The following is a 122,077-nucleotide window of genomic DNA, read 5'->3' as shown; positions in this document are numbered from 1 at the left end:
TCTAATTTGTTTTAGTTTCTGGTCAATGTGGTTCATATGTTGAGATTGTTCCAAAACAAATTAAAACTTGACTAAATGTTGTTGTCTTACATGTTAAATAAAAGTAGAAAATAGTTTCTGCGAGCACTTATTAATAGTTTTCTTGCTAGAATGGATTTTTGTATGACTTTCTTCTTTTGTAAATATTTGTGTTTGTGAATACCTGCATGCACACTTGCCCTGTCTCAGGCCAAGAAGGCCAGAATAGGGAGGGTGGAGGATCTCCTGGGAGAAAAATTGCATACAGTTGAGAGCCCACCTGTGGGTACTTGTAACTGAACTCAGTTTCTGCAAGAGCAGCAAGTGCTCTTCACCACTGATCTCTGTCTCCAGTTCCATAGAGCAAGAACATTTTAAAACTATTTGTGGGGTCACTGTCATAGCCCAAAATACACAGAGTCCATTAGAAAATAAAAGGTTTGATGTAGGAAGGTCATCTGTCTATGTGTTACTTTCATTGATTAATAAAGAGACTGCCTTGGCCTTTGATAGGACAGCAACTTAGATAGGCAGAATAGACAGAACAGAATGCTGGGAAGAAGGGAAGTGAGGCAGACGCCATACAGCCAGCCGCCAGGTCAGACATGCTGAATCTTTCCTGGTAAGCCACCACCTCGTGGTGAGACACAGATTATTAGAAATGGGTTGAATCAATATGAGAGAGTTAGCCAATAAGATGCTACAGATAATGGACCAGGCAGTGTTTAAATGAATACAGTTTCCATGTAATTATTTTGAGTGTAAGCAAGCTGGGATCCGGGCGGGAACACAGCCCGCCATTCTTACTACAAAGGTTCCCTTATTTCACTATATATTTCACATGACAGTGGATTCAAACCACATGAGAATTCACTCTCAGGGGTACCTCTAGTTCTAGAGACACTACATACACCTGGCGCACTTATGTGCCAGCACAACATGTGATCACATAGTATAAAGCCATGTATCTACTCAATAAATGCTATGAAGCAGCCCACTACTGAAGTATATCATAGCTTTCATCTTTAAATTGGGTTTGTGTGTGTCTGTCAACAGTCATATAGCTCAGTTGATTTTTTTTAAACTCCCACCCTCTTAGTCCCTGTGATGGATCACAGGAGACCTGCCTTTGTGGGACATTCCTTTATTATAAGGACCACTTCCTGTGGCCAAGTCTTCCCTTCTACTTATTATTGTAACATAGGGTCTCACTAACATACTCGGACAGGTTTGGATTGCAGTCCAGCTGCCTCAGACCAGAGTCGCTGGCATTCCAGATCTGTAACCCAAGCCCTGTTTTGTCAACTTTTGTGTGATATCCACATTGTTTCTATAGTGACAGTATCATTTTTCAGTTCCATCAGCAATAAATGAGTGTTGTTCTTTGCCCATATCTTCACCAGTATAACTTGTCCTTGTTTTGTTGATCTTGATCACTCTGACTTGGTAAGACATTATATATATATATATATATATATATATATATATATATATATATATACACATATATATAATATACACACGCACACACACATATATATATAGTGTGTGTGTGCATAATATGTATATTGAGATAGAATTTCTATGTGTATCCTTGTCTAGCTTGTAAACCAGGCCAACCCAGGCTGGACTTGAAATCCTGCTGAGTGCTGAGATTATTGTGGTTAAAGTTGTATGCCACAACTGCCCAGCCTATTGTTTGTTTGTTGTTTGAGATAATGTCTCTGTACAAACATACTTGGCTGTCCTAGAGATTTTTGTGTAGATCAGACTGGGTTAACCTTCACAAATATTCTCCTGTCTCTACCTCCTGAGCATTAGGATTAAAGTAGTAAACCACCACACCCAGCTTGTTTAACAGGGTCCAAAATAGTTGCATAGGCATTAGTGTTCTATTTTTTGAGAATTTCTCTTTAGTTTTATACTCTTTTAAATTTTGAAAAGAAAATCTATTTATGTTCTTTCTTTTAATATAGGTTTCTTTTTGTATTTCTGGCTTTCCTGGAACTCTTTAGGTAGACCAGACTACCTCCATGAAGTCATTTATATGTAATGTATCCTCTCAGCCTTGGGAACCCACTCTTTATCAGGCCTGAGGATGGGTTGGGGTGTGACCCGGGTGTGTTGCTGAGGAGGGCTGGCCATACCCAAAGTTATATGAGCTGCATCTGACACAGACTCAGTCTACATGGAAGCTTCTGTCTCAGTGAAAACCACAGATGCAGCCCATGACCCCATCATAGCTCCAGCTGCAGCTTCAGGCACGTTCTGGGCTCAAAGAGACTCTAAGTCTCTAATATATCTGCAGACACTGCCTTATATCCTGACTCCACAGAGCTCTTGGACCCCTGTACCACTTCCAGGACCTATTGATCTTGGAAAGGCTTAAAAGAAACAAAGAAGAAATGGCTTTGCAGACCGTGAATGATGAACCTGGGACACTTCTGAATGTAGGAAGTGGGTCTGCGCCTGCTATATCCTGATATCCTGAAGGTACCCGGACTATGTATGTCCTTGGGTTAAGATCCCCCCCCTTTTTTCAGTGCACCAGATCCCACCATTCCGGATGTGGGCACTGAAATAGCATCTGACCTTTGGTGACCAGGGAAGCAGGTGTCTGAGACCAGCAGTGGAGTGACTGGGCATGGAGAATTTCCTGAGGGGATGTTGCTCAGAGTTCTACCTGGTGTTAACCTGGGGTTCCTCAGGTGTGTGGTGTGCCCCCTCAAGAACTTGGGGTGTTCTTATTTGTCCTATTAGCTCTACGTTTGTTATTTTATATCTATTATTATCTAGGTCATATATATGTCAGAAGAGGTCACTGGATCCCCTGGAATTGGTGCGACAGTTGTTTATGAGCTGTCATGTGGATGCTGGTAATCAAACCTGGGTTCTCTGCAAGAACAAGTGGTCTTAAATGTTAGCTGTTTTTTCGATCCTAATTGTTGACTTTTCCCCTTCTTTTGCCTAATTTTTGTTTTCTGTTTGTTTGCTTTTTGAGACAGGGTCTCCTGTAACAGAAGCACTCTTTCCAGGAGCTACAGAGTTAAGGCTGACCTCCAACTCCTGATCCCCTTTGACCTCACAAGCAGTGGGATTACAGGCATATTGTCCCTGATACGTAGAGCTATGGAATGACCAAACTTCAACAATGTTTCAAACAGATCAGTCAGTAGAGAAATTCAATAAATTGGGGTTACTTGGGGAACAGGCATTCTGTCTAGAACATAAAGTATGTGCATTTTAATTTTGTGATTCCCATGAGTCTGTAAATCAAGAATAAAAATATGAGCAAGGTGTAGTGGAATATGCCTTTAATTCTATCACTAGGGAATTAGAGGCAGACTGATCTCCATGAGTCCAGCATAGCCATGGATAAATAGTGAGATCCTGCCTCAAAAAATAAAACAAGAAAACAAACATCCCTAAAACAAAAGAAAATCAAAACAAAACACAGCCCTACAGAACCAGTAAACAGAATGTAAAACAATTGCAAAAAGCCATGTCTCATGGCTCAGACAAGACTTCTGCAAATTCCAGGCCACTCTGGGCTTAGTGTGACACTCTATCTCAGAAAAGCAACAAACCCAAAAGGGGGTAGTCATGCAGTTCCTGTGGCAGGGTGCTTGTTTAGCAAGCAACAATTCTTGGGTGCTGAGAAGGCAGAGCCAAGGCCTTCTCAGTATCCCAGTTCCCAGCACAAAGCAGCACTCAGAAGCCACTCAAGCAGAAAAGATGCATTGATGGGTGTGGCTGCTCTCAATTTACAAACCAGTACTTGGGAGGGATGTAGAGTCAGGCAAGTTTCTGGGAATCTGTTGGACTCAACTGGTTGCATAGTGAGTTCTAGGGAAACTGGAGGTTGTGAAACCCTGTCTCAAAACCAGGAAGGAAAAACTGCAGCCGCCAAGGCCAAGCCTTCAAAAGGTGTGGCTGAAGAGTAGGCAGGGGTTTAGAGAGTGGAACTGAGGATACCAAGATTTGCAGGATTTCAGGGCATGTAAGGTGCAGAGTGACTGGGAAGGAATGACGCAGTAATTAGACATAAGTCCCACGTCTTGTAAAAGAATCCTAAACACCAGAACAGAGTGTGCGAAGATTGAGGAGCTTACTGATTTCCAAGGTGAGTTGGGGTCTGGGGAAGGTGAATGGATAGTGTGGGTGGTTTGGGGTGTCCCTTGTTTGGGTAGGAAGGGAGCTGGGAGATGAAGAGTGGCTTGTGGTAGCAGTCTGACAGTTCCAGGGTGTCCTTCTCCAGCCCCAGCCTCTTAGGGCTGAGGGGCTTTTATTAATAGGAGAAGTATTTTGGGAGTTCATTTCAAACATGTCAACACTGAGGACCAGATGAAAGCTGGGACTGGGCCAGGAAGGTAGAAATCAGGGTGTGAGTCAGGGTGTTGGTTCTCAGGCTAAGCTTCTGTGCTCTGCTTTCTTGCCAATATACAGCCCTAACCACTGAGCTGCCTAGGAACCCAGGGATAGTGATTGGAAGGCTAAATGGGCCGCTGCTGGGGACTGGGAGGCATCTCTGATCAACTTTATATTTTCTTCCAGATATTTCAATGGAGGAAAAATCCCCCAGTGTTTCCCAATACACATTCGTTCTCAAGTCCTTCAGTGCCCCCCAGGTCTCCAAATTCCTCTAGCCAACCTAGTGCCTCGTTGTCTCCAAATGACCAAAGCCCTCCAATGCCAGCAGGTCTACAAATACCCCCATGACCCCCAGTGAGCCCAGGTGTTCAGGTTTACCACATCTCATGGAACTACCTTGTCTCCAAGTTCTGTATTCCACAGTCTGTCCCGGGTCTCAAGCTCACCCCAAGGCTCTAAACAAGGAGCAGGGTGAATGCATCAAGAACAGCAAGGAACAAAGGCATAGGCTGGAGGCATATTTCAGATGTTGCAAGCTTCCCACATATGAGCAATATGTGAAGCCTGCACACAGGATTGACTGCCCCACCAAGGAAGGACTCCCAGATCCAGGTCTGGCTCCTCTCTTGTCCACCTTTCCCCCATTCAGAATAGCCACTTCTTCATCAGCCAGCTGCATCATGTTGAGGCCTCCAGCACTTCAGGTGCCCTTTGGTTGCTAGGGATGTTTGTGTTATTCATACACAGAATTGGCTAAGTTTTTAATTAGTGTAGACCCAGGGCTGGATAACACATTCATCTTCAATCTCTGTGCAGAAAACTCGGGACATCCTAGATCAACACTGGTGTCCAACAGTTTTTCCAAGGGTCTAGAGATCAGTGTTCCCTTTGATTCCTCTCATCTTGTCCTGTTTTGCTTTCCTCCTCCCTATTGGGCCTCTGAGGTTCTTTGGTGTAGTTAAAAAAAAAAGTTGGTATGGAGAGGGAGACAGAAGCTTGGTTTATCTCCTCAGCAGCTTCATATTTGGAGCTGAGACTAGTTTGTGAGGCCACTCTTCCTGACCTCTCCATTTCTTCTTTGTCTTTCCACATGTGGTTTATGAATCAGAGGGCTAGATACTCTTGGGCACATCCGCAAGCATACCTAGAAATTCCAGGGAATTGAGGAGGAGGATTCAGCTGTCAGAGCAGCAGAACAAGGGCTCCTGTCCCCAGCAGTGTCCCCGCCTCTGGTCACACTGTGTGCTCAGGCACCTCAGCTGTTAGCTATTTTCCTGAAACCCGCCTGACTAATATCCTCCCTGACCTTCTCCTCTCTTGATTAGGTCTGGGGAATTCTGGGTGTGGTGCTGGCTGGACCAACTGTAGCAATCAGTTGCCCATTTCCATCAAGAAAAGCTATAGATCCACTTCAATCAGTAGCATCTCAAGACACAACAGACTCATCTCCAGTGATAAAATGCAGTCCAGCCAAAGCTCTAATACCCCTTCCCCTTTGTAGATCCAGCTGAAGCTCAAGCTCTCACCAAAGGTGCAGCCTGAAGCCACAGTCCCAGCCCTACATGGAAATGCTGCTTTCAGCACACCTGCATTCCCAGACTATTTCAGGGTTCATATCTAGATAACAGGACTGCATTGTTTTCCAAGTATGTAGTTTCCAGACTTTGTGCAGCCCTAATCATTCCCAGATGATTTTTTTTTCTAGGAGCAATTTCTTCCTTGGCAGAAATTAGTGTACAAAGAAGAGGTGGTATTACAAAAAGGTGTGTCGATGTCTAGAGCGTCGGGGGGTCCCTGGGTAAGGGTCGCAAACAAACCAGGACACAGGGGATGCAGAGAAGAAGCAGCACTTGCAGCTGCACGCTGCGCATTTATTAATTTATCCTTTTAAACACTTTGGAAACTATTGCTTCAGTCAACAGTTTTATCAAAAAGAGGAACTATAGATCATGAGTTAACCAAGGACTTATTCAGATTATGCACACAAAGCAGCTTAACGTAGCAAGGGTGGTCTGGGGGCTTGCAAGACTTCCTAGCCTATTTTAAACAAGGGTCTACGGAGACGTTATCTCACTGTCCCAATCTATTCTAAGACTTCCTTCAGTGAGCAGAACAGCTGCTTCAAGCTGAGACTGTGCCTCAGGGCAGTCACTTCCGCAAACCACGTGGTATGTGAAACTTGCAACTTTGAAGCAAGGTCAGAGGACTTGTCACTCTGAAATGTTCCTTAGCATTCCATGAAACTTCTTGTAGATTCCAAGGCAGTACTCAACACCTCCCGTGGCACGATCCCTGCATTTTATAGCATAGTCTCCAAATCTCCACAACTTCCTTCTTTTTTCTTTAGATTTTTTAAAAAGTACAGCCTTCCACAGGGTGACCAGCGAGCTATGTGTGGGCCGAATGCAAGTGAAGTATAAAATAATAAGCAAGAGTAGGAGCATGAGTAACACAATCCCCATGCCTCCCGCAGTATGGGACAGACTTTGTTTTTTTGTTTTTTTTTTATTAAATTATAAAAGTTTCCATTTCAGCCACTCCTCCCACCACCCTCCCATTCCCCCCACTCCCTCTCCCCCTCCCTCTCCATCCCCCAGAGCAGTCAGGGTTTCCTGCCCTGTGGGAAGCCCGAGTTCCTCCCCCATCCCTCCAGGTCCAGGGAAGGTGAGAGTCCAAACAGACTGGCGCCCCAAAATCCAGTACATGCAGAGGAAGCAAGTCCCAGTGTCATTGTCAACGGCTTTTCAAAAAGGCTCCGGGCCAGCCACATTCAGAGAATCTGGCTGGATCATGTCCTCGTTCAGTCCCAGTCCAACAGGCCTTGGTGAACTCCCATTATATCAGTCCCCTTGTATCAGTGGGTGCTCGCATCCCTCGCAGTCCTGATTACTTTTTTTATTTTCTTCATCATTCTGTTCCTCATTTGGACTGTGGAGTGCTCAGTTCGGTGTTCCAATATGGGTCTCCATCTGTATCGCCATCCAACGTCGGATGAAGGTTTCCTGTGCCCTTGCCTTCATTGCTCACGATCTCTTTCCTTCTGCCTCTCATTTGGACCTAGGGAGCTAGGTCCAGTGTTCCAACGTGGTTCTCCGCCTCCATCTCCATCCATTGCCAGATGAGGGTTCTATGGTGACATGCAAAATATTCATCAGTATGGTTGTGAGCCAAGGCCGGTTCAGGCACCCTCTCCTCTGTCCAGAGAACAATCTGGGGATCTCTCCTTGGACCTGGGATCCCATATATAATCAAGTTTCCTATAAACCCTAAAATGACTCCCTTAGTTGAAATATATTCTTCCCTGATCCCTTATTCATCCTTCCTCCATTCCCCCCATCCCGGTCAACCGAGCTTTCTCCATTCCTCCCCTACTCCCTTCTCTCTAACCCTCTCCCCTTCCAACAACCCTCCCACCCCCCCCCCCATGCACCCAAGGTTACCTGGGACTCTTGACTATTTCCTACCTCCTGGCGGATAGCTAAATAATCTTCATCAGGATCGTCTTCTTATTTAGCTTCTCTAGGATCACGAAAAATAGGCTCAAATACCTTTAAATTATGGTTAGAATCCACTTATGAGTGAATACATACCGTGTTCCTCTTTTTGGGTCTGGCTTACCTCACTCAGTAAAGCGTTTTCTATGTCCATCCATTTGCATGCAAAATTCAAGATGTCATTATTTTTTACCGCTGAGTAAAACTCTAACGTGTATATGTTCCACACCTTTTTTAACCATTCTTCTATTGAGGGGCACCTCGGCTGTTTCCAGGTTCTGGCTATTACAAATAGTGCTGCTATGAACATAGTTGAACAAATGCTTTTGTTGTATGCTAGGGAATCTCTAGGGTAAATTCCCAAGAGTGGAATTGCTGGGTCCTGAGGGAGGTTGACTATGGGACAGACTTTGTAAAAGACCTCAAGGGTCTAATCCTTCCAGCTGCTTCAGGAAAACATCGGCCAAGGTCGGAACATCATCATGTTCAAACTGTCGACCAAATACCTCTTGTATGTTTAACTGTAAGCTATTGATAAACTTAGAGGCAGATCTATTTCCTTCTATGTATTGCTGAATTAATTGCCAATCGTGTTCAGAGTCATTATAACACAAGCTGGTCACACAAAAAGTAGTTTAATTCCAATCACATCTAAGCCAGATTTGTCTTTCTATAACCAAAACCTTCTTTCCAAGCCAGTTAACTGTTTGCTTGAGAATGTTAATTTGAGTCTGCAGTCGTGTGTCAATCTGTGTTTGGGCTAACCACAGCTCATTGGAGTCTTTATGCCACTGTTCAACAAAATGCTTAGTCTGAAGGGAAGTATGCAGAGCCATTCCTGACACGGTGGCTACCATGGCTACAGCTATAAGACTTAAAACAACTGCCAGAACCACTCCAATCATACGCTTAGTGCGCTTAAGAAGTTTGGTAAAAAAAAAAGAAAAGAAAAGAAAAAAGAAGAAAAAAAACTCTATCACAATAGTATCAACAGGATTCTGGGGCCACTCCCGGCCCAGTTTAATGGGTAGCCAAATGTAGGTTGGTTGCTGCAGAAGTACAATGCTGTCCCCAGGTTGTAAAGGAACAGAGGTATTAAGACAGGAATACAAACGACAAGAGGGGCAGGACATTCCTAGCCCAAAAGTAACATTTTCAACAAGAAAAACATAAGGAAGAGGCACGCAGGCAGTAACATTATATTTTTGAAAGAGGGTAAATGAATAATTAGAGGCGGATTGAGCAGTCCCACTAAACGATCCATTAAACAGCATGACAGGTTTCAACGTGGCAGCAATCTTCCAAAGGTGTGTCTGCACAGCCGCAGGAGCAGAGAGCTAAGCCATCCGCAAATCTGTGATGCCACCATCTCCCCAGGCCATCAGGTGGGAACCAGTCACGATACCCTGTTTAGGGTCAGGCATCCTAGTGGTTTGAGATAAATCACACTGTGTCAAATTCCATTCAGAACAAGTGTTAATAAATTGTCCATACGGTCCCCACGCAACATAGGGGCACATGCGCTTCCCAAACATTCCTTGACACTCTTGTCAGGAAAAGTGCTGATGTCTCAAATTAACATGTGTAAAGTCAGGACAATGTGGAATAGTCAATTCACCAGCAAATGTAACGTTATTCCAGGTCACATTAATTGACCAAGCGAATAACCGCTACAGCCGAGTGCGTGATGTTTTAGTATGGTTCCCAGGAAGCAACCAATGCTGCCACCCAAACGGCAAGCAGGGAGGCTTGCCAAGGCAGACGGGCAAACCCAAGCCTGTATGAGAAAAATTATAAGCACTTCCATCAACTTTGTTAAGGTATGTCAAATTGCCCCAAGGAGGGGACAGGATGGCTTGGTAAGTAAAGATAGATGCATCCACGTCTCCCCAAAAGACCGGCTCAAATAAAGGTGGATTAATGATATAGGTCCAGTAACTTACTCCCGCTTCTGCAGAAGAGGTTACAGACAACAAGGCACACATAACCAGAAACAGGTTCTCCACGTTAAGCGGTTTGCCTGTATGAGCCAAAATCTTTTGTCCTTCAAAAGTCAATTTTTTAATTTGCCCCCAAGTAGGTAAACGTGTGGCCCGATTATGTCAAGGTCGGTGTCTGCGCGGTGGAAGAGTCAGCTGCACAGGAATATCCGGTGGTGTAGGCGATGGGGGGCTCTGATTGCAAGCCCTCTGGTGCAGATATGGAGACGTTCTTATCGGGCCGTGCCTGGATCCATCTTGCGGGTATCCATTGTTGTTGTCCATTGCCTGTGGAGACAAGACCATATCCCCTGCCTCTATGTATTAACACTCCTTGCTGCCATTCGGTGTCCTTAGCCAATTTTATCCACACTAATTGATTGAGCTGTGGGTATCCTTCTTTCTCTGTAAAATGCTTCTCTGCTCTAGTCAATATCTCCCCCTGTGGTAAATTTAGGAAATTCAAAATAAACAGTTCTTGATGTAGTACAGTTCTTGCATTATTCTGTAAGGGATAATATAAATCCATGCCAAAATCCTTCTTTTTCCTCCTTTTTAATTTTTTAATTTGCATTTTTAAAGTACCATGAACATGCTCAATAAGAGCCTGACCCTGAGGATTATATTCAATGCCTGTTTTATGAGTTATATTATGCAAGGCACAAAAGCGTGCAAAATGCTGGTTGGTATAAGCAGGTCCATTGTCAGTTTTTTAGGTGGCTGGCACACCCATAATTGTAAAGGTCTCAACAAATGTTGAATAACATGTTGCATGCGTTCTCCGGGGAGAGCAGTGATCCACAAAAATTTAGAATAAGTGTCTATGGTCACATGTACATAGGATAAGCGACCAAATGCAGCTACATGGGTAACATCCATTTGACACAATTCATTGGGGGATAAACCTCTAGGGTTAATTCCAGAAGGCACAATGCAAAGATGCATGGGATGACAGACAGGGCAATCTTTAACTATTTGTTTTGCCTGCCGATATGGAATGTTATACTGTATATGTAAATGGCCAGCATTGGAATGGTATAGGTCATGGTCTTCTTCAGGAGTAACAAAGGCCACTAATTTATCTTCCTGAGCATTTCCATAAGTAATAGGCCCAGGCAAGGAAGTGTGAGATCGAACATGGGTGATGGTTAGTTTGTTATTGCAGCACTGCAACAAGTGTTGTAAGGACTTAAAATGAGATAATAAGAATTGTTGTGGGGAATAAGTAACTGCCTTATAGATGTTTTGTACCATGCCCACTACATAGGCCGAATCTGCTACAATATTAATTTCACAAGGGAATTCCTGCAATACCTTAATGACTGCAAATAATTCATTTTGTTGAACTGACCTCAAGTCTGTATTTTGTACCCAATATTTATCAATGGTCCAATAGGCACTTTTTTGACGGGAGCCATCTGTAAACATGGTGGGTGCTGCTAGGGGATACCTAGCAACTATGTCATTTATAACAAATTGCTGTCTGTGAAAGCAATCCCATAATTTACTAGATGGAAAATGATATTCAATGTTACCAGTAAAGGAGGCTAAAGCTAATTGCAATTCTTGAGATATCTGTAATAAATATTCAAATCTATCCTTAGCTAATGGAACAATTATAAACGCAACATTCATACCTGTTAGAGTTACAGCCCTCTGTCTACCCTGCTCAATTAATAAGGCAATCTGCTGCTCATAGGGCATAATATTTTTTGCAAAGCGATGTTGGGTATAAAACCATTCAGCTGGGCGCAGCACCTGACCAAGTAATGCTGTGGGATATTTCCACGCACGTATCAAGAATATAAAGAGTTAAAGGCTGCAAAGGATCAATGCCTTTTTAAAAAGCTTCTTTTAATCATTGCTCAACATACTGTAACTCTGCTTCAGCCTCTTTGGTGAGACTCCTGGGGCTAGTAAGGGAAGAATCTCCTTGTAACAAGGAGAATAAATTATGTAACTGATAGGTAGGAATTCCAAATGTTGGGCAGAGCCAATTAATATCCCCTAATAATTTCTGAAAATCATTTAAAGTTTGCAACTATCTCTTCGCAAGGATACCTTTTGAGAGTGAACAGTAGTGCGAGATATTACATACCCTAAATTAATTTACCACCAAATCTCTTTGAATTTTCTCTGGTGTGATTACCAGGCCAAAAGGTTCAAAATAAGTGGGCAAAACTTTCAATAGAGATTCCAGTTCCTCAATATCCAGTCCGGCAAACAAAATATCATCCATATAATGGGAAATATACAAATGAGGCCAGGAATGGCACACAGGATTCAAAGCTGTATCAACGTTAAGATGACACAATGTGGGTGAATTCCAAGGGGAAGTGGAGGACTCTATATGGCCCTTCTGTAATTGTTCTTGTACTAAAGAATGAGTGGCTTCCAATTTCTCTTTTTTAAGAGGCTATTGCTCAATCCACAGAGATTCTTCCGATCTCCACAAAAGCTTTATGAGTTCCATCTGTGGAAAGAGCAACAGCAAAATTCCCTAATACTAAAATTGAATGTGAGCTCCCCATTGCTCCAGCAGATCTTGTCCCAATATAGTAATGGGTACTTCCATAACATAGGGTTTCAACACCACAACCTGGCCATCCTCAGACACTATGAAAACAAAGGTCGTAGCTTGACCAATGGAATTGACAGGAGTGCTACTCACTCCTCTAGTCTGTCAGGGGATAATCTGATATGAGATGGATGAAGGCCATTCCTTCAAATTTATAATAGTAGTGTCGGAACCAGTATCCATCAGCCCAAAGATACTGCGTCCTGCCAATTGAATTTTTAGCTTAGGTTGTACTTTTGTTATCTGAGTTGTCCACAAAACATTTCTCTCATCAGTACTACCAAAACCCCCTTTTTGCTGCTTAATAGCCAGTAGGTAAATAGGGCAAAAGTAATAATTGAGCATTATGATCTCCTTTAGCAAACTGGATGTCAGCCGCAGCTGACATCAAAATCTGTATTTCTCCCTCATAGTCTGCATCTATAATGCCCAAATGGACATGCACCCCTTTTGCATTGAGACTGGATCTTCCTGTTAAGAGCACAAACGTCCCAACAGGCAGGGGACCATAAATGACAGTTGGAATACACTTGGGAGAGTCCCCTCCTTTCAGGCAAAAGGCACTTACTGCTGGAACATCCATGGCTGCACTATGCTTTGTGGCGGGTTGGAGGGAAAAGATGGTTGGGAAGCCACGATCATTGACCTGGGGCCCCGCAGTTGACCCGCTGGTAGTTTCCTGGCAGAGGAAGGGTTTGTGGGTCAGTGTTATTTTAGGGTTTAGTCTGACATTGTCGAGCCCAGTGCTTTCCATTTTTGCAACGTGGACAACTCCCGGGAGATTTTTGATCTCCTGATTTCCCTGCTCTGCAGTCCCGCTTAAGACGGCCTGCTTTCCCACATCCAAAGCATTTAACATTTAACACTTTCAGAGACACATGCAAAGAATGCCAAGGAGTGGCCATCGTTTCAGCAAACATTTACATCCTTCTACATTCTGACCCGATATCATTGAAAGCTTTCATACAAGCATTCATATCTCCAGTATCCTTGATGGACAAAATACCCCAGGGGCAGTCTTTATTAGCGTTCTCATAAGCCAAAAGCCGCATCTTCTATTGGATTCCAAAGGTCGACTTCTCTGTTCTTATGCCAATACCAAGCTGTTTTCAATGCTGTCGCGCTGTAATACAATTTGAAGTCAGGGATGGTAATGAATCCAGAAGTTCCTTTATTGTGTAAGATTGTTTTGGCTATCCTGGGTTTTTTGTTTTGCCATATAAACTTGATTATTGTTCTCTCAAGGTCTGTGAAGAAGTTTGATGGAATTTTGATGGGGATTGCATTGAATCTATAGATTGCTTTTGGTAGAATTGCCATTTTTACTATGTTGATTCTCCCAATCCAAGAACAGGGGAGGTCTTTCCATTTTCTGGTATCCTCCTCAATTTCTTTCTTCAAGGACTTAAAGTTCTTGTCAAATAGGTCTTTCACTTCCTTGGTTAGAGTTACCCCAAGATATTTTATGCTATTTGTGGCTATCATGAAAGGTGATGTTTCTCTGATTTCCCTCTCTGCTTCTTTATCCTTTGTGTATAGGAGGGCAACCGATTTTTTGGAGTTGATCTTGTATCCTGCCACATTACTAAAGGTGTTTATCAGCTGTAGGAGTTCTTTGATAGAGTTTTTGGGGTCGCTTATGTACACTATCATATCGTCAGCAAATAACAAAAGTTTAACATCATCCTTTCCAATTCGAATCCCCTTGATCCCCTTATGTTGTCTTATTGCTATTGCTAGAATTTCAAGCACTATATTGAAGAGGTATGGAGAGAGTGAACAGCCTTGTCGTGTTCCTGATTTTAGTGGAATGGCTTTGAGTTTCTCTCCATTCACTTTGGTGTTAGCTGTCAGCATGCTGTATATTGCTTTTATTATATTTAAGTATGATCCTCGTATCCCCAATCTATTCAACACCTTTATCATAAAGGGGTGTTAAATTTTGTCAAATGCTTTTTCAGCATCCAATGAAATGATCATATGGTTTTTTTCTTTCAGTTTATTTATATGATGCATTACATTGATAGATTTGCATATGTTGAACCAACCCTGCATCTCTGGGATGAAGCCTACTTGATCATAATGGATAATTTTTCTAATGTGTTCTTGGATTCAGTTTGCCAGTATTTTATTGAGAATTTTTGCGTCAATGTTCATGAGTGAGATTGGCCTGTAATTCTCTTTCATGGTTGTGTATCTCTGTGGTTTTGGTATCAAGGTAACTGTAGCTTCATAAAAAGAGGTTGGCAATGACTCTTCTGTTTCTATATTGTGAAATACATTAAGGAGTGTAGGTATTAGCTCTTCCTGGAAGTTCTGGTAGAATTCTGCATTGTAACCATCTGGTCCTGGGCTTTCTTTGGTAGGGAGATTTTGAAAACAGCTTCTAATTCTTCATGACAGGCTGGTCTATTTAGGTTGTTCACCTGGTCTTGGTTCAACTTTGGTATATGGTACTTATCTAAAAAAATGTCCATTTCTTTAACATTTTCCAACTTTGTGGCATATAAACTCTCGTAGTAAGATCTAATGATTCTCTGAATTTCCTCTGTGTCTGTGGTTATGTCCCCCTTTTCGTTTCTGATCTTATTAATTTGCATGTTCTCTCTCTGCCATTTGATTAGTCTGGAGAGGGGTTTGTCAATCTTGTTGACTTTCTCCAAGAACCAGCTTTTTGTTTCATTGATTCTTTGGATTGTTTTCTGTGTGTCTATTTTGTTGATTTCAGCCCTCAGTTTCATTATTTCCAGTCTTCTACTCCTCCTAGGTGAATCACCTTCTTTTTTTTCTAGAGCTTTCAAGTGTGCTGTTAAGTAAGTCTCCAATGTGTGCTTTTTCTGTTTTCTTTAATTGGGCACTTAGTGCTATGAACATTCTTCTTAGCACTGCTTTCATACTGTCCCATAGGTTTGAGTATTTTGTGTCTTTATTTTCATTAAATTCAAGGAAGACTTTAATTTCTTTCTTTATTTCTTCCTTGACCCATGGGTGATTCAGTAGTTGACTGTTCAACTTCCAAGAGTTTGTTGGCTTCCTGGGAGTTGCATTGTTGTTGAATTCTAATTTTAATCCATGGTGATCTGACAAGACACAGGTGGTTACTAATATTTTTTTGTATCTGTGTAAGTTTGCTTTGTTACCGAGTATGTGGTCAATTTTGGAGAAGGTTCCATGAGCTGCAGAGAAGAAGGTATATTCTTTCCTCTTTGGGTGGACTGTTCTATAGATGTCTGTTAAGTCCATTTGATTGAATACCTCCAATAACTCTCTTATTTCTCTGTTAGGTTTCTGTCTGATTGACCTGTCCATTAGTGAGAGAGGTGTGTTGAAGTCTCCTACTATTAGTGTGTGTGGTTTGATGACTGCCTTGAGTTCTAGAAGAGTTTCTTTTACATATGTTGGTGCCTTTATATTAGGGGCTTAGATATTCAGGATTGAGACTTCTTCCTGATGAATTGTTCCAGTTATGAGTATGAAATGTCCATCTCCATTTCTTCTGATTGATTTTAGTTTGAAGTCGATTTTGTAAGATATTAGAATGGCCACGCTCGCTTGTTTCTTAGGTCCATTTGCTTGGAAAACTTTTTCCCAACCCTTTTCTGAGTAGGTGTCTGTCTTTGTGGTTGAGGTGTGTTTCTTGTAAACAGCAGAATGTTGGATCCTGTTTTCGTATCCAATCTCTAAGTCTGGGCCTCTTTATGGGTGAATTGAGTCCATTGATATTAAGTGATATTAATGACCAGTTTTTGTTGACTCCGGTCATTTTTTTGGGGTAGTAGAGTGTATGTGTTTTCTTTCTTTGAGTTGTGCTTGTGAAGGGTCACTAGATGTCTGAGTTATTGTAGGCAGTGTTGGGAATGTTGGATTCCTTCGGTTGTGATTTTCCTTCTAATATTCTCTGTAAGGCTGGATTAGTAGCTACATATTGTTTAAATTTCTTTTTATCCTGAAATATTTTGTTTTCTTCGTTGATAGTGAACAATAGCTTGGCTGGATATAGTAGTCTGGGCTTGCATTCATGGTCTCTTAGTTTCTGCAGTACCTCTATACAGGACCTTCTGGCTCATGGTTTCCATAAAGAAGTCTGGTCTAAGTCTGATAGGTTTACCTTTATAAGTTACTTGACCTTTTTCCTTTGCAGTTCTTAATATTCTTTCTTTAATCTGAATGATTTGTGTTTTGATTATTATATAGCTAGGGAATTTTGTTTTTCTGATCCAGTCTATTTGGTGTTTTGTATGCTTCTTTTTTTTGTAATTTTATTAAATTATAAAAGTTTCCATTTCCGCCCCTCCTCCCACCACCCTCCCACTCCCCCACTCCCTCTCCTCCTCCTTCTCCATCCCTAAAAGCAGTCAGGGTTTCCTGTCCAGTGGGAAGTTCAAGTTCCTTCCCCCTCCCTCCAGATCCAGGAAGGTGAGTGTCCAGACGGATTGGATCCGCAAAATCCAGTATATGCAGAGAAAACAAGTATCAGTGCCACTGTCAATGGCTTTTCAGAAAGACTCCGGGCCAGCCACATTCTGAGAATCCGGCCACATTCAGAGAATCTGGTTGGATTGCGTCCTCGTTCAGTCCCAGTCCAACAGGCCTTGGTAAACTCTCATTAGATCCGTCCCCTTGTATCAGTGGGTGATCACATCCCTCGCAGTCCTTATTTCCTTTTTCATTTTCTTCGTCCTTCAGCTCCTCATTTGGACCTTTGGGGGCTCAATCCAGTGCTAGAATGTGGGTCTCCATCTGTATCACCATCCATCGTGGGATGAAGGTTCTCTCTGATCTTGCCATCTTTGCTCACGTTCTCTTTCCTTCTGCTTCTCGTTTGGACCTAGGGAGTTAAGTTCAGTGTTATGATGTGGGTCTCTGTCTCTATCTCCATCCATCGCCAGATGAAGGTTCTATGGTGATGAGCAAAATATTCATCAGTATGGTTATGGGCCTAGGCCGTTTCAGGCACCCTCTCTTCTGTCCAGAGAACAATCTGGGGATCTCTTTGGACCTGTGATCCCATTTATAATCAAGTCTCTTGTAAACCCTAAGATGACTCCCTTAGTTGAAATATATTCTTCCCTGATCTCATATCCATCCTTCCTCCCTCCCCCCATCCCAGTCCACCTAGCTTTCCCCATTCCTCCCCTACTCCCTTCTCTCTAACCCTCTCCCCTTCCAACAACCATTCCACCCCCCCATGCACCCGAGTTTACCTGGGACTCTTGTCTATTTCCAATCTCCAGGCAGAGAGCTACATGATTTTCATCAGGTTCACCTTCTTATTTAGCTTCTCTAGGATCACGAATAATAGGCTCAAAGACCTTTAATTATGGTTAGAATCCACTTATGAGTGAATACATACCATATTTCTCTTTTTGGGTCTGGCTTACCTCACTCAGTAAAGCGTTTTCTATTTCCATCCATTTGCATGCAAAATTCAAGATGTCATTGTTTTTTACCGCTGAGTAGAACTCTAATGTGTATATGTTCCACACCTTTATTAACCATTCTTCTATTGAGGGGCACCTAGGTTGTTTCCAGGATCTGGCTATTACAAATAGTGCTGCTATGAACATAGTTGAACAAATGCTTTTGTGGTATGATAGGGCATCTCTTGGGTATATTCCCAAGAGTGGAATTGCGGGGTCCTGAGGGAGGTTGACTCCCAGTTTCCTGAGAAACCGCCACACTGATTTCCACAGTGGCTGCACAAGTTTGCATTCCCACCAACAATGGATGAGTTTTCCCCTCATTCCACATCCTCTCCAGCATAAGCTATCATTGGTGCTTTAGAGTTTGGATATTCTGACAGGTGTAAGATGATATCTCAAAGTTGTTTTGATTTGCATTTCCCTGATCGCTAAGGAGGTTGAGCATAACCTTAAGTGCCTTTTGGCCATTCCGAGTTCATCTGTTGTGAATTCTCTGTTCAGTTCAGTGCCCCATTTTTTAATTGGGTTAATTAGAGTTTAATGTCTAGTTTCTTGAGTTCTTTGTATATTTTGGAGATCAGACCTTTGTCTGTTGAGGGATTGGTGAAGATCTTCTCCCAGTCGGAAGGTAGCCTTTTTGTCTTACTGACAGTGTCCTTTGCTTTACAGAAGCTTCTCAGTTTCAGGAGGTCCCATTTATTCATTGCTTCTCTTATTGTCTGAGCTCGTGGTGTTCTGCTTAGGAACTGGTCTCCTGTGCCTATATCTTGTAGACTACTTCCCACTTTCTCTTCTATCAGGTTCAAAGTGGTCGGATTAATGTTGAGGTCTTTAATCCATTTGGACCTGAGTTTTGTGCATGGTGATAGATATGGATCTATTTTCATTCTTCTACAGGTTGACATCCACTTATGCCAGCACCATTTGTTAAAGATGCTTTCCTTCTTCCATTGTATGCCTTTAGCTCCCTTGTCAAATATCAGGTGTTCATACGTTTGTGGGTTAATACCCGGGTCTTCTATTCGATTCCATAGGTCGACTTCTCTGTTGTTATGCCAATACCAAGCTGTTTTCAATACTGTTGCTCTGTAATAGAGTTTGAAGTCAGGAATGGTAATGCCTCCAGAAGTTCCTTTATTGTATAAGATTGTTTTGGCGATCCTGGGTTTTTTGTTTTTCCATATAAACTTGGTTATTGTTCTCTCAAGGTCTGTGAAGAAGTTTGATGGAATTTTGATGGGGATTGCATTGAATCTATAGATTGCTTTTGGTAGAATTGCCATTTTTACTATGTTGATTCTCCCAATCCTAGAACAGGGGAGGTCTTTCCATTTTCTGGTATCCTCCTCAATTTCTTTCTTCAAGGACTTAAAGTTCTTGTCAAATAGGTCTTTCACTTCCTTGGTTAGAGTTACTCCAAGATATTTTATGCTATTTGTGACTATCATGAAAGGTGATGTTACTCTGATTTCCCTCTCTGCTTCTTTATCCTTTGTGTATAGGAGGGCAACTGATTTTTTGGAGTTGATCTTGTATCCTGCCACATTACTAAAGGTTTTTATCAATTGTAGAAGTTCTTTGGTAGAGTTTTTGGGGTCGCTTATGTACACTATCATATCGTTTGCAAATAACGAAAGTTTAACTTCATCTTTTCCAATTCGAATCCCCTTGATCCCCTTATGTTGTCTTATTGCTATTGCTAGGACTTCAAGCACTATATTGAAGAGGTATGGAGAGAGTGGACAGCCTTGTCGTGTACCTGATTTTAGTGGAATGACTTTGGGTTTCTATCCGTTCAATTTGATGTTAGCTGTCGACTTACTATATATTGCTTTTATTATATTTAGGTATGATCCTCGTATCCCCAATCTCTCCAACATCTTTATCATAAAGGGGTGTTGAATTTTGTCAAATGCTTTTTCAGCATCCAATGAAATGATCATATGGTTTTTTTCCTTCAGTTTATTTATATGATGGATTACATTGATAGATTTGCGTATGTTGAACCAGCTCTGCATCTCTGGGATGAAGCCCACTTGATCATAATGAATAATTTTTGTAATGTATTCTTGGATTCGGTTTGCCAGTATTTTACTGAGTATTTTAGCGTCAATGTTCATGAGTGAGATTGGTCTGTAATTCTCTTTCTTGGTTGTGTCTTTGTGTGGTTTTGGTATCAGGGTAACTGTAGCTTCATAAAAGGAGTTTGGCAATGATTCTTCTGTTTCTATATTGTGACATACATTAAGGAGTATAGGTATTAGCTCTTCCTGGAAGTTATGGTAGAATTCTGCATTGAAACCATCTGGTCCTGGGCTTTTTTTGGTGGGAGGTTTTTGATAACAGCTTCTAATTCTTCGCGACTAACAGGTCTATTTAGATTGTTCAATTGCTCTTGATTTAACTTTGATAAATGGTATTTATCTAAAAACCAATCCATTTCTTTTACATTTTCCAACTTTGTGGCATATAAACTCTCATAGTAAGATCTAATGATTCTCTGACTTTCCACTGTCTGTTGTTATGTCCCCCTTTTCATTTCTGATCTTATTAATTTGAGTGTTCTCTCTCTGCTGTTTGATTAGTTTGGCTTGGGGTTTTTCAATCTTGTTGATTTTCTCCAAGAACCAACTTTTTGTTTCATTGATTTTTTGGATTGTTTTCTTTGAATCTATGTTGTTGATTTCAGCCCTCAGTTTGATTATTTCCAATCTTCTATGTAGAAAGGAGTTGCGGGCAGGCCTGCTTTTCATCCTGCCCGGCTCCCGCACAGCTAGCTTAGCCCCAGAAATAATAACACACAAGTTATATTCATTTAAACACTGCCTGGCCCATTATCTCTAGAGAGTTAGTTACTGACTAACTCTTACATCTTGATGAACCCATTTCTAATAATCTGTGTAGCACCACGAAGTTGTGGCTTACCGGAAAGGATTCAGCATGTCTGACCTGGTGGCTGGCTCCATGGCTTCTGCCTCATTGCCCTCTTCCCAGCATTCTGTTCTGTTTACTCCGCCTACCTAATTTTCTGTCCTATCAAGGGGCCAAGGCAGTCTCTTTATTGACCAATGAAAATAACACAATAGACAGATAACCCTCCTCCATCACTTCTACTCCTCCTGGGAGAGTCTGCTTCTTTTTTTTCCAGAGCTTTTAGGTGTGCTGTTAAGTCTCCAATATATGCTTTCTCCGTTTTCTTTAATTGGGCACTTAGTGCTATGAACTTTCCTCTTAGAACTGCTTTCATTGTGTCCCATATGTTTGAGTATGTTGTGTCTTTATTTTCATTAAATTCAAGGAAGACTTTAATTTCTTTCTTTATTTCTTCCTTGACCAAGGATGATTCAGTAGTTGACTGTTCAACTGCCACGCATTTGTAGGCTTTCTGGAATTCGAATTGTTATTGAATTCTAACTTTATTCCGTGGTGATCTGACAAGACACAGGTGATTACTAATATTTTTTTGTATCTGTGTAAGTTTGCTTTGTTACCGAGTATGTGGTCAATTTTCGAGAAGGTTCCATGAGCTGCAGAGAAGAAGGTATATTCTTTCCTTTTTGGGTAGAATATTCTATAGATATCTGTGAAGTCCATTTGATTCATTACCTCTAGCAATTCTCTTATTTCTCTGTTGAGTTTCTGTTTGATTGATCTGTCCTTGGTAAGAGAGGTGTGTTGAAGTCTCCTACTATTAGTGTGTGTGGTTTGATGACTGCCTTGAGTTCTAAAAGTTTTTCTTTTATATAAGTGGGTGCTTTTATATTAGGTGCATAGATATTCAGGATTGAGACTTTCTCCTGATTAACTGTTCCTGTTATGAGTATGAAATGTCCATCTCCATCTCTTCTGATTGATTTTAGTTTGAAGTCAATTTTGTTAGATATTAGAATGGCCACACCAGCTTGTTTCTTAGGTCCGTTTGTTTGGAAAACCTTTTCCCAACTCTTTACTCTGAGTAGATGTCTATCTCTATGGTTGAGGTGTGTTTCTTGTAAAAAAGGATTCTTGTAATGGATCCTTTTTTCTTATCCAGTCTCTAAGTCTGTGCCTTTTTATTGGTGAGTTGAATCCATTAATATTAAGTGATATTAATGACCAGTGGTTGTTGATACCGTTTATTATTTGTGTGTGTGTGTAGTAGAGTTTGTGTGTTTCTCTTCTTTCAGTTGTGGTTGTGAAGGGTCACTAGATGTCTGGGTTATTGTAGGCAGTGATGGCAATGTTGGATTCCTTGGGTTGCGATTTTCCTTCTATTACTTTCTGTAGGGCTGGATTTGTGGCTACGAATTGTTTAAATTTATTTTTATCCTGGAATATTTAGTTTTCTCCGTTGATAGTGAACAATAGCTTGGCTGGGTATAGTAGTCTGGGTTTGCATCCCTGGTCTCTTAGTTTCTGCAGTACCTCTATCCAAGATCTTCTGGCTTTCATGGTTTCCATAGAGAAATCTGGTGTAAGCCTGATAGGTTTACCTTTATAAGTCACTTGACCTTTTTCCTTTGCAGCTCTTAATATTCTTTCTTTAATCTGAATGTTTTGTGTTTTGATTATTATATGGCGAGGGGACTTTTTTTTTTGATCCAGTCTATTCGGCATTCTGTATGCTTCTTGAACCTTCATAGGAATATCGTTCTTTAGATTGGGAAAGTTTTCTTCTATAATTTTGTTAAATATATTTTCTGGGCCTTTGATCTGCAGTTCTTCCTGAATGTTTTGTGATGAGAATTTGTTGGATTTGCTTTTTTTTTTTAGTTAACGTTTATTTTCTCTATGGTGTCTTCATAATCTGAGATTCGTTCTTCTATCTCTTGTATTCTATTGGATTTGCTTGTTCCTGAAGTCTCTGTTTGTTTACCTTGATTTTCCATATCCAGCCGACCCTCGGTTTGTGTTTTCTTCATTGCCTCCATTTCAGTTTTCAATTCTTGAACTGATTCCATTACCTGTTTGATTGTTTTTTCTTGGTTTCTCAGGGTGTCATTTACAAATTTACTCATTTCTTCAAGATTTTTGTTATATTTGTCTTCCATTTCTTTACTCATTTCTTCCATCTTTTTGTTATATTTCTCTTCTATTTCTTTAAGTGAGTTATTCATACCCTGTTTAAGAGACTCTATTGCTTTCATAATGACACTGTTTTCCACTTCTTCCAGAATAGGGTGTTCAAGTCTTCTTTCATAAGATCGCTGGGATCTGGTGTTTTCATGTTGTTTTTCAGATTGTTGGAGGAATTCTTGCCTTGGCGCCTACCCATCTATTCCTTCAGATGCTCTCCAATGGCTCTTCCCTCAGCTGGGTCTTCTGCTACCGGATTAGTGCCCCTTGCTATCCAGGAATCACTTTTCCTGCAGTCCTACCTATCTACAGGCAGGCTATTAAAACAAAGGAACTCCCTCCATTTGCACTCACCGCCCATCCCGGCTGCGGCACCCACCCAGGCTGAGTTGGAGGATTTTAAGCCCCGAAAAAGGGAGAGAGGAAGGGTAAGGGTTCCAGGCAGAAAGCCGGGATGGGGTAGGAGGAGAGAGGGTTTAGCTGGGGGAAGCCGCCCCTTTGGAGTAGCCAGGAGGATAAGTATGGCGGGAAGATTGTGTGATCCCTTACCAGACTTGTGTGGCGGTCAGGAACACACTTACCCCTCCATTGTATCTTCTGCTCCCTTATTTCTTTTAATCTATAACTATCTGTATTCTGTCTCTTTAAAGACTTTACCCTTTTTTTTAAGGCATTAACTTTATTCTCTATATTCTTTTTCTTTTCTCTCCCAAGCCTACGTATAGTCATCCAACACTGTGACCCATTTAGAGGTCTTTTATGTCTGAATCTGTCCTATTGTGAATCTGTAACTCTTTGCTGTCCAGGAACATTTTTTAAAATGCTAAGCACTTCTTAAAAACTTTAGCTTGTGCCACATAGGGGTAATACGGTACTGCCTGTTTCCTGCCCAGTCTAAACCTCAATGGTACTGTTATTATGTTAATTACGATAGTTCCTGCCTGAGATCAGCACAGTTCAGCATGGCAGAGCAGAGCTGGAGCTGCTCCTGCCTCAGCCATTTGGTGCCCCTGAGCCGCGCATAGTTCCAGGCACACAGCAGTCCACATTGCCATCAAGCAAGCAAGCATTTTACTCCAAATGCTCCATTCAAAAGCTCTGTCTCCCACAGGAGTCAAACAGAGATCCTGATGGCTGCACAGCCCAGAAACTGGTATTATAAAACCGCCACTTTCTAGTAGACCTAATCGCTACTCAGGCAGGAAGAGCTGAGTCACAGGCATGGTCTCAGCTACTTTATTCCTGACCCCGAGTGGGCACACAGATGTCCAGGCCCAGAAATGCTCCATAGCTGGAGACTGCACAAGTGGCAGGGCCCAGGAAGCCGCATTTTAAAATGGTGCAGCTTTTTTTCTGCCGCTATTGCTGAAACAGGAAATCTCTCTACAGCACATCCTAGCAAACAGCAAAAAGCTGTGTTAAACTCTGTTTTTGTTTTTTTGGGTTTTTTTTTGTATTTAAAATTAAGCTCTCTCAGGTTTTTAAGTGGATTTAGTCCATCACATTGGGCACCACTCTGTTGTATGGAGTGGTGTGGCAGACTGTGTTTCCGCCACCCGGCTAGGTTTACCCGAAACAATTACATGGAAACTGTATTCTTTCAAACACTGTTTAACCCATTAGTTTCAGCCTTTTATTTGCTAACTCTCACATCTTGATTAACCTATTTCTATTAATGTGTGTAGCACTATGAGGTGGTGGCTTACCAGGAAGGATATTACCTGCGTCCATTTTGGAGAGACAAGAGCTATGGTGTCTGCTTGCCTCTGCTTTCTTTCTCCCACAATTCTGTTCTGTCTACTCCACCCACCTATGTTCTGACCTATCAGGCCAAGAAGTTTCTTTATTGATTAACCAATGAAAGCAACAGAGAGATCAGATAGATAGAAGACTCTCCTACATCAGACCTAGAAAGTAGGGCCATCCAGTTGTGAACCCAGACACTCGTCTTTCCAGATGTATGCAGGGTCAAGGCTCTGTAAATCACAGATGTGGTAGGGGATGGTTCAGGTCATGGGGAGACTGAAGGTCTCTGGGGTTTTTGTAGGTGAGAGTTGGGTGCAGAATGTGCTTCTGCATGCTAGGGCAAAGAGAGGAGAGCCCTATAGCCAGGAACTCAGAAACTCACTTTTCAATGTGCAGTCAAGGCCAAGGCTCTGGTGGTTGCAGATACCAATGGGGGGAGGTGTTGTGGGGAGGCTGCTAGCAGGTCTCTGGGGCTTCAGTGTGTGGAAAAGAGGTATGGGATGTGCTTTGGGGGCTAGAGCTTAATGAGCAGGACCCTCCAGCCAGGAACCCAGTCACTAATCTCTCCAGGTGAACTCAGGGCCCAGAATTTCAGTACAAACTATAAGCGGTATTATGCTAATATATCTAAAACCTTTACATCTTTTTGGAAACTTAAAAAGATACATGGAAGCTTCAAGGAGTCATGACTTGGATACACCAGTCACAGGTCAAACAAATTCCAGATATGTAATCCTGTCAATCACCAGCTTAAGTTTCCCCAAACCTACTGTCTATTCTGAAAAGTGGACTCACTCGCCGTCTGTCTTCATCTTTCTCTGTACCCCTTGTCTTCAGACATGACATGGAAGTTTCAAGGGTACAGCACAGAAAATATTTTCCACTTAATGATGTAGGTGGTCTTTCTGTCTATGTTATTTTCATTGGTTAATAAAGAGACTGCCTTGGCCCTTTGATAGGACAGAAAATTAGGTAGGCAGAGTAAACAGAACAGAATGCTGGGAAGAGGGTATGAGGCAGACACCATGGAGCCAGCTACCAGGTCAGACATGCTGAATATTTTCCAGTAAGCCACCACCTCGTGGTGCTACACAGATTATTAGAAATGGGTTCATCAAGATGTAAGAGTTAGTCAGTAACTAACTCTCTAGAGATAATGGGCCAGGCAGTGTTTAAATGAATACAACTTGTGTGTTATTATTTCTGGGGCTAAGCTAGCCTTGTGGGAGCCGAGAAGGATGAAAAGCAGGCCTGCCCACAACTCCTCATGTTACGAATGGCACCCACGTGGATATCTGAATTCACAGAAAGCTTGAGAAAGCTTGGGAAAGAATAGAGTAAAGCATGTTTTGTTGGTAGCAGCAATTTCTCAGGTCTGCTCTGCTTGGTAGAGGCAAGCAAATGCTCTCATCTAAGAGAGGCTTTCTGATTCAGCTTTAGCTGCAAAACTTTGCAGATCCTTTAAGAGGTCCTGCCACGAAACTTAAATGGTGTTGATGAAAAGCTGAATGCATGCTTTTCGGGTTGTCAGCCATAGCAGGAAAAAAGCTGTGCCATTTTAAAATGCTGGTTTTCTGGGCTGTCCTGCCAGGGCAATCTCTGATTCTTTCAGGCAGGCAGTCAGACTGAGTGTGGTCTGTGAGCAGAATGCTACAGCTTGCTTTCTGGCAGGAACCTTGAAACACTGTAGAGTTGTGATGATAAAAATGGCTCTGGTGGTACTTCTGCCATGAGGATGGAAAGCTAAAGAATGGGCTGGATCTAGCCTTCAAAGCCACGGCTCTCCATATTGCTTAGTAAATTAAAGGCTCATGTGGTCAGAAAAAGAGAGATATATGGTAAAGTGAGATTCAAAGATGAAGAAAACCTCTAAATGTTTTACAGTGTGTTAAAAATATATGCAGGCTAAAAGTTAAAGTTTTTAAAGTAAAAAAAAGGAAGAGAGAGAGTAGTTGGGTGTGGCGGTTCACACCATTAATCCCAATGCCTGGGAGGCAGAGGTAAATTGACCTCTGTGACTTCAAAGAGTAGAGGTAGACTGACCTCTGTGACTTCAAGGTGTGGTAGCACACCTTTAATCCCAATGCCTGGGAGGCAGAGACAGAAGCATCTCTGAGTTCAAGGTGTGGTAGCACACGCCTTTAATCCCAGTACTGGGGAGGCAGAGACAGACAGATCTCTGTGAGTTCAAGGACAGCCTAATCTACAAAGTTATTCCAGGACAAAGATATACAGAGAACCTGTGCTAAAAGTAAAAGTAAAAATAAAAGAAATAGAGGTTAAAAATAAAGCTGCATAAAGATGGAAAATACACAGAGAATCTTGATACTGTATGCTATTATGCTTTCTTTGAATTGTTTGAATGCTGAGGAAGGAGCAACAGCTGCTAAAAGATATTTGTTTATAAATGCTGCTGAACTAATCCAAGATAGATATGCTGAAAATACCTTGACTTCTGAATTTGGATCTAAGGATATGATACTTTGGAAAGGAGATTCTTCTTTTGTTTTCACAGAGGATGAGACCCTGTGGATTGCTTCTATCCCAATATGGTATGATAGACCACGCCCTCCTGAAAGGTTTCTGTGAACACCCTCAAAAAATTACTTCACTCAACTGCCTACTGAGATGAACCTGGCAGACAGGTTATACCATGAAAGACCTGATTAACAGCGCCCCTATACAGCAGGAAGAAGTTTGGAGAGAAATAACTACGTCCATATTCCCAAATATTGTTTATAAATGTTCTTTTACATTTAAAGGGGGATAGGACATAGATATGAATAATTTGCATTGGCATGGATTTTAAGGTCAATTTTATTATATGCATTTCTGATCTTGATTAAGGTATTATGATTGTGTAATTCACTTAAAAATGTAATGTATAATTAGGAAATATAGGTTGTTAATGGATAATCATTTATAATAGTCAAGATTGTAGTAATGTTAGTTTGATTTTCTAGATGTGTATAGATATATTTCAGATAGGCATTCTTCATATCTTTGAAATACTACAGAACATGGCATTTAATGTTTTAATAGCTTAGGACTTTTCATGACAATGAGACACGTCTGCTCCTGGCAGCACCAATCTACTTCAAGAGGAAGATGGGCATCAAAGAGGCTCCTTATGGAGTTGGTTAGCCATTTTGGGCAAGAAACTGCTCTTGCCTGGACTGTTGCATAGACTGGACACAGAGAACCCGCAGAGAGAGGACTGCTGAACTTGTCTAAAGGTGAGATGATCTTTCAGGGTTCCTGATTCATGAAAGAGTCTGCAAGACATTCTGCAGGACACAGCAGATAGTGACTGAACTGCCTTTGAAATTTCCTGCTTCATGGAAATGTCTCTGGATACTATGGGCCTGTAGGGTGAAGATGGCTGCCCCAATGGTACAGAGGAACTTTGGGTGACTCTCCAGGCAGCAAGATGTCTCTGTCATTTCTAGAGTTTTGGAAGTTGCTTACTTCTTGTTTACTTAAGTAATATTATATCCTTCTGGAGTCTTTGTTGGAGTTGAAGAACGGTTAGTTATAGTTTTCCATTATTATGATAAAGATAAAATAAATATAAATATTGTAACTGCATTTCTTGCTTGATAACTGTTTTTTTATATGTAATTTTACTATGTTAAAGTGAAAGCCTTTCTTATTTGTTTAATAAGAAAAAGGGGAAATGATGTAGTTGGGCTTTCTGTCTAAGTGTTATTTTCATTGGTTAATAAAGAGACTGCCTTGGCCCTTTGATAGGACAGAAAATTAGGTAGGCAGAGTAAACAGAACAGAATGCTGGGAAGAGGGTATGAGGCAGACGCCATGGAGCCAGCCACCAGGTCAGACATGCTGAATCCTTTCCGGTAAGCCACAACTTCGTGGTGCTACACAGATTATTAGAAATGGGTTCATCAAGATGTAAGAGTTAGTCAGTAACTAACTCTCTAGAGATAATGGGCCAGGCAGTGTTTAAATGAATACAACTTGTGTGTTATTATTTCTGGGGCTAAGCTAGCCATGTGGGAGCTGGGCAGGATGAAAAGCAGGCCTTCCCACAGCTCCTCACTACAACTTAACTCCTTAACTTTATTGCTTTAATTTCTGTCTGTTCCATCAGATTTTTAATCACTTAATGACTTCAAACTGCTCCAAATAGAAAGCAGACAGCCCTAGACTTGCTGAAAACCAAAGTAAACTAGATGCTTCTGAAGGAATTTCAAACTGTCCTGAGACTGTGGCTTGAGCCAGACTCAGTAAATTACAATGTTGTGCATGTATATATCAGAGTTTCATAATGAAGCCAATAATTTTATAAGCCCACTAAACATTTTTGCCAAAAAGAATTAAAAGTGAAATTCAACTATAATATTCTGAGTAGAAATGCAAGCTTATAGAAGTCTTACACTATAGGCTATTTGAATGAGGTTTGAAAGTCTCTATAAATACAATTTATTTATTCCCTTTGCCCAAATGTCACAGAGTAAAAAATACAGTTTATTGTAGTTTTTTACATTTCCAGTCTAAAACCGGCTGTTGGAATAACACCTGATCTAATAATTCCTTTAAACAAAACCTTAGATGGTGATAAAGATTTGAATAGTCCTAGAGAATTAACAACAGAAGCAGAAGAGGAACTGACAATGGTTGAGGAAAAATTACAGCAAGCACATGTGAAAATGGTGAATCCAAATCTTAGTTGTATTCTAGTCATATTGCCTTCCAGAATTTCTCCTACAGGTATTTTAATGCAGAGGGAAGATATTATTTTAGAATGGATGTATTTACTGCACAAGCCAAGTAAAAAATTAAAAACTTATGTAGAAAAGGTCTCTGAATTAATTATAAAAAGTAAACTGAGACTTCATCAACTAGCAGATATAGACCCAGCAGAAATTATAGTGCCTTTCACTACTGATGAAATAAAAAAGTCATGTCAAGACAATGAACCATGGCAAAGGACTTGTGTTAACTTTTGGGGAGAAACTAATAGCAACTATCCCAAAAGCAGTAGACTTAACATTATAAAGATAACTTATTGGATTGTTCCTCAAACTGTACATGATGTTGCAATAACTGGAGCCTGTACATTTTGTACTGATGCTAATAAATCAGGCAAGGCGGGTTACAAATCAGAATAATTGACTAATGTGGAACAAAGCCCTTATAATTCTCTCTAGAAGGCAGAATTATATGCCATTCTCATGGTGCTAAGGGATTTAAAAGAACTTCTTAATATAGTTATGGATTCACAATATGCAGAAAGAGTTATCTTGCATATAAAAACCACTGAATCTATACCAGATGATGCAGAGTTGACTTCATTGTATATCCAGGTACAAGACATAATCAGGAATAGGCTTTGTTCTATGTACATAACACACATCCGATCCCATATAGGTCTGTCAGGTCCTCTAGCACAAGGTAATGCAGAAATAGATCAATTATTGATTGGAAGTGTGTTGCAGGCCTCAGAATTTCATTAAAAAAAATCACGTCAATAGCAAAGGTTTAAAGAAAGAGTTTTCTATTACATGGCAACAAGCTAAGGAGATTATAAAGGGATGCCCTACTTGCTCTTTATATAACCAAGCATGCTACCTGCAGGGACTAACCCCAAGGGTGCACAAAGGAATGAAATCTGACAGATAGATGTATTCACTTTGCAGAATTTGGAATATTAAAATATGTAAATCACACCATCGACACTTATTCAGGCTTTCAATGGGCAAATGCTTTAACTCAGAAAAAGCTGATTTATTAGAAATTATGGTCATCATGCGTATACCTGCACAATTAAAAACAGATAATGGTCCAGTTTATGTTTGTAGTAAAATGAAAGGTTTTTTGCTTATTATAATATTAAGCATGTTAGAGGTATACCATACAATACTACAGGTCAAGCAGTCATAGAAAGATCAAATCAAACTATAAAGGATATGTTAAATAAACAGAAAGGGGTGGAAAATGCCCCCAGAAATAGATTAGATAATGCCTTATTAACCTTGATTTTTTTTTCTTTTCTTTCCTTTATTTATTTATTTATTTATTTATTTATTTATTAAAAATTTCCACCTCCTCCCCTTCTTCCCCCTCCTCACCTCCCCCTCCCTCTCTAGTACTAAGACCAGTCAGGTTTCCATGACCCGTGGGAAGTCCAAGGTCTTCCCCCCTCCATCCATGTCTATAAAGGTAAGCATCTAAACAAACCAGGCTTCCACAAAGTCAGTCCATGCAGTAGAATCGAAACCCAGTGCCATTGTCCTGGGCTTCTCAGTCAGCCTTCATTGCCAGCCACATTCAGAGTGTCCAGTTTGATCACATGCTCCATCACTCCCAGTCCAGCTGGCCTAGGTGAGCTCACATTAGATCCATCCCAGTGTCTCAGTGGATGGACGCACCCCTCGTGGTCCTGACTTCCTTGCTCATGTTTTCCCTCCATCTGCTGTCATTTGGACCTTGGGAGCTAAGTCCAGTGCTCCAATGTGGGTCTCTGTCTCTAGCTCCATCCATCGCCAGATGAAGGTTCTATGGTGATATGCAAGATATTCGTCAGTGTAGCTATGGGAGAAGGCCAGATCAGACACCCTCTCCTCTACTGCCCAAGGAACAAGCTGGGGACATCTCCTTGGACACCTGGGAACCCATATAGAGTCAAGTTTCTTGCCACCCCTAAAATGGCTCCCTTAACTAAGATATCTACTTCCCTGCTCACATATCCACCCTTTCCCCATTTCAACCATCCCATTCCCCCAAGCTCTCCCCAATCCTCCCCTTCTCCCCTCTCTCCACTCATCTCCTCTTACATTCACTCCCCCACCCCACCCCCGTGCACCCAAGTTTTGCCTGGCAATCTTGTCTACTTCCAATATCCAGGAGAATAACTATATGATTTTCTTTAGGTTCACCTTCTTATTTAGCTTCTCTAGGATCACAAATTATAGGCTCGAAGTCCTTTAATTATGGCTAGAAACCACTTATGAGTGAGTTGAATTTTCTTAACGCTAATGAGAATGGTATGTGGGCAGCAAACAGCAAAAACCTATGTTAAACTCTGGTTTTTTTCTAGAATTCCTTTTCAAGCCCTCTCAGGTTTTACATGGAGTTAGTCAACCATGTTGGGTGTCACTCTATTGTAACAGCACAGGACCCCTTTCTCCAGTCCAAGTTGGCTAGCTTAATCCCCTAAATAACCACACAAAAATTGTATTCATTTAAACACTGCCTGGCTCATTATCTCTAGCCTCTTATTGAATAGCTCTCACATATTAGTTTAACCCATCTCCATTAACATGTATTGCTGCTTTACTGTGGCTTACCAACCAGCATGAGTCTAACCAGCATCCGTCTCAGGCAGGAAATCCTTGGTGTCTGCCACATTGTCCTTCTTCCCAGAAATCTGTTCTGTCTTCCCTGCCTACCTAAAATCTTCCCTATCAACTAGGTCAAGGCAGTTTCTTTAATAACCAATGAAAGGAACACAAATACAGAAGGACCTCCTGCACCACTAAGATATTACAAGGATTGTTTTAAAGCTGGAATCACATGAAGCAAATTGGAATTAGCTGACAATGTATAACAGAACAGTAATAAATGAAGCAAAACTGCTATTTCATGACTCAAGACACCAAGATTTTAAGCTGCAGAGATGATTCAGAGGTCAAGAGCATTGCCCTACCCTTGTATAGGATCTGATTTCAGTTGCTAGGACCCAAAGCAGGTGTCTTACAGCATCATGTAACTGCAATACCATGAGAATCAATACACTCTTCTGGCCTCTGAAGGCACTACACACAGGAATGTGTAAACACACACACAATAAAATTAGCACTACTCCACTCCTAATACCATTATTACTAATGCTATTACTAATTACTAAAGAGTGACACAATTCAATCATAGGATTTATTTTTTGACCACACCCAGTCATTCACAGTACAAATACATGATTTAAAAGTTTTAAGAATTTATTGCCATGGGAACAGTTCTGGTGGGAAACCAATCATTTTCTCCTGGAATACTTTATCAAAGGCTTCAGCTTGGGCTACAGTAAAGTGATTCTTCCAGTCTCCAGTCGCGCCTGAAAAATATGAAGCAGACACAAAGATGGGTTAATGATGATCTTAACACTATCACTCCTTAGCTTAAAATGCTTAACATATTTCTCAATCCTCCTTTCACATACTTGAAAAGGAACAAACAGTATATAAAGTGAAACTATCAGTGACTCCCTAGATAACCCTTCTTATGCCTTGCAATAATATGCAAACAGACTTCTACCCCTGTGGAATTGTTGACACACCTTATTCTTTCCCAACCTGTCAACTACAAAATCTAACAGCATCAACACTAACTCAAACTCTAGATGGCCAGATTATTTCTGCTCCCCACTATACCTGATTGCACCACACTGTTCATCCAAACAGAATTTCTTATCTTAGTTATCCAAGCTGACTTCAATTGCTCTTTCTTCATTTTAGTGTTTACTTATAGAAGTTCTGAAAAGCATGCAAGCAACTTTTAAAACATATTTTAAAATTAATTTTAATTATGTGTATAGGTGCACATGAAAGCATGTGCCATCAGAAGTTAGAGGCAACGTACCTCTTGGAGCTAGAGATACACACAGTTGTGAACTACATGGCAATAAAGATGCAGGAGACCCAGAAACAGTCAGCAACGAATGTCCCAGGACTCCTGTTTTCAATCAGTATGGTGTTTGGTAATGTATGAACATCTACATTATTTCATCCTCTGTTCTTTTTACAATACTTTGGTTTTGTCTCTAGTTGTATTGTTAAATTGTCCAACTGTTCACACTGCATAGTGTGTACCTTCACACTGGAGTGCTCATGTCTTCCGTATAATAATGTCTTGTTCTTTTGCTTTCTTAGTAATGCCACTGTAATCATCTCTTCCTTTCTTCCAAGCAGAACTCTGACTCCCTTATCCTTGCTGTATTTTATTTTATAGTTGTGATGCTTTGACATGCTCTACTCATTTCTATTTTGTATGTATGCACAAAATCTAATATATTTGAAATGCAAAATGTAAAATGATTCTTAAATTGTAAAAGATTTCATTTAATAACAACGCATATCAGGCAAAGGGAACATGCTCAACATGGGTTTGTTGAAAGCATTCCTGAATGAGTGAAGAAGGTATTGGCATTGTTCCATTTTGCTGATGCAGAAAAATGAGTCCCTGAGATTTTACCCAGCATGATATTGATGAAATCAGATGAAGCAAAAAAGATTGGCAATAAAGGTCATCCTTTTCCTTATCATATTACTTTCTTTATTAAAGATTTGTTTGTTAATTATGTATATATCATTCTGCCTGCATGTATCTGTGCAGGTCAGAAGAGGTCACCAGATCTTAGTACCCATGGTTGTGAGCCACCATGTGGTTGCTAGGAATTGAACTCAGGACCTCTGGAAGAACAGTCACTGTTCTTAACCTCTGAGTCATATCTCCAGATCATCACATTACTTTTGGGAAGAATCATGGAAGTTAATTTTAAGCCTCTAGTAGTATTAATTAAAGAAAATATGAAGAATTCATAATTAAATGCTAATTATTGATATACCATATTCAAATAATATACCATTATTTGATATGAATATAAGACTGCCAACTGTTATGGTGGGATCTCATAAGTATCCTTTTCTACTCTTCAGCTTCATTGTTATCATCGCTTTTAGAACAAGTTATTTTATTGTTTCCCTCAGTACGCCTGGCTTTTAATAAACCAGAAAAGATGCGGACATACCAGAACTGCAGGAAATTCAATATGAATGAGTCAAGTTAAGAGAAGTATGTCTATTACCTGTTTGATTGTTTTTTTATCCAGGCACACCTTCCTCTCTTCCCCCCCTTCCCTCTGGGGCCACAAGATCTCCCCAGAGAAGCTCCCTTGTGCGCTGTGCTGGGGCTGTGAGTGCAACTCGGCAGGAGGGAGGGCCTGTGTTTCAATAGACTACCTGCCGAAAGGTAGACCTTCTGTCAGTGAAGTCCCTGCCCAACAAGGGAACCTGACCTGGTACCAGAGGTTCCAATAGAGAGCATTTGAAGGAAGAGATGGACAGACGCCAAGGCAAGAACTCCTCTAACAATCTAAAAAACAACATGAAAACACCAGATACCAATGACCCTACAATAGAAGGTCTTGAACCTCTTAATTCAGAAGAAGCGGACAAAAATGCCATTATGAAAGCAATAGAGTCCCTTAAACAGGATATGAATAACTCCCTTAAAGAACTGGATGAGAAGTACAACAAAAAGATTGAAGAAATGAGTAAAGAAATGGATGAGAAATATAACAAAAAGTTCGAAGAAATGAGCAAATCAATGAATGATACACTGGGAAACCAAGAAAAAACAATCAAGCAGGTAATGGAAACAGTTCAAGATTTGAAAACTGAAATGGAGTCAATGAAGAAATCACAAACCGAGGGCCGGCTGGCTATGGAAAATCTGGGTAAACGAACAGAGACTTCAGAAACAAGCTTAACCAATAGAATACAAGAGATAGAAGAAAGAATCTCAGACTCTGAGGACACCATAGAGAAATTAAACACTCTGTCCAAAGAAAACAGCAAATCCAACAAATTCTCATCACAAAACATTCAGGAACTGTGGGACACAATAAAAAAACCAAATCTAAGAATAATAGGAGTAGAAGAAGGAGAAGAATTGCATTTCAAAGGTCCAGAAAATATACTCAACAAAATTATAGAAGAAAACTTTCCCATCCTAAAGAACGATATTCCTATGAAGGTTCAAGAAGCATACAGAACACCGAATAGACTGGATCAGAAAAAAACATCCCCTCGTCATATAATAATCAAAACACAAAGCATTCAGACTAAAGAAAGGATATTGAAAGCTGCAAAGGAAAAAGGTCAAGTAACTTATAAAGGTAAACCTATCAGACTTACACCAGACTTCTCTATGGAAACCATGAAAGCCAGAAGGTCCTGGATAGAGGTACTGCAGAAACTAAGAGACAATGGATGCAAACCCAGACTACTTTACCCAGCCAAGCTATTGTTCACTATCAACGGAGAAAACAAAATATTCCAGGATAAAAACAAATTTAAACAATACGTAGCTACTAATCCAGCCTTACAGAGAATACTATAAGGAAAATCACAACCCAAGGAATCCAACATTCCCAACACTGCCTACATTAACTCAGACATCTAGCGACCCTCCACAAGCACAACTCAAAGAAGGAAAACACATACACGCTACTACCCAAAAAAATGACCGGAGTCATCGATCACTGGTCATTAATATCACTTAATATCAATGGTCTCAACTCGCTTATAAAGAGGCACAGACTTAGAGATTGGATACGAAAACAGGATCCAACATTCTGCTGTCCACAAGAAACACACCTCAACAACAAAGACAGACACCTACTCAGAGTAAAGGGTTGGGAAAAAGTTTTCCAAGCAAATGGACCTAAGAAACAAGCGGGTGTGGCCATTCTAATATCTAACAAAATCAACTTCAAACTAAAATCAATCAGAAGAGATGGAGATGGACATTTCATACTCATAACAGGAACAATTCATCAGGAAGAAGTCTCAATCTTGAATATCTATGCCCCTAATATAAAGGCACCCACATATGTAAAAGAAACTCTTCTAGAACTCAAGGCAGTCATCAAACCACACACACTAATAGTAGGAGACTTCAACACTCCTCTCTCACCAATGGACAGGTCAATCAGACAGAAACCTAACAGAGAAATAAGAGATTTACTGGAGGTACTGAATCAAATGGACTTAACAGACATCTATAGAACACTCCACCCAAATAGGAAAGAGTATACCTTCTTCTCTGCAGCTCATGGAACCTTCTCGAAAATTGACCACATACTTGGTAACAAAGCAAACTTCCACAGATACAAAAAAATATTAGTGACCACCTGTGTCTTGTCAGATCACCATGGATTAAAATTAGAATTCAACAACAATGGTACCCCCATGAAGCCAACAAACTCATGGAAGTTGAACAGTCAACTACTAAATCACCCCTGGGTCAAGGAAGAAATAAAGAAAGAAATTAAAGTCTTCCTTGAATATAATGAAAACAAAGACACAACGTATTCAAACCTATGGGACACAATGAAAGCAGTGCTAAGAGGAAAGTTCATAGCACTAAGTGCCCACCTAAAGAAAACAGAGAAAGCACACATTGGAGACTTAACAACACACTTGAAAGCTCTAGAAAAAAAAGAAGCTGATTTACCCAGGAGGAGTAGAAGACTGGAAATAATCAAACTGAGGGCTGAAATCAACAAAATAGAAACACAGAAAACAATTCAAAGAATCAATGAAGCAAAAAGCTGGTTCTTGGAGAAAATTAACAAGATTGACAAACCCCTATCCAAACTAATCAAACGGCAGAGAGAGAACTTGCAAATTAATAGGATCAGAAATGAAAAGGGGGACATAACCACAGACACAGAGGAAATACAGAGAATCATTAGATCTTACTACGAAAGTTTATATGCTACAAAGTTGGAAAATGTAAAAGAAATGGACATTTTTTTAGATAAGTACCATATACCAAAGTTGAACCAAGACCAGGTGAACAATCTAAATAGACCTGTTAGTCGTGAAGAACTAGAAGCTGTTATCAAAAATCTCCCTACCAAAAAAAGTCCAGGACCAGATGGTTTCAATGCAGAATTCTACCAGAACTTCCAGGAAGAGCTAATACCTATACTCCTTAATGTATTCCACAATATAGAAAAAGAAAAGTCACTGCCAAACTCCTTTTATGAAGCTACAGTCACCCTAATACCAAAACCACACAAAGACACAACCAAGAAAGAGAATTACAGGCCAATCTCACTCATGAACATCGATGCGAAAATTCTCAATAAAATACTGGCAGACCGAATCCAAGAATACATTAGAAAAATCATCCATTATGATCAAGTAGGCTTCATCCCAGAGATGCAGGGCTGGTTCAACATACGCAAATCTATCAATGTAATCCATCATATAAATAAACTGAAAGAAAAAAATCATATGATCATTTCATTGGATGCTGAAAAAGCGTTTGACAAAATTCAACACCCTTTTATGATAAAGGTGTTGGAGAGACTGGGGATACAAGGATCATACCTAAATATAATAAAAGCAATATACAGCAAGCCGACAGCTAATATCAAATTGAATGGAGAGAAACTCAAAGCCTTTCCACTAAAATCAGGAACACGACAAGGCTGTCCACTCTCTCCATACCTCTTCAATATAGTGCTTGAAGTTCTAGCAATAGCAATAAGACAACATAAGGGGATCAAGGGGATTCGAATTGGAAAGGATGAAGTGAAACTTTCGTTATTTGCAGACAATATGATAGTGTACATAAGCGACCCCAAAAACTCTACCAAAGAACTCCTACAGCTGATAAACACCTTTAGTAACGTGGCAGGATACAAGATCAACTCCAAAAAATCAGTGGCACTCCTATACACAAAGGATAAAGAAACGGAGAGGGAAATCAGAGAAACATCACCTTTCACGATAGCCACAAACACCATAAAATATCTTGGGGTTACTCTAACCAAGGATGTGAAAGACCTATTTGACAAGAACTTTAAGCCTTTGAAAAGAGAAATTGAGGAGGATACCAGAAAATGGAAAGACCTCCCCTGCTCCTGGATTGGGAGAATCAACATAGTAAAAATGGCAATTCTACCAAAAGCAATCTACAGATTCAATGCAATCCCCATCAAAATCCCATCAAACTTCTTCACAGACCTTGAGAGAACAATAATCAAGTTTATATGGAAAAACAAAAAACCCAGGATAGCCAAAACAATCTTATACAATAAAGGAACTTCTGGAGGCATTACTATCCCTGACTTCAAACTCTATTACAGAGCTACAGTATTGAAAACAGCTTGGTATTGGCATAAGAACAGAGAAGTCGACCTATGGAATCGAATAGAAGACCCAGATACTAACCCTCAAACCTACGAACACCTAATTTTTGACAAGGGAGCTAAAGGTATACAATGGAAGAAGGAAAGTGTCTTTAACAAATGGTGCTGGCATAACTGGATGTCAACCTGTAGAAGAATGAAAATAGATCCATATCTATCACCATGCACAAAACTCAAGTCCAAATGGATTAAAGACATCAACATTAATCTGTCCACTTTGAACCTGATAGAAGAGAAAGTGGGAAGTAGTCTACAAGATATAGGCACAGGAGGCCACTTCCTAAGTAGGACCCCAGCAGCACAGACAATAAGAGAAACAATGAATAAATGGGACCTGCTGAAACTGAGAAGCTTCTGTAAAGCAAAGGACACTGTCAGTAAGACAAAAAGGCTGCCTTCTGACTGGGAGAAGATCTTCACCAACCCCTCATCAGACAAAGGTCTGATCTCCAGAATATACAAAGAACTCAAGAAACTAGACACTAAAACTCTAATTAACCCAATTAAAAAATGGGGTTCTGATCTGAACAGAGAATTCACAACAGATGAACTTCGAATGGCCAGAAGACACTTAAGGTCATGCTCAACCTCCTTAGCGATCAGGGAAATGCAAATCAAAACCACTTTGAGATACCATCTTACACCTGTCAGAATAGCTAAAGTTAAAAACACCAATGATAGCCTATGCTGGAGGGGATGTGGAATGAGGGGAACACTCATCCATTGTTGGTGGGAATGCAAACTTGTGCAGCCACTTTGGAAATCAGTGTGGCGGTTTCTCAGGAAACTGGGAGTCAACCTCCCTCAGGACCCAGCAATTCCTCTCTTGGGAATATACCCTAGAGATGCCCAAACATACTACAAAAGCGTTTGTTCAACTATGTTCATAGCAGCACTATTTGTAATAGCCAGAACCTGGAAACAGCCTAGGTGCCCCTCAATAGAAGAATGGTTAAAAAAGGTGTGGAACATATACACATTAGAGTTTTACTCAGCGGTAAAAAATAATGACATCTTGAATTTTGCATGCAAATGGATGGACATAGAAAACGCTTTACTGTGTGAGGTAAGCCAGACCCAAAAAGAGGAACACGGTATGTATTCACTCATAAGTGGATTCTAACCATAATTAAAGGTCTTTGAGCCTATTATTCGTGATCCTAGAGAAGCTAAATAAGAAGACGAACCTGATGAAGATTATTTACCTATCCGCCAGGAGGTAGGAAATAGTCAAGAGTCCCAGGTAACCTTGGGTGTATGGGGGGGGGTGGGAGGGTTGTTGGAAGGGGAGAGGGTTAGAGAGAAGGGAGTAGGGGAGGAATGGAGAAAGCTCGGTTGACCGGGATGGGGGGAAGGGAGGAAGGATGAATATGGGATCAGGGAAGAATATATTTCAACTAAGGGAGTCATATTAGAGTTTACAGGAAACTTGATTATATATGGGATCCCAGGTCCAAGGAGAGATCCCCAGATTGTTCTCTGGACAGAGGAGGGGGTGCCTGAACCGGCCTTGGCCCGTGACCATACTGATGAATATTTTGCTTATCACCATAGATCCCTCATCTGGCGTTGGATGACGATACAGATGGAGGCCCGCGTTGGAGCACCGAACTGAGCCCCCCAAGATCCAAACGAGGAGCAAAAGGAGGAAGAAAATGACGAAGGACTGCGAGGGATACTATCACCCACTGATACAAGGGGTCGGATCTAATGAGAGTTTGCCAAGGCCAGATGGACCGTGACTGAACGAGCATGTGATCCAACCAGATTCTCTGAATGTGGCTGGATTTTCTGAATGTGGCTGGCCTGCAGTCTTTCCGAGAAGCCATTGACAATGACACTGGGACTGGTTTCCTCTGCATATACTGGATTTTTGGGATCCAGTCTGTTTGGATGCTCACCTTCCTGGACCTGGAGTGAGGGGGGAGGAACTTGGACTTCCCACAGGGCAGGAGACCCTGACTTCCCTTGGGGACAAAGAGGGAGGAGGAGAGGGAGGGGGGGAGTGGGAGGGCGTTGGGAGGAGGGGCGTAAATGGAAACTTTTTATAATTTAATAAAATTACAAAAAAAAAGAGAAGTATGTCTTTGAAGGTACACACATAAAGTTCTAAGTTACAATATGTAAATATCCTGTGCACCTTACAAGTAAATACTTCTTTTTTAATAATCTCCTCAAACACTGGTGTGTCAGGGGACAAGATAACCCTACTACATGATGGCTTAACTCTTCTTGATAAGAAAATTCCTAATAGTTCTGGTAGCTGTAGGTCTCCCAAAAATATTTTTGATCAGACTGTCCCTGGCCTTTCTTATGGCCTGTAGTGGCCTTCTCCCTAGGTCTTTTTCTGTCTTTGTCTAAGATTAATGTCTTAGACATTCATACACAAACACACATATACACACATACAATCACACACACACATATGTGTATGTAAATAAATATAAATATATCCTCTTGAGATATATGATACATGATCCACACTATATTTTGGAAGAGAATAAGCTTAAATGTTATTTTGGTCTCATGATCCACCATTCTATGATGGAGGAAGCTTGAAGGTTAAGGCTGAAGCATCTAAATTATTGGTAGAAGAAAATGAAATCCATTATTCTCTGCTTCCTGCATCTATACCCAAGTTCTTTACTCATCTCCAGAGACATGATATCCGACTCATTCCTTCTTCAGCAGAGTCCCATCTCACCAATTATTTGCTAGTAAGGTGTAGGTGAGATTCCAGGTGTTATACACTCTGGCAAAGTTACTCCTTAGTTTTTACAGCAATGAAATCATGCCAAAAAACTCTTCCCAGTATAGAGAGGTAGCACAGCCATAGAGAGGATGGATATTACCATTCCAGGAGAGACAATTCAGAATCAACTGAGTAGCCCTGAGTCTGAAGCAATTCAAATTTAGGTTGGAAATTGCCATCGTATTGTAGCAGTGGTGAACAATTTGCTTTTTATGGGACTAGAGTCAGCCTGCTATGAGTCAGCAATCTTGACATATTCAATATCTCTTCAAATCATTTTGAAGGAAGTCATTTCAGTGTTTGTGATCCCAGATATATCTTTGGTCCCATGCATTGACATTTTCTTTAGAATTGAGTTCTAAGACACTGGGAGCCTTACAGAGTCTCATTGCAGTATGTCTGCACTTTCTTTCACATTGAGAGTACTGTACATATGCAATGCCAAGATACTCTCCCACAACAAGTCAATTCTTTTTCAGAGTTCCTGAAAGCCACATCATCAACATGAAAAGATTCCATTGCAAGGTCTGTAAGAAACTATGTTGTAATGAGCAATGACTTTTGAAACATTCCTGACTTTTTATAGTCTCATTGAAACAACAAGTTCTCCACATATTCTGACATATTTTTGAAGCTGGATATAATTTTCTTCACCTTTCCTCATGAGATTCAAACCATTAGTAACCGCATCTTCTGGAATGAGGCTAAAATTGGACATTTTATTTTCTTTCATGGCTTGGAAGGAGCTGTGCTTGAGGACCAGATCCAGCTCATCTGTCTCTAATTTCTTTCCTAAGAAGTCACAGATCTTCTCTATGGTTCCTCTTGTATCCTAAAAAGAGAAGAAACAAAAAAGATGCTAATGAACAGAGAGATCTGAGAGAACAGATGCAGCGAAGATAACTGTGGATGGACACTGATATGGGTGCATGGAAAAAGAAATAACGCCGTGAAATGCAAAAGCATTGAAAGATTTGAGGAAAGAAACAGGACATTTACAGATGGCAGAAGTCACACACACAGCATTTTGTAATGAGTTGGGAGTGCAATGTGTCTGATGCCTGTACCTAAAAGACAGAGACTGATTTCTTTTAGGGAGGAGAGGATACTAGAGACAGGATCTCACATAGCAAGACTGTTCTTAAACTTACTTTGTAGTAGATGAAGACCTGGAGCATGTGATCCTCCTGTTTCCAATTCTGTAATGTTGTGTTCACAGATGTATGCCAACACACCCACTAAATGCACTGGGATATTTTTTCCTTTAGACAGGGTCTCACTATGCAGCCTTGTTTGGTGGGATGGAACTTAATATGGAGACTGTACTGACCTCAAGCTCAAATAGGTAAGGGATCCACCACCTGAATTTGCCTCATAAGTGCTGGCATTTAAGGTGTGCACCACCATACCCCACTTGCTTGAGCATTTAAAGAGACTTATAGAGATACTTTCAGGCAGTGATAATTGAGATTGAAGGCAGTCTGCACAAAGATTTTGAGAGAAGTTAATGTTTACACCATGTAATACTGTTTCCTATGGGTAAATAAGAATAATATAGTTTTGCAGCACTTTCATAAGAATGATGTCAATATTAATTACTTTGGGGTATTTCAGGGAGCTTTTATTCTGTTTTGAGTTAAGATATCATTCTATTACTCAGATATCCATCATATTCATAATCTTCTTGCTTCAGATACCTATATACTGGAATCACAAATGTTCACTGTCCAAATTGTTAATCAAAGAAGACAGTTATAAGAAGGCAGAACCTTAGAATAGTGGAGACTTTGCTTTGAATTCTAGCCCTTTTCATGGAACTCTAAAGGTATTGCTGATGCCAAACTTTTATTACATATTTTTCAAAGATTCATAATATTTTATGGGAAGGTAAATGATCATGGCAATAACAGAATATGATGTGTTGAATTTTTAGAACAGGAAACTTATGTAAAACTGCACAGTCATGCAGCAGATACAGCTAGATAATAATAAATTTCATTTAATTTATTTATTAAATTTATTTAGAATAAATAATAAATGAGAAAGTAAAAGATTTTGAAAAGGCAAAGAGTCTTTGGTGTTGCTACATAAATGGAAACTTTCTGTTCGTGAAAGAAAACATTAAGGAATCAAAATCATTTTGAATGATCAAATTTTCCTGGTTTTGTTGCTCCTTTATATTTTTCATTAAGAATTGTTTTTCTGACTTTTGTCAGGGATACAGGTGGGCTGGCTGCAGATTTTTCATTTCCCTGTGCCCCTCTAGATCCAATCCCCCAGTGTCCTCCCCAATTTTGACACAGAAAAATCTGTGGCTACTTCCCCTATCTAGAATAGATCTCTCAGATGTTCTTCTAACTTCACTGTTCCAGCTCAATGTACTATCCCAATTGCCATCACTGCCTACAATAACCCAGACATCTAGCGACCCTTCACAACCACAACTCAAAGAAGAGAAACACACAAACTCTACTACACACACACACAAATAATAAACGGAATCAACAACCACTGGTCATTAATATCACTTAATATTAATGGACTCAACTCACCTATAAAAAGGCACAGACTTAGAGACTGGATAAGGAAACAGGATCCAACATTCTGCTGTTTACAAGAAACACACCTCAACCACAGAGATAAACATCTACTCAGAATAAAGGGTTGGGAAAAGGTTTTCCAAGCAAACAGACCTAAGAAACAAGCTGGTGTGGCCATTCTAATATCTAACACAATTGACTTCAAACTAAAATCAATCAGAAGAGATGGAGATGGACATTTCATACTCTTAACAGGAACAATTAATCAGGAGAAAGTCTCAATCCTGAATATCTACGCCCCTAATATAAAAGCACCCACTTATGTAAAAGAAAAACTTTTAGAACTCAAGGCAGTCATCAAACCACACACAAAAATAGTAGGAGACTTCGACACACCTCTCTCACCAATGGACAGATCAATCAAACAGAAACTCAACAGAGAAATAAGAGAATTGCTAGAGGTAATGAATCAAATGGACTTCACAGATATCTATAGAACATTCTACCCAAAAAGGAAAGAATATACCTTCTTCTCTGCAGCTCATGGAACCTTCTCGAAAATTGACCACATACTCGGTAACAAAGCAAACTTACACAGATACAAAAAAAATTAGTAATCACCTGTGTCTTGTCAGATCACCACGGAATAAAGTTAGAATTCAATAACAATTCGAATTCCAGAAAGCCTACAAACGTGTGGAAGTTGAACAGTCAACTTCTGAATCATCCTTGGGTCAAGGAAGAAATAAAGAAAGAAATTAAAGTCTTCCTTGAATTTAATGAAAATAAAGACACAACAACTCAAACCTATGGGACACAATGAAAGCAGTTCTAAGAGGAAAGTTCATAGCGCTAAGTGCCCAATTAAAGAAAACGGAGAAAGCATATATTGGAGACTTAATAGCACACCTAAAAGCTCTGGAAAAAAAAAGAAGCAGACTCTCCCAGGAGGAGTAGAAGATTGGAAATAATCAAACTGAGGGCTGAAATCAACAAAATAGAAACACAGAAAACAATCCAAAAAATCAACAAAACAAAAAGTTGGTTCTTGGAGAAAATCAACAAGATTGACAAACCCCTAGCCAAACTAATCAAACGGCAGAGAGAGAACACTCAAATTAATAAGATCAGAAATGAAAAGGGGGACATAACAACAGACACAGTGGAAATTCAGAGAATCATTAGATCTTACTACGAGAGTTTATATGCCACAAAGTTGGAAAATGTACAGGAAATGGATTGGTTTTTAGATAAATACCATTTACCAAAGTTAAATTAAGAGCAAGTGAACAGTCTAAATAGACCTGTTAGTCGCGAAGAATTAGAAGCTGTTATCAAAAACCTCCCCACCGTGGCCCATAACCATACTGATGTATATTTTGCTTATCACCATAGATCCTTCATCTGGCGAAGGACGGCAATACAGATGGAGACCCAATTTGGAGCACTAGACTGAGCCCCCTAAGGTCCAAATGAGGAGCAGAAGGAGGAAGAACATGAAAAACGAAATCAGGACTGCGAGGGATGCTATCACCCACTGATACAAAGGAACGGATCTAATGAGAGTTTACCAAGGCCAGTTGGACTGGGACTGAACGAGCACGTGATCTAACCAGATTCTAGGAATTTGGCCGGATTCTCTGAATGTGGCTGGCCCGAAGTCTTTCTGAAAAGCCATTGACTATGATACTGGGACCTGTTTCCTCTGAATATACTGGATTTTGGGGATCCAGTCTGTTTGGATACTCACCTTCCTGGACCTGGATGGAGGGGGGATTAACTTGAACTTCCCACAGGGCAGGAAACCCTGACTGCCCTAAGGGACGAAGAGGGAGGAGGAGAGGGAGTGGGGGAGTGGGAGGGTGTTGGGAAGAGGGGCGGAAAAGGAAACTTTTAAAAAATAAAAAAAATTTACTTTCAAAAAAAAACAAAAAACAAAAACCTCCCCACCAAAAAAAGCCCAGGTCCAGATGGTTTCAATGCAGAATTCTACCAGAACTTCCAGGAAGAGCTAATACCTATATTCCTTAATGTATGTCACAATATAGAAACAGAAGAATCATTGCCAAACTCTTTTTATGAAGCTACAGTTACCCTGATACCAAAACCACACAATGACACAACCAAGAAAGAGAATTACAGACCAATCTCACTCATGAACATTGACGCCAAAATACTCAATAAAATACTGGCAAACCGAATCCAAGAATACATTAGAAAAATTATCCATTATGATCAAGTGGGCTTCATCCCAGAGATTCAGGACTGGTTCAACATACGCAAATCTATCAATGTAATCCATCATATAAATAAATTGAAAGAAAAAAACCATATGATCATTTCATTGGATGCTGAAAAAAGCATTTGACAAAATTCAACACCCCTTTATGATAAAGGTGTTGGAGAGATTGGGTATATGAGGATCATACCTAAATATAATAAAAGCAATATATAGTAAGCCGACAGCTAACATCAAATTGAACGGAGAGAAACTCAAAGCCATTCCACTAAAATCAGGAACACGACAAGGCTGTTCACTCTCTCCATACTTCTTCAATATAGTGCTTGAAGTCCTAGCAATAGCAATAAGACAACATAAGGGGATCAAGGGGATTCGAATTGGAAAGGATGAAGTGAAACTTTCGTTATTTGCTGACGATATGATAGTGTACATAAGCGACCCCAAAAACTCTACCAAAGAACTCCTACAGCTGATAAACACCTTTGGTGATGGGGCAGGATACAAGATCAACTCCAAAAAATCAGCTGCCCTCCTATACACAAAGGATAAAGAAGCAGAGAGGGAAATCAGAGAAACATCACCTTTCATGATAGCCACAAACAGCATAAAATATCTTGGGGTAACTCTAACCAAGGAAGTGAAAGACCTATTTGACAAGAACTTTAAGTCCTTGAAGAAAGAAATTGAGGAGGATACCAGAAAATGGAAAGATCTCCCCTGTTCTTGGATTGGGAGAATCAACATAGTAAAAATGGCAATTCTACCAAAAGCAATCTATAGATTCAATGCAATTACCATCAAAATTCCATCAAACTTCTTCACAGACCTTGAGAGAACAATAATCAAGTTTATATGGAAAAACAAAAAACCCAGGATAGCCAAAACAATCTTATACAATAAAGGAACTTCTGGAGGCATTACCATCCCTGACTTCAAACTCTATTACAGAGCAGCAGTATCGAAAACAGCTTGGTATTGGCATAACAACAGAGAAGTCGACCTATGGAATCGAAAGACCCGGGTATTAACCCACAAACATATAAACACCTGATATTTGACAAGGGAGCTAAAGGCATACAATGGAAGAAGGAAAGCATCTTTAACAAATGGTGCTGGCATAACTGGATGTCAACCTGTAGAAGAATGAAAATAGATCCATATCTATCACCATGCACAAAACTCAAGTCCAAATGGATTAAAGACCTCAACATTAATCCGACCACTTTGAACCTGATAGAAGAGAAAGTGGGAAGTAGTCTACAAGATATAGGCACAGGAGACCAGTTCCTAAGCAGAACCCCAGGAGCTCAGACAATAAGAGAAGCAATGAATAAATGGGACCTCCTGAAACTGAGAAGCTTCTGTAAAGCAAAGAACACTGTCAGTAAGACCAAAAGGCTACCTTCCGACTGGGAGAAGATCTTCACCAATCCCTCATCAGACAAAGGTCTGATCTCCAAAATATACAAAGAACTCAAGAAACTAGACACTAAAACTCTAATTAACCCAATTAAAAAATGGGGTACTGAACTGAACAGAGAATTCACAACAGATGAACTCCGAATGGCCAAAAGGCACTTAAGGTCATGCTCAACCTCCTTAGCGATAAGGGAAATGCAAATCAAAACAACTTTGAGATATCATGTTACACCTGTCAGAATAGCCAAACTCAAAAACACTAATGATAGCCTATGCTGGAGAGGATGTGGAGTAAGGGGAACACTTATCCATTGTGGGTGGGAATGCAAACTTGTGCAGCCACTGTGGAAATCAGTGTGGCGGTTTCTCAAGAAACTGGGAGTCAACCTCCCTCAGGACCCAGCAATTCCACTCTTGGGAATATACCCAAGAGATGCCCTATCATACTACAAAAGCATTTGTTCAACTATGTTCATAGCAGCACTACTTGTAATAGCCATATAATGGAAACAACCTAGGTAACCCTCAACAGAAGAATGGTTAATAAAGGTGTGGAACATATACACATTAGAGTTCTACTCAGCGGTAAAAAACAATGACATCTTGAATTTTGCATGCAAATGGATGGAAATAGAAAACACTTTACTGAGTGAGGTAAGCCAGACCCAAAAAGAGGAATATGGTATGTATTCACTCATAAGTGGATTCTAACCATAATTAAAGGTCTTTGAGCCTATTATTCGTGATCCTAGAGAAGCTAAATAAGAAGGTGAACCTAGTTGAAAATCATTAGCTATCTGCCTGGAGATTGGAAATAGACAAGAGTCCCAGGTAACCTCGGGTGTATGGGTGGTGGGAGGGTTGTTGGAAGGGGAGAGGGTAGGAGAGAAGGGAGCAGGGGAGGAATGGGGAAAGCTAGGTGGACTGGGATGAGGGGAGGGAGGAAGGATGGATGTGAGATCAGGGAAGAATATATCTCAACTAAGGGAGTCATTTTAGGGTTTACAGGAGACTTGATTATAAATGGGATCCCAGGTCCAAGGAGAGATCCCCAGATTGTTCTCTAGACAGAGGAGAAGGTGCCTGAACCGGCCTTGGCCTATAACCATACTGATGAAGATTTTGCTTATCTCCATAGATCCTTCATCTGACGATGGATGGCGATACAGATGGAGACCCACATTGGAGCACCGGACTGAGCCCCCCATGGTCCAAATGAGGGGCAGAAAAGGGAAGAACATGAAAAAAACTCAGGACCGCGAGGGGTGCGATCACCCACTGATACAAGGGGACTGATCTAATGAGAGTTAACCAAGGCCAGTTGGACTGGGACTGAACGAGCATGTGATCCAACCAGATTTTCTGAATGTGGCCGGATCTCTGAATGTGGCTGGTCCGGAGCCTTTCTGAAAAGCCACTGACAATGACACTGGGACTTGTTTCCTCTGCATATGCTGGATTTTTGGGATCCAGTCTGTTCGGATACTCACCTTCAGGGACCTGGAAGGAGTGGGGAGGAACTTGAACTTCCCACAGGGCTGGAAGCCCTCACTGCTCTTAGGGATGAAGAGGGAGGACGAGGGGGAGTGGGGAGTGGGAGGGTGTTGGGAGGAGGGGCGAAAAAAAAGAATAATAAATTTTTTAAAATAAAAAAAAGAAATAAAATTTTAAAAAAAGAATTGTTTTTCTGACTTTTGTAGGGATGCAGGTAGGCTGGCTGCAGATTTTTCATTTCCCTGTGCCCCTCTAGATCCAATCCCCCAGTCTCATCCCCACTTTTGACAGAAAATCTGTGACTACTTCCCTTATCTAGAGTATATCTCACTGATGTTCTTCTAACTTCACTGCTCTAGCTCAATGTACTATCCCAATACACAAATCCAAAAGGCCTGTCTTGGGAACTCACAGATGACTCTGGATAGGGAAGGCGTAAGTTAATTGTAGATCATCACCTATCTCTCATTACTTTGAGACCAGTGCCCCAATGTTACCCCTAACTATGCATCAGAACATCTGCATTATCCACCCACATCTCTAGTAGATCTCATAGACCACTTCAAACATCCCTATCCCAACTCATTGCATTGTTCCACACTTCACCTCCACCAAACATTCCCTGGGAATTCACAGGACAAGATGGTCAGGGAAGCAGTTTGGCTAAATATGTCAGATGAAAGTGTTCCACTTTACAAAATTTGGAAAATTAAAATATGTACCCCATACCATTGACACTTATTCAGGTTTCAATGGGCAACTGCCCTGAGCTCAGGAAAGGCTGCTTCAGTAATCACACATTTATTAAAATTTATGGCTATCATGGGTATACCTGCACAAATAAAGACAGATAATGACTCAGCGTATGTTTCTATGAAAATGAAACAGTTATTTGCTTATTATATATAAAGTATATTACAGGTATATCAAAGAATCCTACGAGTCAGGCTGTAATAGAATGATCGAAGTGATTGATGTAGGATTTCCCTCTGTATGTTGTGATTACCGTTAATAAATAAAGAAACTGCTTTGTACCTACAGCAGGGAAGAACTTAGCTAGACATGCAAAACTAAACTGAATGCTGGGATAAAAAAAGACAGAGTCAGAAAGAAGGCATGTAGCCCTGCTAGAGCCAGATGGAACATTAGTTGGTAAGTCACAGCCACGTGGCAATACACAGATTAATATAAATGAGTTAAATTAATATGCAAGATTCAGCCAATAAAAAGTTAGAGCTAATGGACCAAACAGTGATTTAATTAATATGGTTTCTGTGTGATTATTTTGGTTTCAGGCAGCCAGGACAAACAAGCAGCCTCCCTCCTACAAGTTGGTGCACCAACGTGGTGGACTAAATCTACTTAAAAACCTGAGAGAGTTTTAAAAGGAAATCTCGACATAAAAGAACAGAGTTTAGCACAATTTATCGGTATCTATAACATGAGGGGTCCTGCTTGTTGGGGTATCTGTCCCACCCAGTACCCCACAGCTGTATATTTGAATACCTATGCTAAGTTATTTTGTCAGATTGTATACATGCATGCTTCTACCTGTGTTTAAGACATTTTATAGGCAGGGGCTTCTCTATTACACATGACCCTGCTTCCCCCAAGCCTGTCCTATTGTCTGCAAAGTCCTTGGCCCAGGAACAGTTCCTGTTCTTGCACTAAGGAGACCCACCCAGAGGGGTGAGGGTCTGCCAGCCAGGCAGGCGAAAAGGATCCCTCAAGAAAGTGCAGGGCACCTTGAGCTTCTGCTGCAGGGTCTTCTGTGTTCCACTCGACCCTGATCACCCCCACCATGGCTGCCCTTTTGTCAGTGGCGTCCTGGGACTACCAGGAGTCCCTGTTTCTGTGCTAAGGAGTTCCATCCAGATGGGAATAGTTCCTGCACCTGCACTGAGGAGATACACCCAGAGAGTCAGACACAGCAAAGATTGAACCAAGACACCAAGACTTTCCTGGCTGCATTTGAAGAAAGAGATTTGCAGGTACCAATGCAAGAATTGCTCCAACAACCTGAAAGGCAACATGACATCACCAGAATCCAGGGATCATGCAACAAGAAGAAGTGAACAACCTACTCCAGAAGAAATAGAAGAAATCGACGCTACGCAGAACTTTATAAAAATAATAGAGGAACCTAAACAGGAGGTGAAAAACTGCCATAAAGAAATGGAGATGACAAACAGAAAGGTAGAGGAAATGAATAAATCTCTCAAAGATAACCAAGAAAAACAAGAAAAAGCAATCAAACAGGTAAGGGAAACAGTTCAAGACTTGAAAAATGAAATGGAGGTAATGAAGAAAACACAGACCGAGGAAAGGCTGGATATGGAAAATCTGGGTAAATGAACAGGAGCTGCAGAGACAAGTAATACCAATGGAATACAAGAGATAGAAGAAAGAATCTCAGACACTGAAGATACTATGAAGGAAATAAACTCACTGATTAAAGAAAAAAACAAATCCAACAAATTCTTAACACAAAACATCCAGGAAACCTGGAACACCATGAAAACACCAAACCAAAAAAAAATAGGGGTAGAAGGAAGGGAAGACATAGAGCTCAAAGGCCCAGAAAATATATTCAACAAAATTATAGAAGAAAATTTTCCCAACCTAAAGAATGATATTCCTATGGAGGTTCAAGAAGCATACAGAATACCAAATAGACTGGATCAAAAAAAAGCATCCCCTCACCATATAATAATCAAGACACAAAATATACAGAATAAAGAACAAATATTAAGAGCTCCAAGGGGAATAGGTCAAGTAACATATAAAGGGAAACCTATCAGAATTACACCTGATCTTTCAATGGAAACCACGAAAGTCAGAAGGTCTTGGATAGATGTGCTGCAGAAACTAAAAGACCAAGGATGCAAACCCAGACTACTATACCCAGAAAAGCTTGCATTCACCATCAATGGAGAAAACAAGATATTCCAGGACAAAAACAGATTTAAACAATATGTAGCCACAAACCCAGCCTTACAGAAAATACTAGAAGTAAAATCACAAACCAAGGAAGCCAACAACACCCATAATAACACAAGCATCTGACAATCCTCCACCAGCACAGCTCAAAGAAGGGAAACACAGAAACAATACCACCAGAAAAAATAACTGGAGTAAACAACCAATGGTCATTAATATCACTTAATATCAATGGAATCAATTCATACATAAAAAGGCACAAGTTGAGGGAATGGATACGAAATCAGGATCCAACATTCTGCTGCTTACAAGAAACACACCTCAACCACAAAGACAGACACCTACTCAGAGTAAAGGGTTGGGAAAAGGATTTCCAATCAAATGGACCAAAGAAACATGCAGGTGTGGCTCTACTAATATCTAACAAAATTAAATTCAAACTAAAATTAAACAGAAGAGATGGAAATTGATACTTTATACTCATAACGGGAAAAATTTATCAGGAGGAAGTCTCAGTCCTGAATATCTACACTCCTAATATAAAAGCACCAACTTATGTAAAAGAAACATTACTAGAACTCAAAGCATACATCAAACCCCATACTCTAACAGTGGCTGATTTCAACACTCAGCTCTCACCAATGGACAGGTCAACCGGACAGAAACTTAACAGAGAAATAAGAGAACTAACAGATGTAATGAACCAAATGGACTTAATGGACATCTATAGAACATTCCACCCAAACAGAAAAGAATATACCTTCTTTCCAGCATCTCATGGAACTTTCTCAAAAATGGATCAAATTATTGGTAACAAAACAAACATCCATAGATACAAAGAAATTGTAGTAACCACCTGTGTACTATCAGATCACCATGGAATAAAGTTAGAATTCAACAACAATTCTAACCCCAGAAAACCTACAAACTCATGGAAACTGAACAGTCAACTACTGAACCATCCCTGAGACAATGAAGAAACACAGAAATAAATTAAAGTCTTCCTTGAATTCAACGAAAATAAAGACACAACATACCCAAACCTATGGGACACTATGAAAGCAGTGCTAAGAGGAAAGTTAATAGCACTAAGTGCCCACATAAAGAAAATAGAGAAAATACACATTAGAGACTTAACAGAATACCTGAAAGCTCTAAAAAGAAAAAGCAGATTCACCCAGGAAAAGTAGAAAACTGCAAATAATCAAACTGAAAGCTGAAATCAACAAAATAGAAATACAGAAAACAATCCAAAGAATCAATAAAACAAATGGCTGATTCTTGGAGAAAAACAACAACATTGACAAACCCCTTCCAAACTAATCAAACAGCAGAGAGTGAACACACAATTTAACAAGATCAGAAATGAAAAGGGGACATAACCACAGATACTGAGGATATTCAGAGAATCATTAGATCTTACTACAAAAGCCTGTATGCCACAAAATTGGAAAATGTGAAAGAAATGGACACATTTTTAGATAAATACCATATACCAAAATTAAGTGAAGACCAGTTGAGCAGTTTAAATAGACCTGTAAGTTGCGAGGAAATAGAAGCTGTCATCAGGAACCTCCCTACCAAAAAAAGCCCTGGACCAGATGGTTTCAATGTAGAATTCTACCAGAACTTCCAAGGAGAGGTAATACCTATACTCCTTAATGTGTTCCACAAAATATAAACAGAAGAATCATTGCATAACTCCTTTTATGAAGCCATAGTCACCCTGATACCAAAACCACAAAAAAATTAACTAAGAAAGAAAATAACAGAACAATCTCACTCATGAATATCGATGTGAAAATTCTCAATAAATTACTGGCAAACCGAATCCAAGAACACATCCAAAAAATTATACATAATGATCAAGTAGGCTTCATCCCAGAGAGGCAGGGCTGGTTCAACATATGAAGATCTATCAATGTATTCCATCATATAAATAAACAGAAGGAAAAAAACATATGATCATTTCATTAGATGCTGAAAAAGCATTTGACAAAATTTAACACCCTGTTATGATAAAGGTCTTGCAGATATAAGGGATAAAAGGTTCATTCCTAAAAATAATAAAAAGCAATATACAACATGCTAGAGCTAACATTAAATTAAATGAAGACAAACTCAAAGCCATCCCACTAAAATCAGGAACAAGACAAGGCTGTCCACTCTCTCCATACCTTGTGAATATAGTGCTTGAAGTTCTAGCAATAGCAATAAGAAAGCATAAGGAGATTAAGGGGATTCGAATTGGACAGGAAGTAGTCAAACTTTATTCATTTGCAGATGATATGATAGTGTACATAAGGACCCCAAAAACTCTACCAAAGAACTCCTACACTGACAAACACCTATAGTAATGTGGCAGAATACAAGATCAACTCCAAAAAATCAGTGGCCCTCATATACACAAAGAACAAAGAAGCAGAGAGGGAAATCAGAGAAACATCACTTTTCACGATAGCCACAAATAGCATAAAATATCTTGTGGTAACGCTAACAACAAGTTAGACTGAAAAATCTATTTGACACTTGTCTATAGACAAGAGTCCCAGATCCTTCATCCGACGATAGATGGCGATACAAACGGAGACCCACATTGGAGCACCGGACTGAGCCCCCCATGGTCCAAATGAGGGGCAGAAAAAGGAAGAACATGAAAAAAACTCAGGACCGCGAGGGGTGCGATCACCCACTGATACAAGGGGACTGATCTAATGAGAGTTAACCAAGGCCAGTTGGACTGGGACTGAACGAGCATGTGATCCAACCAGATTTTCTGAATGCGGCCAGATTCTCTGAATGTGGCTGGCCCGGAGCCATTCTGAAAAGCCACTGACAATGACACTGGGACTTGTTACCTCTGCATATACTGCATTTTTGGGATCCAGTCTGTTTGGATACTCACCTTCCTGGACCTGAGGGAGGGGGGGAGGAACTTGAACTTCCCACAGGGCTGGAAGCCCTGAATGCTCTTAGGGATGGAGAGTGAGGAGGAGAGGGAGGGGGAAGTGGGAGGGTGTTGGGAGGAGGGGAGGAAATGGAAACTTTCATAATTTAATAAACTTTGAAAAAATAATAATAATAATAAAAAAGAACAAGGGTCTTTAACAAAAAAAAAACTATTTGACAAGAACTTTAAGGCTTTGAAGAAAGAAATAGAAGAGGATACCAGAAAATGGGAGGATCTCCCATGCTCTTGGATTGGGAGGATCAACATAGTAAAAATAGCAATTCTACCAAAAACAATCTATAGATTCAATGCAATCCCCATCAAAATCCCAACAAGATTCTTCACAGACCTTGAGAGAACAATAATCAACTTTATATGGCAAAATAAAAAACCCAGGATAGCCAAAACAATACTAAATAATAAAAGTACTTCAGGAAGCATTACCATCCCTGCCCTCAAGCTCTATTACAGAGCTACAGTAATGAAAACTGCTTGGTATTGGCACAAAAACAGAGATGTTGACCATTGGAATCAAATCGAAGACCAAGATATTAATCCACAAACATATGAGCACCTGATTTTCGACAAAGGAACTAAAATTATATAATAGAAGAAAGAAAGCATCTTTAATAAATGGTGCTGGCATAACCAGATGTCAACCTACAGAAGAATGAAAATAGATCCATATCTATTACCATGCACAAAACTCAAATCCAAATGGATTAAAGACCTCAATATTAATCTGACCACACTGAGCCTGATAGAAGAGAAAGTGGGAAGTAATCAACAACACATGGACACAGGAGACCACTTCCTAGGTAGAACCCCAGTATCACAGTCAATAAGAGAAACAACGAATAAATGGTACCTCCTGAACCTGAGTAGCTTCTTAAAGCAAAGGACACTGTCATTAAGACAAAAAGGCAACCTACTGATTGGGAGAAGATCTTCACCAACCCCTCATCAGACAAATGTCTTATCTCTAAAATATACAAAGAACTCAAGAAACTAGACACTAAAACTCTAATTAACCCAATTTTAAAAAATGGGGTACTGAACTGAACAGAGAATTCTCAACAGAAGTTTAAATGGCCAAAAGACACTTAAGGTCATACTCAACCTCCTTAGTGATTAGGGAAATGCAAATCAAAACAACTTTGAGATATCATCTTACACCTGTCAGAATAGCTAAAATCAAAAACACCAATGGTAGCCTATGCTGGAGAGGAGGTGGATTGAGGGGAACACTCATTCATTGTTGGTGGGAATGCAAACTTGTGCAACCACTGTGGAAATCAGTGTGGTGTTTTCTCAAAAAACTCAGGAGAAGCTAAATAAGAAAGAGAACATAAAGAAAATCATACAGTTATCCTCCTGGATATTGGAAGTAGACAAGATTGCCAGGCAAACTTGGGTGCACAAGGGGATGGAAAGATGGAAGAAAGGGGAGAGGACTAGAGAAAAGGGAGAGGGAGAGGATTGGGGATAGCTTGGGGGAATGGGATGGGTGGAGGGAGCAAGGATGGTTATGGGAGCAGGGAGGTATATCTCTCAACTAAGGGAGCCATTTTAGGGTTTGCATGAGACTTGATTCTGGAGGGGTTCCCAGGCCCAAGAAGAGGTCCCCAGATTGTTCCCTGGGCATCAGAGAAGAGGGTGCCTGAACTGGCCTTGGCCCATAACCATACTGATGAATATTTTGCATGTCACCATAGAACCTTCATCTGGCGATGGGTGGAGATAGAGACAGAGACACATATTGGAACACTGGACTTAATTCCCTAGGTCCAAATGAGAAGCAGAGGGAGGGAGAACGTGAGAAAGGAAGGCAGAACCAGAGGGAACCTTCATCCGAGGATGGATGGAGATAGAGACGGAGACCCACATTGGAGCACTGGACTGAGCCCCCAAGGTCCAAATGAAGAACAGAAGGAGGGAGAACATGAAAAAGGAAGTCAGGACCGTGAAGGGTGCGTTCACTCACTGATTCAAGGGGACTGAGTGAATGAGAGCTCACCAAGGCCAGCTGGACTGGGACTGAACGAGCATGTGATCAAACCGGATTCTCTGAATGTGGCTGACATGGTGGCTGACTGAGAAGCCATTGACAATGGCACTGGGTCCTGTTTCATCTGCATGTACTGGCTTTTTGCGATACCAGTCTGTTTGGATGCTCACCTTCCTGGACCTGGAGGGAGGAGGGAGGAACTTGGACTTGCCACAAGGCAGGAAACCCTGACAGCTGTTGGGACTGGAGAGGGAGGAGAAGAGAGAGTGAGGGGAGCGGGAGGAGGGGAGGAAGTGGAAATTCTTATAAATAAATAAATAAATAAATAAGGCTACCTTCTGACTGGGAGAAGACCTTCACCAACCCTACATCAGACAAATGTCTGATCTCCAAAATATATAAAGAACTCAAGAAACTAGACATTAAAACATTCATTAACCCAATTACAAAATGGGAAACTGAACTGAACAGAGAATTCTCAACACAAGAAATTCAAATGGCCTAAAGACACTTAACTTCATACTCAACCTCTTTAGCGATCAGGAAAATTCAAATCAAAACAACTTTGAGATACCATCTCACACCTGTCAGAATAGCTAAAATCAAAAACACTAATGAAAGTCTATGCTCGAGAGGTTGTGGAGTAAGCGGAACACTCATTCACTGTTGGTGGAAATGCAAACTTGTACAATCACTTTGGAAATCAGTGTGGCGGTTTCTCAGGAAACTGGGAGTCTACCTACCTTTGGACCCAGCAATTCCACTCTTGGGTATATACCCAAAGGATGCCCAAACATAGTGCAAAAGCATTTGTTCAGCTATGTTCATAGCTGCACTATTTGTGATAGCCAGAACCTGGAAACAACCTAGGAGCCCCTCAATAGAAGAATGATTAAAGAAGGTGTGTCACATATACACATTGGAGTTTTACTCAGTGGTAAAAAAACAATGACATCTCGAATTTTTCATGCAAATGGTTGGAAATAGAAAACACTTTACTGAGTGAGATAAACCAGACCCAACAAGAGGAATATGGTATGTACTCACTCATAAGTGGATTCTAGCCATAAATAGAAGACATTGGGCTTATAATTCATGATTCTAGAGAAGCTAAATAAGAAGGTGACCCCAAAGAAAATCATGTAGTTATCCTCCTGGATATTGAAAGTAGACATGATTGCCAGACAAAAGTTAGGTGCACTGGGGTGAGGTGTGTTTATGAAGAGATGGGGAGGGAGAAGGGGAGGGTTGGGGAGAGTTTGGGGGAATGGGCTGGTTAGGATGGAGGAACAATGGATATGGGAACAGGGAAGTAGATATCTTAATATGCATACCATATTCCTCTTTATGGGTCTGGGTTACCTCATTCAGGATAGTGTTTTCTATTTCCATCAATTTGCATTCAAAATTCAAGATGTCATTGTTTTTTAACGCTGAGTGGTACTCTAATGTATATATATTCCTTACTTTCTTTATTCAATTAATTAATTAAGGGAGCCATTTTAGGGTTGGCAAGAGATTTGACTCTAGAGGGGTTCCCAAGTCCAAGAAGATGGCCCCAGCTAATTCCTTTGGCAGCAGAGGAGAAGGTGCCTGAATTGACCTTCTCCCATAGACACACTGATGAATATCTTGAATATCACCATAGAAAATTCATCTGGCGATGGATGGAGATAGAGTCAGAGACTCACATTGGAGAACTAGACTGAGCTCCCAAGGTCCAAATGAGGAACAGAAGGAGGGAGAATATGAGCAAGGAAGTCAGGACCGCGAGGGGTGCATCTACCCACTGAGATGGTGGGACTGATCTAATGGGAGCTCACCAAGGCAAGCTGGACTGGGACTGATGGAGAATGTGATCAAACCTGACTCTCTGAATGTGGCTGTCAATGGGGGCTGACTGAGAAGCCAAGGACAATGGCGATGGGTTTGATTCTACTGCATGGACTGGCTTTGTGGGAGCCTGGTTTGTTTGAATGCTCTCCTTCCTAGATCGGGATGGAGAGGGGGAGGACTTTGGACTTCCCATGTGGCAGGGAACCCTGACTGCTCTCAGGACTGGAGGGGGAGGAGAGTTAGGGAAGTGGGGGCAAATTGGAGGTGGGGAGGAGGTGAAAGTTTTTAATAATTAAAAAAAATAAAAAACTTTTCTCTCCCTATCTCCCCTTCTGCCCTCCCCACCATTACCCTCAAGCTCTCAATTTTTGCCTGGCAATCTTGTCTAATTCCAATATCCAGGAGGATAAGTACCTGCTTTTCTTTGGGTTCACCTTACTTTTCAGCTTCTCTAGGATCACGAATTATAGGCCAATGTCCTTTGTTATGGCTAGAACCCTCTTATGAGTGAGTGCATACCATATTCCTCTTTATGGGTCTGGGTTACCTCATTCAGGATAGTGTTTTCTATTTCCATCAATTTGCATTCAAAATTCAAGATGTCATTGTTTTTTAACGCTGAGTGGTACTCTAATGTATATATATTCCTTACTTTCTTTATTCAATCTTCCATTGAGGGGCATTTAGGTTATTTCCAGGTTCTGGCTATTATAAATAATGCTGCTATGAACATAGTTGAACAAATGCTTTTGTTGTATGATAGGGCATCTCTTGGTATTATAATAATAAGAATAAGAATAAGAATAAAGAAAAAACAAACAAAAAAGATATTTTGTATATTAATACAATTTTAGAACATATTTATCGTATTGCATTATATATTTCTACCTGTGATCAAGATATTTATACATTGTTTATATTTTGAGGTGATTGTACTCATTTCTTGTTTAAAGATTGATTAATATTCTAATATGAAGTCTTAGTCTTTAAGTTATGCAGGTATTAAGTATTATAGGTCAATAGTCATCCATGTTTGTCATACTTATAGTTAAATTATTCAGGGTCTTTAGATACATAGAGATAGACTGTATCTATCCATGTAGATAGGTAATCTTAAACCACTTCAAAGTTCTGTAGAACATGGCATTTAAATATTTTAGGATGATGTTAATGTGAGACACGATTGCTCTTGGCAGCATGATCTATTCCTGAGAGAGTGTTGAGCACCAAAGACACTCTACTTGGAGTTTGTTTTCTTCTTGGCACAACTGCCTTTTTGCCTATGCCTTGACCAATGACAAAGTGCACAATGTCCAGACTTGACCCAGCAGGATACAAGAAAAATGACTGCCAAACCTTCCCAAGACAGGGTAAGATGGTTCTGAAAATTTTTCTGCCTCTGAAAATGGTCTGTCAGTTACTCTAGGTCTTAGCCAAAGTTGGTTGCTTCAACATTGCAAATGAGACTTTGAGTGATTGCCTAGGCAGCCAGTTGTCTCTGTCATCTACTGTACATTTTGGAATTGCTTGATTGTACTTCCTGCCTACTCAAGTAATATTATCTCCCTTCTCCAGTCTTAATGGGGTTGAAGACTAGATAGTCATCATTACCATCCTCTTATGATCTATTCAAGCCATTTCGACTACAATCTTAGACTCCTTAGGATGGAATGCTTATTAAAACATTAGGATATATTCCTTGCTTAATACTGTTTATGCTGGCTGTAATTCTAACTTTATACTTAATATCTGTTCCTAGTGTACATAGTTTTTTATTAGGTTTGGAACTCTCTTATTTAAACAAAAGGGAGAGGTGCTATGGGAGTTCCTTCAGCCTATAGCCTTTAAGATACCAGCTCACTTGGGCATGGTCTCTTATAGAATAAATACAGCTGTAAAGAGGGTGTTGACTCTCTCTCTTTGGACTCTCATTTCTGGCTGCTAGCTTTAGTTCCTGTTTCCCACTCATGCAGAGGACTGTGATCTGTGAGCCTACCCCTAAATAAATAACTCTTTTTATACATAATCCTGATTTAGTGTGGGATTATTATGTAATTTACATCATCAAGAGGAAGTATTTTTAGCTAAATGAACATAAAATACACAAAATTATTTTTTCTTAATGGTCTTTTGAAACAATGTCTCGTATAGCCAACACTGACTTCAAACCAACCATACAAGCAAAGATGATCTGGAAACCCTGACACTGACTCTATGTCTCAGAGTTGGATTTGCATTCAAGTGTCACACGGCCAAGGTATTTTTTAATTTTTAAAATAAGTGATGTTTGAGACATGCCCAAAGTACTTAAACATATTTATACCATCAGTTGGCCATTTTAGTGAAATAAAACCTTCAATGATCAGGTAAATGTATAGTCTATCATTCTATTTAAATATATGGCATTACATAATGGTGAAACATTTTAAATATTCTCTACTAAGACTTTTGAAATCTCTAGTGTATTCTAGTCCATCATAAGGAACTCTCTGTACTGCAGAGCACAGGGCACCATCTTTCCTGATTGGCTGCACCCTGTACATGCCCAGTTAGATTAATGTAGCACTCAGTACTATTCCTGGGTCTCCTTGACTTGTATTCTCCCAGAACTCACTGATAATTTTCTCCTTTGTCTCTCTTCTTGCAGTCAAGTGTAGATGACATACATTTTGTCACAACAGTAGAATAACACTACTATCCCCACTAACCACTGACCACTGCATTATCAGATGTATCAAATGTGTTGTATAGATAGAATTAAATACTTGTAGTGCAAGTGTGAGCTACCCCTCTCTACTCCTCAGGGTAGAGAAGACGTGGAAGATGGATTAGGAGGCTGGAGAGGAAATGTCAGAAGCAGGTCAATAAAGGACATAAGCAGTAATCTAACTTTTAGTGAGTATTCATGAGCCTAACACTGACATGGCAACACTGAGGAATGTGGGGTACAGCATGGGGTGGGTTTGTGAGAGGGTTTGTGGTTGAGATAAGAATGCTGGTTACCTGTTTCAGGTCTTCATAGCACAAAAGCAGGAAGTTGTCCCTTTCTCTCATGGACAGCCAGGCACGGGTGTGCTCAAACCACGAGCCATATAAAACTGTGTGAAGGAAGGAAGAAAGTGTTGATTACAAAGAATAAAAGTGAGCACTGCCTGATATTCTTCACTTTTTTGCAAATGGTAGATACCTTTATTAAGAAAAATCAAACTGACATTTACAATATTCAATGTAACATATGACACATGCACAGATAGTGAGCTGATAAAATCAAAAACACTAGTAAACTCATCACCCCACTGCTTTACCACTGATGCCATGAGGAGATATCCTCCTGTTGGGAATCAATGACTCAGGCATGTGTTGGGAAAATCTATCATACCAATACAGTAAACCAGAGGTTTCTGGACATGGTCAGGCTTAGACTGTTTAATTCCATCATGTCTGAAGAATCATCTTACCTAATTATGAGGGAGATCCCCTTCTACTGGCCTCCACCTCTAAGTTACCCCCACTACTCAATAGTCACTCTTCAACACCCAAACCTCCAAAACACAGACAACTAGAGACCTTCCAAGCATAGACATCCACCTTCACATCCAAATTTCATTTACATTCCTATGGCTATTTTGATGTGTTCACAATAGTTCCTGGTTGAGTGCACTCTCTTATTGTCTTAGCCTCCATTTTACACTTGCATTGTTACCCGTTATCTGAAGAAATAACTGGATCAAATCAGAAAGAAGGTAAGAGTTAAGTCAGGGTAAGAGCAGTAGAATAAACGAATTCAAGGATTCTAAGATTTAATTGAAAACTGAGGGTAAATGATCTACGGAGAAGTTGTAGTGAATTCTACAAGAAATGGCAGAATTAAGTCACTTAAAGAGATTGAAAGTTGGTCTCAGATGAAGGTTCAGTGGAATGTATTTGCCTTGTAAGTGTGAGCACCTGTGCTTGAATCCTCAGGAACCATTGAACAAAGTAGCTATCAAGGCTCAATACCTAATGTTGTTGCTTGTCTTCCACATTCAAGCTTTGGCCCAAGAACAGACATAGTCACACATTTGTTTCCATACAATCATGGACACACACACCTATGGCATTAGAAAAGGCTAAAAGCCAAACCAGAAGTGGTGTCATACATCTGAAATATTAAAAGTCAGGAGTTAGTGTTAAGAGAAGACAAGAGGTTCAGTGTCATTTCCCACTACATTGTGAATTAGTGGCAAACTTGAGATACACCTGATCATGTCTTAAAATAAGCAAAAAACCAAAAGCATGTTAGTGAGAGCATCAAACATAAGGCAATGACATAATGTTGCTGAGAATTAAAATTTGTTCTGCTTTAGAGGTCATTTTCAAAGATAATGTGTTTATTTGGAGGCTGAGATTACAAAGTATATGTCAATAAGTCTGTCTCTGTTATGTAGAAAAGGATTACTTGAACGACTGATCCACTGTATCCATCCCATAAATGTCATGAGTGAAGGCTTTTACCATATTACTCAGCCTGAATATATTATTTTCTAAAACTGTAATAGATATATATCAAGTTATGAGACCTAGTGTTGTTGCTGTACCCAACAACAATAATTCACAAAGTCTGAGTGTTAGTGGGGAAACAACGGTCAAAAAGCAAGCAAGTAAGTAACTGCCTCCTGGTCAAGTGTTCTAGTGGAACAAAAAAGGTTCAATGACAGAGTTCAATGACAAGAATGGTAACTTATATGATGTTGGAAAGAATGATTCCCATCACTATAGCAGCAGGTTGAGTGAAACGCTATGAAGGTATGCATATAGTGCATGAAGGTATGAAGGTTGCATGATAGTGTTAATATCATATCAATGAATACTGTGAGGGACATATATCATCAGGTTGAGGTAGAGAGAGATTGGAGAATAGGAGAGGTAGTGGAATATATATATATATTTATATATATTTATATATATATATATATATATATAGAGAGAGAGAGAGAGAGAGAGAGAGAGAGAGAGAGAGAGAGAATGTTATATATGGACATTCAGAGAACATGAAAGGCTCTAGAAACTTGTAGTTAATAAAATAATTTTAAAAGATTTATTTTATTTTTATTTTTACATTGTTTGCACCTTTTCACATGCTTATGAGTGCATGTGTGTGTATGTGCCCACAGATATTAAAAGAATGCCAGTTCTCCTCAAGCTAGAGATATGAAAAATTGGGAGCCACTAGTTGTGGGTTCTGGGAAACAAGCTCCCCTCCTCTAAAAATCCACAAGTTCTTCTAACCTCTGAAGCATCTCTACAGCCCCTAATTACATAATTATGAAGAGTAATTTATAAAAATAATTTTATTGCACCAGGAAAAGTAAAAATTAACACAAATGGTCTACACAACAAATAAATTTTAAATGAAGAAAATTAAATGGTGGCACTATGAGAACAACAGGTAAGAAAGTACTTACCATATACACCTGATGATTAAACTGTCTCTGTAACCCATATAGATTAAGAGTAGACAATTGACTCCACAAAGTTGTTATTAGGTTCTCACAAAAGTTCTGTGAGATGTGTGTACACACAGAGACACTCTAGCACACAGACACACACAGACACACACACACACACAGACACACACAGCAGATCATAATAAAAAAGATATTTTTGAAGGAAAAATATCACAGTGTGAAGGCAAGGTGGGGGACTTGGGACAATTCAATAACAACAAAGTTGGAATAATAAGAAGACAGCAGTAGGAATTACAAAATATTTGTTCCTCTGTGAAAACATGAAATGCAAGGTTCATAGGTATAGAAAACATTTTTATTATCATATCCCATAGAGAAGAAAAGAGATGTTGTGTTTAGTAGCTTTTAAGGTTAGCTTAACACAACATATAACTATCTTGAAAGAGAATGTGAATGAATAATATTCTAGATAGATTACATTGATCTGTAGGCATGTCTTTGAAAGGTTGTTCTTATAGTTCATTAATAATGTAGAGAGGTGGAACACAATGTCGGCAGCATAATTCCCTACTCATGGTAGTGTAGAAAAGTAGGGAAGAGAAAGTTAGCTGCAAGCAAGAAAGCAGGGCAAACATATTGTCTCTCTGCTCTTGACTGTGAAATGTAGTGCTTTAATTTCCTACCAAAACTTTCCAATAATAAACTGTAACCTGGTGTTGTTAGCAAAACCAAAACCTTTCTTTCTGTTATTGGATTTTCTTTTATTCTAGCCCTGTGTTGGAATGCCAAAACATTGTTAGCTGTTTTACTGTTTTTTTCTTTGCTCTTTTGGGGGTCTGCCACACAGCTCACAAATAAATCAGACATGGAGACTTATTCTTTCTTATAAATGCCAGCCTTAGCTTTGCTTTTTTTCTAGTCAAAAAATAAAATTATCCCATACATCTTTTGCCATTGGGCTTTTACCTTTTCCTATTTCTGCATATCTTTTCTTTCTTTCTTACTCTGTGTCTTGCTATGTAGCTGGGTGACTAGACCCTGAAGTCATTCTCCTTTCCTTTCTCCCCCATCTCTTTTCCTTGAGTTCTCTTCAAATTAATTCTCTCTGCCTACCAGCCATGCCTATCCTTTCTCCTGCCTCAATATTGCCTGTTTAGCTCTCTACTAGAACATCAGGTGTTTGACAGGCAAAGTTTCACAGCTTCACAGAGTTAGACAAATTAAACATAAAAGAATGCAACACATCTTTGAAACATTAAAATAAATGTTCCACAACATAAATGAATGTAACATGTCTTAAAATAATATTCCATAACATCTCTATAAGTTGCTTTCTGTTGGAACAGATGCCAACTCAGATACAGGTGGAAAGTAGGGCACCACAAAGGCTAAAAAAGAATCTTCCCTCAGAATTGTTTATGTAAACAAAGAAAGCACATTGAAAATTGTAAGAGAAAAACACCAAGTCTAATGTAATAGAAGGTCTGTTAGAACTGAGATTTCAACTTTAAAAAGTAGGAGGGACTGGAAATTTGTATTTCAAGTTTTAAAAGTCAACCAATGACATCTCAACTACTGTAACCATTGAAGCCTCTTGTCTTAAGTGGAGGGGAAACAAAACTTTATATGCTAAATATATGTAAAATGAATTTATGAATTCATTTGTACACCAAGGATGCTGTACAAAATATAATTATAGGAGTCTTTTAGACCAAAGAGAAAATCAGTTCTATCTATAAGACTGCAACAAGTATAAGTTAGCTTCAGCAGTCTATTTGACACAAGTTGGAATTATCTGAGAAATTCCCAGTTAAGATATTGTCCCTAGAGAGAGGTGAGTGGGTGCTTGCCTGGGCTCTCTGTCCCAGAAGAGAGCACAACCCCTCCACCCTCAGCTTCTGCAGCAGGGTCTTCGGTGTTCCACGGGTCCCCTTCCCTGAACCCACCGCTGCCGCCCTTTTGTCTCCTGGGTCCTGTAAACACGAGCTAGCCCTGCTGCAGTGCTGAGAAGTTCTATCCAGAGAGGTGAGTGGGTGCTCGCCTGGGTTCTCGGTCCCAGAAGAGAGCACAACCCCTACCGCCTCAGCTTCTGCAGCAGGGTCTTCTGTGTCCCACGGGACCCCTCCCTGCCCCCACTGCTGCCGCCCTTTTATCTCCTGGGTCCTGGAAACACCAGCTAGCCCTGCTTCAGTGCTGAGAAATTCTATCCAGAGAGGTGAGTGGGTGCACGCCTGGGCTCTCTGTCCCAGAAGAGAGAACAGCTCCTACCCCCCCCCCCCAGCTTCTGCAGCAGGGTCTTCGGTGGGGACCCCTCCCTGCTTCCACTGCTGCTGCCCTTTTGTCTTCTGGGTCCTGGAAATACCAGCTATCCCTGCTGCAGTGCTGAAGAGTTCTATCCAGAGAGTGCTGAGGAGTTCTATCCAGAGAGTGCTGAGGAGTTTCATCCAGAGAGGAGGAGATGGGCAGGCGCCAATGCAAGAATTCCTCCAAAAACCTGAAAGGCAACATGACATCTCCAGAATCCAGGGATCACGAATCTAGAAGATTTGAACACCCTACTCCAGAAGAAATAGGAGAAATCGACTCTAAGCGGACCTTTATGAAAATAATAGAGGAACTTAAACAGGAGGTGAAAATCAGCCATAAAGAAATGGAAGATAAGTATAACAAAAAGATTGAGGAAACGAGTAAAGAAATGGAAGAGAAATATACCAAAAGGTTTGAAGAAATGAGTAAATCCGTAAATGAAATTCTGGGAAACCAAGAAAAAACAATCAAACAGGTAATGAAAACAGTTCAAGATTTGAAAACTGAAATGGAGTCAATGAAGAAATCACAGGCCGAGGGGCGTCTGGCTATGGAAAATCTAGGTAAACGGACAGAGACTTCAGAAACAAGCATAACCAACAGAATACAAGAGATAGAAGAAAGAATCTCAGACTCTGAGGACACCATAGAGAAATTAAACGCTCTGAACAAAGAAAACAGCAAATCCAACAAATTCTCATCACAAAACATTCAGGAAATGTGGGACACAATAAAAAAGCCAAATCTAAGAATAATAGGGGTAGAAGAAGGAGAAGAATTGCAGATCAAAGGTCCAGAAAATATATTCAACAAAATTATAGAAGAAAACTTCCCCAACGTAAAGAACGATATCCCTATGAAGGTTCGAGAAGCATACAGAACACCGAATAGGCTGGATCAAAAAAAAAAACATCCCATCGCCATATAATAATCAAAACACAAAAGATTCAGATTAAAGAGAGAATATTAAGAGCTGCAAAGGAAAAGATCAAGTAACTTATAAAGGTAAACCTATCAGACTTACACCAGACTTCTCTATGGAAACCATGAAAGCCAGAAGGTCCTGGATAGAGGTACTGCAGAAACTAAGAGACAATGGATGCAAGCCCAGACTACTTTACCCAGCCAAGCTATCGTTCACTATCAACGGAGAAAACAAAATATTCCAGGATAAAAACAAATTTAAACAATACATCGCTACAAATCCAGCCTTACAGAAAGTATTAGAAGGCAAATCACAACCCAAGGAATCCAACATTCCTAACACCGCCTATAATAACTCAGGCATCTAGCGACCCTTCACAAGCAGAACTCAAAGAAGGGAAAAACATACACACCATTACCCCAAAAAAAAAATAACTGGAGTCAACAACCACTGGTCATTATTATCACTTAATATCAATGGACTAAATTCACCTATAAAAAGGCACAGACATAGAGATTGGATACGAAAACAGGATCCAACATTCTGCTGTTTACAAGAAACACACCTCAACCACAAAAACAGACATCTACTCAGAGTAAAGGGCTGGGAAAAGGTTTTCCAAGCAAACAAACCTAAGAAACAAGCAGGTGTGGCCATTCTAATATCTAACAAAATTGACTTCAAACTAATATCTATTAGAAGAGATAGAGATGGACATTTCATACTCATAACAGGAACAATTCATCAGGAGGAAGTCTCAATCCTGAATATCTATGCCCCTAATATAAAGGCACCCACATATGTAAAAGAAACTCTTCTAGAACTCAAGGCAGTCATCAAACCACACACACTAATAGTAGGAGACTTCAACACACCTCTCTCACCAATGGACAGATCAATCAGACAGAAACCCAACAGAGAAATAAGAGAATTATTGGAGGTATTGAATCAAATGGACTTAACAGATATCTATAGAACATTCCACCCAAATAGGAAAGAATATACCTTCTTCTCTGCTGCCCATGGAACCTTCTCAAAAATTGAACACATACTTGGTAACAAAGCAAACTTCCACAGATACAAAAAAATATTAGTAACCAACTGTGTCTTGTCAGATCACCATGGATTGAAGTTAGAACTCAACAACAATGCTACACCCAGGAAGCCAACAAACCCATGGAAGTTGAACTGTCAACTATTAAATCACCCCTGGGTCAAGGAAGAAATAAAGAAAGAAATTTAAGTCTTCTTTGAATTTAATGAAAATAAAGACACAACATAGTCAAACCTATGGGACACTATGAAAGCAGTGCTAAGAGGAAAGTTCATAACACTAAATGCCCAGTTAAAGAAAACAGAGAAAGCACACATTGGAGACTTAACAACACACTTGAAAGTTCTAGAAAAAAAAGAAGCTGATTCACCCAGGAGGAGTAGAAGACTGGAAATAATCAAACTGAGGGCTGAAATCAACAAGACAGAAACACAGAAAACAATCCAAAGAATCAATGAAACAAAAAGCTGGTTCTTGGAGAAAATCAACAAGATCGACAAACCCCTATCCAAACTAATCAAATGGCAGAGAGAGAACATGCAAATTAATAAGATCAGAAATGAAAAGGGGGACATAACCACAGACACAGAGGAAATTCAGAGAATCATCAGATCTTACTACGAAAGCTTATATGCCACAAAGCTAGAAAATGTAAAAGATATGGACATTTTTTTAGATAAGTACCATATACCAAAGTTGAACCAAGAACAGGTGAACAATCTAAATAGACCTGTTAGGCGTGAAGAATTAGAAGCTGTTATCAAAAATCTCCCTACCAAAAAAAGCCCAGGACCAGATGGTTTCAATGAAGAATTCTACCAGAATTTCCAGGAAGAGCTAATACCTATACTCCTTAATGTATTCCACAATATAGAAACAGAAGAATCATTGCCAAACTCCTTTTATGAAGCTACAGTTACCCTGATACCAAAACCACACAAAGACACAACCAAGAAAGAGAATTACAGGTCAATCTCACTCATGAACATCGACGCGAAAATTCTCAATATAGTACTGGCAAACCGAATCCAAGAACACATTAGAAAAATTATCCATTATGATCAAGTAGGCTTCATCCCAGAGATGCAGGGCTGGTTCAACATACACAAATCTATTAATGTAATCCATCATATAAATAAACTTAAAGAAAAAAACCATATGATCATTTCATTGAATGCTGGAAAAGCATTTGACAAAATTCACCACCCATTTATGATAAAGGTATTGGAGAGACGGGGGATACAAGGATCATACCTAAATATAATAAAAGCAATATATAGCAAGCCGACAGCTAACATCAAATTGCATGGAGAGAAACTCAAAGCCTTTCCACTAAAATCAGGAACACGACAAGGCTGTCCACTCTCTCCACACCTCTTCAATATAGTGCTTGAAGTTCTAGCAATAGCAATAAGACATTATACGGAGATCAAGGGGATTCGAATTGGAAAGAATGAAATTAAACTTTCGTTATTTGCTGACGATATGATAGTGTACATAAGCGACCCCAAAAACTCTACCAGAGAACTCCTACAGCTGATAAACACCTTTAGTTATGTGGCAGGATACAAGATCAACTCCAAAAAATCAGTTGCCCTCCTATACACAAAGGACAAAGAAGCAGAGAGAAATCAGAGAAACATCACCTTTCACGATAGCCACAAATGGCATAAAATATCTTGGGGTTACTCTACCCAAGGAAGTGAAAGACCTATTTGACAAGAACTTTAAGTCTTTGAAGAAAGAAATTGAGGAGGATACCAGAAAATGGAAAGACCTCCCCTGCTCTTGGATTGGGAGAATCAACATAGTAAAAATGGCAATTCTACCAAAAGCAATCTATAGATTCAATGCAATCCATATCAAAATCCCATCAAGTTTCTTCACAGACCTTGAGAGAACAATAATCAAGTTTTTATGGCAAAACAAAAAACCCAGGATAGCCAAAACAATCTTATACAATAAAGGAATTTCTGGAGGCATTACCATCCCTGACTTCAAACTCTATTACAGAGCTACAGTATTGAAAACAGCTTGGTATTGGCATAAGAACAGAGAAGTCGACCAATGGAATCGAATAGAAGACCCGGATATTAACCCACAAACCTATGAACACCTGATTTTCGACAAGGGAGCTAAAGGTATACAATGGAAGAAGGGAAGCATCTTCAACAAATGGTGCTGGCATAACTTGATGTCAACCTGTAGAAAAATGAAAGTAGATCCATATCTATCACCATGCACAAAAATCAAGTCCAAATGGATTAAAGACATCGACATTAATCTGTCCACTTTGAACCTGATAGAAGAGAAAGTGGGAAGTAGTCTACAAGATATAGGTACAGGAGGCCACTTCCTAAGTAGGACCCCAGTAGCACAGACAATAAGAGAAACAATGAATAAATGGGACCTACTGAAACTGAGAAGCTTCTGTAAAGCAAAGAACACTGTCAGTAAGACAAAAAGGCTGCCTTCTGACTGGGAGAAGATCTTCACCAATCCCTCATCAGACAAAGGTCTGATCTCCAAAATATATAAAGAACTCAAGAAACTAGACACTAAAACTCTAATTAACCCAATTAAAAAATGGGGTACTGAACTGAACAGAGAATTCACAACAGATGAACTTCGAATGGCCAGAAGACACTTAAGGTCATGCTCAACCTCCTTAGCGATAAGGGAAATGCAAATCAAAACCACTTTGAGATACCATCTTACACCTGTCAGAATAGCTAAAGTCAAAAACACCAATGATAGCCTATGCTGGAGAGGATGTGGGGTGAGGGGAACACTCATCCATTGTTGGTGGGAATGCAAACTTGTGCAGCCACTGTGGAAATCAGTGTGGCGGTTTCTCAGGAAACTGGGAGTCAACCTCCCTCAGGACCCAGCAATTCCACTCTTGGGAATATACCCTAGAGATTCCCTAGCATATTACAAAAGCATTTGTTCAACTATGTTTATAGCAGCACTATTTGTAATAGCCAGAACCTGGAAACAGCCTAGGTGCCCCTCAATAGAAGAATGGTTTAAAAAGGTGTGGAACATAAACACATTAGAGTTTTACTCAGCGGTAAAAAATAATGACATCTTGAATTTTGCATGCAAATGGATGGACATAGAAAACGCTTTACTGAGTGAGGTAAGCCAGACCCAAAAAGAGGAACACGGTATGTATTCACTCATACATAAGTGGATTCTAACCATAATTTAAAGGTCTTTGAGCCTATTATTCGTGATCCTAGAGAAGCTAAATAAGAAGACGAACCTGATGAAGATTATTTAGCTATCCACCAGGAGGTAGGAAATAGTCAAGAGTCCCAGGTAACCTTGGGTGCATGGGGGGTGTGGGAGGCTTGTTGGAAGGGAAGAGGGTTAGAGAGAAGGGAGTAGGGGAGGAATGGAGAAAGCTTGGTTGACCGGGATGGGGGGAAGGGAAGAAGGATGAATATGGGATCAGGGAAGAATATATTTCAACTAAGGGAGTCATTTTAGGGTTTATAGGAAACTTGATTATTTATGGGGTCCCAGGTCCAAGGAGAGATCCCCAGATTGTTCTCTGGACTTAGGAGAGGGTGCCTGAACCGGCCTTGGCCCATAACCATACTGATGAATATTTTGCTTATCACCATAGATCCTTCATCTGGCGATGGATGGCGATACAGACGGAGATCCACATTGGAGCACCGGACTGAGCCCTCCAAGGTCCAAATGAGGAGCTGAAGGACGAAGAAAATGACGAAGGACTGCGAGGGATGCTATCACCCACTGATACAAGGGAACGGATCTAATGAGAGTTCACCAAGGCCAGGTTGACTGGGACTGAACGAGGACGTGATCTAACCAGATTCTCGGAATTTGGCCGGATTCTCTGAATGTGGCTGGCCCGAAGTCTTTCTGAAAAGCCATTGACTATGATACTGGGACCTGTTTCCTCTGCATATACTGGATTTTTGGGATCCAGTCTGTTTGGATACTCACCTTCCTGGACCTGGAGGGAGGGGGGAGGAACTTGAACTTCCCACAGGGCAGGAAACCCTGACTGCCCTGAGGGACGAAGAGGGAGGAGGAGAGGGAGTGGGGGGAGTGGGAGGGTGTTGGGAAGAGGGGCGTAAATGGAAACTTTTATAATTTAATAAAATTTACTTTCAAAAAATAAAAAAAAATAAAAAAAATTTAAAAAAATTAAAAAAAATAATAAAGAAAAGAAAACGCTTTACTGAGTCAGGTAAGCCAGACCCAAAAAGAGGAATATGGTATGTATTCACTCATAAATGGATTCTAGTCATAATTAAAGCTCTTTGAGCCTGTTATTCGTGATCCTAGAGAAGCTGGATAGGAGGGTGAACCTGAAGAAAATTCAGGTAGTTTTCCTCCTGGAGATTGGAAATAGACAAGAGTCCCAGGTAACCTCGGGTGCATGGGGGGGTAGGAGGGTTGTTGGAAGGGGAGAGGGTTAGAGAGAAGGGAGCAGGGGAGGGATGGGGAAAGCCCGGGGGGACTGGGAGGGGAGGAGGGAGGAAGGATAGATACGGGATCAGGGAAGAATATATCTCAACTAAGGGAGTCAGTTTAGGGTTTACTAGAGACTTGATTATAAATGGGATCCCAGGTCCAAGGAGAGACCCCCAGATTGTTCTCTGGACAGAGGAGAGGGTGCCTGAACTGGCCTTGGCCCATAACCATACTGATGAATATTTTGCTTATCACCATAGATCCTTCATCTGGCGATGGATGGAGATGGAGACGGAGACCTACATTGGAACACTGGACTTAACTCCCTAGGTCCAAACGAGAAGCAGAAGGAAAGAGAACGTGAGCAAGAAAGGCAAGATCAGAGGGAACCTTCATCCGACGAGGGATGGCGATACAGACGGAGACCCACATTGGAGCACCGGATGGAGTCCCCCAAGGTCCAAATGAGGAGCAGAAGGAGGAAGAACATGAAAAAGGAAATCAGGACCGCGAGGGGTGCGATCACCCACTGATACAAGGGGACTGATCTAATGAGAGTTCACCAAGGCCAGTTGTCTGGGACTGAGTGAGCATGTGATCCAGCCAGATTCTCTGAATGAGGCTGGATTCTCTGAATGTGGCTGGCCCGGAGTCTTTCTGAAAAGCCATTGACAATGACACTGGGACTTGTTTCCTCTGCATATGCTGGATTTTTGGGATCCAGTCTGTTCGGATACTCACCTTCCTGGACCTGGAAGGAGTGAGGAGGAACTTGAACTTCCCACAGGGCTGGAAGCCCTGACTGCTCTTAGGGATGAAGAGGGAGGAGGAGGGGGAGGGGGAAGGGGGAGGGTGTTGGGAGGAAGGGCGGAAATGAAAACTTTCATAATTTAATAAACTTAAAAAAAAATTTAAAAAAAAGAAGGTGAACCTGAAGAAAATTTATATAGTTATCCTCCTGGATAATAGAACTAGGCAAGATTGCCAAGCAAAGTCGGGTGCATGGGGGGTGGGAGGGGTTGAAGTAAGGGAAGATAGTTAGGGAGAGGGGAGAGGGCAAGAATTGGGGATGGCTTGGGGGAATGGGAGGGGGGAGGGAGGAAGAATGGTTATGGGAGCAGGGAAGTTTATATCGCAACTAAGAGAGCCATTCTAGGGTTTGCAAGAGACTTGATTCTTGAGGGGTTCCCAGTAAAAATTAAATAAAATAAATAAATAAATAAAAAGAAAAAGAAAACGCTTTACTAAGGCAGGTAAGCCAGACCCAAAAAGAGGAATAAGATATGTATTCACTCATAAGTGGATTCTAGCCATAATTAAAGGTCTTTGAGCCTATTATTCGTGATCCTAGAGAAGCTAAATAAGAAGGTGAACCTGAAGAAAATTCAGGTAGTTTTCCTCCTGGAGATTGGAAATAGACACGAGTTCCAGGTAACCTAGGGTGCGTGGGGGGTTGGGACGGTAGTTGGAAGGGGAGGAGGTTAGAGAGAAGGGAGCAGGGGAGGAATGGGAAATGCTCGGGGCCTGGGAGGGGGGAGGGAGGAAGGATAGATATGGGTTCAGGGAAGAATATATCTCAGCTATGGAAGTCAGTTTAGGGTTTACTAGAGACTTGACTGTAAATGGGGTCCCAGGTCCAAGGAGGATCCCCAGAGTGTTCTCTGGACAGAGAAGAGGGTGCCTGAACTGGTCTTGGCCCATAACCATACTGATGAATATTTTGCTTATCACCATAGATCCTTCATCTGGCAATAGATGGAGATAGAGACGGGGACCCACGTTGGAACACTGGACTTAATTCCCTAGGTCCAACCGAGAAGCAGAAGGAAGAAGAACGTGAGCAGGGAGGGCAAGATGAGAGGGAACCTTCATCCGGCGATGGATGGCGATGCAGACGGAGACCCACATTGGAACACCGGACTGAGCCCCCCAAGGTCCAAAGGAGGAGCAGAAGAAGGAAGAACATGAAAAAGGAAATCAAAACCACAAGGGGAGCGATCACCCACTGATACAAGGCGACTGATCTAACGAGAGTTCACCAAGGCCAGTTGGACTGGGACTGAAGGAGCGCTTGATCCAACCAGATTCTCTGGAGGAGGCTGGATTCTCTGAATGTGGCTGGCCCGAAGTCTTTCTAAAAAGCCATTGACAATGACTCTGGGACTTGTTTCCTCTGCATATTCTGGATTTTTGGGGATCCAGTCTGATTGGATACTCACCTTCCTGGTCCTGGAGGGAGCGGGGAAGAACTTGAACTACCCACAGGGCGGGAGACCCTGACTGCTCTTGGGGATGGAGAGGGAGGAGGGGAGGAATTGGGGAGAGTGGGAGGGCATTGGGACGAGGGGCGGAAATGGAGACTTTTGTATTTTAATAAACTTTGAGAAAAAAAATTACATGGCCAAGCTGAAAAGAAAAAGAAATAAAAATACTGGCAAACCAAATCCAAGTACACATAAAAATATATCCATTATGATCAAGTAGACTTCATCCCAGAGATGCAGTGCTGGTACAACATATGAGAATCTAGCAATGTAATCCATCATATAAATAAACTAAAAGAAAAAAATATATGATCATTTCATTAGATGCTGAAAAGCATTTGACAAAATTCAACACCTCTTCATGATAAAGGTATTGGAGAGATTAGGGATACAAGGATCATATCTAAATACAAAAAAAGTAATATACAGCAAGCCAACAACAAACATCAAATTAAATGGAGAGAACCTCAAAGCAATTCCATTAAAATCAGGACCAAGACAAGGCTGTCCACTCTCTCCATATCTCTTCAACATTATTCTTGAAGTTCTAGCAAGAGCAATAAGACAACAAAAGGGGATCAAGAGGATTCAAACTGGAAAGGAGGAAGTCAAACATTCGTAATTTGCAGGTGATATGATAGTGACCCAAAAACTCTGCCAGAGAACTCCTACAGCTGATAAATACCTTCAGTGCTGTGGCAGGGTACAAGGTCAACCCAAAAACATCAGTAGCCCTCCTATACACAAAGGCTAAAGATGCGGAGAGGGAAATCAGAGAAACATCACCTTTCACAATAGCCACATGTAGCATAAAGTATCCTGGGTTAACACTAACAAAGGAAGTGAAAGACCTATTTCACAAGAACTTTAAGTCTTTGAAGAAAGACATAAGGGAAGATAGCAGAAAATGGAAAGATCTCCCATGCTCTTGCATAGGAAGGATAAACATATTAAAAATGGCAATCCTACCAAATGCAATCTATAGATTCAATGCAATCCCCATCAAAATCCCAACAAAATTCTTCACAGACCTTGAAAGAACAATAACCAACTTCATATGGAAAAACAAAAAACCCAGGATAACCAAAACATTCATATACAATAAAGGAACTTCCAGAGGCATTAACATCCTTGACATCAAGCACTATTACAGAGCTACAGTAATCAAAACAGCTTGGTATTGGCATAAAAACAGAGACGTTGAGCAATGGGATAGAATTGAAGACCTGGATATTAATCCACACACCGCTGAACACCCGATTTTTGACAAAGAAGTTAAAATGATACAGTGGAAAAAAGAAAGCATATTCAACAAATGGTGCTAGTATAACTGGATGTCAACCTGTAGAAGAATGATAATAGATCCATATCTATCACCATGCACAAAACTCAAGTTCAAATAGATTAAAGACCTCAATAAAAATCTGAACACACTGAATCTGATAGAGGAGAAAATGGGAAGGAGCTTTCAATGCATGGGCACAGGAAACCACTTCCCAAGTATAACCTCAGTAGCACAGACAATAAGAGCAAAAATGAAGAAATGGGCCCTCCTGAAACTGAGAAGCTTCTGTACAGCAAAGGACACAGTCAATAAGACAAAAAGGCAACCTAATGAATGGGAGAAGATCTTCACCAACCCCATATCAGACAAAGGACTGAGCTCCAAAATATATAAAAACTCAAGAAATTGGATATTAAAATTTTAAATAACCCAATTAAAAATGGGATACTGAACTAAACAAAATTCTCAACAGAAGAATTTCAAATGGTCGAATAATACTTAAAGACATATTCAACTTTCTTAGCTATCAGGGAAATGAAAATCAAAACAACTCCTAGATTCCATCTTACACCTGTCAGAAGAGCTAAAATTAAAAAACAACAATGATAGCATATGCTGGAGAAGATGTGGAGTAAGGGTGACACTCATTCTTTGCTTGTGGGAATGCAAACTTGTACAACCACTTTGGAAATCAGTGTGGTGTTTTCTCAGTAAATTGGGAGTCAACCTACCTCAGGATCCAGCAATACCACTCTTGGGAATGTACTCAAAAGCTGCTCAATCATACTACAAAATCGTTTGTTCAACTATGTTCATAGCAGCACTATATGTAATAGCCAGAACCTGGAAACAACCTAGATGCCCCTCAATGGAAGAACTGATAAAGAAAGTGTGGCAGTCTATACATTAGAGTACTACTCAGTGGTAAAAAACAATGACATCTTGAATTTTGTATGCAAATGGATGGAATTAGAAAACACTATCCTGAGTGAGATAACCCAGAGCCAAATATATGAATATGGTATGAACTCACTCTGGAAGGGAAGAGGGAGGAGGGGAGGAAGTGGAAATTTGGATTGGTAAATTTTTAAAGTAATAAAATGAAATAAATGTCTTTGAGCCTCTATCAACTCCTATATTTAATAGGACACTCACCATTTCCTTTGAGGAACCACTCAAAATAATTCATCAGAGACTCTGGATTCTTAACAAGGTTTGTCTTATGAAAGAAAAAATAACCAGACACAAGAACATCTCTGGGATTTCGGATGACATAGATCGTCTGAAATGGAAAAACATGTATATGAGGGTCAATATAGTCATTCTTCACTTTTACCTGTTACAATTTATATGAAATGTCAATCAAATATCGTGAAGTTTCTAAAAACATTTAATAATTTTATTTGGAAAAACCATACTTAAGTACAATATAGTCAAGATCCTCTTTCATACTTTAATTTGATTTACAAATATGTAACAGCAAAATGACCGAGGTCACTAATACTGTAAAAAATAAAAACAATAATAAAAACCCAACACTGATTCTCTAGTTCTAAAAAAATATCTTACAGTGTGAAAGATTATTCATCCAATGTGAAAGAGCATCTTATCTACACAGAATATTGAGTACTGTGCTTAATCAAAATGCGATATGACAAACTTTTGGATTTTGTAACAATAACTACCCAATATAACCCTCGAAACAATCATGGTGCAGAGCTTAAAGCCAATGTGCCATTACACAATGGTGAAACAAGACCTACAGGAAAGTAAGAAATGAAGAGAGCAGAAAACGATTTCCTTTGGGAAAAGCATAACTATTGGTCACATAATGCTGAATGCTCATCCCAGAAAACATACAGACAAGGAACACTGTACAGACAGAGCTGATTGTACTTAAGTATTTATAAATATGTAGATATGTATAAATATACATATATAATAACAATCAATGAAAAAGAGACCATAAATCTGAAAAAGGAGGGCTATATAAATGAGTGTGGAGGAAGGGGATGGGGGAGTGTTATATATAATTAAATTGTGTAATCTCAAAAATAAAAGAAATAAATTAAAAGTAAATAAATTTAATAAAAGGATACTTATAGTTTAAACCAATGCCTTTGTGACATTATTCTAGAATTTATCTCTTTATGCCTCAATTTCTCCAGTCAAGAGTTTGCCAAATTCAAATAAGACATAAACACACATTTTTGAATGGTCATAACTCAATTGTGATGTTTTTAAAGAGATAGTTCTTCTAAGAGTGTCTTTGCCGTTTAAGCATTAAACAATATTAAGTTATGTGGTGAAGGGACTTCCAGTAAATGTTCTTTCTAACAAGAAGCTATGAATATTTCTCATACTTTCTGTAGTTCCTCTATCAGGTACATGGTTACTGATCTCAATGGAGAGATAGACCCAGCAGGACACAGTGAATACAGATGAGCCATAACTGTTGAACCATCTACAGGTATAAAACATTGGTACCTGTTCATGATGTTTCACCTATGATGTAGTCTGTGTTGGGTGATTGACCCACTGTGCATGGGGTATTTATAGAATCAAGATTAGCTAATTAATTATTTGGTGACAGCAAAACAGTAATATCTACTCTACACTAGAATTTTAACTCTATTTGACCTGTTTATGTAGTTCCTTGATGCTCTAATGTGTTGTTCCACTTTCTGTCATATACCTGCCAGGATCACTGTGTGGTGATTGACATCATGGTACTTTGATTTAGTCTGAGGAGGGAACACATCAATATCACTTAGTGCATGAGAATCCCAGCTTTCCTACCTCAACCTACAAAATCAGAGTCCATTTAAACAAGAACTCCAGGGCCTGTCATGGTAGAATAAGTTCAATGAGCATTTGATCAAGGATTTCTCAATCACTGGATGCTGACCTTGGCCTTGGAACTGAAGAAAGACTTAGGGAAAAGATGAAAGGGAAGATGAGAGCTGATGAGGCGTGGTCCTTCCTGATTGACTAACATTTGATATCCTATTTGAGTCTCTACCCAGGGTGAGCGTTCCCAGATGGGCACAGATTGAATCCACTTGGGAGTCCCCTTGGTCTGAATCAAGCAGACAATCTCAATCAGCCAGTTAGTTCCTGAACAAGAAGAAAAATTGATGGTCAGTTATTTCAACATTATTTGTTAAAAAGCGTCAAGTAGAATATATAATCACACTGTTTAGAGTGCAGCTGTTTCCAAGTACACAGACTTGTGTTCACAATGTCTACATGGTGTTAGCACAAAGTATATTGATCAAGCACTTCCCCAATGCTTCATTTAGAAAAACTGAGATTATACTTAGTATCCTTCACCTGCCTCCTGAACATTCCCAGCAGTCCTGGGCCATCATCAGTCTACATTCTAGTGCAGTGAATTTGAATATCCCAGATAGTTCACAGGGATAGAGTTATAAAATATGTTCCAAAAAATCTAGATGAGCTTTTTTTAATACAATGCCCTTGAGATGCATCCATCCTGCAGTGTGTCTATGAGTACTGCTTGTCCTTAAGGTAAATAAATACCCTCTTCTCTATTTAACACACACACTCTATCCATGTTTGCATGCTCATTTGTCAGTGGATAGTTATCAACCTTTCTTCCCTGGGCTGTTGTCTGAATCTTTATCCTGAATCCCACTGTCCTTCATTTTCCAAGTTATTTCACATTCCTTGTCAGCAATCTATTACTTTCCTAATGGTCAATGCTTCTTCCACCCAGCAAATATCCCTTCCCCAAAAGTCATTTTTGGTTCCTTGAGTTTGAGACTCTTTCTACAACCTGAAAAAGAACCATGGTAATTCTCTACACAACATTTTACTCTCCACCACATACTCTTATACCCATGCCTTTTTCCTCTTGATGTTATTTCTTTTGTTTATTCTCATCATTCTCCCTCTTTCACTCATTCTTCCACTCAGAGACACAACAATGCCAGAGTCTGCCTTAGAATCCATTGACATTGCTCTCTCTTTTTTCTTTCTTTTTTCAAAAAAATATTAGACTTTTTTTAAAAAAAATACCAACCTGAATTCCTATTCCCTCCCCTCCTACCATTACCTCCACACACCCTCCCAACCCACCCCCAACTAATCCTAAAAGAGGATAAGGCAACATTGCTCTCTTGTCTTAACTGATTTTCGACCACACATAGCAGGCTAGAAGTCTTTCTCTGAGTGTAAATATGCTGACACACAGCTCTCCTTACCCACAAAGTATTTTTAACATCTGATTTATAGAACACTCCACTCATTCCCTAAATTAATGAGGATCAAAATCCCAACCTTCATCATACAGTTCAAGATCATTCTCACTAACAGTCCTTACCTGATTTGGGGTAAGACAATATGATTGTGTCTTCATCTCTAACCACAAACTTATCACCGATTTCTTCAAGTATTTCTTTTTCAAATCCTACTGCAGGGAAAGCTATTCCTTCAAACCAAAGGTAGTCTGACATGGCAAAGAGCTCTTCATAGGTGCTGTTAGGATTCCACCTTTAGCCACCTGTAAAGCTTCTAGCTAATCTTGAGATCTAATATTTATAGTACAGCGAAAAGAAATTATTAACAGCCCGTAGCTCATTTCAAAACTAACTACTGAGATGAAGAAAGAGATATTGTAACAATAAGTCAAAGGTTGTTGTATTAAGCAATGGTGAACTCATACAGAGATCACTCTCTGGCATTTCTGAGCCTGAGTTCATGACTCCAAACTAGAAACTCAATAATACATGCTAGGTCATAGAAATGGGACTTACTTATTATACTTTCTAATTCAATTTAGCTTCCATAGTGGTTTCAAATGTGTGAAAAAATTACAGAGCTCATACATAATGGTGCAACATGTGATTTCTCTTTTAAATAGTGGTTGTCTATTCAGAAACTCATATTTCCTTAGCTGCATATATGACTCCAACTCTCACCCTCTCACCATACAACCATTCCTTTATTTCCCTTATTTATGTGTTCTTTAATATTCATTGATACAAGCTATAACCACATGTTCTTATAACATACTGAGTCCATTTAGTTCTGTTTGTATGTGAATGTATTCTGAGTTGAGCACTTGGAAAGTTTTTTCAAAGGTCCCAGGAAACAGTAAAAGTAGCATAGTGTGTACAACTAAGAACAAAAGCCCCTGCTGCAAAAATATTTTGATTCTTGCATGTACTCAAGCCTAGAGAAACATGTGGAAATTGTATGAAAGCTTGAGTAATGGAGTACCAGACCCTGGTCTGTCTCTAGTCCCTCTCCTGCTGCTGAAATAGATATTCTCCATTAGTCATCTGAACATTTATAATGTTCCACCCTGGACATATCTACTGTGTTTGAGGCAGCTTGGGACAGTTGGGGATGGTGAGCAAATGTGCATCTGAGGCTGTAGTAGTTTTCTTCTTCAATGGGGTAACAAAATGGATGCACATTAATGTCTCAATAGAATATTAGGGACCTAGACATCAGAGATACGAGTAAAACCCCCAGATTTTCTAGCTGAAGCTTCCCTAGTCTTTTGGTGTCAAGACCTACTCATCTTTGCTTCCTACCTTGTTCTTGACATCAAGAGCTCCAGACCTGTGTGTGTGTGTGTGTCTGTCTGTCTGTGTGTGTGTGTGTGTGTGTGTGTGTGTGTGTATTGATGTAACTATGCTTTTTTTCCATTCAGTATCTTCACCTTATGGCCAAGGCTGGGACACTCAGGTCTTCCACTGTCTTTTTTGTTTGTTTGTTTGCTTGTTTGTTTGTTTTGCAGACCTAGTTCAGGAACTAAGGCATAATTACAAACAAAAGAATTTCCAGAATGTTCTGTAATGACTGCCATAGATAAGTGGAAGCTCTAAAACACCTGCTGGGTCGATCTGTTCCTGTGGTTGCTCAAGTGTCCCTTTCTCTGTCAGTGTAGAGTTCATGTCTCCAGGCACATTCACTCTGGGCTCTATTCCCAAAGTGAACTACAGTCTGGAAACTTTTCTCTATGGTGATCAGACCTCAGAGGGTGCCAGGTCTTGTCTCCAGAGGGACCTACCTGATTTTCTAGACCCATCTGCATCTCCGAGCCTGATTAACCTGTAACAACTCTAGTTCCGACTGTCCCATGCAGTAACTGAAGATCCAGCATTAGCTGAGGCTTCAGTTCCAATAGCTGCTCTAGTAACAGTTAACAAGGATGCTTGACTTTCTGAACATCTTCTGAGCAGCTCTAGAAACACACCTTTGAAACCTTAACCCTTCAGAGGATTTGTAGACTTAGAGTTACTTTCTGACATCAGACAACCCCTCTCACCCCTGAAAGAAGAAATCTTGGTTATAGCTAAAAAATAAATTGATTGCAAGTAAGAGGTGACCATGTATTCAAGGTTCAGGACATTTCTGAATGTGTGTGGATTGATGGTTGTGTGCTCCTGTATCTTAAACACTACTGATCGTATCCTTGTGTTGGTTTGTAAATAGATTCAACAGCTAACTTGTACTTTAGACAGTTTTTACCTTATGTCTTAATTGGGCCTTGGCTGAGGTTTTATTTATTTTCTATGGGTGGAGCTTTCCTAGAGATACTGTCGCTCCTCCCTTCCCCTTCCAGACAGTAGGGGTAACCAGCAGAACTTGCCCCTACATGCATATCAGTTATTTTCTGAAATTAATTCCAACTCTACTTCAGCGTGGATGGATAACCATTTTACTGAACTCTCTTTTTTTCTCCCCTTAATGCTGGAATACTAGCTGCCGACTGTTGGGGAGGAATTATAAGAGCTTCTGGGAGTTATTTTTCCCTAGCTGTTTTTGTGATCTATAAAATTATCTCATATAATATATATATATATTTATATATATTTTATATATATATATATAATATATATATTTATATATATAATTTATATATATATAAAGAGAGAGAGAGAGAGAGAGAGAGAGCATTTACAAATGTAGCTCAGGCTAGTCACTGGTTCTTTTTTTTTTTTTTTTTATTTTTTGTAATTTTATTAAATTATAAAAAGTTTCCATTTAAGCCCCTCCTCCCAACACCCTCCCACTCCCCCCCTCCCTCTCCTCCTCCCTCTTTGTCCCCAAGGGAAGTCAGGGTCTCCTGCCCTGTGGGAAGTCCAAGTTCCTCCCCCCTCACTCCAGGTCCAGGAAGGTGAGCATCCAAACAGACTGGATCCCAAAAATCCAGTATATGCAGAGGAAACAAGTCCCAGTGTCATTGTCAATGGCTTCTCGGAAAGACTGCAGGCCAGCCACATTCAGAAAAACCAGCCACATTCAGAGAATCTGGTTGGATCACATGCTCGTTCAGTCACGGTCCATCTGGCCTTGGTAAACTCTCATTAGATCCGACCCCTTGTATCAGTGGGTGATAGTATCCCTCGCAGTCCTTCGTCATTTTCTTCCTCCTTTTGCTCCTCGTTTGGATCTTGGGGGGCTCAGTTCGGTGCTCCAACGCGGGCCTCCATCTGTATCGTCATCCAACGCCAGATGAGGGATCTATGGTGATAAGCAAAATATTCATCAGTATGGTCACGGGCCAAGGCCGGTTCAGGCACCCTCTCCTCTGTCCAGAGAACAATCTGGGGATCTCTCCTTGGACCTGGGATCCCATATATAATCAAGTTTCCTGTAAACTCTAATATGACTCCCTTAGTTGAAATATATTCTTCCCTGATCCCACATTCATCCTTCCTCCCTTCCCCCCATCCCGGTCAACCGAGCTTTCTCCATTCCTCCCCTACTCCCTTCTCTCTAACCCTCTCCCCTTCCAACAACCCTCCCACGCCCCTCCCCCATGCACCCAAGATTACCTGGGACTCTTGACTATTTCCTACCTCCTGGCGGATAGGTAAATAATCTTCATCAGGTTCGTCTTCTTATTTAGCTTCTCTAGGATCACGAATAATAGGCTCAAAGACCTTTAATTATGGTTAGAATCCACTTATGAGTGAATACATACCGTGTTCCTCTTTTTGGGTCTGGCTTACCTCACTCAGTAAAGCGTTTTCTATGTCCATCCATTTGCATGCAAAATTCAAGATGTCATTATTTTTTACCGCTGAGTAAAACTCTAATGTGTATATGTTCCACACCTTTTTTAACCATTCTTCTATTGAGGGGCACCTAGGCTGTTTCCAGGTTCTGGCTATTACAAATAGTGCTGCTATGAACATAGTTGAACAAACGCTTTTGTAGTATGTTTGGGCCTCTCTAGGGTATATTCCCAAGAGAGGAATTGCTGGGTCCTGAGGGAGGTTGACTCCCAGTTTCCTGAGAAACCGCCACACTGATTTCCAAAGTGGCTGCACAAGTTTGCATTCCCACCAACAATGGATGAGTGTTCCCCTCATTCCACATCCCCTCCAGCATAGGCTATCATTGGTGTTTTTAACTTTAGCTATTCTGACAGGTGTAAGATGATATCTCAAAGTGGTTTTGATTTGCATTTCCCTGATCGCTAAGGAGGTTGAGCATGACCTTAAGTGTCTTCTGGCCATTCGAAGTTCATCTGTTGTGAATTCTCTGTTCAGATCAGTACCCCATTTTTTAATTGGGTTAATTAGAGTTTTAGTGTCTAGTTTCTTGAGTTCTTTGTATATTCTGGAGATCAGACCTTTGTCTGATGAGGGGCTGGTGAAGATCTTCTCCCAGTCAGAAGGCAGCCTTTTTGTCTTACTGACAGTGTCCTTTGCTTTACAGAAGCTTCTCAGTTTCAGTAGATCCCATTTATTCATTGTTTCTCTTATTGTCTGTGCTGCTGGGGTCCTACTTAGGAAGAGGGCTCCTGTGCCTATATCTTGTAGACTACTTCCCACTTTCTCTTCTATCAGGTTCAAAGTGGACGGATTAATGTTGATGTCTTTAATCCATTTGGACTTGATTTTTGTGCATGGTGATAGATATGGATCTACTTTCATTTTTTTACAGGATGACATCCAGTTATGCCAGCACCATTTGTTAAAGATGCTTTCCTTCTTCCATTGTATACCTTTAGCTCCCTTGTCAAAAATTAGGTGCTCATAGGTTTGTGGGTTAATATCCGGGTCTTCTATTCGATTCCAAAGGTCGATTTCTCTGTTCTTATGCCAATACCAAGCTGTTTTCAATACTGTAGCTCTATAATAGAGTTTGAAGTCAGGGATGGTAATGCCTCCTGAAGTTCCTTTATTGTATAAGATTGTTTTGGCTATCCTGGGTTTTTTGTTTTGCCATATAAACTTGATTATTGTTCTCTCAAGGTCTGTGAAGAAGTTTGATGGGATTTTGATAGGGATTGCATTGAATCTATAGATTGCTTTTGGTAGAATTGCCATTTTTACTATGTTGATTCTCCCAATCCAAGAGCAGGGGAGGTCTTTCCATTTTCTGGTATCCTCCTCAATTTCTTTCTTCAAAGACTTAAAGTTTTTGTCAAATAGGTCTTTCACTTCCTTGGTTAGAGTAACCCCAAGATATTTTATGCTATTTGTGGCTATCATGAAAGGTGATGTTTCTCTGATTTCCCTCTCTGCTTCTTTATCCTTTGTGTATAGGAAGGCCACTGATTTTTTGGAGTTAATCTTGTATCCTGCCACGTTACTAAAGGTGTTTATCAGCTGTAGGAGTTCTTTGGTAGAGTTTTTGGGGTCACTTATGTAAACTATCATATCGTCAGCAAATAACGAAAGTTTGACTTCATTCTTTCCAATACGAATCCCCTTGATCTCCTTATGTTGTCTTATTGCTATTGCTAGAACTTCAAGCACTATATTGAAGAGGTATGGAGAGAGTGGACAGCCTTGTCGCGTTCCTGATTTTAGTGGAAAGGCTTTGAGTTTCTCTCCATTCAGTTTGATGTTAGCTGTCGGCTTGCTGTATATTGCTTTTATTATATTTAGGTATGATCCTTGTATCCCCAGTCTCTCCAACACCTTTATCATAAATGGGTGTTGAATTTTGTCAAATGCTTTTTCAGCATCTAGTGAGATGATCATATGGTTTTTTTCTTTCAGTTTATTTATATGATGGATTACATTGATAGATTTGCGAATGTTGAACCAGCCCTGCATCTCTGGAATGAAGCCGACTTGATCATAATGGATAATTTTTCTAATGTGCTCTTGGATACGGTTTGCCAGTATTTTATTGAGAATTTTCGCGTCAATGTTCATGAGTGAGATTGGCCTGTAATTCTCTTTCTTGGTTGTGTCTTTGTGTGGTTTTGGTATTAGGGTAACTGTAGCTTCATAAAAGGAGTTAGGCAATGACTCTTCTGTTTCTATATTGTGGAATACGTTAAGGAGTATAGGTATTAGCTCTTCCTGGAAGTTCTGGTAGAATTCTGCATTGAAACCATCTGGTCCTGGGCTTTTTTTGGTAGGGAGATTTTTGATAGCAGCTTCTAATTCTTCGCGACTAACAGGTCTATTTAGATTGTTCACCTGTTCTTGGTTCAACTTTGGTATATGGTACTTATCTAAAAAAATGTCCATTTCTTTTACATTTTCCAACTTTGTGGCATATAAACTTTCGTAGTAAGATCTAATGATTCTCTGAATTTCCTCTGTGTCTGTGGTTATGTCCCCCTTTTCATTTCTGATCCTATTAATTTGCACGTTCTCTCTCTGCCGTTTGATTAGTTTGGATAGGGGTTTGTCAATCTTGTTGATTTTCTCCAAGAACCAGCTTTTTGATTCATTGATTCTTTGGATTGTTTTCTCTGTTTCTATTTTGTTGATTTCAGCCCTCAGTTTGATTATTTCCAGTCTTCTACTCCTCCTGGGTGAATCAGCTTCTTTTTTTTCTAGAGCTTTCAAGTGTGCTGTTAGGTCTCCAATGTGTGCTTTCTCCGTTTTCTTTATTTGGGCGCCTATTGCTATGAACTTTCCTCTTAGCACTGCTTTCATAGTGTCCCATAGGTTTGAGTATGTTGTGTCTTTGTTTTCATTAAATTCAAGGAAGTCTTTAATTTCTTTCTTAATTTCGTCCTTGACCCAGGGGTGATTTAGTAGTTGACTGTTCAACTTCCATGAGTTTGTTGACTTCCTGGGGTTAGCATTGTTGTTGAATTCTAATTTTAATCCATGGTGATCTGACAAGACACAGATGGTTACTAATATTTTTTTGTATCTGTGGAAGTTTGCTTTGTTACCGAGTATGTGGTCAATCTTCGAGAAGGTTCCATGAACTGCAGAGAAGAAGGTATATTCTTTCCTATTTGGGTGGAGTGTTCTATAGATGTCTGTTAAGTTCATTTGATTCAATTCCTCCAATAAATCTCTTAATTCTCTGTTTGGTTTCTGTCTGATTGACCTGTCCATTGGTGAGAGAGGAGTGTTGAAGTCTCCTACTATTAGCGTGTGTGGTTTGATGACTGCCTTGAGTTCTAGAAGAGTTTCTTTTACATAAGTGGGTGCCTTTATATTAGGGGCATAGATATTCAGGATTGAGACTTCTTCCTGATGAGTTGTTCCTGTTATGAGTATGAAATGTCCATCTCCATCTCTTCTGATTGATTTTAGTTTGAAGTCGATTTTGTTAGATATTAGAATGGCCACGCCCGCTTGTTTCTTAGGTCCATTTGCTTGGAAAACCTTTTCCCAACCCTTTACTCTGAGTAGGTGTCTGTCTTTGTGGTTGAGGTGTGTTTCTTGTAAACAGAAGAATGTTGGATACTGTTTTCGTATCCAATCTCTAAGTCTGTGCCTCTTTATAGGTGAATTGAGTCCATTGATATTAAGAGATATTAATGACCAGTGGTTGTTGACTCGAGTCATTTTTTTTTTTTTGGGTAGTAGAGTGTATGTGTTTTCCTTCTTTGGGTTGTGCTAGTGAAGGGTCGCTAGATGTTTGAGTTATTGTAGGCAGTGTTGGCAATGTTGGATTCCTTGGGATGTAATTTTCCTTCTAATATTCTCTGTAAGGCTGGATCAGTAGTTACGTATTGTTTAAATTTGTTCCTATCCTGGAATATTTTGTTTTCTCCGTTGATAGTGAATGAAAGCTTGGCTGGGTATATTAATCTGGGCTTGCATCCATGGTCCCTTAGTTTCTGCAGTACCTCTATCCAGGACCTTCTGGCTTTCATGGTTTCTATAGAGAAGTCTGGTGTAAGTCTGATAGGTTTACCTTTATAGGTTACTTGACCTTTTTCCTTTGCAGCTCTTAATATCCTTTCTTTAATCTGAATGCTTTGTGTTTTGATTATTATATGGCGAGGGGATGTTTTTTTCTGATCCAGTCTATTCGGTGTTCTGTATGCTTCTTGCACCTTCATAGGAATATCACTCTTTAGGATGGGAAAGTTTTCTTCTATAATTTTGTTGAATATATTTTCTGGACCTTTGGTCTGCAATTCTTCTCCTTCTTCTACTCCTATTATTCTTAGATTTGGTTTTTTTATTATGTCCCATATTTCCTGAATGTTTTGTGATGAGAATTTGTTGGATTTGCTGTTTTCTTTGGTCAGGGCATTTATTTTCTCTATGGTGTCTTCATAATCTGAGATTCGTTCTTCTATCTCTTGTATTCTATTGGTTATGCTTGTTCCTGAAGTCTCTGTTTGTTTACCTAGATTTTCCATATCCAGCCGGTCCTCGGTTTGTGTTTTCTTCACTGCCTCAATTTCAGTTTTCAATTCTTGAACTGATTCCATTACCTGTTTGATTGTTTTTTCTTGGTTTCCCAGGGTATCATTTACGAATTTACTTATTTCTTCAAACTTTTTGTTATATTTGTCTTCCATTTCTTTACTCATTTCTTCCATCTTTTTGTTATATTTCAATTCTATTTCTTTAAGTGAGTTATTCATACCCTGTTTAAGAGACTCTATTGCTTTTATAATGACACTGTTTTCCACTTCTTCCGATATAGGGTGTTCAAGTCCTTCTGTCATAAGATCGCTGGGATCTGGTGTTTTCGTGTTGTTTTTCAGATTGTTGGAGGAATTCTTGCCTTGGCGCCTGCCCATCTCTTCCTTCAGATGTTCTCCAATGGCTCTTCCCTCCGCTGGGTCTTTTGCTACTGGATTAATGCCCCTTGCTATCCAGGAATCACTTTGCCTGCAGCCTTAGGTTGCTGTAGGCAGGCAATTAGAACAAAGGGATTTCCGTCCCTTTGCACTCACCGCCTGTACGTCCCGCGGTGCCCACCCCGGCTGAGATGGAGGAATTTAAGCCCCGAAAAAAGGAGAGGGGAGGGTATGGGTTCCAGGCAGAAAGCTGGGATGGCGTTGCAGGAGAGAGGGATTAGCTGGGGAAGCTGCCCCTTTGGAGTAGTCAGGGAGATAAGGGTGGCGGGAGTATTGTGCGTTCCCTAACCGGCCTTGTGTGGTGGTCAGGAACAATACACTTACCCCTCCACAGGATCAGAGCCCCTCGCTGGTCAGAGGTGCCCCTGCCTGCAGTCTTGGCTTGCTGCAGGCCGGCTTTTGGAACAAAGGGACTCCAGTCCCTTTGCACTCACCGCCTATCCTGGCCCGCGGTGCCCACCCCGGCTGAGATGGAGGAATTTAAGCCCCGAAAAAAGGAGAGGGGAGAGTATGGGTTCCAGGCAGAAAGCTGGGATGGCTATGCAGGAGAGAGGGAATAGCTGGGGAAGCTGCCCCTTTGGAGTAGTCAGGGAGATAAGGGTGGCGGGAGTATTGTGTGTTCCCTAACCGGCCTTGTGTGGCGGTCAGGAACAATACACTTACCCCTCCACAGGATCAGAAACGAGGTGCCCCTGCCTGCAGTCTTGGCTTGCTGCAGGCCAGCTTTTGGAACAAAGGGACTCCAGTCCCTTTGCACTCACCGCCTATCCTGGCCCGCGGTGCCCACCCCGGCTGAGATGGAGGAATTTAAGCCCCGAAAAAAGGAGAGGGGAGGGTATGGGTTCCAGGCAGAATGCTGGGATGGCTATGCAGGAGAGAGGGATTAGCTGGGGAAGCTGCCCCTTTGGAGTAGTCAGGGAGATAAGGGTGGCGGGAGTATTGTGTGTTCCCTAACCGGCCTTGTGTGGTGGTCAGGAACAATACACTTACCCCTCCACAGGATCAGAAACGAGGTGCCCCTGCCTGCAGTCTTGGCTTGCTGCAGGCCGGCTTTTGGAACAAAGGGACTCCAGTCCCTTTGCACTCACCGCCTAACCTGGCCCGCGGTGCCCACCCCGGCTGAGATAGTCACTGGTTCTTCATTTATTCCTCCTGCCTCCTGAGTGGTGAGATTACGAGTGTGTGCTAAATGTATGAGTTATCATGATTTTTCTCTTGGTTACTAGTATGTTGGAAAGATAGCCTTTCTGTGGGATAATGCTCTTAAACAGTGTAAAGTTTTGTCACTCATATTGGTTTAATAAAATGCTAATTTGGCAGTAGTCAAGCAGGAAGTATATGTGGGTGGGGAGATGAAACTAGGAGAATTCTGGATAGAGGAAATGCAGAGAATCAGTTGCCATCTAGCCACAGAGGAAGCAAGATGATAATGTATTACTGAGAAAAGATAAAAAGCCACATGACCAAACATAGATAAGAATTATGGTTTAAGTATAATAGATAGTTAATAATAAATCTTACAAATAGCCGAGAGAATTTGTAATTAATATAAGCCTCTGTGTGTTCCTTGGGACTGAATGGCTGCTTGATCAGGCAAGACAAAAACTCATGTTTATAAATAGTGCCCAAACATTTAGCAAGAATTTCCAAATAAAGCCTGAAAAAGTTTTAATAAAATAATTCTAGACAGACAAGCACAGAGTCAAAAACACCTCCTTGTTAAGCATCTGTTCTTTGGTACTCTCTGTTTGCTGAGGCAAGAATTGGCATGGCTCTTTTAAGAGAGGCTTCCTGCCTCAACATTAGCTGCAAAAACCTTACAACTCCTTTCAGAGGCTCTGCCACCAAACACTTAAATGGTGTTTATGAGCAGTCAGCATCAGGTTTCTTGGTGATGGCACGGACCTAGAAGCTCTACCCAGTTGTGGCAATAAATGTGATTGCTTCCAGTACCTTTGGCATGAATCTAGACTCAAAAAAACCTAAGAAATTGGGTGGAGCGAGCCACCAAATATGCAGCTTTAATCATAGCCCTATCAGCAGATTAAAAACTCATGTGTTTAGAAAAAAGACTAAGATATATAGTAAAAACAGATTCAGATGAAAAAAGTTTACTGTTTACAGTGTGCTTAAAAATACATGTAGCCTTGGGAGAAAAAATAATAGAGAAAGACAGTAAAAAAGAAATATCATAGTTAGTGTCATGGCACACACGTTTAATCCCCGTACCTGGGAGACAGAGGCAGGTGGATCTCTGAGAGCTTGAGGTCAGTCTGGCCTACAGAGTGAGATCCAGGACAGCTGAAGATGCACAGAGAAAGCTTGCTTCAAAAGAACCAAAAATTTAAAAAATGACAATAACAGAAATGGAGTTATAAAAAGCCATATAAAGATGAAAAATACACAGAGAATCTGAGTACTATATATCATTGTGTTGTGTTTGAATTGTTTAACTGCTAAGAAAGAAGCAACAGCTTCCAAAAGACATTTAATTACAAATGCTGCTAGATCAATCCAACCTATATATTTTGAAAGTGTCTTGACTTCCAAATTTAAGGCAAAAGATATGTTACTTAAATATAAACCCAGTAACACAGACACTGAGAGAAACAATTAATAAATGGGACCTCCTGAAATTAAAAAGTTTCTGTAAAGCAAAGGACATGGTCAACAAGACAAAAGAGGAGCCTACAGAATGGGTAAAGATCTTCACCAACCCCACATCTGACAGAGGACTGATCTCCAAAATATTCAGAGAAAATTAAAAATTGGTCATCAAAAGAACAAACAATCCAAAAAATGGAGTACAGACCTAAATAGAGAACTCACAACAGAGGAATCTAAAATGGCTGAAAGATACTTAAGGAAAGGCTCAACAACCTTAGCCATCTGAAAAAAGCAAATCAAAACAACTCTGGTCTTGTAGCTGTAACAATGGCCAAGACCAAAAACACTGATGACAACTTATGCTGGAGAGGATATTGCATAAAGGGAGCACTCCACCATTGCTGGTAGGAGTACATGCTGGTACAGTTGTTTTGGTTATCAACATGGCAATTTCTCAGAAAATTAGGAAATCACCTTTCTTAAGACCGAGCAATACTACTTTTGGGTGCATACCCAAAGGATCCTCAATTGTGCCACAAGGACATGTTCTGAACTATGTTCATAGCAGCATTCTTTGTCATAGCCAGAACCAGGAAACAACCTAAATGCCCTTCAACCAAGAATTAATAAGGAAATGTGGTACATTTACACAATGGAGTACTACACAGCAAAAAAAAAAGACATCTTGAAATTTGCAGGCCTATGGATGGATCTAGAAACATCATATTGAGAGAGGTAACCCAGAACCAGAAAGATAAATATCATATGTACTCACTAATAAGTGTCTTTTAGACATAAAGGAAAGAAAAGCAGCTTACAATTCACAATCCCAGAAAACCTAGAAAACAATGAAGACCTTAAGGAGACACACATAGATCTAATATACATGGTAAGTAGAAAAAGACAGGACATCCTGAGTGAATTGGAAGCATGGGAACATATAAGAGGGTTGAAAAAGAGGGGAGAGGAAGAGAGGTGAGCAGAAAAAAAATGTATAACATCATGGGACTCCCTAATTTCTAGGACCTCCCCAGCAGGAAAAAACCCTGGGCTCCTTCCCCAACTCCCTTGACATTTCTAGTTAGCCAGCATGGAGTTTCTGTGTTCAGGCTCCCCCAAAACTCAAACCCATCCACTGTAATCCCTAAACTACTAACCATACCCAGCCTAAGAGCTGAGAGCTTGCTATAAGAGTGAAGGGACCAAGAGTGGTCTACAACACTGAGGGGATTAAGATAGAACATCAAGATAGCAAACCAGAAGAGAAGACCAAGGGAGCAGGTGTATAGAGACCTCAGAGGCTTTCTGAGACAAACATTGACAATAAAGAGCAGACCAAGAAAAACTCTCAAATACTCAAACAGCCACAGCAAGGATTTGACCAAGACTCAAAGACACTGCTGGCCTTATTTGAAGGAAGAAATGGGTTGGTGCCTATGAAAGAATTCCTTCAACAACCTAAAAATACAACATGGTAACATCAGATCCCAGTGGTCACAGAACAGGAAGACTTAATCATCCAAACCCAGAAGAAGTACAAGAAAACAGCTTTTGGCCATTCGAAGTTCTTCTGTTGAGAATTCTCTGTTCAGATCAGCACCCCATTTTTTAATTGGGTTAAATAGAGTTTTAGTGTCTAGTTTCTTGAGTTCTTTGTATATTTTGGAGATCAGACCATTGTCTGATGAGGGGTTGGTGAAGATCTTCTCCCAGTCCGAAGGAAGCCTTTTTGTCTTACTGACAGTGTCCTTTGCTTTACAGAAGCTTCTCAGTTTCAGGAAGTCCCATTTATTCATTGTTTCTCTTATTGTCTGTGCTACTGGTGTTCTACCTAAGAAGTGGCCTCCTGTCCCTATGTCTTGTAGACTTCTTCCCACTTTCTTTTCTATCTGGTTCAAAGTGGTCTGATTAATGTCGATGTCTTTAATCCATTTGGACTTGATTTTTGTGCATGGTGATAGATATGGATCTACTTTCATTCTTCTACAGGTTAACATCCAGTTATGCCAGCACCATTTGTTAAAGATGCTTTCCTTCTTCCATTGCATACCTTTAGCTCCCTTGTCGAAAATCAAGTGTTCATAGGTTTATGGGTTAATATCTGGGTCTTCTATTCGATTCCATAGGTCGACTTCTCTGTTTTTATGCCAGTACCAAGTTGTTTTCAATACTCTAGCTGTGTAATAGAGTTTGAAGTCAGGGATGGTTATACCTCCAGAAGTTCCTTTATTGTATAAGATTGTTTTGGCTATCCTGGGTTTTTTGTTTTGCCATATAAACTTGATTATTGTTCTCTCAAGGTCTGTGAAGAAGTTTGATGGGATTTTGATGGGGATTGCATTGAATCTATAGATTGCTTTTGGTAGAATTGCCATTTTTACTAGAATGTGAGCAAAGAAGGCAAGACCAGAGGGAACCTTCACCCGCTGATGGATGGAGATTGAGACAGAGACCCACATTGGAGCACTGGACTGAGCCCCCAAGGTCTAAATGAGGAGCAGAAGGAAGGAGAATATGAACAAGAAAGGCAGGACCGTGAGGAGTGCGTTCACCCACTGATACAAGGGGACTGATCTAATGAGAGTTCACCAAGGCCAGTTGGACTGGGACTGAACAAGCACGTGATCCAACCAGATTCTCTGAATGTGACCAGATTCTCTGAATGTGGCTGACACGGGGTCTTTCTGAAAAGCCATTGACAATGACACTGGGACTTGTTTCCTCTGCATATACTGGATTTTTGGGATCCAGTCTGTTTGGATGCTCACCTTCCTGGACCTAGAGGGAGAGGGGAGGAACTTGAACTTCCCATAGGGCAGGAAACCCTGACTGCTCTTAGGGATGGAGAGGGAGGAGGAGAGGGAGTGGGGGGAGTGGGAGGGTGTTGGGAGGAGGGGCGGAAATGGAAACTTTTATAAATTAATAAACTTTTATAAATTTAAAAACGGGAATTGAAACAATAACAAGACTCATAGCCAATAAGTACACAGTGTGTTGTCGTACACAGTTTTGAGTGAATGTAATATTTTACACTTAAACTGAACATGTATCAGAGACTTACAAAAAACAAAAAAAAACAAAAAAAAAGAAAACAGCTTTAAACATAACTTTAGGAAAATTATGGATACCTTTAAAGTGGAATTGAAAAACTCCCTTAAAGAAATGGAAAAGTTTGACTTCTTCCTTTCCGATTCAAGTCCCCTTGATGTCCTTATGTTCTCTTATTGCTATTGCTAGAACATCAAGCATTATGCTGAAGAGCTATGGTGAAAGTGGGCAGCCTTGTCTTGTTCCTGATTTTAGTGGAATAGTTTTGAGTTTCTCTCCATTTAATTTTTATATAAAATAAGATGACTAGGCCTGTCTTGGGTGGTGATGGCATCAGGCAAACTCCTTACTCATCATGGGAGAGTGTCCAGGACCAAACACATTCCTGTCTTAGGTTGAGGCAGCCCCCAAAAGAAACCTTACTTGTCTTTGGCCCATTAGCCATACATCATCAAGTTCAGCCAGATTTACGTTGAAAGATACTCCGAGGCTGTAGAGAGCCGCATGATGCCAGGTGGTGCTGATTCCGGCCTTCCACCTTTCCAATGGTGAGTGCTCTCAGGTGTGTACAACTCCATATATGGCTAACGCTAAAGATCTGGCTTGCTTCCGCGTTTCTGGACCTATCTGCATCTCCCATGTGGCTTGCTGGGGTTGGCTACCCAGAGGTTATTTAAGCTGTAAACTGGCTTTTCCCCAGGGCGAGAGGTTGTGAGAGGTAGCGAGAGGGTGAGAAGATTATTCTAAGGTCCTGAATAAAAACCGCAGTAAGAAGAGTCCGGTGTTGTGTCTTCATTGCTGACAAGACGAGCGTGACAGTTGGTGCCAAAACCCGGGAACATTACGGGGAAAGAAACGACAAGTGACGTATGGAGACACAACCTCTCGTCTGGACTCAGGACTTGCTGTGGGCAGGATAGTGCACTGGTAAAATTCCCAGGTAAGGTGGGAAACTGCGACAAAAGCAGGGTTAAAATTCCACAACAAAAGTGGGTAGTCTGCTCTCCTCTGTAAATAGAGAGTGAGCAGGGATAAGTTAGGATAAATTGGGATAAGTTAGGATAAATTAAGATAAGTTAGAAGAAGTTAGGATAAATTAGAATAAATTAGGATAAGTTAGGAGAGTTAGCAAAGCTGTAAAACCAAAAGCAAGAGCAGGTGTCATAAATTATCAAACCAAAAGTTAAAGTTTATAAAGAAAACATTAATAGTTGGCTATGGGTGCATTTCAATCAAAACCAATTTTTTCGGCTTTAAATGAGCTGCTGCGTTCAATGTGGAAACTAATTAGAGGCTGTCATGAGGACCAACGATATAATGAGGCAATAAAGAATAGACAGGCTGCTTTAAGTATATTTCAGGAGGAGAAGTCGAAACAAATGGACAGTGAGGAGGACATAGAGAATTCAGAGTCTGTGGATTCGGAGGAGGAGCTGCAGACACTTGTAGAGCAGATGGAAAGAGCGAAAATAAGAAAGAGAAAAAAGAGAAGAGTGAAGTGGGACCCTAAGAGAGAGGAATGCTGCAAGCCCTCCTCATGACAAGCAATGCCATCGGCACCCCTTCTTTATGCGAATGGAGGGAATGGCAGCTCAGGGCGTTCTTTTTGCCCAGGAATCTGGAATACAGTAAGGATGGAATTACAATTGGCTTATCCAGTGTTTCAAGATCCACAGGGGAACAGATATGAAGAACCTTTAGATATTAAGATTATTAAATCTCTGACTGAGTCTGTAAGAACATATGGAACTCATGCTTCCTTCACGGTGGCACAGGTGGAAGCCCTTAACCGGTATTGCATGACGCCCAGTGTTTGGAGCGGACTTGCACGTGCATGTTTAAGCCCAGGGCAGTATTTAGACTGGAAAGCTTTTTTGATAGAATTTGCAAACGAGGAAGCAGCTGCCAATCAAGCAGCAGGAAACCATGCTTGGGACAGAGATATGTTACTTGGTCAAGGTCGTTTTGCCAATCAGCAGACTGGATACCCAGTTCAAGTCTTCAAACAGGTTAATAAGATTGGAATTAAGGCCTGGAAAGCCTTACCCAACCAGGGGGAAGTGAGCGGTAATCTTACTAAGATTCTGCAGGGTCCCACTGAAGCATTCTCAGATTTTGTTGCTTGCATGGTTGAAGCTGCAGGCAGGCTTTTCGGGGATTCAGATCTGGCTATGCCACTGATAAAACAGCTAATATATGAACAATGCACGAAGGAATGTAGAAATGCTACAACCCCTTATAAAAGCCGAGGCCTTGAGGTATGGATGAAAGTTTGTAGAGAGTTGGGAGGGCCGCTTACTAATGCAGGCCTGGTGGCAGCTGTGGTTCAGCTAACACAAGGAAAAAAGGCAAATTCAGGTGCCTGCTTTAAGTGCAGTAAAGTGGGACATTTAAAACAGCAGTGTCCAGAAAGAGGAGATGATCTTCAAAGGCCTGGCGGCCAGCATCTAACTCAGTCAAATGTATGTCCAAGATGTAAAGGGGGGAAGCATTGGGCGAATGAATATCAATCTGTAAGGGATATGGATGACCAGTTTTTGTCTCAGACACCTGTAAGCTCCCGTCCAAAAAATGAGTGGCGGTCCCCCGCCCTCAGGGCCCACAAATATATCGGGCAGTTGTGAGTCAGAACGAGGACATGTGTCAGAGGGCGTGGCCAACTCTCAGACATCTGAGAGACCGAGGAGAGCCACTGCAGATTCAGCAGGATTGGACATCCATGCCACCAGCAGACTTGTATTGACTCCTAGAATGGGAGTTCAGCTTGTGGAATCAGACTTTAAGGGGCCTCTGGATCCAGAAACAGTAGGGTTAGTTATAAGAAGGTCTTTCACAACATTGAGGGGTCTAAAAGTTCATCCTGGGGTTATAGATCCAGATTATACTGGAATAGTTAAAATTATGGTAGAATCACCTAAAGGCATTTCTGCAATTTCTCCTGGAGATCGAATTGCTCAGCTCATATTCCTTCCCAGTCTTCATGAGCGGTTTGAAGCCTGCCCTGTAGAAAGGGGAGATAGAGGTTTTGACTCCTCGGGCACGGACCTAACATTTTTGTCCCTTGACTTGGACCAACGGCCAGTTTTGACACTTAAGGTAGACGGAAAATGCATTCTTGGTCTGTTGGATACAGGTGCTGACAAAAGCATTATAGCCAAGAAGACTAAAATTCAGACTTACACCGGACTTCTCTATGGAAACCATGAAAGCCAGAAGGTCATGGATAGGGGTACTGCAGAAACTAAGAGGCCAGGGATGCAAGCCCAGACTACTATACCCAGCCAAGCTATTGTTCACTATCAAGGGAGAAAACAAAATATTCCAGGATAAAAACAAATTTAAACAATACAAATTGTTGCTACAAATTTAGCCTTACAGAGAATATTAGAAGGAAAATCATAACCGAAGGAAGCCAACATGCCCAACACTGCCTACAAAAAACTCAGACATCTAGCGACCCTTCACAAGCACAACTCCAAGAAGGAAAACACATACACTCTACTACCCAAAAATAAATAAATAAATAACAGGAGTCAACAACCACTGGTCATTAATATCACTTATTATCAATGGACTCAGTTCACCCATAAAAAGGCACAGGCTAAGAGATTGGATACGAAAACAGGATTCAACATTCTGCTGTTTACAAGAAATACACCTCAACCACAAAGACAGACATCTACTCAGAGTAAAGGGCTGGGAAAAGGTTTTCCAAGCAAACGGACCTAAGAAATAAGAGGGTGTGCCCATTCTAATATCTAACAAAATTGACTTCAAACTAAAATCTATCAGACGAGATAGAGATGGACATTTCACACTCATAACAGGAACAATTCATCAAGAAGAAGTCTCAATCCTGATTATCTATGCCCCTAATATAAAAGTACCCACTTATGTAAAAGAAACTCTTCTAGTACTCAAGGCAGTCATCAAACCACACACGCTAATAGTAGGAGACATCAACACACCTCTCTCACCAATGGACAGGTCAATCAGACAGAAACCTAACAGAGAAATAGGAGAATTATTGGAGGTATTGAATCAAATGGACTTAACAGACATCTATAGAACCCTCCATCCAAAGAGGAAATAATATACCTTCTTCTCTGCAGCTCATGGAACCTTCTCCGAAATTGACCACATACTCTGTAACAAAGCAAACTTCCACAGATACAAAAAATATTAGTAACCACCTGTGTCTTGTCAGATCACCATGGATTAAAGTTAGAATTCAACAACAATGCTACCCCCAGGGAGCCAACAAACTCATGGAAGTTGAACTGTCAACTATTAAATCACCACTGAGTCAAGGAAGAAATAAAGAAAGAAACTAAAGTCTTCTTTGAATTTAATGAAAATAAAGACACAACATAGTCAAACCTATGGGACACTATGAAAGCAGTGCTAAGAGAAAAGTTCATAGCACTAAGTGCCCAATTAAAGAAAACGGAGAAAGCACACATTGGAGACTTAACAGCACAGAGCTTTTTCTTGAAAGCTCTAGAAAAAAAAAAAGAAGTTGATTCACCCAAGAGGAGTAGAAGACTGGAAATAATAAAACTGAAGGCTGAAATTAACAAAATAGAAACACAGAAAACAATCCAAAGAATCAATGAAACAAAAAGCTGGTTCTTGAGAAAATCAACAATATTGACAAACCCCTCTCCAGACTAATCAAACGGCAGAGAGAGAACATGCAAATTAATAAGATCAGAAAGGAAAAGGGGGACATAACCATAGACACAGAGGAAATTCAGAGAATCATTACATCTTACTACAAAAGCCTGTATGCCATAAAATTGGAAAATGTAAAAGAAATGGACAATTTTTTAAATAAGTACCGTATACCAAAGTTGGACCAAGACCAGGTGAACATTCTAAATAGACCTGTCACTCGTAAAGAATTAGAAGCTGTTATCAAAAAACTCCCTACCATCCCTGACTTCAAACTCTATTACAGAGCAACAGTATTGAAAACAGCTTGGTATTGACATAACAACACAGAAGTTGACCTATGGAATTGAATAGAAGACCCGGGTATTAACCCACAAACTTATGAACACCTGATATTTGACAAGGGAGCTAAAGGTATACAATGGAAGAAGAAAAGCATCTTTAACAAATGGTGCTGGCATAACTGGATGTCAAACTGTAGAAGAATGAAAATAGATCCATATCTATCACCATGCACAAAACTCAGGTTCAAATGGATTAAAGAGCCGGGCGGTGGTGGCGCACGCCTTTAATCCCAGCACTCGGGAGGCAGAGCCAGGTGGATCCCTGTGAGTTCGAGGCCAGCCTGGTCTACAAGAGCTAGTTCCAGGACAGGCACCAAAAACTACGGAGAAACCCTGTCTCGAAAATCAAAAAAAAAAAAAAAAAAAAAAAAAAAACAAATGGATTAAAGACCTCAACATTAATCCGACCACTTTGAACCTGATAGAAGAGAAAGTGGGAAGTAGTCCACAAGATATAGGTACAGGAGGCCACCGCCTAAGCAGAACCCCAGGAGTGCAGACAATAAGAGAAACAATGAATAAATGGGACCTACTGAAACTGAGAATCTTCTGTAAAGCAAAGGACACTGTCAGTAAGACAAAAAGGCTACCTTCCGACTGGGAGAAGATCTTCACAAACCCCTCATCAGGCAAAGGTCTAATCTCCAAAATATACAAAGAACTCAAGAAAATAGACACTAAAACTCTAATTAACCCAATTAAAAAATGGGGTACTGAACTGAACAGAGAATTCACAACAGATGAACTTCAAATGGCAAAAAGGCACTTAAGGTCATGCTCAACCTCCTTAGCGATCAGGGAAATGCAAATCAAAACAACTTTGAGATACCATCTTACACCTGTCAGAATAGCCAAACTCAAAAACACCAATGATAGCCTATGCTGGAGAGGATGTGGAATGAGGGGAACACTCATCCATTGTTGGTGGGAATGCAAACTTGTACAGCCACTGTGGAAATCAGTGTGGCGGTTTCTCAGGAAACTGGGAGTCAACCTCCCTCAGGTCCCAGCAATTCCACTCTTGGGAATATACCCAAGAGATGCCCTATCATACTACAAAAGCATTTGTTCAACTATGTTCATAGCTGCGCTATTTGTAATAACCAGAACATGGAAACAGCCTAGGTGCCCCTCAATAGAAGAATGGTTAAAGAAGGTGTGGAACATATACACATTAGAGTTTTACTCAGCGGTAAAAAACAATGACATCTTGAATTTTGCATGCAAATGGATGGAAATAGAAAACGCTTTACTGAGTGAAGTAACCCAGACCCAAAAAGAGGAATATGGTATTACTCACTCATAAGTGGATTCTAGCCATAGTTAAAGGTCTTTGAGCCTATAATTTGTGATCCTAGAGAAGCTAAATAAGAAGGTGAACCTGAAGAAAATCATACAGTTATCCTCCTGGATATAGGAAGTAGTCAAGATAGCAAGGCAAACTTGGGTGCACAGTGGGGGGGGTGGAAGTAAGGGGAGATGGTTAGAGAGAAGGAAGAGGGGGAGGATTAGGGATGGCGTGGGGGAATGAGATGGGGAGAGGAAGGATGGATATGGGAGCAGGCAAGTATATATCTCAACTAAGGGAGCCATTTTAGGGTTGGAAAGAGACATGTATCTGGAGGGGTTCTCAGGCCCAAGGAGAGGTCCCCAGATTCTTCCCTGGGCAGCAGTGGAGAGGGTGCCTGAACTGGCCTTGGCCCATAACCACACTGATAAATATTTTGCATATCACCATAGAACCTTCATCTGGTGATGGATGGAGATAGAGACAGAGACACACATTGGAACACTGGACTTTACTCCCTAAATCCAAATGAGATGCAGAAGGAGGAAAAACATGAGCAAGCTAGGCAGGACCAGAGGGAAACTTCATCTGACGAGGGATGGCGATACAGACGGAGACTCCACATTGGAGCACTGGACTGAGCCCCCCAAGTTCCAAATGAGGAGAAGAAGGAGGAAGAACATGAAAAAGGAAATCAGGACCTCTAGGGGTGCGTTCACCCACTGATACAAGGGGACTGATCGAATGAGAGCTCACCAATGCCAGCTGGACTGGGACTGAACGAGCATGTGATCAAACCAGAGTCTCTGAATGTGGCTGACATGGGGGCTGATTGAGAAGCCATTGACAATGGCACTGGGTCTTGTTTCGTCTGCATGTACTGGCTGTTTGGGATCCTAGTCTGTTTGGATGCTCACCTTCCTAGGCCTGGAGGGAGGGGTGAGGAACTTGAACTTCCCACAGGGCAGGAAAGTCTGACTGCTCTTTGGACTGGAGAGGGAGGAGGAGAGGGAGTGGGGGGGAGAGAATGGGGGTAATGGGAGGGTATGGGGAGGAGGGGAGGAAGTGGAAATTTTTATAAACAAACAAATAAAAAATAATAATAATAATGATAAATAAATAAATAAATAATAACCGGAGTTAACAACCACTGGTCATTAATATCACTTAATATCAATAGACTCAATTCATCCATGAAAAGGCACAGGCTAAGAGATTGGATGTGAAAACAGGATCCAACATTGTGCTGTTTACAAGAAACACATCTCAACCACAAATACAGACATCTACTTAGAGTAAAGGGTTGGGAAAAGGTTTTTCAATCAAATGGACCTAATAAACAAGTGGGTGTGGCCATACTAATTTCTAACAAAATTGATTTCAAACTAAAATCAATAGGAAGAGATGGAGATGGATACTTTATACTCATAACAGGAACAATTCATCAGGATGAAGTCTCAATCCTGAATATCTATGCCCCTAATATAAAAGCACCCACTTATGTAAAAGAAACATTGCTAGAACTCAAGGCAGACATCAAACCACACACACTAATAGTAGGAGACTTCAACACTCCTCTGTCACCAAGGACAGGTCAATCAGACTGAAACCTAACAGAGAAATAGGAGAATTAATAGAGGTAATGAATCAAATGGACTTAACAGGCATCTTTAGAACATTCCACCCAAATAGGAACGAATATACCTTCTTCTCAGCGTTACATGGAAACTTTTCAAAAATTGACCACATACTCGGTAACAAAGCAAACTTCCACAGATACAAAAAAAAATTAGTAACCACCTGTGTCTTATCGGATCACCATGGAATAAAGTTAGACTTCAACAATAATTCTACTCCCAGAAAGCCTACAAACTCATGGAAGCTGAACAGTCAACTACTGATCCACTCCTGGGTCAGTGAAGAAATAAAGAAAGAAATTAAAGTCTTTCTTGAAATCATTGAAAATAAAGACACATCATAGCCAAACCTATGGGACACTATGAAAACGGTACAAAGAGGAAAGTTCATAGCTCTAAGTGCCCATATTAAAAAAAAAAAAAAAAACCTTAAGGAGTATAGGTATCAGCTCTTCTGGGAAGTTCTGGAAGAATTCTGCATTGAAACCATCTGGCCCTGGGCTTTTTTTGGTCGGGAGGTTTTTGATAACTGCATCTAATTCTTCACGACTAACAGGTCTATTTAGATTGTTCACCTGGTCTTGATTTAACTTTGGTAAATGGTATTTATCTAAAAACCAATCCATTTCTTGTACATTTTCCAACTTTGTGGCATATAAACTTTCGTAGTAAGATCTACTACGAGGGAGGAACTTGAACTTCCCACAGGGCAGGAAACCCTGACTGCTCTTAGGAATGGAGAGGGAGGAGGAGGGGGAGTGGGGGGAGTGGGAGGCTGTTGGGAGGAGGGGCGGAAATGGAAACTTTTATAATTTAATAAACTTTGAATTTAAATATTAAAAAAATAAATAAATAAATAAATAAAAATTAAAAAAACACAGAGATACTTCATATTAGAGACTTAACAGCACAGCTGAAACCTCTAGAAAAAAGAAGCAGACTCACCCAGGAGGAGTAGAAGACTAGAAATAATCAAACTGAGGGCTGAAAGCAACAAAATAGAAAGAAAGAAAACAATAAAAAGAAACAATGAAACAAAGAGCTGGTTCTTTGAGAAAGTCAACAAGATTGACAAACCTTTATCCAAACTAATCAAAAGGCAGAGAGGGAACATACAAATTAACAGGATCAGAAATGGAAAGGGGGATATAACAACAGACACTGAGGAAATTCACATAATCATTTAGGTCTTACTACAAAAGCTTATATACCACAAAATTGGAAAATGGAAAAGAAATGGACTTGTTTTAGATAAGTACCATTTGCCAAAATTAAATCAAGACCAGGTAAACAATTTAAATAGACCTATAAGTAGTGAGGAAATAGAAGATGTCATAAAAAAAACAACTCCCAACCAAAAAAATTCCAGGACCTGAAGGTTTTAATACAGAATTTTATCAGAACTTCCTAGAAAAGCTGATACCTATACTCCTTAATGTGTTTAACATAGCAGAATCAGAAGAGTCATTGCTAAACTCTTTTTAGGAAGCTACAGTTACCCTGAGTCCAAAACCACACAAAGACACAACCAAGAAAGAGAATTACAGGCCAATCTCACTCATGAACATCGATGCAAAAATTCTCAATAAAATTCTGGCAAACAGAATCCAAAAACACATTAAAAAAAATATCCATTACGATCAAGTTGGCTTCATCCCAGAGATGCAGGACTGGTTCAACATATGTAAATCTATCAATGTAATCCATCATATAAATAAACTGAAGGAAAAAAACCATATGATCATTTCATTAAATGTGGAAAAAGCATTTGACAAATTTCAACACCCCTTTTTGATAATGGTTTTGGAGAGGTTGGGGATACAAGGATCATTCCTAAATATAATAAAAGTAGTATATAGCAAGCCAGCAGCTAATATCAAATGAAATGGAGAGAAAGTCAAAGCCTTTCCACTAAAATCAGAAACAAGACAAGGCTATCCATTCTCTCCACATCTCTTCAACATAGTTCTTGAAGTTCTAGCAATAACAAAAAGACAACATATGGAGATCAAGGTGATTTGAATCGGAAAGGAAGAAGTCAAACTTTTGTTATTTGCAGATGATATGATGGTGTACATTAGTGACCCCAAAAACAATACCAAAGAACTCCTACAGCTGATAAATAACTTCAGTGATGTGGCAGGTCAGAAGATCAACTCAAAAAATCAGTAGCCCTCCTATACACAAAGGATAGAGAAGCAGAGAAGGAATTCAGAGAAATGTCATCTTTTAGCCACAAATAGCATAAAGTATCTTGGGGTAACTCTAACCAAGGAAGTGAAAGATCTATTTGACAAGAACTTTAAGTCTATAAGAAAGAAATTGAAGAAGACACCAGAAAATGGAAGGATCTCCCATGCTCTTGGATGGGGAGGATCAACATAGTAAAAATGGCAATTCTACCAAATTCATCGCAATCCCCATTAAAATCTGAACAAAATTCTTCACAGGCCTTGGGAGAACAATAATCACCCTTATATGAAAAAACAAAAACCCCAGGATAGCCAAAACAAACTTATACAATAAAGGAACTTCTGGAGGCGTTACCATTCCTGACTTCAAACACTATTACAGAGATACAGTAATGAAAACACCTTGGTATTGGCATAAAAACAGAGAAGTCGATCAATGGAATCGAATTGAAGACCTGGATATAAAACCACAAACCTATGAACACCGGATTTTCGACAAAGGAGCTAAAAGTATACAATGGAAGAAAGAAAGCATCTTCAACAAATGGTGCTGGCATAGCTGGATGTCAATCTGTAGAAGAATGAAAGTAGATCCATATCTATCACCATGCACAAAACTCAAGTCCAAATGGATTAAAGACCTCAATATTAATCTGAACACACTGAACCTGATAGAAGAGAAAGTGGGAAGTAGTCTACAACACATGGGCACAGGAGACCACTTCCTATGTATAACCCCAATAGCACAGACAATAGGAGCAACATTGAATTAATGGGACCTCCAAAACCTGAGACGCTTCTGTAAAGCAAAGGACACTGTCATAAAGACAAAAAGGCAACCTACTGATTGGGAGATGATCTTCACCAAACCCACAACAGACAAAGGTCTGATCTCCAAAATATATAAAGAACTCAAGAAACTAGACTTTAAAATGCTAATTAGCCCAATAAAAAAATGGGGCACTGAACTGAATAGAGAATTCTCAACAGAAGAAATTCAAATGGCCAAAAGACACTTAAGGTCATGCTCAACCTCGTTAGCAATCAGGGAAATGCAAATCAAAACAACTTTGAGATACCATCTTACACTGTCAGAATAGCTAAAATTAAAAACAATGACAGTCTTTGATGGAGAGGATGTGAACTAAGGGGAACACTCATCCATTGCTGGTGGGAATGCAAACTTGTGCAACCACTTTGGAAATCAGTGTGGCGGCTTCTCAGATAATTCGGGATCAACATACCCCAGGATCCAGCAATACCACTCTTGGGAATATACCCAAGAGATGCCCTATCATACTACAAAAGCATTTGTTCAACTATGTTCTTATCAGTATTATTTGTAATAACCAGAAACTGGAAACAACCTAGATGCCCCTCAATGGAAGAATGGATAAAAAAATATGTGTGGAATATATACGCATTAGAGTACTACTCAGTGGTAAAAAAATAATGACATCTTGAATTTTGCATGCAAATGGGTGGAAATAAAAAACACTATCCTGATTGAGGTAACCCAGACCCAGTAAGATAAATATGGTATGTACTCACACATAATTGGATTCTAGCCATAAATAAAGAACATTGAGCCTATAATTCCTGATTTTAGATAAGTCAAATAAGAAGGTAAACCCAAAGAAAAACATATAGTTATCCTCCTGGATATTGAAAGTAGACAAGATTGCCAGGCAAAATCTTGTCTTTTGGCAAGATTTTGCCAAATCTTGGCAGCTTTGGGGTGTGGTGGAGTGGGGGTATGAAGAGATGGGGAGAGAAAAGTGAGAAGGGGAGGATGGGGAGAGTTTGGGGGGAATCGGATGTTTGGGATGGAGGAAGGGTGGACATGGAAGCAGGGAAGTATATATCTTAATTAAGGGAGCCATTTTAGGGTTGGCAAAGGACTTGACTCTAGAGGGGTTCCCAGGTGTCCAAGGAGATGTCCACAGATTGTTGCTTGGGCAGCAGGGGAGAAGACACCTGAACTGGCCCTATCCTATAGCAACACTGATGAATATCTTGCATATCACCACAGAACCTTCATCTGGTGATGGATGGAGATAGAGACAGAGACCTACACTGGAGCACTGACTGAGCTCCTAAGGTTCAAATGGGGAGCAGAAGGAGGGAGAACATAAGCAAGGAAGTCAGGACTGCAAGAGTTGCGCCCACCCACTGAGACAGTGGGGCTGATCTAATGGACTGGCACTGATGGAGCATGTGATCACACCAGACTCTCTGAATGTGGCTGACAATGAGGGCTGACTGAGAAGCCAAGGACAATGGCACTGGGTTTTGATTCTACTGCATGTACTGGCTTTGTGGGAGCCTAGTCTGTTTGGATGCTCACTGTCCTAGACCTGGATGGAGCTGGAAGGACCTTGGACTTCCCACGGGCCAGGGAACCTACACTGATCTTTGGACTGGAAAAGGAGGAGAAGGGGGATTAGGGGAGGAGTAGGGACATGGTAGGAGGGGATGTTGTGGAAATTTTTAATAAAAAAATACCTGTAAATATAACTGTTAATGACTAATTTGAATAATTTGTAAGCTCCGAGTCAGTGGCTTTCAACTTTCCTAATATTGCAACTGTTCAATACAGTTCCTTATGCTGTAATGAGCTGCAGCCATAAAACATACCTTGAGTGAGGTAACCCAGACCCAGAAAGACAAATATCATATGTACTTACTCATAAGTGGCATTTAGATATAAAACAAAAAAAGGTCATCTTACTATTCACAATCCCAGAGAACCTAGATAACAATGAGGACACTAAGACATACATAGATTTAAACCACATGTTAAGTAGAAAAAGACATGACATACTAAGTCAATTGGGAAAATGGGGACCATGGGGGATGATAGAAGAGGCAAGGGAAAGGAAGGGAGGAGGCAAAAAAAATATAAAAACAAAAAGTTTGGCAGAAAATATATTTATATATTTTACTTTTATTTAACTAAAATATTACACAACAATACTTAATGTTTAGATTGTTTTTGAAAGACTTTCAACATGCTTTCAAAAAATATATTTGAGTATATAACCACACTGGCCTGAAACTAATACAGATTAGTCTAAATCATTCTAACAAATGCTGAGGTCAATGACAAGATCCACCACCCCTCTTCCTTGCTATGAAGACTTTTGGCTTGGACTGGCACAGGGTGTGGAGGCCGAATGTAATTCCAAGTCTGAGTCCTCCCATGTGGCTAGATTCTCATGCATCCATTGTCAGAACTGCTCAAAAGTTGGATATAAGTATTGAACATTGTTTGGTCCATGGACTCCCTCTGTGGTGGAAACTGGAGCTTCCATTGAGGCTGCCCATTCAGCCACTGCTGGGTAAAGTTGAGATTCAACCACTGTGAATTGACCAGGGTTGTGAGCTACAACAGGAGCTTGGCGTTCAAGCAGGTCCTCTTGGGGATTACACCTGGTATTCTCTATGGCTTGATCATCATGAAGAGAAGCTTGCAGGCTGAGGGTGGGTGGGAGAATATAGTCCACAGTGGATGTGTCTAGAGATGTAGACTCTATATCTGCAAGGGCAGGAACAGATAAGTGACAATGGGAAGGGGTAGACACAGAAACATCTTCTGAGCTTCCATTTGATTCTGGCAGGACTTGGTGAGTTTTCCACAGATTCTTCTTTTGATTCTTAGCACGCTGGTTCTTGAACCAGATCTGGAAAAACAAAAAAGATGTCAGAGGAACAACTGTGTGTCCAGGCAAACATGTTGGATGGAAAACTTGGCTCCAGTAACTACTCACATAAGAGGTCGGGGGCTCTAAATGGAGGGAGGAACTTAGGAAGATTTATAAACTGACACAAAATGACTACAGAAGCTTCAACTACTTTGTCTGGGGTTTTACAAGGGTTCCTTATTTCTAGGTCACTGAGACGCTGCCAAAGTGATACCATGGCTCCATGGCAGTACCTTCAATTGATAAACAGCATAATAAACAGTTCTAGCCATGGATGCACAAAGGTCCACCTTACACAACTCTCCCATGCTGCCCTAAGTATTGAAGAATCACTGAATGAGTGGGATTTTGATAAGTGCACAGCTACCATAGCTATTCTGACTGCAGGGGATCAGAACAAGTACAATACAGACCTTGATCTCATACTCAGTCACACCAATCATCAGTGCCAGCTCCATGCGTTTCTTCTGGCTTGGGTACTTGTCCTGATCAAAATGTCTTTGGAGGAGAACCTTTTGTTCCTCGGAATATACAGTGCGTTCTTTCCGTTGCTTCCTTGGAGCTTCAGGGTGAACTTGCTGGTCACCACATTTATCTGAAGATGCAACAGGGACTTGGGAACCCTTACAACCAGAACTCACTGAGGAACTTAAGGGAATCTGGTGTCTATGGTGCGCTGTTCCGGTTCCCAGCATTTGGAGACTTGGTTGCGTTGAGGGGTCTAGGGACACATGGGAAAGTGGAATTCTTTCATGATCTGAGTGTCTCTGGAGACTTGATTGCATTAGCTCTCCTGGTGGAATTAGGGGACTTTGAAACATTTGCAGACTTGGTTCGCTTACAGTGGATGGGTGGTTTTGTAGCTCAGGGCTCTGGGACAAGGAATCTGCACTGGCAGAGATGACAGGAGGGCCATAACCTTGAGGGCAGGCAGGCCTTTCATGAGATCCAGAACCAGGCTCCCCAGGAAGTTTTTGAGAATTCTTCTGATTCTGTCTAGCTCGTCTGTTCTTGAACCACATCTGGAGAGACAAAGGAAAGAAAAGATCAGGAGAGGCCAGGTGCCCCATTTAGGTCTCAAATCTGAAGTTACTGGGCAAAAAGCCTGGACCTTGATCTCTTCCCAGCACCTATCATAGATCTCAAAGGTTCCTAGACCCAAGAAGAAAGACAGGATGAGCTGGACCAGAAACACACAGACTAGAGGAGCTTCTACTAGAACCTGGGAGTTTAGAGGAGAGACCTGATATCTACATCATTTATGGATAGCATTATCACTCTGCATTACACCAGGGTTCTACATATATAGATTAGGGTCATTTGAATCCAACCTTGATTGCGCCATTGTTACCCTTCTCCAACCTGCTACTGGGCTAAGGAACTTCAATCATGAAGGGCACTAAAAGTCCAGCAGTCAGGAAAAGTGTACAGGTTTGTTCTGGGGAGAGGCTGTCTGACTAGAGGAAGGGAGGTATGAAAGGGGACATACCTTGATATGGGACTCCTTCAAGCCAAATCTTTGAGCCAGTGCCATGCATTGCTCTTGGCTTGGGTGCGTGCATTCATCAAAATGTTCTTGCAGAATCAGCTTTTGTTCCTGGCTGAATACCGTGCGTTTTCTCAGATCCTTCCTCAGATCACTGATAGAAACTTGTGACCTTGGAGGGCCTTGAGAAGTCAGGAGACCTTGTGGACATGGTGGTCCTGAGGTACTTGAAGAACCTTGAAAGTCTGGGTTCACTGGAGAACTAGAGCACTTGTTACTTGGAAGTACACTGCAGTCTCCCAACATTGTCAGACCAGGTACCAATGGTAATCACTGAGGATCTTGAGATTCTGGAGTCAACAGAGGGATTTGATCTGATCGTTAGATCTTTCTACACTGGAGAAACTGGAACTAAAAACAGAAAAGATCAGAGAATCCCCACAGTCCCTCGCTCCATCACTATTTCCTTGCCATCAACCACTATAGGCTTTTTATCCATCACTGTGCTCTGACCTGTGCCTTTGCTGGAGGACACTGCCATAAGCATAGTCGCTGGCCCAGCACCCTGTGGTCTCACCAGCACTCTTCCCCTGGCTTCCTCAATCTCTGGACTCACCTGGTTCTCAGTGGTCACATCTATGAGGTAAACTTACAAGCAGCTCCTGGATTTTCAAAGAAGCCTCTCTCTATCTATTAAGCTGTAAATGTGAGGAACTTCAAACTCCAAGAATATATACCAGCTCTCAAGTGTTACCAAGGTTCTTCCATCTTTAACCCCTCCTCTCCCTCATCAAGGCAGCTCCCAACACTACATATCATATACACACTTCCTTGTGGCCTCAACTCACCAGGAAATCGGTATATTGTTGCACCTTGCTCAGCTTCCTGTCTCTGTGTGATCACTACTCCAGAGACCAGTGCTTAAATACCTTCTCCAAGGTCAGAACTTAATAAGCTCCACCCACTCCTTGGCTCCTCCCACCCAGTAGGCCCTCTAATCCATTACCCACTCCCAAGATTCTACATTCCTTAGTATTAGCCCCACCCTAGTAGGCCTAATCCTACTAATTCAATCATAATTGTTTTATCTCCCTTTTTGTTTTAAGTCAGTGTCTTTCTATTAGCCCAAGTTATTCTAAAATTCACTATGTTGATCAGGATGTACTCAAACTCACAGACATGACCTTACTCCATTCTCCTGAGTACTAGTGTGAAAGCATGGGTCAAAAGGTCATTGGTTGGTTTAATGATTGTTTTTCAAATTATTATGGCTTGGTAGGGTTCTGTGAAATTTGGAAACTTAAGAGGACTCGCCCTCTTGATGCTGAAGACCAGAAAGTATTCGGGCTCCACATGTTGTCCTGTTTGGCAGAATTTACAATTAATTGCCAATAGTGATATTTTATTTTTGTTTTAATTAATAAGGCTTGTCTGAATATCAGAAGGGAAAAGATGAGCCAAAAGAGGTCAGGGAGTGACACACACCTTTAATCCCAGGATTTCAGAGACAGAGGCAGAAGGATCTCTGTGAGTTGAAGACCATGCTAGGCTACACAAGATCAATGCAGAAACAAATCCAGGTGGTTGTGGCGGCTCAAATCTTTAATCCCCGTTCTAGGGGGTCACACACCCTTAATCCTGGCACAATTGGTAATATAAAATGGGAAGAGAGAAAGGACGTGTCAGCTTAGTTAGCTCAGTCTGCTTAGTCTTCTTAGACTGCAGTAGAGGTAAGACTTTTTTATTTTTCGTTTTTCTTTTTTTATTACTTAAACAATACCCATCATAATTCCTGCCTATTCCCCTCCTCACACTCCCCCCCACTCTTCTACCCCACCCCCTCCAATCCCAAAAAGGGGCAAGGCACTCTGCCCTGTGGAAAGTCCAAGGCCCTCCCCACCACACCTAGACTAAGCAAGGCACACATCCAAGGATAGCAGGATACCAATGAGCCAACACATGCAGCAGAGACAATTCACAGTGACACTCAGTGACCTCAGTCTGCCCCAACTGTCAATCACATTCAAAGGGGCTAGTTTGATCACATGCTCATTCACTTTCAGTCCAGTTGGAGTTGGTGAGCTCCCATTAGTTCAGGCAAACTGTCTCAGTGAAAGAACCCCTCGTGGTCCTGACCTCTTTGTTCATATTCTCCCTCCTTCCACTCTTCAACTGGACCTTGGGAGCTCAGTCCAGGACTCTGATGTGGGTCTCTGCCTCTGTTTCCACCTGTTGTTGGATGAAGGATCTATGGTGATATTTAAGATAATTATCAGTCTGACTAAGGGCAAGGCCAGTTCAGGCATCCTCTCCTCTATTGCTTAGGGTCATCCTTGTGGAGTCCTAAGAATTTTTCTAGAGTCAGGGTTCCTGCTAACCTCATAATGGCTCTCTCAATCAAGGTATCTCTTTCCTTGCTCTCATATCTGTCCTTCCTCCATCTAGAGTATCCCATTCCCTCAAGTTCTCCTCAACTCTCCCCTTCTGCTGTCCTCTTCCCCTTTTCTTCCTTTTATCCCTGGCCCTCCTGCTCCCAATTTTGTCGGGCGATCTTGCCTGTTTCCAATTTCCATGTGCATCTTTTTATGTTTTTCTTTGGGTTCACCTTATTACCTTGCTTCTCTAGGATCTTGAACTATAGGCTTAATGTCCTTTGTTTATGGCTAGTATCCACTTATTAGCGAGTACATACCATATTCATTTTTGGGGTCTGGGATACCTCACTCAGGATGGTGTTTTCTACTTCAATTCATTTGCATGCAAAATTCAAGGTGTCATTGGGGTTTTTTTTTTCTTTTTTTTTTCTTTTTTTTAACCACTGAGTAATACTCTAATGTGTAAATGTGCCACACTTTTTTATCTGTTTTCAGTTGAGGAGCATCTCGGTTGTTTCCATGTTCTGGTTATTACAAATAATGCTGCTATGAACATAGTTGAACAAATACTTTTGTAGTATGATTGAGCATCTTTTGGGTATATTCACAAGAGTAGTATTGCTGGATCCTGGGGTAGGTTGATTCCCAGTTTCCTGAGAACTCGCCTTGCTGATTTCCAAAGTGGTTAGACAAGTTTTCATTCCACCAGCAGTATATGAGAGTTCCCTTTACTCCCCATCCTCTCCAGCATAAGCTATCAGTGTTTTTGATCTTAGTCATTTAAAAAGGTGTAAGAGTTATTCTGATTTGCAGTTCCCTGATAGCTAAAGATGTTGAACCTGTCCTTAAGTATCTTTTGACCACTTGAGATTCTTTTGTTGAGAATTCTCTGTGTAGTTCCATACTCCATTTTTTACATTGGGTTATTTAGAATTTTACTGTCTAATTTCTTGAGTTCTTTATATATCTATAAGACCAGTCCTTTGTCTGATGAGGGGTTGGTGAAGATCTTTTCCCATTCAGTAGGCTGACTTTTTGTCTTATTGACTGTGTCCTTTTCTTAACAGAAGCTTTTCAGGTTCAGGAGGTCCCATTTATTTATTGTTGCTCTTAGTGTCATTGCTACTGAGGTTATATTTAGGAAGTGGTCTCCTGTGCCAAAACATTGAAGGCTACTTCCCACTTTATTTTTTTGATAATTATATTTTATTACTTTAAAAAATATCAATCCAATTTCCCACTTCCTCCCCTCCTTCCACTCCCTTTCCACACCCTCCACACACCTTTCCTCCACCCCCTCCAATTTTAAGGGAGTGGCAACCCACTCTGTGGACAGTCCAAGGCCCTCCCGCACCACATCCAGGTTGAACAAGGTATACATGCATTGAGTTTAGGATCCCAAAATGCCAGCACATGCAGCAGAGACAAATCCCAGTGACACTGTCAGTGGCCCCTCAGTCTACCTCAACTGTCAACCATATTCAAAGGGACTAGTTTGACCACATGCTCATTCACTCCCAGTCCAGTTGGAGCTGGTGAGCTCCCATTAGTTCAGGCAAACTGTTTCACTGAGTGAACCCCTCATGGTCTTGACTTTCTTGCTCATACTCTCCCTCCTTCCACTCTTCAGCTGGACCTTGGGAGCTCAGTCCAGTGCTTCAATTTGGGTCTCTGCCTCTGTTTCCATTTGTTATTGAACAAAGGCACTATGGTGATATTTAAGATAATCATCAGTCTGACTAAGGGCAAGGCACCTTCTCCTCTTTTGCTTAGGGTTTTAGCTGGGATCATTCTTGTGGATTCCTAAGAATTTCTCTAGATCCAGGTTTCTTGTTAATCCCATAATTGCTCTCTCAATCAAGATATCTTTTTCCTTGCTCTCATATCTGTCTTTCCTCCATCTCTACTATCCCATTCTCTCAAGTTCTCCCCAACCCTCCCCTTCTACCCCTTCTCCCCTTCTCTCTACCCCCTGCCCCCATGCTCCCAAATTTTGTCAGGCGATCTTGTCTGCTTCCTTTTCCCAATTTCTCTTCTCTCAGGTTCATTGTGGTTGGATTTACATTGAGGTCTTTAATCCCTTTGAACTTGAGTTTCATGCATGTTGATAGATATGAATCTATTTACATTCTTCTACATGTTGACATCCAGTTATGCCAGAACTATTTGTTGAAGATGTTTCCTTTTTATCTATTGTATAATTTTAGCTTCCTCATCAAAAATCAGATCTTCATAGGTGTTTGGATTAATATCTGGGTCTTCAGTTCTGTTTCATTTGTTAACATCTCTGTTTTTATGCCAATATCAAGCTGTTTTGATTACTGTGCTCTGTAATAGAGCTTGATTTCAGGAATGGTAATGCCTCCAGAAGTTCTTTTATTGTATAGGATTGTTTTGGCTATCCTGGGTTTTTCGTTTTTCCATATGAAGTTGATTATTGTTCTCTCAAGGTCTATGAAGAATTCTGTTGGGATTTTGATGTGGATTGCATTGAATGAATCTATAGATTACTTTTGGTAGAATCGCCATTTTTTATTATGTTGATCCTTCCTATCCAAGAACATGGAAGATCTTTCCATTTTCTGGTGTCTTCTTCAATTTCTTTCTTCAAAGACATAAAATTCTTGTCAAATAGGTCTTTCACTTCCTTGGTTACACTTACCCCAACATATTTTATGTGATTTGTGGCTTTTGTGAAAGGTCATGTTTCTCTGATTTCCCTCTCAGCTTCTTTATCCTTTGTGAAAGGGTGACCATTGATATTCTTTTGAGTTGATATTGTATCTTGCTACATCATTGATAGTATTTTTCAGCTGTAGGAGTTTTCTGGTAGACTTTTTTGTAACATGAGAAGGCCGGCTTGTTGGGGGTTTCTGTCCTGCCCAGTACCCCACAGCCAGCAAGCCCAAAGAAAATCACACAAAGATCTCTATTAGTTATAATGCTGATTGGCCCTTTAGGTCAGGCTTCTTATTAGTTAATGCTCACATCTTGATTAACCCATTTTTCTGATCTATGTTAGCCATGTGGCTCAGTACCTTTTTCAGTGGGGCAGCTCACATCCTGCTGCTTAGGTGATCTGGGCAGGAGTGGCGGAGGAACAAACTTCCTCCTCCCCAGAATTCTCCTGCTCTCCTTGCATCATTTCCACTTCCTGTCTTGTTTTCCTGCCTACACTTCCTGCCTGGCCAATCAGCGTTTATTTAAAACATGATTGACAGAATACAGACAATTCTCCTGCACCACTTTTTGGGGGTCACTTATGTACACAATCAGATCATCTGCAAATAACGAAAGTTTGACTTCTTTCTTTCGAATATGAATCCCCTTTATATCCTTATGTTGTCTTATTTCTGTTGTTAAAACTTCAAGAACTATGTTGAATAGATATGGAGTGGATAGCCTAAATTTTAGTGGAATTGCTTTGAATTTCTCTTCATTAAATTTGATGTTAGCTGTCAGCTTGCTGTATATTACTTTTATTATATTTACATATGATCCTTGTATCCCTAATCTCTCCAAGACCTTTATTATGTGTTTAATTTTGCTAAATCCTTTTTTATCACCTAATGAAATGATCATATGTTTTTTTTCTTTCAGTTTATTTATATGATGGATTACATTGATGGATTTTCATATGTTGAACCAGCCCTGCATCTCTGGGATGAAGCCTACTTGATCATGATGGATGGTTTTTTTTTTAATTTAAAAGGATTTTATTATATATTAGGACAAGGACAAGACTCACTAACTATTATAAGTATTGTTCAAATATGTGGAAGAACATCTCCATATAAAGTTTACTTTTACAGGTTTATTATTATTATTATTATTATTATTATTAAAAAAATTTTCTGCCTCCTCCCTACCTCCCATTTCCCTCCCCCTTCCCCCACTTCCCTCCTCCCCCTCTCTCCAATCCAAAGAGCAGTCAGGGTTCCCTGGCCTGTGGGAAGTCCAAGGACCTCCCCCTTCCATCCAGGTCCAGGAAGGTGCAGAACCAAACAGACTAGGCTCCCAAAAAGCCAGTACATGCAGTAGGATCAAAACTCAGTGCCATTGTCCTTGGCTTCTCAGTAAGCCCTCATTGTCAGCCATGTTCAGAGAGTCCGGTTTGATCCCATGCTCTTTCAGTCCCAGTTCAGCTGGCCTTGGTGAGCTCCCATTAGATCAGCCCCACTGTCACAGTGGATGGGTGCACCCCTCGCAGTCCTGACTTCCTTGCTCATGTTCTCCCTCCTTGTGCTCCTCATTTGGGCCTTGGGAGTTCAGTACAGTGCTCCAGTGTGGGTCTCTGTCTCTATCTCCCTCCATCGCCAGAAGAAGCTTCTATGGTAATATGCAAGATATTCATCAGTGTGGCTATTGGGTAGGGCCACTACAGACTCCCTCTTCTCAGCTGCCCAAGGAACTAGCTGGGGACATCTCCATGGACACCTGGGAACCCCTCTAGAGTCAAGTCTCTTGCCAACCCTAAAATGGCTTCCTTAATTAATATATATTCTTCCCTGCTCCCATATCCACCTTTCCTCCATCCCAACCATCCCATTCCCCTAGGGTCTCCCCATCCTCCCCTCCTCACTTTTCATCTCTGGGATGAAGTCTACTTGATCATGATGGATGATTTTTTAAAATGTGTTCTTGGATTTGGTTTGCCAGTATTTTGTTGAGAATTTTACATCCATTTTCACGATTTAGATTGGTCTGTAATTCTCTTTCTTGGTGGAGTCTTTGTGAGGTTTTGGTATCAGGGTAACTGTAGTCTCATAAAAGAGTTTGGCAGTGAGCCTTCTGTTTCTATTATGTGGAACACTTTGAGGAGTATTCTGCACTAAAACCATTAGGCCTGGGATTTTTGTTTGGGAAGTTTTTGATGACAGCTTCTGTTTCCTCATGGCTTAGAGGTCTATTTAAATTGCTCACCTTGTCTTGATTTAATTTTGATATATAGTATCTATCTAAAAAATTATCCATTTCTTTTACATTTTCCAATTTTGTGGAGTACGGGTCTTGTATTGAGACCTAATGATTCTCTGACTTTCCTCAGTGTCTGTTGTTATGTCCCCCTTTTCATTTCTGATTTTGTTAATTTGATGTTATCTCTCCTCCTTTTGATTAATTTGGAATAGGTTTTGTCAATCTTGTTGATTTTCTCAAAAAAAACCTACTCTTTGTTTCATTGATCCTTTGTATTTTTTCTGTGTTTTTATTTAGTTGATTTCAGCCCTCAATTTGATTATTTCCTCTCTTCTACTCCTCCTGGGTGAGTCTGCTTTTTTTTCTAGAGCTTTCAGGTGTGCTGTTAGGTCGTTAATGTGAGCTTTCTTCGTTTTCTATAGGTCGGCACTTAGTGCTCTGAACTTTCCTCTTAACACTGCCTTACATCATGTCCCATAGGTTTGGATATGTTGTGCCTTCATTTTCGTTGAATTCAAGGAAATCTTTAATTTTTTTTATTTCTTCCTTGGCCCAGGGTTGGTTCAGTGGACTGTTCAATTTCCATGAGTTTGTAGGTTTTCTGAGAGTATTAATGCCATTAAATTCTAACTTGACTCCATGGTTAGCCAATAAGACACAGGGTGTTACTCCAACTTTTTTTTTTGATCTATGAATGTTTGCTTTGTTACCGAGTATGTGATCAATTTTAGAGAAGGTTCCATGAGGTGCTGAGAAGAATGTATAGTCTTTTGTGTTTGGGTGGAATGTTCTATAGATGTCTGTTAAGAGCATTTGATTCATTAAATCTGTTAGTTTTCTGTATGGTTGGCCTGTGCATTGGTGAGAGAAGACTGTTGAAATCTCCTACTATTGGTGTGTCTGGTTTTGTGTGTGACTTGGGTCTTAGTAATGTTTCTTTTACATATGTGAGTGCTCTTTTATTAGTGACACAGATATTCAGGATTTAGACATCATCTTGATGAATTGTTCCTGTTATGAGTATAAGGTGTGCTTCTCCATCTCTTCTGATTGATTTTGGTTAGAAATCTATTTTGTTAAATGTTAGGATAGCCGTACCAGCTTGTTTCTTAGGTCCATTTGATTGGACCTTTTCCCAACCTTTTATTCTGAGGTAGTGTCTTTCTTTGAGGTTGAGGTGTGTTTCTTGTAAACAGCAGAAGGCTGGGTCCTGTTTGCAAATCATTCTCTTAGCCTGTGTCTTTTTATAGGTGAATTAAATCCACTGATATTGAGCAACATTAATAGCTTGTGGTTGCTAACTCCGGTTATTTTTTGTTATTAGTGTTTGTGTGTTTCCCTTCTTTGGGTTATGCTGGAGTGGGCTTATCAGATGTCTGCATTTTTGTGGCTGTAGTTAGATTCCTTGGGTTGAAGATTTTCTTCTCGTACTTTCTGTAAGGCTGGGCTTGTGGATACATATAGTTTAAATCTATTTTTGTCATGGAATATCTTGGTTTCTCCATCAATGGTGAATGAAAGCTTTGCTGAGTATAGTAGTCTGGGCTTGGATTCATGCTCTTTGTTTCTGCGGAACATCTATCCAGGACATCTGGTTTTCATGGTTTCCATTGAGAATTCGTGTAATTCTGAGAGGTTTACCTTATATGTCACTTGACCTTTTTTCTTTTAGTTCTTAATATTCTTTATTCTGTATGTTTTGTGTTTTGATTATTATATGATGAGGGGATGTTTATTTTTGATCCAGTCTATTTGGTGTTCTGTAAGCTTCTTGTACCTTCATAGGGATATCCTTCTTTAGGTTGGAAAAGTTTTCTTCTATAATTTTGTTGAATATATCTTCTGGTCCGTTGAGCTGGAGTTCTTCTCCTTCTTCTACCCCTGTTATTCTTAGGTTTGCTTTTTCATGGTGTCCCAGATTTCCTGAATGTTTTGTGTTAAGGTTTTTTTGGATTTAATGTTTTCTTTGACCAATGAGTCTGTTTCCTTATAGTATCTTCAGTGCCTGTGATTCTTTCTTCTATCACTTGTATTCTGTTGGTTATATATATATATCTCTGTAGTTCCTGTTCATTTGCCCAGATTTTCCATATCTGGAATTCCCTCGGTTTGTGTTATCTTTTCTATCTCTACTTCAGTCTTCAATTCTTGAACTGTGTTCTTCTGTTTGATTGTCTTTTCTTGCTTTTATTGGTTTTCTTTGAGGAATTTATTAATATCTTTCAACTTGTTTGTTTTCTCTTCCATTTCTTTATTTGAGTTTTTAACTTCCTCTTTAAAGGTCTTCACCATTTTCATAAAGTTATGTTTTAAGTAGTTTACTTCTACTTCTTCTGGGTTAGGATGATCAAGTCTTCCTGTCATGTGACTACTGGGTTCTGGTGTTACCATGTTTCTTTTTAGGATGTTGGAAGAATTCTTGCATTGGTGCCTACCCATCTCTTCCTTCAAATGAGGCTGGCATTGTCTTGGTGTCTTGGTCCAATCTTTGCTGTGGCTGTCACTTTGGTCATTCTTACAGGTGTAAGATGGAATCTAACAATTGTCTTGATTTGCATTCCTCTGATGAGTAAGGATGTTGAGCATTTTCCTTAGTGTCTTTCAGCCATTTTAGATTCCTGTGTTGAGAGTTCTCTGTTTGGTTCTGTACCGCATTTTTTGTTGGAATATTTGTTCATTTGATGACCAATTTCTTGAGTTCTTTTATATTTTGTAGATCAGTCCCCTGACTGATGTGGGGTTGGTAAAGATCTTTCCCCACTCTGTAGACTGTCATTTTGTCTTGTTGACCGTGTCCTTCGCTTTACAGAAGTTTTTTAGTCTCAGGAGGTCCCATTTATTAATCCTTTTCTCAGTTAATTATCTATTTTTTTTTATTTCAACTTCTTCACTCTTAATTATCTATTCCGTACCAAAAAAAAAAAAGAAAAGAAAAAAGAAAGCATGAGCGAGTTATTTGTGGGACTTGTTGGTTTTGAAGGAAACCTGTAAAATTTTGTCCCCCAGGAGATAGCCGTTCAGACTTACTATGGCCATTGTAGCTTCTTCATAGTTTATCATGTCACAAAAGCAAACTCTTTGCACTTGTTGGTGTTGAAATCACGAATCACTTTCACATTGGTGACTGCACCAAAGGAGCCAAACATCTGCCAGAGGATCCCCTCATCAGCGTCTTGCCCAAGGTTGCAGATGAAGATGCACCAGCCCGAGCAAGCATTGCCGGGAACACTGACACCAGAAACCCTACTCATGTGATCTACACCCATGGGGGAGAACCTGAATCTTTGCGCCTGGTGGTGCACAGGGTCTCCAAACTGCCTAGCAGGTGAATGGTACAGCTGCGAGAGGAGAGCCATGTTTTTGTTCTGGTTGGGATTGGCTGCAAAGTTAACTGTGATGGACTTGTGGGAACATGGGGGTTTATGACTATTGAAACTGGTAATTGCCTCTTCTGCTTCCGACCATTTGTCAAACTGGATAAATGCAACCCCTCTGCATAAACCTGTAGTCTGATCCACAAGGACCCTGGAGTTGATGATTTGCCCAAACCGAGAGAACATGTCCTCCACATCCTTCTGAGTCATGGTCCTCGGGAGCCCGCTAATGTACAAATTGGCATCTTTGATGACCTCTGAGCTTGGACGAGCATAGGACACCTTAATAGTTTTGGACTGGAGTCTCAAGTCATTCAGCGTGCTGATTGCTCTCTCTGCATCCTTTACAGTCACATAGTTCACAAAGCTATAACCCAAGCTGTGTCCTGCTACTTTATCCCAAATAAGTTTTGCAGATTCAACCTCGCCAATGCTGCTGAATAGACTTTGTAATTCCTCCTGGAGAGAGATAGTTGACAATTAAATTCATTCTCCCACTATCATCCCTGCAGTCTTCGGCCATGTGGTCTTCATAACCACTAAACATTGTATTATTTAAGAATCTGAAAAAGGGCGGGAAGGCCCGGGACTCTGCTCCGGGGTGGACAGCATGGCTATAAAGGCTCCGCACTGCCTCGGTAGTGGTGGTGGTGGAGGCAGAACGGCTATGGCAGCAGCGAAGGCAGCTGCGGCTCCTCCTCAGTGTGCACGAACCGCTCCCTCCTATTTTTTATACAAGAGAAAAAACATAAAGTTGCATGGCCACAATGTGGGGAGGACTGGAGGAGTGGAAAGAATTTTAAATTACATAGATACACATTCATAAACGCACATTTGAGTAGTATTTAAGGTTTTTTTTTTCTGTGTAGCTCCAGCT

General features: G+C 40.4%; 2 protein-coding genes and 1 pseudogene across 3 annotated transcripts; 1 reads left to right on the top strand and 2 right to left on the bottom strand.

Annotated features, from left to right (window-relative positions):
* Positions 1–32,604: 32,604 nt before the first annotated feature.
* On the bottom strand, positions 32,605–81,092 carry LOC125396007 (sulfotransferase 2A1-like). 2 transcript variants are annotated; one of them, XM_087908874.1, is made up of 7 exons: positions 80,888–81,092; positions 79,451–79,659; positions 77,698–77,824; positions 66,615–66,746; positions 61,809–61,903; positions 42,031–42,208; positions 32,605–32,735 (listed from the first exon to the last, which is right to left on the bottom strand). In XM_087908874.1, the coding sequence occupies exons 1-7, from the start codon at positions 81,018–81,020 to the stop codon at positions 32,623–32,625; spliced, it is 987 nt and encodes a 328-aa protein (XP_087765000.1). In that variant the 5' UTR covers positions 81,021–81,092; the 3' UTR covers positions 32,605–32,622. The 2 variants fall into 2 exon arrangements, with proteins under 2 accessions (XP_087765000.1, XP_087765001.1); XM_087908875.1 differs by lacking the exon at positions 66,615–66,746.
* A 15,664-nt stretch (positions 81,093–96,756) lies between these two features.
* LOC148123423 (igE-binding protein-like) lies at positions 96,757–97,833 on the top strand. Its single transcript, XM_087911511.1, has one exon. The coding sequence runs from the start codon at positions 96,757–96,759 to the stop codon at positions 97,831–97,833; it is 1,077 nt and encodes a 358-aa protein (XP_087767637.1).
* Positions 97,834–120,773: 22,940 nt separating this feature from the next.
* On the bottom strand, positions 120,774–121,747 carry LOC125399077 (ELAV-like protein 1 pseudogene; annotated as a pseudogene).
* Between the last annotated feature and the right edge of the window lie 330 nt (positions 121,748–122,077).

Source organism: Myodes glareolus, chromosome 1 (genome assembly GCF_982192425.1).
Source record: "Myodes glareolus chromosome 1, mMyoGla1.1, whole genome shotgun sequence".
NCBI classification, from domain to species: Eukaryota; Metazoa; Chordata; class Mammalia; order Rodentia; family Cricetidae; genus Myodes; species Myodes glareolus.
Note: the sequence above shows the minus strand (reverse complement) of the source record. Positions and strands in the feature narration are given on the sequence as shown.

Excerpts from the sequence above, each read along its gene's own strand:
- LOC125396007 (XM_087908874.1), bottom strand. The coding sequence starts at position 81,020 with ATGTCAGACTACCTTTGGTTTGAAGGAATAGCTTTCCCTGCAGTAGGA. Across the intron at positions 79,660-80,887 it reads ATTGTCTTACCCCAAATCAG|GAACTAACTGGCTGATTGAG; the intron begins GTAAGGACTGTT and ends CTTCTTGTTCAG. Across the intron at positions 66,747-77,697 it reads GTGGTTCCTCAAAGGAAATG|GTTTTTGGAGGAATTCTTGC; the intron begins GTGAGTGTCCTA and ends GTTGCCTTTCAG.
- LOC148123423 (XM_087911511.1), top strand. The coding sequence starts at position 96,757 with ATGCCATCGGCACCCCTTCTTTATGCGAATGGAGGGAATGGCAGCTCA.